The 144,179-nt window shown below is 42.1% G+C and overlaps 1 protein-coding gene across 1 annotated transcript; it reads left to right on the top strand.

The window, feature by feature from the left end:
* The first annotated feature begins 78,356 nt into the window (after window positions 1-78,356).
* On the top strand, window positions 78,357-138,877 carry LOC144752128 (nicotinamide N-methyltransferase-like). Its single transcript, XM_078640073.1, has 3 exons — window positions 78,357-78,504; window positions 120,078-120,285; window positions 137,262-138,877. The coding sequence occupies exons 1-3, from the start codon at window positions 78,357-78,359 to the stop codon at window positions 137,695-137,697; spliced, it is 792 nt and encodes a 263-aa protein (XP_078496199.1). The 3' UTR covers window positions 137,698-138,877.
* The last annotated feature ends 5,302 nt before the right edge of the window (window positions 138,878-144,179 follow it).

The raw sequence follows: 144,179 nt of genomic DNA, 5'->3' as shown, positions 1-144,179 counted from the left end.
TACAGGATGGTTTTCAGATAATAGCAACGCTTCTGCTGTGACGGATCTCATCAAGTGTGGGCCTTGATCTACTATAACTCCTTTGAAGAGGGGTGATTCTTTACAGCTGTGGCCATAAACTACATCTGCAGGGCTAGCTGATAGCCTAGGACCGGCCTGGACAATCGGACACAGAGGAAAAGGGGTGTCAGAGGGTGCGGTAGTGAATAGGGCGAAAGGGAGGTGTCGGGCGGGCACAGGGTGTGATTCTCAGGGAAGAGCAGCGCAGATGGGGGGAGGTTTATTACCCATGCATAAGACAGAGAGCGGGGGTGACCACTGCCTGGGTGAGATGCTTGCGAGGGTGGGGAGCCATGCTAAGGATCGACAGCGTGCACAGAGTGGGTCTGGTCAAGGCATCTAAAATGGCTGCCGTGCACGACAAAAGTGTGGCATTTGAAAAAAGACAAGATGGCGCAGACAATGTTTTTCAACACTTCCTGATTTCCTTCGAATCGAACGTTAACAGACGTTGGGGCATATTACCAAAGTTAAGCGATATTTATCCCTAACGATGCATTGCAAAGATTTTTTTACCGTCAGAAATTATCGCAGATAAACCTTGCTATTATCAAGGTTTATCGCAAATACGATAAAAAACGACCGCAATGCATTAATATCGCTGAAAACTCAGCGATATTCATGCATTACCGAGCTAATGCTCTTAGCCATGTTACCCACCTCCCATTGGATAACATGGCTAAGAACTGCTCAGGGCAGCTGTTACTTTTTGGAGATATTCGCGCTCATCTCGAATATTTCCAAAAGTTGATAATAGGAGATAGCGATGTTAGCGACTGTTTCCAGTCACTAACATCTTGGCATGCCCACTTTGCATGTCATTAGTGATAAATATCACTCACATGTAAAGTGGGGCCCAAGATGGTCGCTATCTCCTACTAGCCATCGCTAACTGGTGTTAGCAACAGCTAGGTAATACAGATATAATTTTATCTCCGCGAAGCGGAGCGCTGTTACAGATATATATCTTGTTTTTGAACGTTAATTTCTCAAAATGCACTGAAGCACATATATTGAGACCTAGCAAAGGCACATCGGGCTACCAGTCCCTAATATTTTACCAAGTTTCGTGCAAATCCATTCAGCCGTTCGATTATTATTACTATTTTTTTTTCTTGCCCCGCGGGGCCCTTTTAAAACCTCCACATCAAACCTAGGGGGTCAGCGAGGATCTACTATGCCCCCTTATGGTCATTTGCCCCTTCGCTTTCGCCTCCTCTTGTCTCTCGATCCTACCGAGAGACAAGATGGTGGCCGCTACGTACTGTTTGGAATGTTTACAGACACCGGAGAGCCAATCAGCTTCGCTTCGCAAAGCTCCGTAACGCGAAAAGTACGCGAAGCGGTGCGCTGTTACAGATATATATCTTTTTTTGAACGTTAATTTCTCAAAATCCACTGAAGCACATATATTGAGACCTAGCAAAGGCACATCGGGCTACCAGTCCCTACAATTTTGCCAAGTTTCGTGCAAATCCATTCAGCCGTTCGATTATTATTATTATTTATTTTTTTTGCCACGCGGGGCCCTTTTAAAACCTCCACATCAAACCTAGGGGGTCAGCGAGGATCTACTATTCCCCCTTATGGTCATTTGCCCCTTCGCTTTGGCCTCCTCTTGTCTCTCGATCCTACCGAGAGACAAGATGGCGGCCGCTACGGACTGTTTGGAATGTTGACAGACGCCGGAGAACCAATCAGCTTCGCTTCACAAAGCTCCGTTGCGCGAAAAGTACGCGTCCTGGAGCGCTGCCCGGTCCGCTGTTACAGATATATATCTTTTTTTAAACGTTAATTTCTCAAAATCCACTGTAGCACATATATTGAGACCTACAAAAGGCACATCGGGCTACCAGTCCCTACAATTTTGCCAAGTTTCGTGCAAATCCATTCAGCCGTTCGGGCTAAAAGTGAGGCCAACCGCCCTATGGAAAACTCAATGTTAAAAACACGTTTTGGGACCCCCCTTTTTTCTCGACCCCCCCTGGACGAACCCCCCCCAATTTTCAGGGGCTGCTCAGAAACAAAATGTGCCATTTTCCTGAAAATTTCAGCCAATTCCGTCCACAAACGCCAAAGTTATTAGACATAGAATTTTCAAAAAACCCATAGAGAAAAAATCCTAACTATATATACCTACTGGCGACCGCCAGTAGGTAATATATATATATATATATATATATATATATATATATATATATATATATATATATATTCACTGAAAAAACCATAGGTTATAGACCATATATAGTTAGGAATTAGCATTTACAAAACCTTGAAAATTCACTGAAAAAACCATAGGTTATAGACCATATATAGTTAGGAATTAGCATTTACAAAACCTTATTTTACTCACACAAAACCATTGAAATTCCATATATAGTTAGTTGCACTAACTATATATCGCGCACCCGCAATCCACTGCTGATGATGTCACATATTACATCATTCATGACATGGTCAGTGACATCACTGATGACATCACTGATGACATCTCAAATGACATCACTGATGACATCACTGATAACAACATCCAGTGATTTTTTGTTTCTATAAAGTTTAAATATGTCTTACATATTGAAGAATGAGTGGATGTGTAAGTGTCTGGACGAAGGATTTAGTAGGTGCATGACTGACTGTATGAGTGAGTGATTAAATGTGTCTCACTGACTGCATGGGTTAGTGACTAAACTGTCTTAATTTGTGCATCATTATGTCTGTTGTTCTGTAAACTGCTGCATGTGTTGATCAGTAGCTATATGAGTAACTATATGGGTTATTGATTGATTGCCCAAGTATTTGTATGGGAGACTGAGTGTGTGTGTGGCTAGCTGGGAGGTGTGTGACTCTGTGCAGATCAATCTGTACTTGTATCAATGATTGTATAAGAAGGTAAGTATGTGTTAGTATATGTTTGAAAATGTAAGGTGCTCTATGTTTAACTGTATAGACAAGAAAATGGAAGTGTCATTGATTCTTTACAGGACTGACTAGGTGTGTGAGTAACTCCATGGATGAGTGGCAGACTGTGAGTGTCTGTATAGGTGTATGAGTGCATATGATAGTGTTGTAAAGATGAGTGATTGTATGTATGAATGATTGTATGGGTGAATGAGTGAAGGTGTGTGTAGACGTAGCAATCAGTGAGTGCGTATGTAGTAACTAGTATTGGTGTGTCAATGGTTTCAAAAATTATACTCTCTTTTTAACACTGGGTGAAACAGAGGTTATATTAAAATGTGAGGAGATGCATTGTATTGTCACATGAATGATATCATCAGTGATGTGGTCATTGATGTCAAATGAGATGTCATCAGTGATGTCATCAGTGATGTCATTTGAGATGTCATCAGTGATGTCATCAGTGATGTCACTGACCATGTCATGAATGATGTAATATGTGACATCATCAGCAGTGGATTGCGGGTGCGCGATATATAGTTAGTGCAACTAACTATATATGGAATTTCAATGGTTTTGTGTGAGTAAAATAAGGTTTTGTAAATGCTAATTCCTAACTATATATGGTCTATAACCTATGGTTTTTTCAGTGAATTTTCAAGGTTTTGTAAATGCTAATTCCTAACTATATATGGTCTATAACCTATGGTTTTTTCAGTGAATTTCATTGGTTTTTTAACAGCTAATATCTGTAGCTGTAAAATTTATTCTTCTTTAAATCCAAAAATATATTTTATATGTTTATGAATAATTATTTTTTTAAATATTTTTTTTTCTTCGTTCCTGCTTCGCGAATCGGGAACCTTACAGTAAAAAAATGTTCAGAAAAATAAAAAAAAAAGTTCTTTTCAGAACTACCTCCCCGTTATTAAAAAATTGGTACAATATTTGGAACTGTGCCAACCTCTATTTCTCTTAGTTCGCTTCCTAGTTCGCTCGCTGGTACGCGAACTGGAAGCGAACCAAAAACAGTAAGTATAAGGGAAGGAAACACACACTTATGTTAAAAGAAAGACAGCTATAGGGGAGTAAACTAGAGATACTATTACCCATAATCCACTACTGATGATGTCACATATTACATCATTCATGACATGCTCAGTGACATCATCAGCAGAGGATTGCGGGTTTTTTGGCAACATGCCTTATCCACGGTTTAATAACGCTGCCTTTTGCTTTATATAAGTTTTCAAATTGTATGAAATATATACCAATAGGTCTTTATGAACCTTTAGGTAGTGCTTTTGTTCATGAGGTCTGGTCGCTTCCATACACATACAGATGTTTCAAAGATGATCAAGAAGTTTATCTGAATGGAGAGGAATGCACTGAGACGCCAGATCATTCACTAATGTGTAGGCACATACAGTTACACGATTCATGCAACAAACACCGACCAAATATGGCTTGCGTGTTGCAAGGCACGCCAGTTCCTGCTATCATCCCCACGTTCAAGTTGTTGGAAAATGGTAGTTATTTGATGCTCAATAATGAAGATTGTTCTGAGTTAATTAAAAGTATTCCTTTTATCGTAACAGTAAGTGAACGGGTTATTTGCTGCAGAAATGTTCTATTTCCTCCCACACATGAACATAGGGAGTTTTCAATCTGGCCACAAATACCAACCTTGGGACACGTTTCAACGGCATGACAAGAATAAGAGCTCTTTTGTCTCACAGAGAGGTGGCCTTGAGTTCGGCCCGTGAAACTTTCGTACTTCACATAGCGAACACCCGTACACAGGTTTGCCTTTCAATTTCAGCAACATGTTTCCGACTATCTTTAACGCATCCTCCACAAAATCCCTGGCACACTTTTTTAAAGTTGTTACCAGTGGTCTCGTGACTTCATTTGAGAAAATCTTTGGAGTCATCCCTGCTCCCTTTCATTCCATTTTCTCCACTCTGGTTCGTGGATTGCATTTTTACTTGCATTACCAGCGGACGCTCTTGTGCTTTTTTACATTTTTAAATATGGATGTCCCTCCTATGCAACCTCCGACCCTGCAGCTGCTGACACTGTTCCGCAATCGCATGCTAGAATATTATGGCACAATGCCGTTGGCGATATTAAGCACGGCATATGGATTATCTTTTCGGTTCTCCTACTTCACCTGTGTCCAGCCTGTATTTCACTGCCTGACCTGTGATTTCGATTGGGCCATTGATTTGTGTCTCTGCGGACCGGTTTCTCCTGACGTCGACTTTAATCAGCTGATGACTCCTATCATTACTCACGAGTTGATTTGTCCTGGCGAAAGGATTATGGCTGTGGCATTGATGCATGGACTACTTGGTCCCTGGAATTTACTGGCGGCAGCACAGTCTTTCTTGGAACACAGCTTTCTTGAAAACCCACCGAGCTGTCCTCTGATGGTGATAGAGGATCCGGTGCTGGGAGAGCACGTATGTTCTTTTCCGCTTTTAAATTGGATGGCTGAACTGTTTTCGGATGAAGACGGTGACTTCCTGTTGGAGGCTGTTGCAGCTTATTTTGCATACACAGTTATGTCATAGACCTTTTTCATGTTTCATATGCTGAGTACTAGCATTTCATTGACAATTCATTGACTTAATTGTCAAGTTTTTATTATTTACCTTGCCTATTGGCTTAAGACTCGATAAAGTACTTGGCTGTTTTATTTTTCTTTAGCATTGAATTTTCCTAGTTTTTAATGCTTTACCTTGCGGACCGTCCACATATAAACTTGCAATCTGCTCTCATGAGATGGCACTTCTATTATCTTATTCAGTTCGTTTCCGGATCATGAGGAGGTGTCATCTAGGTCCTGGATATCTTTACACCGTGTTAAGTTAGCATGGGCTCATTACCGGTTTAAACGCCATTTTTCCTTTTTTGCAACTTCTGCACACGACATTTAGTTGTTGCTTTAGCTTTCCACCTAGTAGTTCATCGTGGTTTACATGAGAATAATATGTTATTGGTCTACTATCTGCTTTACTTGTTAAACTATATCTGTACAGCGAGTGCTAAAGTTTCAAGAACAACACGATACAGAATTGTTATGAGGTCTGATCTCCACGACTTCATACTCATAACATAAGTGCAACTTCTGCCAATTCTGGGCATGAGGCGGGTTTTATATTGCTTTGCCGAACACACATACACAACAGTTGATGCGGTTCACATGAAGAGAGAGCTGGTGTATGCTGATGTGATTCCTTCAAATCTAAGACACTAAAGTATGGGCACGCCCTAAACCAACACAAAGAGACCTTCTTAGCAAATAATATAATATGTGTATTAGGGAGGGTGAGATATAAGCAGCCGCGGGCCGTGGAGGGAGTTACGGTGAGGCAGGGAGGCGGGGAGGGGGAGAAGCAGGGTGGAGCCCTCTCTACCTTGCCCCTCCCCCTCCCCGCCTCCCTGCCCCACCGTAACTCCCTCCACGGCCCGCGGCTGCTTATAAGTGTTGCTAACTCTTATTCATTTACAGCATGTTAACATACTGTCACCATTCGCTTTTTATGTACTAGTAACTATGCTGGTAATTTTGCTACTGATAATATGTGTACTTGTATTCTCCACCCTGCTTCTCCCCCTCCCCGCCTCCCTGCCTCACCGTAACTCCCTCCACGGCCCGCGGCTGCTTATAAGTGTTGCTAACTCTTATTCATTTACAGCATGTTAACATACTATCACCATTCACTTTTTATGTACTAGTAACTATGCTGGTAATTTTGCTACTGATAATATGTGTACTTTTATTATCTAAGGTACTACGCCTGAGAAGACGGCATTAGTAAATAAACATTTCAAATACACATGTGTTCTTCTTAACTCCATGTTCTGGTTTCTAAGAAATATATAACGACCGACTGTTCATGAGTTCCACGTATCCTGAGGTACTATAAGTTCATATTCTGGATTGTCTAAACATTGAGAGTTTGTTATATCCAATGTGACACTGTACCTAGCTTGCTAAGGAGTTTTTGATTACTAACGTGAGTTTTGGGACACCCTAATTCGCCGAGGTTCCAATCCTCTGTCCACAGTTCTGTGTGAGAACAGAAACCCTGCGACAGGGGCACCCCCGACCCTTGCTGGAGCTTCATCACACTTGCGATACAACTCCAGCAATGCGCCACCTTTACGGCACAGATACATCACGCATCTGTGCTGTTTTTGCCCCATGATGCGCCGCATTGTAAATGCAGCACACCATAGGTGACGGAACAGCGGCACAGAATGACTAACACATCCCTGGTGATGCGCCAGTCATCATAAATGTATCCCTATGCTTCTTATCTTGTTAGAGATGAACCGCCATATGTATCATCAAAGTTTTTTGCATTTCCTAAATAGCGAACTTTAAGGAATAAATAGCGATTCTTTACCATTCCTAGTTTGCGATGAGCTATTTGCTAATTAGCCGAATGTAGCCCAATGAAGCCCAATGTAGCCCAAAGATGGCCGCCAGACACACAAAAAAACAAATGTAGCCCAAATATCAGCCAGATGTAGCCCAACTATAGCCCAGTGACAGAATGACCAATCAGCTTCGCAAACCTCCGTTACGCGAAGCGGAGCGCTGTTACAGATATATATCATTTTTTGGACGTTAATTTCTCAAAATCCACTGGAGCACATATATTGAGACCTAGCAAAGGCACATCGGGCTACCAGTCCCTAATATTTTGCCAAGTTTCGTGCAAATCCATTCAGCCGTTCAATTATTATTATTATTATTTTTTTTTGCCCCGCGGGGCCCTTTTAAAACCTCCACATCAAACCTAGGGGGTCAGCGAGGATCTACTATGCCCCCTTATAGTTATTTCCCCCTTTGTTTTGACCTCCTCTTGTCTCTCGATCCTACCGAGAGACAAGATGGCGGCCGCTACGGACTGTTTGGAATGTTGACAGACGCCGGAGAACCAATCAGCTTCGCTTCACAAAGCTCCGTTGCGCGAAAAGTCCGCGAACCAGAGCGCTAACCGGTCCGCTGTTACAGATATATATCTTTTTTTAAACGTTAATTTCTCAAAATCCACTGGAGCACATATATTGAGACCTACAAAAGGCACATCGGGCTACCAGTACCTACAATTTTGCCAAGTTTCGTGCAAATCCATTCAGCCGTTCGAGCTAAAAGTGAGGCCAACCGCCCTATGGAAAACTCAATGTTAAAAACACGTTTTGGGACCCCCCTTTTTTCTCGGCCCCCACTGGACGAACCCCCCCCAAATTTTCAAGGGCTGCTCAGAAACAAAATGTGCCATTTTCCTGAAAATTTCAGCCGATTCCGTCCACAAACGCCAAAGTTATTAGACATAGAATTTTCAAAAAACCCATAGAGAAAAAATCCTAACTATATATACCTACTGGCGACCGCCAGTAGGTAATATATATATATATATATATATATATATAACATTTAAAAAAAGAGAGGGATCACAAACAGAACTGACCGATCTGAGTTCAGATACTGATTCTGTCGCCAGTGGTGTATCAACACCAACCTTCCAATAGGTTTTTTCAAAGGAACTATTAATCCTCCAAAAGCCCAGAGAGCATACAAACAGGGGACGTCCGAAAACCAAAAATCAAGGAAACAAAGACTCAACAAAAAGAGGAATATCAGGAGGAAAACCAGCAGAAAAGGCCGGAATGGGAACAAGAGGCCAACAGAACAAGAACCAACAATGATGGACAACACCACAAAACTTACTGTAATTAATCTTACAAATAAAGTACTAACTGAAAATGAAATTACTGTATTACAACTAGGCCTATCATTTTGCCCTGACTCAAATTTCGATTATGCTGACATAAGAGCAGACTTGTATAAATTTGAAAGGAAATTAAGACTATGTAAAATACATGCAGGGAAGGAAACAACTAAGCACATCAGAGAGGGAATCGGTTTGAACCCGGGAGGTCCAGTCATAGGGGATATTCCAACGCTCGCAACGCTGACACTACTAGGCAGCGAGCAGAACTATTCCCCCATTGAACAAGACCCCTTTAATGCAGCATACATGACAGGAATAACACAGTTCACGGATGCGAACACAAGGGCCCCTGCTGGGACTTCTTAGCGTGAAAAATCTACATTTGTGCCCATTACACCTAGGGATAATATAGATGTCTTTAGTGACTTAGTCAAAAAGGATCTGGACAAATTGCTAGAAAACCATCAAACTTGTAAAAATGTCACCAGAGATCAATGGAGTGCCATTAGAAACCTTCAGAAAAACACTGATATCATAATTAAACCCTCGGATAAGGGTGGAAATGTTGAACTCATGCCTAGGGATCTATACATGGAGGAGGGAAATAGACAACTTATGGATGGAACATGCTATTGCAAAGTAGACAAACGCTACCTAACAAATCTACAGATGACTTACTATAAACAACTTGAGCAATGGCGAGACAAAGGGCTTCTGACATGGGATGAGGAAAAATATCTCCATAAAGAGAACCCCAGAACAACGACATTTTACTTATTGCCTAAAGTGCATAAAAATATGTCAAGACCACCAGGGTGGCCAATTGTCTCCTCCATAGATAGTCTGTTCGAACATACCAGCACTTACATAGACTATTTCCTCTTCCCATATCTGAAAGAATTATCATCCTATGTAAGAGACACCAACGACTTTATCAACAAAATTTCTGAGGTTAGACTTGATGATCAATGTTGGATGGTATGCCTTGATGTCGAGTCACTGTATACTAGCATTACACACAGTGACGGCATCAAGGCATGACAGTTTTTTCCCAAACAAAGGAAGTTGGAATTGTTGGAACATACCCTTATGCTGTTAGAAATGATCCGATTGTGCCTAAATGAAAATTTGTTTGTTTTTAACAATATACATTACAAACAACAACAGGGAACCTCTATGGGCACCTGCTTCACCCCCAGTTATGCCAACCTGATGGTTGGCTGGTGGGAGAAGCAGGTGCGCTGGAGTGATCTCACTGAGAAATGGGCACTAAATGTGGTAAAGTGGCCAAGATATATAGATGATGTATTTTTCTTTGGCGAGGGTCTGAGTATGATCTAAACTGTTTTGTTGACTGTTTAAATGTGAACAATGTGAACTTAAAATTTACCAGACACTATAGCCAACAATCTGTGGACTTTCTAGATGTCAGGTTCACCAATGTAAATAATCAACTTGCCACAACAGCAGGGAATTCTATATTCCACTCTTCCAGTGCACACCATCCTAGTTTCAGATAGGGAATTCCTTTTAGTGAGTTCCTGAGGGCCAAACGCAATTGTTCATTGGAATTAGATTTCCAGAAAACAAAGTCAGAGATGATGGGGAGATTTAAAACCAGAGGTTATTCAGAGAAATCACTCATAGAGGCTGAGTCGAGAGTAAATCAGTTGACAAGAGAAGACACACTGACTAAAAAAACAAGCACGGCAACTAGCAACAAAGAGACACCATAAAAGGGAGGCAATGTGAGATTCATAACCAGATATTGTAGTCAGTCTAAACACATACAAAAAATTCTTAAGAACCGATGGGACATACTAAGGCAAGATCCCATACTATGAAATGTCATCGGTACTACCCCAGGTGTCTCATAAAGACAAGGCCAGTCTCTAAAAGATATTTTAGTTCTGAGCCACTTACCCACAAAAGAAACCAACTGGTTACAAATTACCAAAGGCGTCAGAAGATGTGGTAATGGTAAGGTGTGCAAGCACAGCCAAAATATGAATGAAATCACCCTACCCAAAACAAAAATGAGACGGAAAATCGATAATCTGATCACATGCAGTACGGAATATGTAGTTTATCTCACCATCTGCCCTTGCAACCTATGGAATATAGGCTCAACTACATTTATAACTACATTTCTGGTAAAGAAACGCATATTAGAACATTGGCGTGCGATCACTAATCAGGATTACTCCTATAGCACTGGGAGGCATTTCAGCCAATTCCACCAAAGCAATGTATCCAAAGCGATCTATGTAGGAATTGGCACGATTAAAAATAACATCAGGGATGGAGACAGAGTAGGAGCACTACGCAAATTAGAATCACGTTTGATTCTATTGGCAGGAACCCGCTTCCCTGATGGCCTCAATATGGATGAGGAATTACATTCTCATCTTTAGAGATGCATAATGATAATGACCAGTAGAATTGATATTAGTATAGCTGACTCCCTGCTACATACAAAACACAATTTTTATCTTCCCCTTCCCGCACACCCTCACACCATTACCATCCACACCAGTTGCATTCCATATCAAGAGGTCTGCCCAAGCATGATATACCGAACAATGCAATATAGACACTAGAGAAAGATTCGATCTTAGTCACAAACAAATAGAAATATTTCTCTTTTTTCCTCTTTTCTTTTACAGGATTGAGAATTAGAAAATCTATTAACAACTCCATGATCATCCTGGTGAGCACAATCAACTGCCAACAAGAATTATTTAGAACATAATTTGTCATGACTGTAGAAATATAAGGGGTACTAAACCATCATTAGTCAATGTAAATATGTATATAATCTTCTGGTACACTATTAGATTGTTTCCTTAGTAATATGGGTACTTGTGAGGGGGTGGGCGGTGGAGCCTGGTCTGACGCAGGTACAACTAGTGGGCCCAAGAGGGTATCAAGGGAAGCAGAGTCGGCATAGGCAGGAATCCTTTTCAAAGAGGGTTTTATTTTAATTGGCACAGTATATGTTTTCCGTTGGCGGCTGGTTAGCCTTTCCCTCGCGAAGGCGGCAGGATCGTAGGTGGTCCGGGCAGGATCCAGGGTGTCAGGGCCGGTGGTCCGGTCGTCCCCAGAAGGCAGCTCCGGCCGTAGCGAGGAAGGAAAGGAAACCGGAGGTTAGTGGCTGCTTTCTCAATGCTATGCAAGGACCAGGGGTGAGGGACACCAGTGCACTCGTGTGTTAAAGTCAAAGGCAGACAAGTGCTCAGTCGGTGCTCGTGAGGTCGGGGTTAGGGGATGCGGTAACAGGGACACGCGTGCAGGATTCTTTACTTGCTAGGGGGTAGCGGACTTTGTCCCAGCCAACCCGCCATACGCCCCCGTACCTGTTTGAGCCACACTCCTCCCGTGGGCGTGTGGCAGGGCGGAACGTGTCTCCTCGGCTCTCCTGGCCGCTGGCTTGCTTCTCCTGGGCTCCTCGAGGACTCGTCTTGTGGGCTCGTCAGGGAAGGTACAGCTGGGCTCGTCCGTGGTTCTCCTCCGCCGGGGTTACTCCTGGGAAACGCCTCGCGTCCTCTCGACTCGGGGCTCGCGTTCCCCGCCTCTTCCTCCGTCCAGGGCTCTTTTGAAGTTGCCTCTTCCTGTGCAGGGGGCGGGGCTACCGCGCCGGTCTCCCAGGCCTTAAAGGAGACGTGCTCAGCCTCCGGGTTCATAGGCCACCAGTATTCCGGGTCACCCGTCCTCCATTCCTCGGGGTCCAGATCGTCCTGGGGCTGCATGGGGGCAAGGGAAGAACGTAAACCAGGTGCGGTGGTCCACCAAGAGGTCATCGGCTCACCGTCCATGGGGTCAGTTGCCCCCGCCCCGTGACAGTACTATACCCTAATTTTCTTTGCAATTGTTATTACAATCTATTACATAAATCTGGAGGATGTTATGCTAGGTATAACAATTTTCCCGACCAAACGGTACTATACCTGGATTTGGTTATTATAATTGAATGGAATTATGAACATTGAAGACCTACTTGATATGCCACGCTTCATTTTTTTTCTCTTTTCTAATATGAAAATGGTTATATAAAAATGGTTTATTTGCACATAAAATCACATTGAGCACAATGTAACGAATTATTTTATCTCAGTGACAGTAACTGTTTATAAATGTAAATATCACAAGAATTGAGTGAATATATAACTTGATGCCAGGAAGAAAATGTGCTTCTAAATATTTTTTCTATCGTTATGAATTTAAAGTGATTGTACCTTTAAAAGGTGGTATGAGGTAAACGCGAGTCATGTGACCAAGAGCAACTTGTTGTTCGAAACGTGTTATCAGTGACTGCTACTGCTACTTGCCATTAAAATCGCTGCTGCAGAACTACGGGCTCGTCATGAATTTCTTACCCGAACTTCAGGATTGCATATATATATATATATATATACATATATAAAAGCAATATTTTATACAACTATATTTTTGACATCGATATTGTGCTATGGGGATATTTTAGGTGTTGATATTCTGTCAGTGAACTGTGATTAGATTTACCTTTTAGAATGCAACCAATCAATATTGTGGCATTTAGTGCCTGGAAACTAGGGGGGGTCTGGGCTGTGGGAAAGTGAAAGATGAGTAGGCTTAGCGTCCGATTTTGATCTCAGTCGGAAAGCAAACTGAGTGACTCATGTCCGGAATGCTTTCCGGAAGACTCGGGTCAGTGGAGCTCGATCGAACAAGTAGGATGCATGTGAATGCATCAGGATAAGATTTGGTCGGACTTCTATTAACTTCAATGGGAGCCTCAGTACCGAATGTGTACACAGGCTTCCATTGACAAAAGAGGTGGTTGGGGATAATCGTGCACCCTGTAGTGGGCAACCCATGGTGCCTGCCATACTGTGCATGTTTGCAAAGAGGGGACCCATGGGTACCCCCGCCTGCCCGATTCAGAGGGCCCCATGTGGAGGAGGACTGCCTGGTGCCTCAATGACTGATTCAGTCAGCCTTTTCGATCCAGGCAAACCGAATTGGAAAGGCTGTCCGAATCATTCATCGTACTTGCTCACTTGGAAAAACTACTCCATAGAGCTGTATGATTCGGCTCCAGAGGGCTCTATCTCCCCGAATGCCTTCCAGAACTGACTCGTTCAGCTCTAAGGCTTTCCAGGCATCATACTTTTCATTCAGAAATGGGAACGAATCGGTCAGGAACAAGGGCTCCAAATCGGTTTAGGAAATTCCAAATCCGATTCGGAGCCTTCTGAATGAGATCAGAATCGACCCCTAAGTAAGATATAGCTGAGTGCAAGTAGTACTGAGGCTGAATCTCAGTGCAAAAGGAACTGCCCTTGACTGGCCAGGTGGTCTGTACACTGAACAGCTGTGGTAGTTCAGTTTGTGAATTTTATGGGGCTACCTCCCAGGAAATGTTAATGTGCACATGATTCTGGGACAAAGCAGAATGGTATGATGCATGAGGTGGAGAAGAAAGAGGGTTGATGTAGTGTTTGCCTTGTTTCCCTGGTAAGGCTATTTTTGTATAGTGGATTGACATAGAGAAACTGTTGACTGGTACAGTACGCATTGGGGGAAGATTTACTAGTGGTTTCTATTGCCCTGTGTCACACAAGGTGACACAAGGACAACGCAAGCTCTAAGTAAGATTTACTGTATCACACAGAGCCACCTTGTGCTACTATATCCTGGGGATGTATTCTATAGGTAGAGCGTGGGTGTACTCATGCATCCACCAATGGTTTGTGATGTCTTTCCTGGTTTATCATTGCTAGTAAAATGCTACGCCATCGCAGGGGAGCTGTAAAGAGGAGAAATGTATATGTATGTTTTGCTTTTTGTACGTGTTCTGCAGCACACGTAGGAAGAAGAAAGATCCTCAGGGGCTTATTTTTGTGCAGTACGGTGTTCCTTCCTGTAGAAAAACAATCCTGCCAGTGTGGGAGTCAAACCTTGAAAATCATCTGAACCCCAATATTTTCAACACCCTGATTTTTATACAATTAATTTGGGTCCAAAAACGACATTAGATGTGGCTGTTAGAGACTACACTCCTCACCAACAACAATATATTGCTAAAAAATACATTAGAAAAATGAGGTAGTTCCCACAAATGATCAAAGATAGAAAATAGAAATATTACAGAATTTTAGGAGACTAGATACAGAAAGCAATGCATGCAATGCTATAAAATGTAAATGTCCAGTATTTGTAAAGTGCAAACAATTATCCGAAGGTGTCAAGGCGCTGGGGGCATAACCCTGCCACCGGAGCTGGGGATCGAACCGTGATCCCCAGCGTCCAGCGTCATTCGCCCTGGCCGCTGCGCCACACCTCTTCCCTTAAAGGCTCAATTACAGAAATACAGAATTTTAAGACTCAGAGGTCGATTACGATGCCGTCCAGAAAGGCTATGAATGGGATTCGGTATCTCAGAATCTGATTTGGAATCCTTGTTTCCAACCGAATCGTACACATTTCCTTATGACTGATTACGATGCAGGAAAACCATTTGGGCTGTCTGAACCGGTTTTCAAAGGCATTCGGCCAGGCTGAGACTTTTAGAGCCGAATCGTACCGCTCTATGGATAAGGTTTCCGGGTGAGCGATTACGTTGACCAATTCGGACAGCCCTTCCGATTCGGTCTGCCTAGCACTAAACGGCTGTCGTACTCTGTCTTTGATGGCCTGTTGCAGGCCTCTCTTCACCCGTAGGCATCTGGTTGGGGCCTGTTGGGGTACCAAAGGGACACCTCTTTACAACCATGCACAATGCGGCAGGTACTATGGGGTGCCCGCCACAGGGTGCAAGGTTTTCCCCAACTACCCCTTTTTTCTATGGGAGCCTATGTTCTCGTTCGGAACACAGGCTCCATTGAAGTCAATGTGAGTCTGATCGAATTGTATCTAGAAGCATCCGAAAGCATGGCAATCGGTCAGCCATAGTCACAGAACCCGATTCCAAAATGATTCAGTTGGAAGAGTTTCTTAACGAGATCGTTAGTACTAAGTAAACAAGTTTATGGAAAATCCAAGTCAAACTCTTAAAGTGTACCGACAAAATCCCCATAAGAAAAACTAAGTGGACTAGACACAGAAAAATTACAAAATCTCTCAGAAACAGTTATCCTTGTGATGGCTAAAAAGTAGATACTAAAAGAAGCTGCTGGTTCTAAAGCCTAAGCGTTTTAATACATAAATCACACTTTCTTTTAATGGATTCTGTAAATTCAGCATAGTATGATCACGGTTAGCATTAGATTGGCAAGTCAGAAACAGCACTATAGATGTAAGGCTTTTAGCACTAACCCATTTCTCAAGGTAAGAGAAACCGTCCACCTACTCTCTCAGCAACTGCATTCTGGAAAAGTTTAGCACAAAATGAAACATTTCTTAAGCAATAGTTCATAGAATTAACACACCTTCAGAGGAATTTCCAGCTGAAGTCTTTGAATATGCTACTTTAGGTACACAATGGAAGATTCATTCACAAAACACACCTCTAATATAATCGTTAATCTTTGAATATTTGATGTGATTTACTAGATGCTGCTTGGACAGAAGAGGAGAGATGGTTTCCAGCAGACCACTGATTGGGAGGGGGAATGAGCAGGAGCGAGATGAACAGAATACCGGAAAAACATCAATATTAAAATAAATGACGTCTTGTACAAAAATGTAGAATAAACTAATCCAAGAGTCACAAATACAAATGTGTGTAAAAGGTCTATGTGGTACCTGGAAGGCAGCTGAAGGAAAGGGCCGTATACATAAATAATGGCACTATCTCCTACCGAGCCTCAGCCCCCCCTTGACAAATCACCCCCAAACTTTCAGGATAGGAGCTGACCTGGATAGACTTTTTTTGGGATCATTTCACAAAGATTCGTCAAACGACGCTAAAGTTATTAGCAAATCAAAAAACGCTTTTCATTTTTGGAAACTAGGTTCTAACCATAACTGCCTACTGGCGACTGCCAGTAGGTAATATATATATTCCCTGGAAAAACACAGTGACTGAGTGTTTCTAAAAAGTTTAAGACGTATATATATATATATTTATTTATATATATATATCCCCTTCGCTGCTGGGGTAATTCCCCCAAGGGCTGAGCACATGACAAGCTGGGCTTGTCACGACTCCGCCCACAGATTAATTGACCACCACAGGCGGGGAATCAATCGCGCGTGGGCGGACCACGGCAGTTATGACGAGCCCAGCTAGTCATGAGCACAGCTCTACTGGGACTCATGACGAGCTGGGTTCGTCATTAGCATGGAAGAGGTTAAATATATAATACCTACTGGCGGTCGCCAGTAGGTAGTTATAGTTAGGACCTAGCTACCATAGGAAATCCGCAACATTCTTTTGGGAATAACTTTGGCGCCGGTTGAGGAATTTGCGTGTAATTTTCCAAAATTTAGGCCAGCTCCGCTGCGCTCCTTCCCTAAAAGCTTCCGGGGGATTCGTGAAGTGGGGGCTGAGATAGTATGAGCAGAGACACACATATTGCATGCAGAGACAGAAATGGTAGATTACATGTGACCTCCTGGTCATGTGCCTTAGATCACACTGTGAGTCAAGCTTGATATGCTCTAAGCTATGCAATAAAGATCCAGGGTGTGCTGTTGAAATGAAAAAGGAATGTTATGTCTTGCTTATATATATGTGGTCTGTTTTTTGCCAGTAGAGACAGTGAAATAGTATGAGCAGAGACACACATAATGCATGCAGAGAGAGACATTGTAGATTACATGTAACATCCTGGTCATGTGCCTAAGATCACACTGTGAGTCAAGCTTGATTTTAAATGAATCTGGATAAATAATTTGCTTAGTTGATGTATTTAAAAATATGGGAATACATGTATTCTTGAAGTCAGTTAGGCTTTAGGATATGTACTAGTAGAGAATCTTAGGCAGCATGTCTGTTAGGCCTCTTACTTCACAAATAGGCTCTAAGCTGTGCAATAAAGATCCAGGGTGTGCCGTTGAAATGAAAAAAGAATGTTATGTCTTGCTTATATATATGTGGTCTGTTTTTTGCCAGTAGAGACAGTGAAATAGTATGAGCAGAGACACACATATTGCATGCAGAGACAGAGATGGTAGATCACATGTAACATCCTGGTCATGTGCCTATGATCACACTGTGAGTCAAGCTTGATTTTAAATGAATCTGTGTGAATAATTTGCTTAGTTGATGTGTTTAAAAATATGGGAATACATGTATTCTTGAAGTCAGTTAGGCTTTAGGATATGTAGTAGTAAAGAATCTTAGGCAGCATGTCTGTTAGGCCTTTTACTTCACAAATAGGCTCTAAGCTGTGCAATAAAGATCCAGGGTGTGCCGTTGAAATGAAAAAAGAATGTTATGTATATTGAAATACAAGGACACCAGTGGAAGTAAGTCCGTTTATTAACCATAAACTCTCCTCACTGGAGAGTGCCCCAACATTCCATAGCAAGCTTCAGGGCAGGGAATACCAACTGGGTAATAGGGGAAGGGGTGGACGGAACGTACCATTTGGGAGATAAAGTTACAACACATCTCCCTTCCATAGGGGTGACACAGAACAAGGAATAGGACCCACGGAGGTGGGCCATTAACTGTACTATGACACCATTTGAAGGAAAAACAGAACACAGAACATTACTCATGCGCATTTACAATTTTGTCAAAGCTCCACCATTGACCATTCTCAAGTTGTACCACATTCTTAAGCACTTTAGCAATTTTACAGGGCATGTAGTATTTGCTTTGGGTGGCTCTCACTTTGATGTTCTTCCTGGCTTGTACCCTGTCACCTACCTCCCACTGGGAATTCTTCACCCCATGTTTAATATCATACCACCGCTTGTAACTGTCTTGGTGTAGTTGGACCTTTTCTCACATATTCTCCTGATCCATTACTCTGGTCTCACCCCCACTCAGCCAACTAGGGTTCAGCTTGGTGCAGGGTTCTCTCCCACGCAATGCTACAAAGGGTGAAATGCCTGTGACCTTATTAGAGGAAGTGTGGTATGCCCACAGACACCTTCTAAGGGACCCTTCTATATTGTGTCCGTTGGTTGCAGCTAACTGGATATGTTCCTTTATGATTCTGTTAGCCCGCTCGACTAAACCATTGGCTTTAGGGCAATATAAAGCTGTGGTCTCATGTTTGATGTCTAAATCCTTGAGGAATGCACACATCTCTTCCGAGCAAAACTGCACTCCGTTATCTGTCACCAAAGTCACTGGAATGCCTTCTTCAACAAATACACCGTTCACGAACTCGATAACCGCCCTTGTGGTGACAGTGTGGACAAACTTCTGCTTGATTGATTGGGTTGTGTAATTGATTAAAACCAGCATGAATCTCCTCCTTTCACCTAGTTCCTGCATGGGTCCAATAATGTCCATGGCCGGCTTGCTCCATGGTTTGGTTGGCACTTTTACAGGAGATAATGGTGCCTTCTGCACCGCCTTAGATTTGTCGCTTTTGGCGCACGCCCCACAATCCTTAACAGCTTGTTCAGTCATGGCATCCATCCTTGGGAACCAGAAACTGGATCTGACTCTGGCTTTGGTATGGCTACGCCCTAGGTTGCCTTCATGTGCTAAGTCTATTACCTTCTTCCTCAGGCTTTTGGGTGGAACTACTCTATGATTGCGATAGATTCTGCCTTTTATGAAACTTAATTCATTTCTCACTTCCCAATACTCTTCTATGCCAGCTTCAAGTTCACTTTTCTTACTCGGCCATCCTTTTTCCATGTATTCTTTCAGCGCGTTTAACTCCTTGTCCTCTTTCATCTCTTCCTCCCATTCCTTTTCTGGGATACCAGGCATCTCAGTCATTAGGGTACACAGACAAAATATCGATTTTTAAATATCGATATGCAAAAATATCGAAGTTTAAATATCGATATACAAAAATATCGAAGGTAAGTAATATCGACAGTCTAAATATCGATATTGGCATGATATCAGTAATATCGAAGTTGTAAATATCGATGTTAATAATATCGAAATTAATAACTTTGATGTTACTAATATCAATTTTTAAATAAATTTAGTGTATATTATATTGTATTTATTATGTTTTATTATTTATTTTTAATGTTATTTTATTAAATATTGTCTTTTACTACTGTAGCGGGTTGTGGGTTTATAGGGGAATAGGGTGGGAAGTAATTTAATAATAATTAATTAATTGATATATGTTTGTACATATTTTAATTAATAATTAATTGGTAATTAATTTCTATTCATTAGTTAATTAATTATTATAATTTTTTACATATTTATAATTATTAATTAGTTGGTAATTAATTATTATTAATTATTTAATTACATTAATTATAGTAATTTTTTTATATATAATTTATTGTTATTCTTAATTAATTAATTGTGCAAAATAATATTAATTATTAAATTAAATTAATTACAGCAAATGTGCTAATATATTTACTTTATTGTTATTGTTAATTAATAATTAATTGGTAATTAAATAATATTAATTAATTTTGGGTACAGGGGTATTTTTAGGGTTCAGGGTCAGTTTTCAGTTCATGGGTACAGGGGTGTTTTTAGGGTTCAGGGTCAGTTTTCAGTTCATGGGTAAAGGGGTATTTTTAGGGTTCAGGGTCAGTTTTCAGTTTTTGGGTAAAGGGGTATTTTTAGGGTTCAGGGTCAATTTTCAGTTTTTGGGTAAAGGGGTATTTTTAGGGTTCTGGGTCAGTTTTCAGTTCATGGGTAAAGGGGTATTTTTAGGGGTCAGGATCAGTTTTCTGTTTTTGGGTAAAGGTGTATTTTTAGGGTTTAGGGTCAGTTTTCAGTTTTTGGGTAAAGGGGTATTTTTAGGGTTCAGGGTCAGTTTTCAGTTTTTGGGTAAAGGGGTATTTTTAGGGTTATGGGTCAGTTTTCAGTTCATGGGTAAAGGGGTATTTTTAGGGTTCAGGGTCAGTTTTCAGTTTTTGGGTAAAGGGGTATTTTTAGGGTTCAGGGTCAGTTTTCAGTTCATGGGTGAAGGGGTATTTTTAGGGTTCAGGGTCAGTTTTGGGTTTTTGGGTAAAGGGGTATTTTTAGGGTTCAGGGTCAGTTTTGGGGTTTTGGGGTACAGTCGTACAGGGTAAAAATAAAATAAATTTAAATTAAATCAATTAAATGAAATTAAAAAATATAAAATTACATTAAATTATTAAGTTTTTAATTTATTTTAAATGTATATGTATTAGTTTTAATTTTTTAATTATGTTTTAATATTTTTATTTAATATTTGTAACATTATATGTATTTTATAATTATTTTTACATTATTATTAATACATTTAAAAAAACGATATTTTTAATTTCGATATTTTTGTACTACGATATTATTTTTTCAATATTTTTGTACTTACCTTGTTAGGGATAGGATTCCTATATTTTTGACTTCGATATTTTTGTTCCGATATTTTTGTATTTCGATATTTTTGATTTCGATATTTTGTCAGACATTCAGTCATTAGTATAGGGCTGTCCAGGGCTTCTTCTTTTTCCCCCACTTCTGGTAACGGGGATCTTGACAGGAAATCCGCAATTTTATTCTCCTTTCCTGGCACATACTCCACATTGCAGTTATAGTGCTCCAGCCCCAGGATACATCTGCTGATGCGAGGTGTACAATTCTCTAATCCCTTCACGGAAAAGATGAAGGTGAGGGGTTTATGATCGGTCCGGATGGAGAACCTTAAACCCCACAAGAAAAACTTGAAATGTCTAACAGCCCAGAAACAGGCCAAAGCCTCCCTTTCAATTACGGAATAGTTCCGTTCAGGGTTAGTGAGACTCCGGGATGCAAATGCAATGATCTTCTCCTCTTTTCCATCCTTCTGTATATGGGTCGCTCCCAGGCCCTTGTTGGAAGCATCTGTGGCCAGGATGGTTTTCCTTGAAGCATCAAATGTACCTAATGCCGGGGAGGTTATTAGTTCCTCTTTTAGTGACTTAACCACATCATCATGCTCCTTGTTCCATTGGAACTCCTTGTTTTTCTTCATTATCTCCCTCATGGGCTCACACTTGGCAGCAAAATTGTCCACGTACTTGGACATATACTCTAAAAGTCCCAGAAAGGACTTTAGTTCTTCTTTGTTCTTGGGGCTGGGTGCTTCTTTCACAGCTTGGATTAAGCTGCCCTTCGGTCTGAACCCTTCTTCTGTAATCTTGTGGCCTAAATACTCAACTTCCTTCACTTTTATTTAGCATTTTTCTTTCTTCACAGTCAGACCAGCCTCCATGAGTCTGCTGAACACCTGTCTCACGAACCCATCACGTTCTTCCTCCGTTTGTCCGTAGACCAAGATGTCGTCCTGGAAACACATGGTGTGTCCCACTCCTTCCAATATCTTCTGCATTGCTTTCTGGAATATGGCAGCGACGGACGCCAGGGCAAAAGGCATCCGTTTGAACATGTAAGCTCCGAATGGGGTGATGAACGCCATGAGTGGTCTCGATTCTGGATGGAGTTCAATTTGGTGATATGCCATGGACAGGTCAATCACACTGAAGTATTTAGCCGGGCCCATGGTGCTCAGTATTTTGTTGATTATGGGCAAGGGATGTCTTTCCACCCATATATTGTCGTTGAGACTGCGCAAGGCCGCACAAAGACAAATTCCTTCCCCGCTGGCTTTGGCTGCGATAACAATCGGAGCTAACCACTCTGAGCAGGTTATAGGTTGAATTATTTCTAACTCACAAAGCTTACGCAATTCCTCTTCTAGGGGTATTTTCAACTTGTGTGGCACTGGGCGTAGTTTATGTACGACCGGTCTGGCATTATATTTCAACTTGATCCTGTGTTGGAACTTGTGTAGGCAGCCAAGCTCATCTTTGAATAGTTGCCCAAACTCTTCGGAAATGTTATCACTTCTTCGGGACCTGTCTGTGAGCAAAACTTGTTCAGTACTATTAGGATCTAAGATGATACCCAGCTCTTTTTGGTGAACCCATCCTAGTAAATTAGATCCTGATTCCACTACATACACTGTTCCATACGTTTCCCTGTCCTTAAAGCATAGTTGTACATTTTTCATGCCTACCAATGGTATTTTACCCTTGTTATACCCTGTGGGAGAAATGTCAGACATGTTCAACTGTTTCACATTACAATTTTCCATCGACACAAAATCATCTTTGTTCAGTAAGGTGTATGGAGGGTACACAGACAAAATATCGATTTTTAAATATCGATATGCAAAAATATCGAAGTTTAAATATCGATATACAAAAATATCGAAGGTAAGTAATATCGACAGTCTAAATATCGATATTGGCATGATATCAGTAATATCGAAGTTGTAAATATCGATGTTAATAATATCGAAATTAATAACTTTGATGTTACTAATATCAATTTTTAAATAAATTTAGTGTATATTATATTGTATTTATTATGTTTTATTATTTATTTTTAATGTTATTTTTATTAAATATTGTCTTTTACTACTGTAGCGGGTTGTGGGTTTATAGGGGAATAGGGTGGGAAGTAATTTAATAATAATTAGTTAATTGATATATGTTTGTACATATTTTAATTAATAATTAATTGGTAATTAATTTCTATTCATTAGTTAATTAATTATTATAATTTTTTACATATTTATAATTATTAATTAGTTGGTAATTAATTATTATTAATTATTTAATTACATTAATTATAGTAATTTTTTTATATATAATTTATTGTTATTCTTAATTAATTAATTGTGCAAAATAATATTAATTATTAAATTAAATTAATTACAGCAAATGTGCTAATATATTTACTTTATTGTTATTGTTAATTAATAATTAATTGGTAATTAAATAATATTAATTAATTTTGGGTACAGGGGTATTTTTAGGGTTCAGGGTCAGTTTTCAGTTCATGGGTACAGGGGTATTTTTAGGGTTCAGGGTCAGTTTTCAGTTCATGGGTAAAGGGGTATTTTTAGGGTTCAGGGTCAGTTTTCAGTTTTTGGGTAAAGGGGTATTTTTAGGGTTCAGGGTCAGTTTTCAGTTTTTGGGTAAAGGGGTATTTTTAGGGTTCTGGGTCAGTTTTCAGTTCATGGGTAAAGGGGTATTTTTAGGGGTCAGGGTCAGTTTTCTGTTTTTGGGTAAAGGTGTATTTTTAGGGTTTAGGGTCAGTTTTCAGTTTTTGGGTAAAGGGGTATTTTTAGGGTTCAGGGTCAGTTTTCAGTTTTTGGGTAAAGGGGTATTTTTAGGGTTATGGGTCAGTTTTCAGTTCATGGGTAAAGGGGTATTTTTAGGGTTCAGGGTCAGTTTTCAGTTTTTGGGTAAAGGGGTATTTTTAGGGTTCAGGGTCAGTTTTCAGTTCATGGGTGAAGGGGTATTTTTAGGGTTCAGGGTCAGTTTTGGGTTTTTGGTTAAAGGGGTATTTTTAGGGTTCAGGGTCAGTTTTGGGGTTTTGGGGTACAGTCGTACAGGGTAAAAATAAAATAAATTTAAATTAAATCAATTAAATGAAATTAAAAAATATAAAATTACATTAAATTATTAAGTTTTTAATTTATTTTAAATGTATATGTATTAGTTTTAATTTTTTAATTATGTTTTAATATTTTTATTTAATATTTGTAACATTATATGTATTTTATAATTATTTTTACATTATTATTAATACATTTAAAAAAACGATATTTTTTATTTCGATATTTTTGTACTACGATATTATTTTTTCGATATTTTTGTACTTACCTTGTTAGGGATAGGATTCCTATATTTTTGACTTCGATATTTTTGTTCCGATATTTTTGTATTTCGATATTTTTGATTTCGATATTTTGTCAGACATTCGTATGGAGAGCATGAGTCTGCGTACATTTCTACACATTGGTCATCGAGGAAGACATCACATTTGGGGTAAATCGAGTTTACAGTACTATCTATGTCTTTTACTTGCAAAATTATCTTCCCGCTTCTTTGTTCTATACACTTAACTTCTCTGGCTGCACTCTTCTCCATATTCCTACCTTCATTTCTAGTGTACTGTTCACCATCTCTACAAACTCTCGCGAAATGCCCTCTCCTGTTACATTTTTTACACGTGACAAACCTGGCAGGGCACTGGTAAAAGGTTGCAAAATGGTTATTGCTGCCACATCTGTAGCATTTGGGACCCTTCTCCTCAGGTTCTCCTCTTACAATGTAATTTTCTTTGGACCTAATCTTACACACCTCATTACAGTCCTCTTCATCTTTTACAGAAGCTACTTCCTCCCCATTTGTTTTCATTTCCTTAATGCATCTTGCCGCATGTTCTACTGACTTGGCTATTTCAATATTTTCTCTTAACCCTGGGTTTTTTGCTAGCAACTTCTCCTGGATGCGTGGGTTATTGGTGCATCTTACAAGTTGGTCCCTTATGAGGGAATCAGTTAAGCTACCAAACTCACATAGCTGAGTCAGGCCCCACAATGCAGCAATGAAATTTTGCACAGACTCTTGCTTACCTTGACATCTTTTGAAAAACTTATGGCGTTCTAACACTACATTTATCCTGTCCCCAAAATGTTTCTCTAACTTCCCAATAGTTTGCTCATACACGTCAACACCTGTTTCATCCTCTCCCTCCTGTTCTAACATGGGTAGAGATTCATAGACCTTGCGCCCTTGCCTACCCAAATTGTGTAATATTATGTGTTTTTTCCTTTCTGCCTTGTATTTTTCGCCTCCAACTGCTATTAAATATGATTCAAATAATTTCACCGACTCCTTCCAACTGATTTCCGGTTCCCCTATCTCATTTAAGAAGGGTGGGGGGTTGGCTCATGCTTGCTGCTGCCATGGTTACACAAAACTAACTATGAGAATGGACAATTTCCCAAGGTATACACCACTACCACCGGCTATGGACTTACAAGGAGTGAACACCCGCGTGAGTATCACTTCCCCTACAAGTTGTACATATGGAGTCCAGTGCAATTGCTAATAGGTCTCAGGTCCAGTTAATGGTGGAGGACTACAGATTGTCCCTCCAGTTCCACACTGCCCATAGGACAATCAAACTCACCACCCCGACCTGGAGCTTATGTCCATAAAACCTCTAAAATCCTTGGCCCACCTTAGCTGGAGTGAGGGGATGCACTTTAAAAATCGCCCACTAAACAGCAAAACTGAAGAGCAGGCACGACGAACTCAGTCACAAGAAGGGGTTAATTTTCTAGTCAAGACGTACGGCCCTTAGCTGCTGGTGCGTCCTGGATATCCGGCTTAGTCAGGAGGCTCTAGGACGTCCTGACAGGAAATCCGATCTTCCAACACAGACTCCGTAGTACGCTGATCCACAGGGGAATCGGTTCACACAACTCTTGTCGAGCTGCTCGATCTCTCAGGACCCAGTCACTCACTCTTCAGGTTCGACGGCGACGCCTGAGCTCACCAGCGCCTTACACACTCGCCCTGATGGTCGCTGGCACACGTAGGTAATTGGACACAGGATGGCTCCTCACCACTAATGCCTGGGCTCAGCAGTCGCACTCCACACCGCACACTCTCCCCGTTTGGAGGCTACGATCTTCAAAAACTCAGGTGAGAGTTCTTATTTGAGGGTAACTTGACACGAATACGAGGAGCATACGAGATATGGTAAACGCTGAACTCTCCTTCCCTGCGTGGGCAGAAATTCACACAGTCCCGCTATACCCTCAAGAACGGCTAGCCCGGTATCTCACACACCCACAGTCAATACTATTTTCGATATCCCATGAGGCGGGGATGACTTAATAGGCTCTCACGCTCCTGACCTTATTATTGTTGCAGTTCTTCCAATCCTCTTCTTTGCGTTTCTTAATTAGTCCCTTAAGGTTCTTCTATTCTTTGATTTCTTCCCACACAAGTTGCTTCCTTCTCTTGTGTGCGTGTGGAGAGAGCAGTCAAAGGGAAGATGGTTAACTAATGCCCCCTGCGCAGTTCGGTCGCCAGTGTTGAAATTCTATATATTGAAAGACAAGGGCACCAGTGGAAGTAAGTCCGCTTATTAACCATCCACTCTCCTCACTGGAGAGTGCCCCAACATTCCATAGCAAGCTTCAGGGCAGGGAATACCAACTGGGTATTAGGGGAAGGGGTGGAGAGAATGTAACATTTGGGATATAAAGTTACAACAGTTATGTCTTGCTTATATATATGTGGTCTGTTTTTTGCCAGTAGAGACAGTGAAATAGTATGAGCAGAGACACACATATTACATGCAGAGACAGACATGGTAGATTACATGTAACATCCTGGTCATGTGCCTAAGATCACACTGTGAGTCAAGCTTGATTTTAAATAGATCTGGGTGAATAATTTGCTTAGTTGATGTGTTTAAAAATATGGGAATACATGTATTCTTGAAGTCAGTTAGGCTTTAGGATATGTACTAGTAGGGAATCTTAGGCAGCATGTCTGTTAGGCCTCTTACTTCACAAATAGGGTCTAAGCTGTGCTATAAAGATCCAGGGTGTGCCGTTGAAATGAAAAAGGAATGTTATGTCTTGCTTATATGTATATGTGGTCTGTTTTTTACCAGTAGAGACAGAAAAATAGTATGAGCAGAGACACACATATTGCATGCAGAGACAGACGTGGTAGATTACATGTAACATCCTGGTCATGTTCCTAAGATCACACTGTGAGTCAAGCTTAATTTTAAATGGATCTGGGTGAATAATTTGCTTAGTTGACATGTTTAAAAATATGGGAATACATGTATTCTTGAAGTCAGTTAGGCTTTAGGATATGTACTAGTAGAGAATCTTAGGCAGCATGTCTGTTAGGCCTCTTACTTCACAAAGAGAGCGCGATGGGGCAGGCACAGAGTGAGATGACACACAGGCACAGAGTGAGGTGAAACACAGGCACAGAGTACCCTTTAAGCTTAGAGATGCAAACTGTGAGCAGACACAGGTGACAATATTGACAAATGTGAAAATATAATTCCTTATTTCATACAGACACTCAGTGTGATCCTTGTCAAAAATGTTAAAGCCATACTTTTTACCATAAAACATTTACGAGAGTGAGATGAGACACACGCAAACAGACAAATGACACACACAAAGAGAGAGAGATGGGGCAGGCACAGAGTGAGATGACACACAGGCACAGAGAGAGGTGAGACACAGGCACAGAGTACCCTTTAAGCTTAGAGATGCAAACTTTGAGTAGATACAGGTGACATTATTGACAAATGTGAAAATATAATTCCTTATTTCATACAGACACTCAGTGTGATCCTTGTCAAAAATGTTAAAGCCATACTTTTTACCATAATACATTTACCAGAGTGAGATGAGACACACACAAACAGACAAATGACACACACAAAGAGAGAGATATGGGGCAGGCACAGAGTGAGATGACACACAGGCACAGAGTGAGGTGAGACACAGGCACAGAGTGAGATGAGACACAGGCACAGAGTACCCTTTAAGTTTTGAGATGCAAACTGTGAGCAGACACAGGTGACATTATTGCCAAATGTGAAAATATAATTCCTTATTTCATACAGACACTCAGTGTGATCCTTGTCAAAAATGTTAAAGCCATACTTTTTACCATAAAACATTTACCAGAGTGAGATGAGACACATGCAAACAGACAAATGACACACATAAAGAGAGAGAGATGGAGCAGGCACAGAGTGATATGATACACAGGCTCAGAGTGAGATGAGACACAGGCTAAGAGTGAGATGAGACACAGGCACAGAGAGAGGTGAGACACAGGCACAGAGTGAGATGAGGCACAGGCATAGAATGAGATGAGACACGCAAAGAGAGAAATGACACACACAAAGAGAGAGATGGAGCAGGCACACACTGAGATGAGACACAGGCATAGAGTGAGATGAGACACAGGCACAGAGTGAGATGAGACACAGACACAGAGTGAGATGGTGCCGGCAGAGAGTGAGATTAATAATGAAACTGTACTGCACTGTTGCTGTGACAGAGTTGCTGTGGTATAAACTTACTTATGTTGTAAACTAGTGTTTATATCGTTTACTTCTTGTAATTGCCATGTAGTATGTTTGTAGTGGTCTATAATATTTATTTTTTCTTTACCACAGATTGTAATCATCTATAGAAAGATAAAGGAATATGCCGACGAAGGAAAGACGACAAAAAATATACATAAATGGTTTGTGGTCCAAGAAAACACAAATACAAAATTCATCCAAAACACAATCTTCAGTGAAAAAAAAGAATGCTCCTGGTAAGCAAACTAAGGACTTTTTAAGGAAATTAATGAAATGTAAAAAAACAAAGATGTTCTTTCAAAGAAAAAAAACCCATCTCTATAAACAAATAAAAAACTGTGCCCCTCAAAAAATTTTAGACCTGTAAAAGGAGATGATATTCTCTATAGCAATAGACAGAGAAATCAATTTATTAACATTCATAGACAAACGTTTTATAACAGAATAGTATTTATTAAAAAATGTAAAGATGTATCAAAAGAAGAGTGCTTTTTACAAGAAAAAAAAAGCATAGTGAAGATTGTGGATCAGGCATTTAAAGTGAAAAATAAATTATATGGTTTAGTAATCAATAGAATTCATACACTAGATAAGGTAATCAGTGTTTTCAAATCAAAATGTAAGTGGAAAAGAGTAATTAATCAGACTCATTTTTGTGATGTTTTTTCTGGAGAATGGAAGCATAGTTCAAGTTGTGAGCCATTTTTTAATGAAGAAAGTTACTTTCAGGATAATGATTTGGTGCATGCAGTTGACACCAGTGGTCGAGCATATGAGGTGAAGGGCGGTTGTCCGGTTGAAAAAGAAAAAATTGTGCCTAGAAATACAGAATAAGTGTTAGCTGATGAAGTTTTAGGGAGATGTCCTAAGGCTCCAGTGTATACTTGGAATTGTAGTAGTATTTAGTAGTGTGCGACAGGATTCAATTGATTTGTTTCTCAGTTTCTTACGGACATATACTAAGAAAAGTCTAAAACAAAAGATGAAGGTTTTGCAAGAGTTAGATCCTTGTAGAGTGAGAGAAAAAACAGGTTTGCATGGGCATTCACTGGCTTGTCTTTCAAGAAAAGTATGTCAGAGTTATTTTCACCATTTTAGGATGTTAGCAGTACATCATAATAAAGTGAGGAAATTAGTGAGAAGGTTGTATTATGCAAAAAGTCCAGCAATTAAGCTAGAACAGTTAAACAGTGCTCTTTTGCATGGAACTGAACTAGATGTGAAGAACATTTGTGAAGAAATTGAGTTTTGTTACTTTGGTAAAAAAGAGGACAGTGCAGAAACTGATACAGTAATAGAAGGTAATGTAGAAGAGAATGTACAGATTTCAAGTACAGAGCAATTTGAACATGAGATTACAAAGTTTAAGGTGAATTCAAGTGAAAGGCCTAATTTTACTTGTGTGTGTTGTCGACGAACTCATTATAAGAATCGGACTAGATTAGTTGATTTATATGTAAAAAGCAAAATGGAAAATAATGATGAGTGGAATGTTTTTGCAACTTATTTGTTGGTAGAAAAGTGTTTTGATTTGGGTTCTGATCAACGTATTTGTAAATATTGTTATAATAAATAAATGAAAACAGAATGTCTACTAGAGCTGTTCATAATAATCTGGAGTTGGTAGACATTCCTTGTGAATTGATGGATTTAAATACCTATGAGTCTATTCTGATTCAATGTGTACATCCTTTTCAGGCTATTGTTCGCATGGAGCCTAAGACAGGGAAATTGCCTTCTTCAGATTTACAGAGAGGATTAAAGGGAAGAGTTGTTTATTTACCTCTAGATTTTAAGAAAAATATTGATACAATTGGTGTAGAAAAAGTAGAAGAGGAACCTCTGGTTATTCAAGTTAATGGTGTTCCGACAAAGAGTAAGAAAATCTGGCAAGAATTAGTGGATGTTAGGAAAGTCAAAAAGGCAACGTTGTATTTGGTAAAAAACAATCACTACTACCAAAATGTATATGTTGGAGAAGAGGAAACAACTGTAGAAGAGGACAGTGATTTCTCAGCTGGGCAAATTAATAAAGTTGATGTCTCTAGAAGTGAAGACATTTATGAACATTATAGTGTTCATCCATTGCATTCCAAAGAAGTAATGGGGAATGCTATTGACTTGTTGCAAATGAAAGAAGCCATTAGTGTATGGGAATAAAGTTTGGAAGCTCGTTGTTTTCCACATTTATTTCCAACAGGCCAAGGAGGACGATATGACGACCGACCTGTTCAAATTCCTGCATCTGAATACCGGACTTTAAGATTATATGCAGAAGATCCAAGGTTTCGTCAATGCATTCCATATTTGTTCCATCTACTGTTTGAGAGTGACTTGTCTGGACTTTCTTATGCATTGAACCACATACTGAAAAGTGGAGTACGTCTCCAAAATGTTTCGGCAAGGGACTTTATGGATAAAGAAAAACCAAAGGAAATGATGGACGGAGCGTTGACAATACAAGCACTCACCCCCAGTCAACTGATCTGGGTTTAATCTATCACCGTTCTTTAGCCCACTCTGCCACCCCAGTTCAGACATGGCCATATGCAAATCAGTCTGACCCTGTGCCTCCAGGCTGATGAGGGCTGAAAGCCCGAAACCGGTCCTTGGATGCTTGTTTCCAGTCCAGGGAGGACCTGGCTTGGCAGTTCGGGCTGGACTGTTCCCATGGGTCACAGGGTCAATACTGATTTGCATATGGCTGGGTTCAAACTGGAAAGGCATGGTGAGCAAAAAAACTATGGATTTAGGCCCAGATCTCTGTACTGAGGTGAATGTATGACATTGTTCTGCATTCTGTCCATCACCTGTTGTTTTTACTTTATGGATAAAGTCAAACTGCAAGACAGTGTTTTGGAATCTCAGCTAATTAATCTCATGGCATGTCAGCATGGTACTAACGAGTTTTGGTACTGTCGTCATGGGGAATTGAAATGTATGCTAAGAAACTTAGGAACTCCTACATGGTTCCTCACTCTTAGCTGTTCTGAGTATGCTTGGGAAGACTTACTTCAATTTCTACGAGAGGCAAATAAAAACATTGAAAATATTGAATACAAGACACCTGGAGAACTGTGCTCTTTGGATCCAGTTAATGTATGCAGGTATTTCAATCATAGGTTTGAAGCTATGATGTCTTTTCTTACAAACAAAAAAAATCCTCCGTTTGGAGAGGTTTTGGATTTCTTTTGGAGAAAGGAGTATCAAGCAAGAGGTGCTCCTCACATACATATGCTGCTATGGATCAAAGATGCACACAAATTTGGAACAGATTCAGATGAGAAAGTGATGAGTTTCATTGAACAGTATTCTACATGTGCTGTTCCGAAAAGTACAGAAGAAAACAATTTAAGACCTCAAGTTTTACGCTTTCAAACCCATTGTTGTGGAAAATACTGTTGTAGAAAATACAAATCCAAGATCAAGTTCTACACAAAATGTCGCTTTGCATTTCCACGTCCAGTAACATCGAAAGGAAGAGTGAACAATTTTATGTCTTCTCTGCGACATACTGTGACAAGAAAATCACCGAAAAATACATACAACCTACGAAGAAATGAAGAATTGATATACATAAATGACTACAACCCAGTCATTTTGTCCATGTGGAATGCTAACATGGATATTCAATATGTTGCTGACAACTCTATTGCTGTGGCTCGATATGTAACGTCTTACATCACAAAATCAGAAAAGACGGAACTGAAGGAAATGTGGGAGGAAATTTCACATGAAAAGAGTCTAAGTAAGAAATTATACAGTTGCAGTCTGAAGATGTTGTCGCACCGAGAAATTGGAGCATATGAATTTTCTGATCGGTTATCATCAGCAAGTCTATATGCCAAATCTCGAACAATCATTTGGGTGAGTCTAGGTCTTGCTGCAACACGAAACTGAGTTTTGAAATCTGTACAATAAATAGAGTCTTTGGCGGAGAAAGAACCAAATAGTACAGATATTTTGAAGACAAACATGTTGGATACATACTATTCAATTAGAAGTAGTCATCTTGAGAACGTTTGTCTCTATGAAGTTCTGCAAACCTATACTTTTAAGAGGAACATCACAGAAGATATCAATACAGGTGTATATGCTGTAATTGGGTGTGAAGGCTGTCTGGTGAAACAAAGAAAAGGCCATTTGATTAATCATTGAAAATTGAGTTGTGAATCTCCAGACAAAAGGGAATTTTACTATTTAGCTCTTTTGTAACTCTTTAAGCCATGGCGTACAGAAGAGGAACTACTTGGAGATTTTCTCAGTTATGAAGATTTGTTCAATGCAACCAAAGATACCATAGATAGTCCTGTTTTTTCAAATTATCTGCAAATGTTGAACGAGGAAATACAGCAAGAAGCTGCAATTGCAGCAGAGATTGCTAGAGACAGTTCTCAAGACAGTCAGAGTTCTGCTTCATTGAGTCAGGATCCACTAGGAGGACCAATTATCCAAAGTGAAGCTGCCACTGCCATGAATGAAGTGGAAAGAGCCAAGGAACAAGCTCAGGAGGATGTAGGTAACTTAGAAGATTTGGAAAAAGAACTAAACGTTGAGCAGAGACAAAAATATGACGAAGTTACAGAACAGATTGAGCATGGTCTATCTCATGAGAAAAAAGAGTGCTCATGTACATCATTTATACCTGTCCGACTGTACGTGAGTGGAGAAGCAGGAACTGGAAAACGTTTTCTGATTAAAGCAATTGCAACTTATCTGCAGAAAACAACGGAGTCATCGATGCCTTGTGTTGTTACCGCTCCAACTGGGTTGGCAGCACATAACATTAAAGGGATTACTTTACATCGCTTATTGATGCTGCCAGTAGAGCATGATAATAAATTACAATACCACAAGCTATCTGGAGAAGCTTGTTGTGAAGTTTCCAGAGTCCTGAAGAAAATGAAACTTCTTATCATTGATGAGGTAAGCATGGTATTGATAGAGCGCGCGAGGTCACCCAGCCAATTATTCCGCCGTTTCCGGCTTCCGGGCCCATATACTTTCAATTCACACTATTCATTGACAGGGCGACTTCACGGGCTGCTACCAATTGTATGTGTTCCCTACTATTATCACTCAGTGTACCCGACTTACCATCCACCGATACGGGTACCTATGACCTCAATGGATCAGGGGCCTAGCTGTAAAAGGAAAGGCAGCAATGCAATTTCAAATGACATTCAATACTGTTTAAAATGACCACGGACAACTGGAAGTTTTGAAATGTTTATCTAAAGTTCGTTATCTTCTACCATGAGATACACAAGAGTAAGGCAATCAATAACCAAGATAATGTAAATTATATAGCTATAGAGAAATAAGGACAGGGTAATCATTCAAATGCAATAATGAAATGCAAAAAATATGCTATGCATTCAAGGCAGGAAGTCTTTAGAAAACTTAAGTAAGGCCGTTCTAGACCATATCAGAAAATGACAAAATGCAATGCAAAATATGATTTCTAAAAGGTAGGGTAACATGGGAACATATCATGAAATATGCAAATGACTTTACGTTCAATAGTTTGCGGCAAAAAGCATGGAAAAATCAACATATGCAAAGGTATGTCTTTATTAAAGCAAAAGGTAGAAATATAGAAAGGTGCAAGTTTTAAAGAACTTAGAGCAGTATTTACCTAGACTGGTGTGGAAACCAAACCCTGGCCACGGGTCAGTTTAAGGACAGGAAACCCTCAAGGAAGGATACCCTTCAAAGGACAGCAGGTGCAGAATGGACACCCCGGACAGGACAGGATACCCTCAGATTAGGAATCAGGACAGGACCTCAGGACAGGACAGCAAACCCTCAGGACAGGACCGCTCAGGACAGGACCGCACCCGCAGTTTGGAAGCAACGCCTGCGCTCCACCCTCTCTGCAGCTATCGATCAAGACCCCGATTGGGTCAGCGAACTCCCAGCAAAGTGCTTCGCCAGCACTTTAAGGTTCAGTAGAACCTTAGTCTATGGTCAATTTCGGACAGAGTGCTCCGCAGCGCTCTGTATCTTCAGTCACCTATTGAGTACGATGGGTCAGTGACAGGTCAGCTAAACCAGACAAGTCGGACAAATTCCCTAGGTGAACCCAGGGTAGTTATACTCTTTTGGGACGGTGTACCACCCCCCAATGTTGCAAAGTGTCAGAATCCCTCGATTTGGATTGGTCCTAAGGTAGGATTTGGGTAACACACCAATCATAACATGCTATTTAGATGCTTCATTATCATATTTGGGTACCGCCTAGCAAGATTGGGGTTCCCATGAGAAACTGTGCAGAAATACAATGGCAATTTTACATTGTATCATATGAGGAGCAACATTCTCCGTTCTCATAGCGCAGAGGTGGCTTTCCCAGGAGCATCATGACTGTGGCTGCCAGCTGGCTGAGTTCCGCTGTCCAAAGTTGCCACCTTTCAGTGCTCCAGGATCATGCGCAGAAGAGACCTTCAATATGGCCTCCAATCAGTTCGGACCCCCATTCCCCGCGGTACATGAAAAGTAAGCAAGAACAAATTAATACATAGAAATATTATGAAATCACATCACAGGGTTGTACTTTCAACTTATCATCATAAAAATATACTTATGCAGTCTAAGTGTTAGCTACATGGAAACAATGACAAGGGCAGTGGCACGAGCAGTACCACATTGTACCAAGCTATGTATTACGCATGCGCATAATTTTCCCTCCAACTCTGCAGACGCGTCAGGACACGTGAGTGTGGCTGACGCATGCGCAGTAACTAAATACACGCGGCAGACATATTAAGTGACTCGAGTAAATTATTTTAGTAAAACACATAGGCAAGCGTCTGAAAACCTCGTTTAAACATAAAATAAACATTAGTAAGACGTACACTTATTACTTTGTTACACACAGCCGAGGTTCATGAGTACAGCAAGTCCGCAAAATGTGCGAAGCTTTGCTTCATCAATCCCCTCTTTGATGATATTTACTATCATCACAAATATAAATGGAACCAGATGCCAACTTTCTTTCACACTTTATATAACTCTATCTCTTCCAGCAAGCGTTCCAACTTTTCTCTTTCAGTTTTGGTAGGGTGAGAAGTCTTCACCTTTTTGTATATCTGATCATTCACTTCCTCCAATTCGATCTCATCCACACTTCGTTTCACTCCTCTAGCATTCACTTGATGTTTTCTGGTGTGTTTGCGACATTTGCAACAGACAAAGATGAAGAATAGGATAAGACCTATAATTCCAATTGGCATCAGTACCTTAAACAATAAGCTTTTACCTAAACTTGCAAGCCAATGACCTACATTTGAGAGACCATCTACCAGTCTCTTCCAGGCACTATCAACCTCGAGTGGTTTGAGTTCCTTTGCCAAATTAGTGATATTTTTCACATATCTTTTGATCTGTACACTTTTATCCGGAATATAAGTGCAACAATGTTGCGCCCTCAACATCCGGCAGACTCCGCCCTCTTTCGCTAATAAGGTATCAAGAGCAAGTCTGTTCTGCAAAACCATTGATCTAATCGCAACCATTTCGGTATTGACCAGCAGAAATCCATGAGCTGTCTCAGTAGATAATACATCCACTATAGTAGACAATTTGCAAATTCTGTGAGTGTTCAGAACCACTCCCACTCCAGGTATCAGTGCACTGAAAATACTACCCATAATTTCACCTATACTTTCTCTTTTACTACGCATTAAGCCATTAGTATTTTCACTGCTTCCAGCATTTCCATTCACATGGTATATTTTCGGGAAGACAATGCCAAAATATCAGCTTCCATACCAGTGATCCGGCAATTTGAAATAAGCTTTGTCCCCACAAATATAATAAATTCCAGGAAACACAGGCTCAGACCCATTTTTGAAACCCCAACCTCCAATTACCTTGTAATTATGTTTGCATTCACTGGAACCAATGAAAATGTTATTATAATAGCTAGTCTTCTCGCGGTGAAGACATAGCTTGCCTTTCTTTTCAAAATCCAGCAACAGAGCAGGACCCGCCCCACCAGATGAGGTGCCTTCCATGTTCTCTGCCCATCTTGGCCTTTTCTGACTTTCGTCATTAGCCTTCTTTTGGATTTTAATTCTCCTTTTCTCTGCCATGTTCAGGAATATCTTTTCCTGCTCACGCAAAGAACAAGTCAAGTTATCTCTGTATGCATCAGCTATGTCAATGTTACCTATAGTCAGAAAGTAGTCTCCCATATATCGTATTACCTCACTTTTGGTATGTACAGGATTCAAGTTCCCACGTATAGGAAGTTCAGAAAAGATCACGTCATTGTTAGAGTAATAGTACTGTAACGGTCCTCTTTTGTAAAATAAACTAGCTAAAATGCTACAGGAGATTCCATATGTCAACGGCAAGTGATGGTATGTCACGCCTTCAGCCACAGAAGTAGGTAGCTTCATGCAGACATAGCAATCTTCAATTTCCATAGTCTCTACATAGTGTATTAACAAGTTTGCGAAAACATTTAAGTGTGTCTTGTTTTTAACTCCATGATAATGTAGTCCTCCCTCATCTGATGCTTCTAAGTCTTGTTTAGTTTGTCTCAGTGCTCTCTCATGTCTTGCTACACTCTGTGTTGTCAGCTCCTCACTGTCAGTATTTACAATTTCAGTTGGGACAATGTTAGTATCTTTACTTACAGCAAAGGGTATAAAGATTGTTAGTCCTATCCAGAGTAATATCAGGACAACTACACTACAAACACATACCTTGCAGCATGTTTTGCAACAGCTGCGACTAGGTCTACCACTCACGTTTGAATCAGACATTTTGGCTCAGAAGAAGTTTCTCGACCCCTCTTTGTGACTTTACACGAGTATCTTACTTTGTGCAAATTCACGGTGGCTCGTCTTCTTCTTCGTCCGAGTACTCAGGGACGGGCTCTCCGTCGCTTACGTCAGTTATATCAAGATCTTCAAGTTCTTCCAACACAAGTGTCCATTCAGGTGACTTGTACTTTTTGTTTTGTCTTTTAATTCGATCACTCCTTCTGTTGGAAGTATCCTCTTGTTGTTTAGCTATGCGTGCACTTCTCCTTTCTTCTGCACGTTTTTCTTCTACCGTCTTTATCCTTAGTCTTAACTTCTTTACGAACCTGGGCTCAAGATGCTTTCTTTTCTTAAGTCTTTTAGTTGGTACTTGGACTTCGTTTCCTTCTCTTGCCCTTTTGTTCTCATTTACTGTTGGTAATTCTGTTTCAGTTTCTTCTTCTTCTATCTGACTAATACCAGGGCTCGCATCTATTTCTTCTGCCTGGTTACTAATCTGGCCTTGTTCAGGTACATTTTGTGTTTGCTCTTCAAAAGTTTCTGTTTCTGGTTCCTGAACACTTTCTTCTGGTACTATCTGATCCTGTTCAAGCACTTCGATCTCTTGATTTTCTTCTGCTCGAACTATTACACTATGTCTAGTCTGTCCCTTCCCGATATCAGGAGTCAGTGGAGGAGTATCAAACACTTGCTCTGTATCCTGCACTTGTTCAGTATCGGGCACTTGTTCAGTCTTATTCACTTGTTCTGTATCAATCACGTGCTCTGTCCCTGTCTGACCTTCTCCTTCCTCAGTTTTGATGTGAATCTCAAGATTCTGAGGTTCTTCGCCTGTGCCTTGCTTTTCCTGACTAGTCCACTCTCTACCTTCCCAAAGTCTCTCACTTGTTCGAATAGGGTCTTCAGTGAGGTCAATCAATGGAATCCACTCTTCTGGCCATATGCTGGGCAGCTCGTCTTCAGCTACTTCTGGCTCAGCTTCTGGGACCCTTTCAGCAGGCTGGACTCTTGGCAGTTCGTCATCAACTATTCTTGGGCCAACGTCTGCTGATTCTGCAGCTCGACTGGTACTGGGCTGTACGTCATCAACTACTTCCGGTCTGGCTCCTGCAGAGTCCTCTGCTGGACGCCCTTCTGCTTCAGGCTCCTCGTCTGGTAATACCTTCTGGGTGTGGCTGGCGTGTACCCAGCGTGGAACTCCTGCACACTTTACTGCTGTGGTAGTTACCAAGATCACCTGACGTTTTTCTCCCCACCTTGGCTCCAGGCAGCTCTTCCGAGTATGCTTCTTTATCTTCACCCAGTCCCCTGGGACCAGTTTGTGGAGAGGAGTCGTTGGATTGAGGATGGCGTCTTCTCCGATCTGGCGAGAGATAGAACGCACTTGGTCACCCAATCTCTTGCAGTATTCAAGCACCAAATCATCAGTAATACTCAACAGTTTGCTTCCTGGCACCCATGCTTGTCTCATCACTCTTCCCATAATGATTTCATGAGGACTTAGGCCTGTTTTGCGATCAGGAACACTTCTCAGTCCCATCAGGACCAGGGGCAGGGCCTTTACCCAGGTCAATTTAGATGCATCACGCAGTTTCGCTAGTCTGTTTTTGATAGTTCCATTTAATTGTTCCACTACTCCAGAAGCCTCTGGACGGTAGGCACAGTGAAGCTTTTGGGCAATTCCAAAGGCCTTACAGAGTTCGTCGATCACTGCATTCTGAAAATGTGAGCCTTGATCTGATTCAATAGTGACTGGCACCCCGAACCTAGGTATCAGTTCTTTTAGTAAACACTTAGCTACTGTCTTTGCGTCATTTTGGGGAGTAGGGAAAGCTTCCACCCACTTGGAAAATAAACAGACCATGACAAGGACATATCGTTTCCCTTCACAACGGGGCATGGTGATGAAATCAACCTGTATTCTTACAAAGGGACCCCCGGACCTCCCAATTTTTCCCAGTTCCACCACTGTTTTCTTCCCTGGGTTCATCTTTTGACATGACAGGCACCTCTGGCAGAGGGATTCTGCTACTTTCCTGAACTTTTTACTGTACCAAGTCTGTTGGAACACTAGAATCATGGCATCCCTACCAATGTGTGACCCTTCATGTATCAACCTCGCCATTGTGCTAAGTAAGTGTCTAGGTAACACAGGCATACCAGTTGGACCTAAGATGACACCATCCACACGCCTTGGTCGACACCCATCGTCCTTCCACTTCTCTCTTTCTTGCCAAGGTGCCGCCTGCTGCCACTCTTTCACTTCATCCCATGTTGGCACTTCTTCAAACACCTGAAGTTGGCAGCTGGTTCCTGGCCCCCCTCTTTTCGGATTTACGATATATCGATCTCTGGCGCACCATTGGGCCACTCGATCAGCATAATCGTTTCCCAGTGATACTTTGTCCATGCTCTTCTTATGAGCAGCACATTTTACCACTGCCAGTTCCTTTGGTAACTGGATTGCCTCTAAAAGGTCCTGAACCACCTTTCCATTTCGAATAGGGGTACCTGATGAAGTCAGGAACTCCCTCTGTAGCCACAATTGGCCAAAGTCATGCACGACCCCATAAATGACTGTCAGTATACACTGTTATACGTAGGTTTTTCCCAATTTGGCAAGCTTTTATCATAGCAATCAATTCGGCTACTTTATGTGATATAGATAACTTGCTTCTTCAATTTTCTCTAAGGAGACTACCGCATAGGCAGCACTCAGGCCTCCTTGTTCATGTCTTAGGCATGAACCATCCACAAATAGTTCTTTATCATGCACAGGCAATGGCACTTCTTTTATGTCTGGGCGTGGCTTGGTATTGAATTCTGTTAGATCAATACAATCATGTTCATCATCCACCCCCCCTTCCATATCCTTTGGGTCAGGGAGTAAGGTGGCTGGGTTCAGAATACTGCACCTAACAATGTTTACATTTGCAGCACCCACAAGAATCCTCTCATATTTAGTCAGCCGACTAGGGGTGAGGTACTGAGTTTTCGTTCTGGTCAGCAAAATTACCACTCCATGTGGAACATACACAGTTACCGGATGTCCCATGACAATTGACTCACTCTGTTCTAAACTGGCACAGGTAGCAGCTACTGCTTTCAGACAACCTGGTAATCCAGCAGCCACTGGATCCAAGGTGGCAGAGAAATATGCCACAGGCCTTCTGGTTGTGCCATGTTCTTGAGTTAGGACAGACAACGCGCAATTATCGCGAGTGTCACAGAATAGGGCAAACTCTTTGGAATAGTCTGGCATTCCCAATGCAGGGGCTGTACACAGACAATCTCGCAGTTTGGTGAAGGCTGTTAAGCTTTCATCATCCCATTCTACAATCTCTGGTGTTCCTCTTTTGGTCATTTTTATCAAAAGTCTAGCTAGGACCGCAAATCCCAGAATCCACTGCCTGCAGTATCCTATCACACCCAGGAACATTCTGATCTCTTTCTGAGTACGGGGCAACTGCATCTTTTGAATTATTCTCACTCTTTCAGATGTCACTTTCCTGACACCTTTCTCTATCTGGTGTCCCAGATATTTTACCGATTTTGCACAGAACTGTAGTTTGTCAGGGGCCACTTTGTGTCCCTTCTCACACAAATGATTCAGTAGGGCAATGGTGTCAATTACACAGTCCTTATGACTTTTAGACGCCACCAAGAGGTCGTCTATGTATTGCACTAGGACAGAGTTCCCAGGTAAGACCAAAGTTTCCAAACATTTTTTCAAGATCTGATTAAAGATAGAGGGGCTCTCTGTATACCCTTGAGGGACCCGGTTCCAGCAATACACGTGACCTTCGAAGGCAAATGAGAAAAGAAATTTGCTAACCGGATGCAAGGGAATGGAAAAGAATGCATGACACAAGTCTATCACAGTGAACCACTCAGCATCCCAGGGAATCTGATACAGAATCACTGCTGGGTTCGGGACAATAGGGCAACAGGGAACTACTATTTTGTTGACTTTTCGTAGATCCTGTACTACTCTGTACTTGCCACTAGGCTTCTTAATGCCCATAATCGGAGAGTTACATGGACTACTCATTACCTCCTGTATGATGTTTCCTTCTAGTAATTGCTGTATTTCCACAGTAACACCCGCTTTCACTTCTGCATTCATTCTGTAGGGTTTAGTATTGGGGTACACAGCATTATCCTTGATCGCTATCTGTATAGGGTCCACATTTTTCATTAACCCTACATCTTTCCCAGTAAAGTCCCACACCTCTGGCTTCACTGCTTCTTGGAGTTCTTGAGGTAAATCCTGCATGGTCATTCGTTTAATTTCCGAGTCAGGGCGGACCAGCATTAATTTATAAATGCCGTCTTCATCTGGGGTCTGAATTTCAACACCCTTTGGTGTGCAAAAGATGGTACAGTTCATTTTGCACAGCAAATCACGTCCCAGTAAGTTGACTGGACTGGTGTCACAAACGACAAATCTATGCATTTCCTTAAAGTTTCCAATTGAGATCTCCATGGGCTTGGTAACAGGAGTACTAATCAATTGATTATATACACCCACTACTTGGATTGCTTCTCCCGAGAGGGGTAGGTTTGGAACGTCCACTGTTCTCACAGTAGAACGGGTAGCGCCAGTGTCCAACAGAAAGGTGACATCATTTCCTTCAACCTTTCCTTCAATGTATGGTCCGGACTGGTCTACCGGCAAGGAGGCACCAAGTACGCACTCCTCGTCCTCCCCTCTCAGGCCCCGTCAGTACTGGTCATCACAAAGGAAGGTATCATTCAAAAGATACTGCGAAGTTGCTGCATTTCTGTTCTCATTGCTTTCCCATACTTCTATCTCATCTCCCTCTGCCTGTTTTCCCCTGTACGCTTGCTTTGGTGCTCGGGGCACCTGAACTGTTTTTACCTGTGGTTGAGTCTTTCTCGGTCTCTCTTTCTGCGTCTGTGGAGTTAAATCAGGAGTTTTAGGGTTATCTTCGGGCAAGTAAGGACACTCGTTACGCCAGTGTCCAATTTCGCCGCACTGATGGCAAGGAAATTTCTTCATAGCCTCCTCCCTGCTCATCTTGGGCCGGGGCTTGCCTCCTCCCCCTCCCCCAGGACCTTCGTTCTTAGCATTTTTGACCATGTTACTCAACTGCTTTTCCTGCTGTTCTGCGAGCTTCACCTGAGCCCACATCACTTTCTCCTTCAGAGCTTTTTTCTTTTCTGCCATTTCGTCCTCACAGTACTTTGCGTACCGTAGGACCTCGTCTACCTTTTTGGAGTGCCAACAGATTTTGTTATCCTTTATCCACTGACAAATTCCAGGTCTTAAACCGTTTACAAACCTGTAAATAAAGTGCGTCATATCCTTCATCTCGATGTTATCTATACCACTGTATGTTTTAAACACCTGTAACAGCCTTTCATAATAGGAGTGCACTGTCTCCTCTCTTTCCTGCGTTGTTCTATCTATCCTGGTCCAATCAGTTTCTTTTGCTGGCACTTTTAGTTTCAGATGCTGAATTACTTGCTCATATTTTCTCATCACTTCTTTCGATGGTTCCCCGGTTTTCTCATCTCTCGGGTATTCCTCACTAGGCCAAGCTATGGCTATTTTACACTCGGTCCATAGATCGACCGGGACCACAATGTCGAAAAACCCATCCAGGTCTTTCCACAGGCATTTCTGCACCTTTACAAACCTTTCCACTTGCCGGTACCATTCAACTGGCTTCTCACGCAGTTTCGGGAAATCGTTGGTAAAGGACACAATATCCTGTCTGGACCATGGAACGTGCACATACCTCCCACCTGGTACTTCACGCATGGGGCATAATGTTTCGGGCTTGTCTACTTCTCTCAGAGGGAATTCAGGGGTAGCTTGTCTCGATCGGGCCTCCTCTTTCTTATGTGCCCACCTCGTTTTCCACCTTTCCACGTCGCCCCATTTTTGCAAAACTGCAAGCAACTCTTTAATCTGCAACTTCCTGCCTGTTACATTCAAGTTCTCTAAATCCTTGTCGGAGAACTCAGCTCGGTATGGTTTCTGCAAGGGCTTCGATCTAGATATATCTATCCCCATACTAGCTGCAGTGTCGGTCAGTTTTTCGTGGAGCACCCTAGTACTCCTGGTAAGACTTTTACACATGAACAATAATTCTTCTTCAGAATAAGTATTCAGTCTGTCTAACCCCACATTTCCTGCCATTAATTCTTCTATTTCTACTCTCAGTTTGTAGAGGTCTAAAGGTTTCGTTTACGGAACCTGCTTTTCTAATTCACGACTCCAATTTTCAATTTCTTCTGGCGTTACCAAAGAGACACTCCTGGTACCTGTTGCTGACTCTAATTTAATTTCTTTCGTATCAAAAGGATTATGCCTCTTCTGCACTCCTTTCCCTGTTTGTTTGTTTGGCAGGTCCAGGAACACAACTTCGGACTCGCACTCACTGGACTGTTCGTCTATCAGTAGGGGCTCTTGCCTTGGCGGGGCCATCACTGGGTTCATAACCGGAGGGTTTAGACTTCCTTGACTATTCCCGTACAATGGAACCACAGGTCCGATTGTTACCGGAATAGTCAAAGCTTCAGGACTGGTATTTAACTGGGAGATTTTCTGAATTATTTCTGACCTTTGTCTAGCTATGGCCTCTTGCTCCCTTTCGTCTAATACTCTTCCTAAGGTTCGGTCAGGTATCATCTGTGGGGTCAGTTGAGGCGTAAAACTCGGGGCAGTAGGATGCGTCTCACTTGGTCCCCCACCATAATTTGGTTTCGGGAACAAAGTTCCTGTGCTGAATGACCTGCACTCCTCCCCATATGGAGGCTGCAAAAAGGGCACTCCTGAACTTACTGCCTTTTCTTCGTTTTCATAAAGAGGTCTGGGGTAAAAGAGCTTTTCACGGGAATATTTTTCCTCCGGGTTCACGGGCATACTAGGATATATATTTCGTATCTCCGGGGGCTCGGGCTTCTCAAAATAGGGCAATACCTGGCCCCCTCCCCCCCTACATAGGGATCTGTCCTCCTCCTTAATAGATGGACGTTGGGGATTGTCTCCTGTATTGGAAGGTCGGGCTCCCTCATTATAAGGGGGCGGACTTCTCGTAAAGATGTCATCTAACAATTCATCGTCTGACTCCCCCATGGCCCCCCAATGCTTACTCTTTTCTGTCCTTTTCTCTCCCCCAGAAGGGTTACCTGCTGGCATCATGGGGAACAGACCCTCAACAATCATGCTCTGCCTCCACTGTTTCATCCTCTTATCCCTGGTCTCTTGTTTCAGCCTGGGGTACCACTTAGTCAGACCTTTGTCCATCCGGGGTTTCTCTCTTTCAAAAGCCTCAATCTCCCATTCCTCTAATGCCTCATACTGCGTTAGTCTCGGTCTGGGATGCAATTCATTCATGCGAGTTCTCAAATTAAATAAAATTCTGCCATTGAAAGTACCGTCTAACGGAAAAGCCAATACTCCGTCATCTTTTGTGTACTTTACCCAATTCTCCAACCACACACAGGTGTTGTACCCTCGGTCAAACATCATGAATGAGGCGGGAGTATTCGGTGACGGGATAGTAACGCCCTCTCTAGACTTAATCGGTTTGTCCGTTTTGAAATAATTCTTTACCCTACTTACAAGGGACATCTTTCTCTTAGCTCCGTACATGATATCGTATCTATTAGCTTTCCACTGATCCCTTTCAACCCCTTGGTTTCTTGGATTGGGTCTAGTCTCTGGACAATACGAGTGCCACATACGATTTCTACGCTTAATTCTGTTTACAAAGTTTCCTCCAATCAGAATGCGCCTTGCAACGCTGTGCGACCAATGAGGTGCGCGCGTTCAAATAATTTCGGCCAATGGGTGCGCGGCCCCTTCGTGAGACTGTCCTCACTCCTCGGCGCTTCACCCCTCCTTTACAATTCTAGCCCCGCTACCCGCCCGCTGTTTCTACCAATCCCAGCGCGGCACGGAGTGACGTCAGAGACGCTTCGCGGCTGACTCCCTCCCTTCACAAGGTAACGGAAACTTTCTTTCTTTCTAAAGTGCTCAGTGCTTGGTTATTTTACAACAAATACACATTCGCCACAGTGCTCAAGTGTCTAGACAGGATAGCTTTGTTTTACTGCAAGTAAACTACTTCCATTTACTTTTCACGCGCTGCGGGTAGATCTCTTCCGCCTACCCTTCACTCTAGCATCGGTGAACCTGTTATTCCCCTAAACTCATCCACTTCTTTCCGGGATATATCCGAGTCTAAGGTTTCCCAGCGGACCCCTCTGCTTTCACCCTAGCTCCGAGGAACCTGCTACTCTTCCGATGTGACCCTTACTAGGTTACGCCACTATGGGAATTTTGCCAATGAACCTCGTTACTGACATCTATTCACACATGTATTCAGAAAACCCTAGTTAGTGCTTCCCGGTTATCCTAACCTGCACCTAACTTTCCTTAAGCCTGTGACCTCAAGACAATGGATTCTATTCACCACTTGCCCTTTCAATTCCCCGGGGAGTTCGGACAACACAATACGAGACGGTTTACAAATGCATGGATTAATACATATAGCAATATAAGAACAAGAATAATAACAATACAACAATTCATGAATTTCAGCAGCGTATTCGCAAGAGAATGATCAGTTCCCTCAGAACAGCCGCTCTTCTAGCAGCATTAATATACTAGCAGCTTCCGACTCAACTAGTCTAACTAATCCTGCCTAACCTTTAGCTAGTCCCTAACCATCCTCTGATATACCAGAAAACTGATAGAGCGCGCGAGGTCACCCAGCCAATGATTCCGCCGTTTCCGGCTTCCGGGCCCATATACTTTCAATTCACACTATTCATTGACAGGGCGACTTCACAGGCTGCTACCAATTGTATGTGTTCCCTACTATTATCACTCAGTGTACCCGACTTACCATCCACCGATACGGGTACCTATGACCTCAATGGATCAGGGGCCTAGCTGTAAAAGGAAAGGCAGCAATGCAATTTCAAATGACATTCAATACTGTTTAAAATGACCACGGACAACTGGAAGTTTTGAAATGTTTATCGAAAGTTCGTTATCTTCTAACATGAGATACACAAGAGTAAGGCAATCAATAACCAAGATAATGTAAATTATATAGCTATAGAGAAATAAGGACAGGGTAATCATTCAAATGCAATAATGAAATGCAAAAAATATGCTATGCATTCAAGGCAGGAAGTCTTTAGAAAACTTAAGTAAGGCCGTTCTAGACCATATCAGAAAATGACAAAATGCAATGCAAAATATGATTTCTAAAAGGTAGGGTAACATGGGAACATATCATGAAATATGCAAATGACTTTACGTTCAATAGTTTGCGGCAAAAAGCATGGAAAAATCAACATATGCAAAGGTATGTCTTTATTAAAGCAAAAGGTAGAAATATAGAAAGGTGCAAGTTTTAAAGAACTTAGAGCAGTATTTACCTAGACTGGTGTGGAAACCAAACCCTGGCCACGGGTCAGTTTAAGGACAGGAAACCCTCAAGGAAGGATACCCTTCAAAGGACAGCAGGTGCAGAATGGACACCCCGGACAGGACAGGATACCCTCAGATTAGGAATCAGGACAGGACCTCAGGACAGGACAGCAAACCCTCAGGACAGGACCGCTCAGGACAGGACCGCACCCGCAGTTTGGAAGCAACGCCTGCGCTCCACCCTCTCTGCAGCTATCGATCAAGACCCCGATTGGGTCAGCGAACTCCCAGCAAAGTGCTTCGCCAGCACTTTAAGGTTCAGTAGAACCTTAGTCTATGGTCAATTTCGGACAGAGTGCTCCGCAGCGCTCTGTATCTTCAGTCACCTATTGAGTACGATGGGTCAGTGACAGGTCAGCTAAACCAGACAAGTCGGACAAATTCCCTAGGTGAACCCAGGGTAGTTATACTCTTTTGGGACGGTGTACCACCCCCCAATGTTGCAAAGTGTCAGAATCCCTCGATTTGGATTGGTCCTAAGGTAGGATTTGGGTAACACACCAATCATAACATGCTATTTAGATGCTTCATTATCATATTTGGGTACCGCCTAGCAAGATTGGGGTTCCCATGAGAAACTGTGCAGAAATACAATGGCAATTTTACATTGTATCATATGAGGAGCAACATTCTCCGTTCTCATAGCGCAGAGGTGGCTTTCCCAGGAGCATCATGACTGTGGCTGCCAGCTGGCTGAGTTCCGCTGTCCAAAGTTGCCACCTTTCAGTGCTCCAGGATCATGCGCTGAAGAGACCTTCAATATGGCTCCCAATCAGTTCGGACCCCCATTCCCCGCGGTACATGAAAAGTAAGCAAGAACAAATTAATACATAGAAATATCATTATGAAATCACATCACAGGGTTGTACTTTCAACTTATCATCATAAAAATATACTTATGCAGTCTAAGTGTTAGCTACATGGAAACAATGACAAGGGCAGTGGCACGAGCAGTACCACATTGGACCAAGCTATGTATTACGCATGCGCATAATTTTCCCTCCAACTCTGCAGACGCGTCAGGACACGTGAGTGTGGCTGACGCATGCGCAGTAACTAAATACACGCGGCAGACATATTAAGTGACTCGAGTAAATTATTTTAGTAAAACACATAGGCAAGCATCTGAAAACCTCGTTTAAACATAAAATAAACATTAGTAAGACGTACACTTATTACTTTGTTACACACAGCCGAGGTTCATGAGTACAGCAAGTCCGCAAAATGTGCGAAGCTTTGCTTCATCAGTATCAAATGTAATGCTTGCTTTTGTGCATTTAAGAATGCAAGAAATTCTTAAAACAGAGTATGATGTGTTATTTGGAGGCAAATACATCATTGTTTTGGGAGATCTACTGCAGCTACCTCCAGTGAAAGGACAACCAGTGTTTAAAATGCTTACACATGAAGATACCAGGAAGTGCCTGGGAAGCATTGGAAATGTTAACATATGGTTAAATTTCAAATATGCAGAACTGCTTCAAAATATGCGACAGGCAAAGGATGAAGATTATCAAAATATTCTACAAGATATAAGAATTGGAAAAGTAAGTGAGCATGGCAAAGAAGCTTTACATGCACGATTAATTCCAAATTTGTTTCCAAACGAAAACATTCTCCCAGAGAATATTTTGAAGAAAATTCCTGAAAACAAATCTGTCATATGCTTAATGCCTACTCTGCAAGAATGTTCAATCTTCAACAACAAAATGTTAAAGTTAGAAAATCAAGAGATTGTGAAACTGGAAGCTATTGATGAAATAGAGCATGAAGGAGCTTCTATTATTTTGTCAGAAAAGTTGAAATCAAAATTGGATTCTTTAGAGAAGACAATATCTAAAACTGCTGGTTTGGAAAAGACTCTGTATGCATCTTTAAATTGTCGTATAATGTTACGACGTAATTTACATGTGGAAAGAGGTTTAGTAAATGGAGCAATGGGTCTTGTTGTTGATTTTGTGAATTACCGAAATAGAGATGGAATTGGATTTCTAAAAATTAAATTTGATGGTATTGAAGAAGTACAACAAATCAGTCGTTGTTCTGCTCGATTTTTGCTTGTGAAAGATTTATATGTTTCCTATTTCTTTGGCATATGCAGTGACTATTCATAAATCTCAAGGTTTAAGTGTAGATAGTGCTTTGGTAAATATTGGAAGTTCTGTGTTCAAGGAGGGTATGGCATATGTTGCTTTATCTCGAGTCAGAACTTTATCTGGATTGTACTTGATTGATTTTGATGAGACAAAGATTAGTGCAGATCTTAATTGTGTAAAAGAATATAATAGGTTAAGAAGAGAGTATGCTCCAAATTTACCTCACTATCCTCTATTTGAAAAGCGTGTAGTAGGCCGAAAAAGAAGAAATGAGAAAAATTGTAGTGAAGTTGTAGCAAAAAGAAAAAAAGTAGATGAACCAGTAATTGTAAGCAGAAAGGAAAAAAATTCAGTTAAAGATGTTGTTGGATTTCAGTTTGAAAACAGTTCCGGTGTCAACTGCTATGCTAATGTAGTGGTTAATTTGTTTTTTCTCCAAACTGTACAAGAACAGATTGTTGAAAATCGTGATCAAAGATTTTGTTGTTTGTTGAATTCTGTGTTTGAGAAATATAGTAGTGATAGAACAAAAATACAAAGTGTTTCTGAAATTCGAAATGTTTTAGACATATGTTCAGGTCTAAATCAATTTTCACAGAATAGTCAGCAAGATTGTCAGGAATTTCTAATGTATATGCTTGTTGTTTTGCAAGATGAAGGTGTAGATGTAGAAACTCTTTTTGGCCTTTCTTATAAATGGCAGCATAACTGAGACAATTGCTCCTTTTCAAGTACTACTACAATAGACACTGAAAGATTTATATATTTGACTTTACCAGACTGCAAATAAGTGTGTTTTAATAATCTTGTTAGAGAAGCAAATCAAAACATGGTCTGTACTCAATGTAAATCTGCAATGCTATCAACATTTTTTATACAAAGATATCTACAGTATGTTATTTTAATGTTCCAACGATGTAGACCTGATGGAACTAAATTGACAACTTTAATTAAACATGTTGTGGCTTTTCAATTATCAATTTCAGGAAGAACCTTTGCAACTGCAGCAATTATTTTCCATGATGGTCCTTCGACAACATCAGGACATTACACAGCTTATTTAAAATGTCAAAAAGGCTGGATTAATTGTAATGATACTCAATTGACTTTCAAACAACGTTTGCTTTTTGACTTACCAAATTCTTACCTGGTATTCTTACAACCGAAATTTTAGGAAAGGTAATTGGCCTATGAAGATTGGAGCAGTTAATAAAACTTAGTCTGCTGTTCAAAATTACTTTGTGAGTGAGAGTGATCAAGATAATAAAAAACTTGTAGTTGTCATAGAGGTAGTGTAAGTGTATCACATAGTGAGTGATATGAGTTTTATAGGAAATGTTAATCATAAGTAAGCCAGAGGTGGAAATATAAGTAAAGTAAAGTAAAGTCCACATTTGTAAAGCGCACAATCACCCGTAAGGGTCTCTAGGCGCTGGGAGGCCGTCGGGAAGATTAAGCGAGCTATTGCCCAGAGTCACATGGTGCTGGGCTAACCTGCCGCCGGAGCCGGGGATCGAACCGTGGTCCCCAGATTCCAGCGTCAGTCGCCCTGGCCGCGGCGCCACACCTCTTCCACTAGTATTGTTTCATAATGTAAAAGATGTTGGAGCTTTTCTTTCAGAAACTCAGGTAAATGGAAGATTAAGAATACTATTGAGTAATTTTCAAAGAAAAGGACTTTCCATATACCATTTGGCCTCGTGGAAAAGTAAGTGGATCAAAAGTGAGTTAAGATATGTTTTTTCTAGATTTTACATTATTTATTGAAACGTTGTATGGGTTTTTTAAACACAATCTTTTTGATTGTGTTTTTTTTGCCCGCTGTCATATGATGAGTAGTATTAAAGTCACTGTTTTAAGTGAAATTCAATATATTCTGAGAACAGCAAAAATAAACCATATAACATGTTGTACAAATTATTTTGTATTTTGTATTATAAAATATATATTATTCACCCCTTGTCTCACATTCACTCACCTTTTACCACCCTCTATCACTCCTCTTAACTCACCCTCACTGCCCTTCTCTCACTCTCCCTCACCTCCCTTCCTTTATTCCACTTCTCTCACTTATCCTCATTCCCCATTCCTTCACTGCCCTTTCCTTCTCTCCCATTCACCACTTTCCAGCTGTCAGTCACTCTACTTCACTCCCCTTCCCCTTCTTTCCTTTCTTTCCTCCCTCAGTAATTCCCCTTGCATCACTCACCTTACTCCACTTCACTCACTCCTTCTGTCCTCTCACATGCTCACTCCTCTTCCCTCACTCTCTCACTCTTAGCCTCACTCTCTCCGTCCTCTCACTCCTCTTCCGCAACTCTCACTCCCCATAACTCACCCACACTCCCTCACTTCCCTTTCTTTGCTCCCTTACTCAGTCCTTTTCTCTCACTCTTTCCTTCACTACCTGTATGTCCTCACTCCCTCAGTCCCCTTGTCTTACAATCACTCACCTTTATCCACCCTATATCACTCCTCTTTCCTCAACCTCACTGCCCTTCTCTTACCCTCCCTCACCCCCGTTCCCTTACTCCACTTCCCTCACTTATCCTCATTCCCCATCCTTAACTGCCCTTCCTCTCACTCTGCTCCTGCAGTCACCTTTTCACAGTCCCTCTGCTTCACTCCCCTTGCTTTCTTTCCTTCCTGTGCTCCCTCAATCATTCTCTTTCCCTTACTCAACTTACTCCACTTTACTCACTCCTTCTCTCACTCCCTCTGTCCTCTCACTTCCTCACTCCTCTTCCCTCACTCCCTCTCTGTTACCCTCACTCCCTCTGTCTCCTCACTCTCTCACACCCCTTCACTCACCCTCACTCACCTTCCATCCCTCATTGTCGTGAATGCACCCTCACTCACTTCCCCTTCCTTCTCACTCACTCCCCTTCCCTTACTCCCCTTTCCTCATTTAGTTTTGCTAACCCACATTCCTTTAGTATCTTACTCACCTTCAGTTCATTTCTCTCTCCCTCTCTTTCTCTCTGTCACTGAATCTATCTGCCTCATTATCCTCTTAGTAATTTGCTCACCTTCTATTTCTTTTTCCCTCTCATTGTCCTTCACCATTCCTTTGTTTCCCTTTCTGTGTCCTTCACTCCTACTTTATCTCTTATTACCCTTTTATGACTTTTAATCTCCTGTTTTGTCTCTTGTATTGTGAAATATATATTGTAAATATTATACCTTACTTTTTCTTTCTCTTCCAGAGATATTAAATTTAGTACAAATATGTCATTAAGTTTACATTACTTATAAAGTAAGTTTGATATGCAAAATTTACATTCTCATCACTCTTTTCCTTAACCTCACTACTCTTCTCTCACCCACCCACACCCCCGTTCCCTTACTACACCTCCCTCACTTATTCTCAATCCCCATGTTTACTCCTCTTTCCCTCACTCCCCTCCCACACTCACCTTCTTTCAGACCTCCTGCTTTACTTTCCTTCCTCTCTCTTCCCTTCCTTCGCTCTTTCACTCTTTTCCCTTCCCTTACTCTCCTTCCTCTACTTCACTAACTTCTTCTCTCACTCCCTCTGTCTTCTTACTTCCTCACTCCCCTTCCCTTATTCTCTCTCTCTTAGCCTCATTCTCTCCGTCCTCTTAGTCTCTCACTCCTCTTCTGTCACGCTCACTCCCTATAACTCAGCCACACTCCCTCACTTATCTTTCTTTGCTCCTACACTCAGTCCCTTTTTGTCACTCTTTCCTTCACTACCTCTATCCCCTCACTTCCCCCCTCCCCTTGTCTTACCCTTGCTCACTTTTATCCACCCTCTTTCATCCCTCTTTACTCATGCTCTCTGCCGTTCTTTCACCCTCCTTCACCCCGTTTCCTTAGTCTGGTTCCCTCACTATCCCTCATTCCCTATCTTTCTCTCCCTTTCCCTTTTTTTTCATCCCCCACTCACCTTCTCTCAGTACCTATGCTTCAGTCCTCTTCCCCTCTATTCTCTTCTTTCGCTCACTCCCTTAAATCACTCACCTTACTCCACTTTACTCACTCTTTCTCTCACTCCCTCTGTCCTGTCACATCCTCATTCTCCTTCCCTCACTCCCTCTCTCTTAGCTTTACTACCTCCGTCTCCTCACTCTCTCACTCCTCTTCAGTCATGCTCACTCCCTATAACTCCCCTACACTCCCTCACTTAGCTTTCTATGCTCCCTCACTCAGTCCCCTTCTCTTACTCTTTCCTTCAGTCCCTCTGTCTCCTCACTTCCTCACTCCCCTTGTCTCATGCTCACTTGCCTTTATCCACCCTCTATCACCCCTCTTTACTCACCCTCACTGCCCTTCTCTCACTCTACTTCACCCCCGTTCCCTCACTACCTCTCATTCCCCATTCCTTCACTCCCCTTCCCCTCTCTCCCCCCACCACTTACCAGCTCTCAGTCACTCGACTTCAGTCCCCTTCCCCTTCTTTCTATCTTTTGCTCCCTCAGTAATTCCCCTTCGCTTACTCACCTTACTCCACTTCACTCACTCCTTCTCTCACTCTCTCTGTCCTTTCACTTCCTCACTCCCCTTCCCTCACTCCCTCTGTCTTACCCTCACTCTCTCCATCCCCTCACTCTGTCACTCCCCCTTCATTCACCCTCACTCACCTTGCATTGCTCACTGTCATCAACTCACCTTTACTCACTCCCCTTCTATCATTTGTTCCATGAGTCACTTTCTCCCCTTCATTGAGTCATTTCATCCAAACAATCATGCAGTACACATCCATTGAAAAAAAGAACAACACAATATGTAAGGAATATAACTCTTTTTGGAGAATTGGAGGTAGTTCTGAAAAGAACTCTTTTTTTTCTTCTTTTTTAGTTTTTAATTTTTTTGGGGAAATTTTCTGAACGTTTTTATATATTTTTTGTTTTTTTTACAGAACAAAAACAAAACTAGGGAATGCAAAATTGCTCAACAGGAGCAAAAAAAAGGGAAAAATTAGGGATGAGGGGTGCAGCGGTGATCCTTTTTCTTCCTAATAATTAATGCTATGCTTTGCTCGCCATAACAAAGCAACTCATCACAGTACTTGCACACAAACTTTAGGTCTGAAAAGTCCGGCTGCACAACAGGTATTAATCTGGCACCTTGACTTCCAGAAGGTGTTGGACCACCAGTTGAGGTACTGCCGCCATCTCTTGGGGATTGTTCTGGGTGTCTTCTTTGTACATGCCGAATCCTAGTGGAGTTGCCAAAACTGTATTTGTTCTTGGGTCACCACGTGATAGAATTGTGTGACCTGTTTTGCATTTTACCTTTGGTGCATTGACTTTCTTTTCACCTTCTGGAATGGTGAAAAACTTCCAGATGAAGTGCTCCTTAATTTTTGGCTGAGGAGGGTCCTCATGTAGAAACTCATCAGAGTCACTGCTGCTTGGTGCTCTTCCAGCCATTCTTTTCAAAGAATTCAAGAGGAAACAGGGAACAGGTCTTGCTCTCTCCAAAGTGAAAGAGGTAGTGAAGGAAATGGGTGGGGTTTTCATTAGTTGTAAAAAAAACTGTTAACAACTAATGAAAAGTGTTATTTTAAGGTCACATGACTTGACGCGCTTACGCTACGCTCTCTGGAGCACTTCTGGGGGCGCTTACGCGGCACGTACGTAGGCGCTTCCGGGGGCGCTTATGCGGCGCGTCTGAATGACGTTTTGCTAGATTTTCGGAAATGCGTTTAAAGTTAAAATACGGTTATTTAAAATCAAAAATACTACTTATAGAAGTATGCCACTGAATGTCTTGCATTATTATTTACTTTAAATACATACTTATATTTTTTTTCGCACGCGGGAATAGCGCTCTCGCTACGTGTACTGGTGCGTTTACAGGTGCGCGTACCCTGAGCGCTCCGAGGTAAAATGATAAAAAAAACACAGGAAAAATACATTGAAAATTAATTTTAGAAAAATATACATTATTTAAATAATTTTATAAAAAATATAATAATTAATAGTTATAAAAAACAGCTATTATAAAAACTTAATAATTCACTTTAAAAATCGTAGGTTACAAACTCGTTATAGTAAGGAATTAGCTTTTAAAAACCTTTGAAATTCACTGCAAAAAACCATAGGTTTCACACTCGTTATAGTTTGGAATTAGCATTTAAAAAACCTTTGAAAGTCACTGAAAAAACCATAGGTTTAACACCAGTTATAGTTAGCTGAACATTTTACTCATACAAAACCATTGAAATTCCCACGTTATAGTTAGTTGGACTCACTATAACTCGTGCGCCCGCAATCTACTGCTGATGATGTCACATATTACATCATTCATGACATGGTCAGTGACATCACTGATGACATCACTGATGACATCTCAAATGACATCACTGATGACAACACTGATGACATCTCAAATGGTATCACTGATGACATCACTGATGACATCATTCATGTGATAATATAATGCACCTCCTCACACTCTAATCTAACCTTTGATACATCCAGTGTTGAATACAGACTACCATTCCTGAAACGATTGACACACCAATACCAGTTAGGTTAGGTTTCGTCAAGGGGGGGCCGAGAAAAAAGGGGGGGCCCAAAACGCATTTTTCCCATGTAATTTTCCATAGGGCGGTTGGACTCACTTTTAGCTTGAACGGCTGAATGGATTTCCACGAAACTTGGCAAAATTGTAGATATTGTTTGCCCGATGTGCCTTTGCTAGGTCTCAATATATGTGCTCCAGTGGATTTTGATAAATTAACGTTCCCAAAAATATATATATCTGTAAGCGCGCCCCGGTTAGCGCCCCGGTTCGCGTACTTGACGCGTAACGGACCTTCGCGAAGCGAAGCTGATTGGCTCTCCGGTGTCTGTCAACATTCTAAACAGTCCGGAGCGGCCACCATCTTGTCTCTCGGTAGGATCGAGAGACAAGAGGAGGTCAAAACAAAGGGGGAAATGACCATAAGGGGGCATAGTAGATCCTCCCTGACCCCCTAGGTTTGATGTGGAGGCTTTAAAAGGGCCCCGCGGGGCAAGAAAAATAAATAATTTTTTTTTTCATTTTTTTTGCGTGGGGAGCACCCGGTACGCGCACCTGGAAGCCGTCCGGGGAGCGTACTATGAGGAAAAAAGAATGATAGACTTTTTAAATATTGTATGTTTATTGATTGTTCGTTTTGTTGTTTTTTATTTATTTCTTTTTTTTTGTGATTGTTTTTCAAAAATTTAATAGAACGTCTAACATTTGACTGTCCAAAATGTCGTCATTTTCAGTGAACATAACTTGCAACATTTGAGTGTCTGAAATGTCCTCATTTTGAAGGAGGAAATCTACAGATTGTACACATTGTATTAGTTCATGGTCCTGTGATTCATCCATGAATTCAATGTCATTTGGTTCAATGTTTTCTTGATTTGTCTCTTCAAGGATAATTTCAAATGACACTTTTTGTTCTCCTTCCATTTTGCCTGAAATTTGCATTAAAAAAAATATATATCAGTAGAGATAGGGCACTGTTGGGATTAATTTAACAGTGAATTTATCTTTGGGCAGTGTATGGTATCAGACTGGTAGTAGAAATATAAAAATGTGTATGTGATGAAACCTTAGTAAATTCATAATTATACAAGACAAGCCTAAATCCATCCATAACTATAACAGAGAAGTCTCTCTAAATCTATAACTATTACAGAGGGATAGTATATATCTATCAGAAAAAGTTTTCCATATTAACTTAAAGTGCATAATATACTTCAGTTTTCAAAATAACATCTTACCATTTAAAAACAAGTTTAAGTTGTCAGTGAAAATGCTCTTGCAATGTACTTCAGGAAGTAGTAGTCAAAATGGCTGTGTTTCTCTCTCTTTCTTTATATATATTCAGGTACATAACCAATCAAATGTCAGGTAAAAAAAGTAGAAAATGAAAGTAACATTTTAATTGGTTGTCAATTCCAAAACTTCAGATGTGTTTTGTGAAGTAATTTACCTCAGGGTATTTAGAGAGGTCTACAGGCGAAATGGCTAAATGGAATTCCAATCAAATTTGTGAAAATGGTAGGGATTGGTATGTAGTATGAGCTAATCTATATTTGGTGAAAGTGTCTCCAGTGGTTTTTATGTGAATTACTTTCCCACCTTTTTTAAGCGAACGCTTCCCGGTGCGCGCCCCGGTACGCAAACCGGCAGCGTTACGGGAGTCCTCCATTTTGTGTTTCGGTAGAATTGAGATACAAGATGGAGGGCAAATAATGTTCAGAAAGGCTAGAAGGGGGCACAGTAGACGTATCCTGACCCCCTAGGTTTTCTGAGGGTGGCTGAGGAGGCCCATATGTGCGGAAAAAAAACATTTATTTTTCAAATTTTTGCGCGGTTAGGTCTCTCATGTAAGCTGAAACAGACTTATTTACATGCTTCCTCGATTTCTCAATTTGTGGACAAAATTGGTTGGACCACCTCCATTTCTGTCTTTGGCATATATTTGAATATACCAAGGCAGTTTGAGGAAAAAGTGCCATCAATTGCTCAAAGGTGTCCTTTAAAAGCATTTCCAGACCTACCCCAGTCAAAGTACCCAAGTCATTTCCTCCACAGTGCACAATTAACAGGTCAGGGTTTGGCAAATGCAAAAAGATTTTCACCAATGGTATCAATTGGTGACATCTTAATCCTCTGTGACCAATCCAGTTGATTTCCACATTTTGTAAATTGAGGTTGTGTAAATTTCTGTTATCAGCATACCTTTGAGCCCAGTGGATGTAACTATGTCCAACAATCCAGACAGAAAACATGGTGAGAGGAGGTTCTGCTGCAGTCAGATGAAGTGTGGGAATGAAATGGCAGTTGAAATAGTAGGAGTATGTAATGAAAAAACTGTGGAGTTTCTGTGCTAATGATTCAGTAGCAGTGATTGGTGGATTTTGATTGCTGAAAACAGAAAGTTAGGGTGCATGGATGAGTTCTTTGAAAGATGTAATTTGAATGGTCAAGAAAAAATCATTTTATGAAAGATTGCACCCGATACGCAGCTGTACTGAGAGTTCAGAGTTCAATTGAAACATTGTTGTGTGAACTTGTAAACATGACAGGTCTTTCAGGAGGTGGTTGCTATGGAAAAAAGGCAGAAAGGGCAGAGGGGGGAAGGGTGTTGATTTGAAAAAAGTGAGGGAAGAGTTTTGATTGGGTGACATGAGAGATATGTGTTATGAATTACAGCATTTCTGTGCCATTGTTGGTTGCAGCCTCTGGAGTGCATACCTTTTGCTCTGCTAAAGAAAAATTGGTGTGTGTCTGAGACTGTTTTGAAACTCAAAAAGTATTTGCTAAGGTGAGAAAAGATTCATTTAATTTAGATAGAGAATAGTATGCTTTAGGGATAAATTTATGAAGAAAGTTGTGTATTTAAAATTTTGCTTTGTGTCAAGTGTTTTACAAATAGATTTAGTTTCTTTGAGTTTCATAGCCATGTTAAAAGTGACGCAAAAGTGGTGGAAGGGCCTTACAAATACGCTTTCAGGTGTGTTAGGGCATTTTAAGTCACTTCCTCATGAATGTGGGATTTTTTTTTTTTTTGATGTGTTTAAAAACGTTTTTTGAAATCAATTAGGTTTCTTGATATGTACTGCTAGAGTTTCATAGGCTGCTTGAGGCATATTTACAAGGCCTTTGAGTCACTTTGATGTTATTTTCCACATTTTAATTTAAGACATTTCCCCGTGGTGCAAAGTCCTTGTAAATACGCCCCCATGTGTGCTTTGAAAATTTAGACTTTGTTTCTTTGAGTTACATAGCCATGTTAAAAGTGATGCAAAAATGGTGCAAGGGCCTTAAAATATGCTTTCATGTGTGTTAGGGTATTTTAAGTCACTTCCCCATGAATGTGGGTGAATAAATAGTTTACTTCATGTGTTTAAAAACGTTTCTTGAAGTCAATTAGGTTTCTTGAAATGTACTGCTAGAGTTTTATAGGCTGCTCGGGGCATACTTACAAGGCCTTTGAGTCACTTTGACATTATCTTCCCCATTTTAATTTAAGTCATTTTCCCGTGGTGCAAGGTCCTTGTAAATACGCCCCCATGTGTGCTTGGCAAATTTAGACTTTGTTTCTTTGAGTTACATAGCCATGTTAAAAGTGACGCAAAAATGGTGCAAGGCCCTTAAAAATACGCTTTCATGTGTGTTAGGGCATTTTATGTCACTTCCCCATGAATGTGGGTGAATAATTAGTTTACTTGATGTGTTTAAAAACGTTTCTTGAAGTCAATTAGGTTTCTTGAAATGTACTGCTAGAGTTTCATAGGCTGCTTGGGGCATATTTACAAGGCCTTTGAGTCACTTTGACGTTTTTTTCCCCATTTTAATTTAAGTCATTTCCCCGTGGTGCAAGGTCCTTGTAAATACGCCCCCATGTGTGCTTGGCAAATTTAAGTACTGACAGGGTGTGCTTCTACATAGGAGCTGGGTTGTGTTTTCAAATTATGACCAGAAAATCGTTTTTTAAAAAAAAGAAATGCTTTATTGTGAGTAATGTACATTGCTCTGTTGCATACAGTCCTCATCTTCTGCGTACTCTTGGGTATGCTAGACTACATCTGCACAATGAGATACCTAAGCTGAGGAAACACAGGTGATGTGATTGTGAATTGAGCATAAATATTTGCACGTTTTTCAATTACATTACCTGTGTTTTCTAACATTACGAATTACATGGAGACAGAGGAGGTCTGGCCTTTGTTCAAGAGTGCAGTGGACATGACTCATTTCATTGGTAGGCCTGCACATGTATTATCTCCTCTGTACTCTTCAATAAGCCTAAATTTCATCTGCAACCCTGAGTAGGCCTCACCTCAAACAAACCTCTGGATAGGCCACACCTTATCGTCATCCTGAATCAATCATTTAAAATGTTAGGGGAAAATGTATGATGGCCGTGCGCCTCTTTTGCGCCGCTGTTGCGTCACTTTTGTGACGCAGCAGTGGTGCAAAAAATGCACCATGTTACAAGATAGGCCTCACTTCATCTGCAACAAGATACCGTCACTTTAAACTGTATACATTTAGGACTGTGTAGGGGCATGGAGAAGCTGAATCTTCTGTAAGTGTCAAAATTGTTGCATACAGTGCTCACCTTCTGCGTACTCTTTGATATGCTAGACTACATCTGCACAATGAGATACCTAAGCAAAGGAAACACAAGTGATGTGATTGTGAAATGAGCAAAAAAATTGCACGTTTTTCAATTACATCATCCTTTGTTTCCTAACATTATGAATCACATTGTGGAGATCAGCTTTAGGCCTGTCCAGGGAGACAGAGGAGGTCTGGCCTTTGTTAAAGAATGCAGTAGACATGACTCACTTCATTGGTAGGCATGCACATGTATTATCTCCTCTGTACTCTTCAACAAACATAAATTTCATCTGTAATCCTGAGTAGGCCTCACGTCAAACAAACCCCTGGATACGCCACACCTTGTCGGCATCCTGAACCAATCATTTAAAATGTTAGGGGCAGATTTATGATGGCCGTGTGCCTCTTTTGCGCCGCTGTTGCCTCATTTTTGTGACGCAGCGGCGGCGCAAAAGATGCGCTATGTTGAGTCATATATACAACTTGATGCATCTAGGCAGATGTGTCACGGTGTAAAGTCCTGTGCCACATGAAACCTGCGTCAGGTTTCATGTGGGCGTTTTGTTGCAGGGTGGGCATTCATTTGCATGAAAGCCCTGTAAAACTAACACGATGAAATTTAGAACATTTCACTGAGTCAGCTTTATGGCATTGCTAAATCAAATCCTTACGCCTGTTTGAAACATGCATAAGGAGTGACGCACCATGCAATGTGTGGCTTGCCCCTGTGCATTGTAGTAGACATGTCACGCTTATGACGTGATTCCTGCAATGTGCCGCTTTTGTTCAATGGTGCTCCACATTGTAAATGCGGCACATCATGGGTGGCAGAGCAGCAGCGCATGTTAACTGTTGCATCCCTGGGGATGCGCCAGTTAACATAAATCTGCACCTTTACATTTAAGTATGAGCAGGGGACACAGAGTTGGTGAGGCTTATCCAAGGTTAAGAAGAGATGAGTCCTGTTCACTGAAAACTTGGACATAGGCCTCACCTCCTCAGCATCGCTGGACATGGTTAAATAATATCTGCAAAATGTTACTCTTGTTAAACAATTTTACTATTATAGTCTCTGAGATTTGTCTCTTACTCTGCAACATCTCATTGTTGTTCTCTTTTTTTAAAGATAACGACAACATCAAGCATGAGTGATAATGAGCAAACTGTTGATCTCGATATTATCATTGAACTTGTCATTGAAACATCAGTGGAAGTAGATCCCTTGGATGATTTAAATCCTGAGGATGATGAAGAACATGATGAGGATGCCGATTTGTCAGAATTGTATGACATAGGGTGGGAAGCTGACCTGCTCGAGCCTATGGAACTATAAAGAGTTATTTTTAAAAGTTACTGGAAATGAAAAGTAACCATGTTAACCGTTTCATTTAAAATTAAACACAACTTCAAAAACAGCTTGTGTGAAGTGTCTTTAATAAAATAGTGAAATATGCTAATAAAATTAGTTCAGATTCACATATAAAAGAGCACAGGTCAAATGTAGAAGCATTCTATTTCTTTGCTACTATTTGTGAGTTTTAAATTTGCCAATGCACTAAAAATTATTGTATGTAGAATTGACAAGTAGTGTGTTAATTTTTTGACGACTGTTATTGATTTAATGTTTGGTAATAGTGGTTAATAACATTTTTTATTATATTTTACCACAGATTCAACTGCAGATCATTTCAAAACTACACTATGCCGTCGAAGCAATGAAGTCGAAAGGCTACAAAACGTCAAAGACAGCAGCTTACTACATGCTTGCAGCAGTCCTCTACAATAAAAACTCGTCAAGTCACCAAGAAACCTCCGGGTAAGACAACGAAATCATTCCTAAGAAACATTTGCAGAAAAAAAATATCACTAGTCCAGAAAAAGAGAGCCAATTTAAACGGAAAGGAAAGGCCAATCAAAAATGTTACTGCTAGATCAGGAGATAACTCTGTGCCTGGTAGTAGAAGGAAAAATCAGTTTAGGGACATTCGTAGACGAATGTTTCGCAACAGGATAATTGGCAATTTGTTAAAAAATGTTAAGAAACGTCAACAGAAAGTGGCTTTTTATTAGAGAAAGAGAAACATTGAGAAAATTATTGATCAGGCATTCGAAATTAAGCGAAAGTTATTTATTTCGATAATCAATAGAATTAGGAAACTAAACAAGGTAATTTATGATTTCAAAACAAATAGTAGATGGAAGAGAACAGTTAATCGTAGTAATTTTTGTGAAGTTTTTTCAGGAGAATGGATGCATAGTTCAAGTTGTGAGGCATTTTTTAATGAGGAGAGTTATTTCCAGGATAATGATTTGGTGCATGCAGTTGACACCAGTGGTCGAGCATATGAAGTGAAAGATGGTTGTCCGGTTGAAAAAGAAAAACTTGTGTCAACAGAGGCAGAAGAGGTGTTAGGTAATGAGGTTTTAGGAAGACGTCCTAAGGGACCAGTGTACACCTGGAAGTGTAGTAGTATTTGCAGTGTGCTACAGGATTCCATCAATTTGCTTTGTGATTTTGTACGGACATTTAATAAGAAAAATTTAAAACAGAAAATGAAGTTGTTGCAGGAATTAGATCCATGCAGAGTGAGAGAAGTGACAGGTTTACATGGTCATTCACTGGCTTGACTTTCCAGGAGAGTATGCCAGAGTGTTTTTCATCATTTCAGGATGCTAGCAGTCCATCATAATAAAGTGAGGAAATTAGTGAGAATGTTGTATTTTGCTAAGAGTCCAGCAATTAAGCTTAAACAATTAAGCAGTGCTCTTTTGCATGGTTCTGAAGTAGATGTGAAGAATATTTGTGAAGAAATTGAGTTTTGTTACTTTGCAAGTAAAGAGGAGAATGTTGAAATTGACCCAGAAGAAGAAGGTAATGTGGAAGAGAGTGTACAGGTTTCCAGTACAGATAATTTTCAGAAGGAAATTGCCACGTTTCAGGTGAAATCAAGTGAGAGGCCTATTTTCACTTGTGTGTGTTGTCGCCGCACTTATTATACGAATCAGACTAAGTTAGTGGATTTATATGCAAAAAGTGAAAGGGAAAATAATAGTGGATGGAAGGATTTCGCAACATACTTGATGGTAGAAAATTGTTTTGATTTGGGATCGGATCAACGTGTGTGTACTTATTGTTGTAACAAATTAAATCAAAACCAGATGCCTGCTAGAGCGGTTCATAATAATCTGGAATTGGTTGAGATTCCTTCTGAATTGAAGGATTTAAATACTTATGAATCTATTTTGATTCAAAGTGTCCATCCCTTCCAGGCTATTGTACGAATGGAGCCAAAGACAGGGAAATTGCATCCATCAGATTTACAGAGAGGATTAAAGGGAAGAGTTGTTTATTTGCCTCTAGATTTCAAGAAAAACATTAATACAATTGGAGTAGAGAAAGTGGAAGAGGAACCTCTGGTTATCCTAGTTAATGGGTTAAAGAGTAAGAAAATCTGGCAAGAATAAGTGGATGTTAGGAAAGTCAAAAAGGCAACATTGTATTTGAAGAAAAACAATAAGTACTACAAGAATGTATATGTTGCAGAAGAGGAAGTAAGTGAAGAAGAGGACAGCGATTTGTGTGCTGGACAAATTGAGAAAGTAGAAGCCCCTAAAAATGAAGAAATATATGAACATTATAGTGTTCATCCTTTGCATTCCAAGGAAGTCATGGGGAATGATATTGAGTTGTTTCAAATGAAACAAGCCAAAGGGAGTCCCATTAGTGTTTGGGAAGAAAGTTTGGAAGCTCGGTGTTTCCCACAGCTATTTCCAACAGGTCAAGGAGGAAGATATGATGAGCGACCTCATCAAATTCCTGCTTCTGAATACCGGACTTTACGATTGTATGCAGAATATCCTAGGTTTCGTCAATGCATTCCCTATTTGTTTCATCTACTGTTTGAAAGTGATCTGTCTGGACTGTCATATGCAGTGAACCACATTTTGAAAAGTGGTGTACAGATGCAAAATATCTCGGCAAGGGACTTTATGGATAAAGTCGATGTGCAAGACAGTATTTTGGATTCTCACCTGATTAATCTCATGGCGTGTCAGCGTGGTACTAATGAGTACTGGTACCATCGTCATGGTGATTTAAAATGTATGCTGAGGAACTTAGGAACTCCCACATGGTTCCTCACTCTCAGCTGTGCTGAGTATGGCTGGGAAGACTTACTTGAATTTCTACGAGACGCAAATGGAAACATTGAAAATATCGAATTCAAGAACTGTGCTCTTTGGATCCAGTGAATGTATGCAGATACTTCAATCATAGATTTGAAGCTATGATGTCTTTTATCATGAACAAGAAGAATCCACCTCTTGGAGAGGGGTTGGATTTCTTCTGGAGAAAGGAGTACCAAGCAAGAGGTGCTCCTCATCTACATATGCTGCTATGGATCAAAGATGCACCCAAATTTGGAACAGATCCGGATGACTAAGTGATGAGTTTCATAGAACAGTATTCTACATGTGCTGTTCCAAACACAAAGGAAGACAAAAGCCTAAGAGAACAAGTTTTACGCTTCCAAAGCCATCGTTGTGGAAAGTACTGTCATCGTAAATTCAGAAACAAGGACAAGTTCTACACAAAATGTCGTTTCGCCTTTCCACGACCGGTGATTTCTAAAGGAAGAGTGAACAGTTTGATGTCTTCGCTGCAACATAATGTGACGAGGAAATCACCCAAAAATACATACAATTTGAAAAGAAACGAAGAGTCCAAGTACATCGACGACTACAACCCAGTGATTTTGTCCATGTGGAATGCTAACATGGATATACAGTTTGTGGCTGATAACTGTATGGCTGTTTCTCGGTATGTGACATCTTACATCACCGAAAAAAGAAAAGACAGAATTGAAGGATATGTGGGAGGACATTTCCCATGAAAAGAGCCTCAGTAACAAGTTGTACAGTTTCAGTCTGAAGATGTTGTCGCATCGAGAAATCGGAGCTTACGAATGTTCTGACCGATTGTCTTCAGCAAGTCTCTATGCCAAATCTAGGAGTATCATTTGGGCGAGTCTTGGTCTTGCTGCAACGCGTAATCGAGTTCTGAAACCTGTGCAGGAAATTGAGTATTTGGCAAAAAAGGAGCCAAACGGTACAGATATTTTGAAGACCAACATGTTGGATACATATTATCCAAATAGAAGAAGTCACCTCGAGAATGTTTGTCTATATGAGGTTCTACAAAATTACATATTCAAGAGGAACATCAAAGAAGATATTGATAAAGGAGTGTATGCTGTAATTGGAAGTGAGGGATGTCTGGTCAAGCAAAGAAAATGCCACTTGGTAAACCATCGAAAATTGAGTGGCGAATCTCCTGAAAGAAAAGAGTTTTTCTATTTAGCACTTTTGCAACTTTTCAAGCCTTGGCGTGCAGAAGAGGAACTGCTTGGAGATTTCCTCTGTTACGAAGACTCTTTCAATGCCGCCAAGGAGACCATAAAATGTCCTGTTTTTCCCAAATATCTAGAAATGTTGAATGCGGAAATCGAGCAGGAAGCAACGATTGCAGCCGAGATTGCTAGAGACAGTTCTCAGGACAGTCAGAGTTCTGTTTCATTGAGTCAGGATCCACTAGGAGGACCAGTTATCAAAAATGAAGCTGCCACTGCCATGATTGAAGTGGAAAGAGCCATGGCACATGCTCAGGAGGATGCGGTTAACTTAGAAGACTTGGAAAGACAACTCAACGTTGAGCAGAGGAAAATATATGAAGAAGTTACCAACCAAATTGATCATGGATTAAGTCATGAGAAGAAAGAGTGCTCATGTACGTCGTTGAAGCCTGTCCGACTGTACGTGAGTGGAGAAGCGGGAACTGGAAAAAGTTTCCTCATTAAAGCAATTTCATATTATTTGCAGAAAAGGACTGAGTCATCGCTGTCTTGTGTTGTCACCGCTCCAACTGGACTGGCAGCACATAACATTAAAGGTATTACTTTGCATCGTCTACTGATGCTGCCAGTGGAGCATGATAACAAATTACAATACCACAAGTTATCTGGAGATGCTTGTTGTGAAGTTTCAAGAGGCTTGAGGAAAATGAAACTTCTTATCATTGACGAAGTAAGCATGGTTTCCAATGTCATGCTTGCCTTTGTGCATTTGAGAATGCAAGAAGTTCTCAAAACAGAGTATGATGTGTTATTTGGTGGCAAACACATCATTGTTTTCGGTGATCTTCTGCAGCTGACACCAGTGAAAGGACAGCCTGTGTTCAAAATGCTCACGAATGAAGATACCAGGAAGTGCCTAGGGAGCATTGGCAACGTCAATATATGGTTAAACTTCAATTATGCTGAACTGCGTGAAAATATGCGTCAAGCGAAGGATGAAGATTATAAGAATATTCTACAAGATATTAGAATCGGAAAAGTGACCGTGCATGGGAAAGAAGCTTTACATGCACGATTACTGTCAAATTTGTATCCAGAAGAAGACTTTGTGCCTGAGAATATTTTTCAGAAAATTACTGAGAAGAAATCTGGAATATGTTTGATGCCAACTCTTGCAGAATGTGCCATCTTCAACAATAAAATGTTGAATTTAGAAAAACAAGAGATTGTGAAACTGGAAGCTATTGACAGAATGGAGCATATGGGAGCAACAATTATTTTGTCTGAGAATTTGAAATCAAAATTGGATTCATTAGAGAAGACTATATCTAAAACTGCTGGTTTTGAAAAGACTCTGAATGTGCTTAAATTGCCGTATAATTTTAAGAAGGAATTTACATGTTGAAAGAGGTATGGTAAATGGATCAATGGGTAATGTTGTTGATTTTGAGAAATACAGAAATAGAGATGGAATTGAATTTTTAAAAATTTAATTTGATGGCATTGAGGTAGTACAGCTAATTGGTCGTTGCTCTGCTAGATTTTTGCTTTTAAAAGACTTATATGTTCGCCGTAAGCAGTTTCCTGTTTGCTTGGCATATGCGGTGACAATCCATAAATCGCAAGGTTTAAGTGTAGACAGTGCATTGGTGAATATTGGCAGTTCTGTGTTCAAGGAGGGTATGGCATATGTGGCATTGTCACGAGTCAGAACTTTATCGGGATTGTTCTTGATTGAGTGTGATGTCACAAACATTTGTGCGGATCTAGATTGTGTTAAGGAATACAATAGGTTAAGAAGAGAGTATGCGCCACATTTGCCTCAATATCCTTTGTTTGAGAAACGTGTGGTAGGCCGGAAACGAAGAAATGTGACCAATAGTAGGGAGGTTGTAGCAAAAAGACGAAAAATCCATGAACCCAAAATTATAAGCAGAAAAAAAATGGATTCTGTTGAAGATGTTGTTGGTTTTCAATTTGAAAATAGTTCTGGTGTCAACTGCTATGCTAATGTAGTGGTTAATGTAGTCTTTTCTCTAGAAACTTTAAAAGGAGAGATTGTGGTCAATTCGGATCAAAGATTTTGCAGTTTGTTGAATTCTGTGTTAGAGAAATGTAGCACTGATAGAATAAAAATAGAAAGTGTGTCTGAAATTCGAAATCTGTTAGACAAATGTTCAGGTCAAACGCAATTCTCTCAAAATATTCAGCAAGATTGTCAGGAGTTTTTAATGTATATGCTTGATGTATTGCAAGATGAAGGTGTAGATGTAGATCATCTGTTTGGCCTTTCTTATCAATGGCAGCACGACTGCGAGAAGTGTAGGGTATCAAGTACTACTAGAGTAGACTCAGAAAGATTTATATATTTAACTTTGCCAGACAGTAAATCAGTGTCCTTTAATAAGCTAGTAAAAGCAGCTGATCACAACATGGAGTGTAGCCAATGTAAGTCTGCAATGTTGTCCACATTATTTATACGAACATATGGCCAGTATGTCATTTTAATGTTCCAACGATGTAGGCCAGATGGAACAAAATTGACAACTTTAATTAAAAATTTTGTGGCTTTGCAGTTGTCAATATCAGGAAGGACTTTTGTAACTGCAGCAATTATATATCATGACGGTCCTTCAACAACATCAGGACATTACACAGCTTATTTGAAGTCTAGAAAAGGCTGGTCATTCTGCAATGATTCTGTTTTAACTTTAAAAAAAAAATTGCCTTTTGACCTTAAAAATTCTTACCTGGTGTTTTTACAACCAAAATTTTAGGGAAAGAATCTCGGGATTTGCTCTGAGGAATTTCAAGAGGTTCTAATGGCTCCTACACTATTTGGCCTTGAGGATAAGTGTAGTAGAGAGTAAAAAGTTATTTTTGAGTTTTAAGTAGTTCCTGAAAAAAAAGAAGGTTTTCTTACAGAAAGTGGTGGGCACGGATTAGTTAAAGGACAACAGAGTATTTCCCAAAGCAAACGGTGTTCTTACCATAACACTTGATGTCATGGAAAAATAACTGCACTTTGAATGAGTTCAGAAAAACTGTTTCTTTTAATAAGCTAATTCAAGCAGTCAATCAAAACATGGAGTAGAGGTAATGTAAGTCTGCAATGCTGTCCACATTTTTTGAACAAACTTTTGGTTATAATGTCATTTTAAAATTCCAACTATATAAACCTGATGAAAGTAAGTTTTCAACTTTAATTACAAATGTTGTGGCTACACAGTTGTTGATTTTAGGAAGAACATTTCTAACTGCAGCTATTATATGACATGATGGTCCTTTGACACCATCCGCTTATTACACAGCTTATTGAAAATGTAAAAAAAGCTGATGTTTCGGAAATGATTCACATTTGACTATGAAACAATGTTGCATTTTGACTTAAAAATATTCTTACTTTCTGTTTTCAGAAGAAAGAATTTAGGGTAGGTAACTGGCCTATAATGATTCTAGGAGTTGATATAATTTTATGTACTGTTTTAAATTGCTTTGTGATTAAAAGTGATGTAGAGAATTAAATAATTGTAGTAGTCATAGAGGTAGTGTAAGTGTGCCTCATAGTAAGCAGTATCAGTGTCATAGGAATTGTGGAACATGAGTGAGCAAGAAGGGTGAGATATTACTAGTACAGGATTGTGAAAGTGATCTTGAACGTTTTCTTTCTGAAAGTTGCGGAAAAAGAAAATGACGGGATTTGCTTAGAAGAATTCCAAGAGTTATAAATGGCTCTTACACGATTTGGCCTTGAGGAGAAGTGCGGTAGAGAGAAGTCATTTATTGTATGTAACATATTTGTCAAAACGATGGAGCTTTTCTTTCAGAGTATAAGCTGTCCATAGGACATCCTTCAACGTCATGGAAAGTAAGTTACTTTTGAGGAGTTCTGATTTCTGATTGGTTATGTTATATGGGTTTTTTAAACACAATCATTTTGATTGTGTTTTTTTTCCCCCGCTGTTTTATGATGAATACCTTCAAGTCACTGTTTTTAGTGAAATTTGATATATTCTGAGAACATCAAAAATAAACCATTTAACATGTATAATTAATTCTGTACTTTTTGTATTTATGATATACATTTAGAACTGTGTAGGAGGCATGGAGAAACTGAGGCTTCTGTAAGTGTCAAGGGAGGTGAGTAATGTACATTGCTCTGTTGCATACAGTCCTCACCTTCTGCGTACTCTTGGATATGCTAGACTACATCTGTACAATGAGATACCAAAGCTGAGAAAATACAGGTGATGTGATTGTTAAATGAGCAAAAATATTTGCACGTTTTTCAATTATATCACCTGTGTTTCCTAACATTACGAATCACATTGTGCAGATGAGGTTTAGGCCTGTCCAGGGAGACAGAGGAGGTCTGGCCTTTGTTCAAGAGTGCAGTGGACATGACTCACTTCGTTGGTAGGCCTGCACATGTATTATCTCCTCTGTACTCTTCAACAAGCCTAAATTTAATCTGTAACTCTGAGTAGGCCTCACCTCAAACAAATCTCTGGATAGGCCACACCTTATCGGCATCCTGAAACAATCATTTAAAATGTTAGGGGCAGTTTTATGATGGCCGTGGAGCCTCTTTTGCGCCGCCGTTGCGTCACTTTTGTGACGCAGCAGTAGTGCAAAAGATGCACTATGTTGCAAGATAGTCCTCACTTCATCTGCAACAAGATACTGTCAGTTTAAAATGTATATATTTAGGACTGTGTAGGGGGCATGGAGAAGCAGAGGCTTCTGTAAGTGTCAAAGTTGTTGCATACAGTGCTCACCTTCTGCGTAGTCTTTCATATACTAGACTACATCTGCACAATGAGATACCTAAGCAAAGGAAACACAAGTGAGGTGATTGTGGAATGAGCAAAAAAAATTGAACGTTTTTCAATTACATTAACATTATGAATCACATTGTGTAGATGCCTCACTCAGTCGGTATCTGACACTCTTTCCTTCACTTCCTCTGTCTCCTCTCTCCCTCACTCTCTTTTCCTTATTCACCCTTTCCTTATATAGTTTACCTTACTCACTTTCTTTTAGTAGCTTACACAACTTCAATTTAGTTTTCTCTTCTATCCTTCTTTTCTGTCACTGAAAGTATCTTCTTTTTTTTCTCTTAGTAATTTACTCTATTTCAATTTCTTTTTGTCTCTGACTGTCTATCACCGTTTCTTTCTCTTTTTTTCTGCATGTTTATCTCTAACTTTATTTCTTTGTAAAATTGGATGATTGTCAATCTTTTCCCTTGTCTTTTCTAATTATTAAATACATGTTTTAATATTTTTCAAATTTTTGTTCTTTCTTTCACAGATTGAAAGTATAAAAATAACAAGTGACTAAGTTAACGACAATTATAAGGTAAATGTTTTGTACTCTTCGTTACATTTCTATCACATTTAACTTCTATTAGTTCCACTGCTTCATTTCTTTAACCCTCAGTTTCCTGACTTTGCTACTTCCCTCCTTCCTTTCTCTATTACTTACTTACTCTACTCCTTCCACTCCTTTTCTCAGTCCCTCTGTTCTCATAGTTCCTCACTCCTGTTCACTCACTCCGTCTCTATTACTCTCACTGTCTCTGACTGATCACTCTTTCACTACTTGTTCATAATGCTTTCTCCCTGTAGTTCAAGCACACTAAGGGGCATATTATCAACACAGGCGATAAAATTATCGCTGCTTTTATTGGCAGAAAACTGCCGCAAAAGCGGCTTTAGCGGCAGTTTTCTGCCGCAAAAGCGGCTTTAGCGGCAGTTTTCTGCCGATAAAAGCAGCGATAATTTTATCGCCTGTGTTGATAATATGCCCTTATGTTATTTACATTTCTTTGCTGTTTCAATCATTCCTTTTCTGTCACTTCTTCTTTTCTGCTTTCTGTTTTTTCTCTCTGTTATTCCACATGTTTTAACCTTAGTCACTATCATACATCTTGTTTTATTCCTATTTACTTTTGCTCACTGTTTTCTTAACACTTTCCCTCTGGATTGTTCTTTTAGTCCGGTTCTATCCCTACCTCTCATTCCACATCCTTTACTATTTTTCTTCTTATTTTGAACATTCACTCACATTCTCTAAGAAACTCTTGTTTATTATTCTTCTACTCTCCTTTTTTTCTTTCACTTCCTTATCTATTTTGTTTTTCACAATTATACCCTCTTCCATCTTTTCTTCGGTAAATAGATCTATTAAACAGTATCTCTGTGTTACTCCCTCTAGCTGTCTTTCTTTTAACATTACTCTCTGTTTCCTTCCCTTATACTTACTCTTCTTTTTTTAAAAAAAAATGTTTTTTGGTTCGCTTCCGGTTCGCGTACCGGCGCGCAAACCGGGAAGCGAATCAAAAGAAATAGAGGTTGCCAGAGTGCTAAACATTCTAGCAATTTTTTATAAAGGGGAGGTAGTTCTGAAAATAACTTTTTTTTAAATTATTTTTGTTGTTTTATATTTTTTTTATTATTTTTCTGAACATTTTTTTACTTTTTTTGTATTTTTTGAACGATTTTATATTTTTTGTGTTTTTTTGGGGGGGGAGAAACGAAAATGATTCATTATAAAGGGCTCAACAGGAGCAACAAAAAAAAAGATAATTTATTTTCTGGGGAGTTTTGGACAATTATGATTGTCGATAGCTCTGTTTATTAAAGTGATGCTACTTTCCCTGTAGCAAATCAATTGTCCGCAATAAACGCACACTTGTTTTACACTCCCAAACTTCATCTGTATATTTGGGACCGTCTCCCTCACCTCTGGTCCCGTCACTGCCTCTACATTTGATGTTCTGGACACAGGAAGGGGGTTATCCTGCAGGTCACATCCCTGCTCAGCACTATAATTAATAGGGTGCCACCTCTGCATATGGCGATGCATGGTATAATTGCCATAGCTATATTTCTTATCTGTCCCTCTGGACAGATCTTTTTTGCAGATAAGGCAAGTAACATACCGGGCATTTACTTTCTTTTGGCCCTGGGGAAATGAATAAAATTGCCATATGAAATCTTCCTTTACATGGGAAATTCTTGGCTGCTCAGGCAAAAACTGCCTCTACCCTTGCGTCTCTTCCTCTTCTTCCTCCTGTTGCTGAATGATAATCTGAGGAGGTGGTCCTCTCTTCCTAGGAGGTGGTGGTGGTGGTGGTGGGGGTGCACCAGCTGCAGCTACAAGACTTGCCATTTCTAAGTAATCAAAAAAGGTCTTCCTCTCACAAAGTTCAAAGTCAGAGTGAGGAAACAAGGAGGGGTTTTCATCATTTGGGAAAAAAAATAGTTCTAAACCAATGAAATGTGTTATTTTTAGGTCACATGACCTAGCCTTACATCATTAGGAAACCAAAAGTGAAATGAACCAATGAAAAGTTTTGATAACAAGTTACATGACCTGTTACGCTTACGTTACGCGTTGCGCGCCGCGCCCCGGATCGCTTCCGGGGCGCTGCGCTTCGCTCCTCGGTTCGCGCTCCGGAGCACTTCCGGGTGCGCTAACGCGGCGCGTCATAAGACGCATTACGTGAGAACGCCATACGTCGCGATTACGCGACACGTGACGATGTTGTTTTCTAACGCGGCAGTTGCGCAAACGGAACGTTTACCGGTTCGCGAACCGGGTCGCGGCACAAAATTGAGCTAACGGGAAGCTACCCGGTTCGCGGACCGGGAGCGAAACAAAAAAAATAATAAAAAAAAAATACATACATTTTTTTTATTAAAAACATATAAAATATATTTTTCGTATTAAAGAAGAATACATTTTAAAGCTTTTGATATTTGCTATTAAAAAAACCATTGAAATTCACTGAAAAAAACATAGGTTATAGACCATATATAGTTAGGAATTAGCATTTACAAAACCTTGAAAATTCACAGAAAAAACCATAGGTTATACACCATATATAGTTAGGAATTAGCATTTACAAAACCTTATTTTACTCATTTTACTCACACAAAACCATTGAAATTCGCATATATAGTTAGTTGCACTAACTATATATCGCGCACCCGCAATCCACTGCTGATCATGTCACATATTACATCATTCAGGACATGGTCAGTGACATCTGATGACATCTCAAATGACATCACTGATGATATCACTGATGACATCTCAAATGCCATCACTGATGACATTACTGAGCACATCACTGATGACATTATTCATGTGATAATATGATGAACCTCTTCAGACTCTAATATAACCTTAGATACACTCAGTGTAAACAGACACTCACAGACTGTCACTCATCCATGGAGTTACTCACACACCTATTCAGTCATGCAAAGAATCAATCACACCTCCATTTTCTCAACTATACAGTTATACACATTACTTATTCAAACATATACTAACACATATTTACTCTCTTATACAATCCCTGATACAAGTTCACAATGATCCATACAGCCACTCACACATTCACTAGCTCTTATGCACAGTTATTTATATATGTCAACTCTCACATGTACTGTGTTTTACATATGTATTTACTTTGACATGTAGCACTGAGATATCCATTCACTCACCAATACACTCATGCACACAGTCAACCGCCCATACAGCTGTTTCCACATGCACTTTTGAACCAATACATCTAGTGAATCAACTGCTCACACATCTATGCACAGAGTCATACACCTCCCAGCCACCCACTCACACACTCAGTCTCCCATACAAATACAACCAATCAATAACCCATATAGTTACTCATATAGCTACTGATCAACACATGCAGCATTTTATAGAACAACAGACATAATGATGCACAAATTAAGACACTTTAGTCACTAACCCATGCACTCAGTGAGACACATTTAATCACTCACTCATACAGTCAGTCATGCACCTACTAAATCCTTCATCCAGACACTTATACATCCACTCATTCTTCAATATGTAAGACATATTTTAATTTTACAGAAATACACAGTCACTGGATGTTGACATCAGTGATGTCATTTGAGATGTCATCAGTGATGTCATCAGTGATGTCATTTGAGATGTCATCAGTGATGTCATCAGTGATGTCATTTGAGATGTCATCAGTGATGTCATCAGTGATGTCACTGACCTTGTCATGAATGATGTAATATGTGACATGATCAGCAGTGGATTGCGGGTGCGCGATATATAGTTAGTGCAACTAACTATATATGCGAATTTCAATGGTTTTGTGTGAGTAAAATAAGGTTTTGTAAATGCTAATTCCTAACTATATATGGTGTATAACCTATGGTTTTTTAAGTGAATATATATATATATATGAAAACAATCTCAGCTTTCTTTCGCCTGGAGCCCAGTCCTGGATACCGTCGGCGCAGAAGGAGAGAGGAGACCCAGAGTGCAGGTGAGCAGTGTTTTTATTTAGTAAAGAAAACGGCACACCTCAGCATAACGTTTCGGGCTTCACATATATATATATACACCAAGCTCTATTCAATGATTGAGTGGGTGTATGAGTGTCTGTATGGATGAATTAGTTGGTGAGTGAATGACTGTATAAGTGAGTGATTAAATGTGTCTTAGTGAATGTATGGGTGAGTGACTAATCTGTGTGAATGTGTGTATCAGTCTTTCAGTTGGTATGTCAGTGGCTGCATGGGTTGGAGAGTAGGTAAATGAGTGTCTATATGGGTTATTGATTGGTTGTCTGAGTACCTGTATGGGTGCCTGAGTGTCTGTGTGTGTTAGTGAGGGTGTTTCTGACTCCCCACATGGATGAATGAGTGGGTGAATCTCTGGGTGTATGGATTCATGAGTGCATCTGTGAGGGAATGTATGGGCGAATGTGTGTGCGTATGGCTGTGTCAGAGAATGAATTGATATTTCAGTGGTATATGAGTGGATAACTGATTATGTGAAAGGCAATATATGTGAGTGTGAAAGTATATAAGTCTCTGCGTGTGTGAGTGAGTGATTGTGAGAGTGGCTATATGGGTGAGTGTGTGCTTGTGGCAGTGACTTTATGGAGAGTAAGTATTTGTTAGTATCTGTGTGAGTAGTGAGTATGTGTATGTTTCTGTATGGGTGAGTAAGTGACTGTGTGATTCATTGCTTGGGTGATTGAGTAGTTGTATGAGTAGCTCTAATGGTGAATGACGGTGTATGAGTGGCTATATGGGTATATGATTGGCTATATCAGCGGCTGTATTGGTGAGTGACTAGCTGTATGAGTGCCTGTATGGGTGAGTAGATATGTATGTAGACCTATGAATCAGTGAGTATGTATGTATGTACTGGTATTAGTGTGTCAATGGTTACAAGAATTGTAGTCTGAAATTTGGAGTGGGTATATGAAAGGTTATATTGGGATTTAAGTAGGTGCATCAGAGATTATGTGGATGATGTCACCAGTGATGCCATTTGAGATGTCATGAGTGATGTCATGAATGATGTCACTCACCATGTCTTGAGTGATGTAATATGTGATGTCATCAGCAGTCCATTGCTCAGGCACGAGTTACAATTAGCTCAGCTAACTATGATGGCTGAATTTCTCTGGTTTGTCAACCTAGCTATAACAATCTTGTAACCTTTGTTTTTTTGGTGAATATCCAAGATTTTTTTAATCCTATTTTCTAACTTTAACGTCCCTGAAACCTGTAGTTTTTTCAGGGAATATCTAAGGAATTTTAAATGCTAATTCTCAAGTATAACATCCCTAAAAGCTTTGTCTTTTCAGTGAACTTCTAAGGTTTTAAAAATATTAATTGTTAACTATTCCCGAGACCAGTTTCTTTAGTGAACATATATATACATATACAAAGAAAAATGTTTTAAATATATATTTTATGTTTTTATATAATTGTTTTATGTAATTAACATAAATATGCAGTAAAAAGTTAAAAAAAGGAAAATGGTCTTGAAGATGCTACCTTTCCATGATACAGGGGAATGATTGGATTAGTGCATGGGTAGTGCCTGACTTATTGGATGAGTGCATGGGATGTGCCTGGGTGAGGAGATAAATATGTGGGTAGTACCTGAGAGAATGCCGGAGTATATGCATAGTGCCTGAGGGAATGGTTGAGTGCAAGATTTGTACGTGAGTGAATGGATAAGTGAATGGGAATACCTAATTAAATCATTGAGTGTAAGAATAGTGCCTGCTTATATGAGTGCAAGGATACTGTCTGATGGATGAGTGCATCACTAATGCCTGGGTGATTAGATGAATGCAAGTTTAGTGCCTGGGTCTTTGGATGAGTGGATTGGGTACAGTCTGGTTGATTGGATGAATGAATGGATAGAGCCTGGGTAGATGGATGAGTGCAAGGCTAGTGCCTGAGTGATTGGATGAGTGCATGGGTGGTGCCTGAGTGAATGGTTGACTGTAATAGTAGTGACTGGTCGAATGTTTAATGATGATGATGATGACTTCACAACTAGTGGGTGTATGATTAAATGAGTGGATGCAGAGTGCCTGGTTGATTAGATGACTGCATGGGTAGTGCCTCAATGAATACATGAGTGCAAAGAAAGTACCCGGGTGAATGAATGAGTACAAGGGTGGTACCTGAGTGAATGGATTAGTGCATGTGTAATGAGTGAATGGGTGATTTCATGGGCATGAGAAGTTCAGAAAGAAGAAGAAAGGTATAGATAGAAGGAAGAGAAGTGCAGCATGAGGCAAGAGAAGTGCAGAAAGAGTAAAAAAGGTACAAAAAGGAGCAAGAGAAATGCAAAAAGAGTCAAGAGAAGTGCAAACAGGGGAGGCGCAGAAAGAAGCTAGATAAGCCATGAAAGTTGTAAGAGAGTTTCAGAAAGAAGCAAGAGAGGTACATAAAGAAGCAAAAGAGATGCAGAAAGCAGCAATAGAGGTGCAGAAAGTAACAACAGGCAAGAGAACTGTAGACAAAAGGAAAAAGAGGTGCAGAAAGAGGTAAAAGAGGTGCACAAAGAGAGACGAAGGGTATAGAAAGAGGCAAGAGGGATGCAGAAATAAGCACAAGAGGTGCAGAAAGAAGCAAGAGAACTGAAAAGAGGAATAAAGTTGCAGAAGGAGGGATCAAGGGTTGATAAAGATGCAAGAAATGTGCATAAAGAAGCTAGAGAGATACAGAAAGAGGCAAGAGTGGTACAGAAAGAAGCAAGAGAGATACAGAAACATGGTGAGACTTACAACAGTGACATGGGAAGTGTTGATGTTTCATATTTGGCTAGGCCCAACATTCTAAACAGTTGGTCTCCCATACCTGGAATTGGATGAAATGTTTGGATAAGGACTTAAATAAAAAAGAAGGTTAACAAACTTAAAATTCTTAATAATATAACAATGTATATTATTTTCATTGAATATGTTTATGTGCTATTAGTTTTTGGGCATTCTATACTATTGACTTTATAGAATGCACTAACATTCTTCTTTAATTTCAGACAATACCTTGTAGATGGACTCTACATGGATTTCCACTTCCTGGAAGATTCTGCGAGAGGAGTGTTTTTCTCTCCATGGTTCTGCAATGCCGTTTCTTTGTTAATGTAAGGATTTTTTTCATGTTCCTGTTGTGCCCATAGCGTTCTGGATTCTTTGTGACGTATGATAAAGGAATTTGGACTGATTGATAAAGAAGCAGATTTTACTGTGTGAAGCCCTATTACGGACCAGCAGTATTCAGTCCTAGAACAGTTTTGTGTTTGATGTAATACTTCAAAGTGGCCTCCGTGTCTTTAATGCAATTCAGATTCTCTTGGCATAATAATTAGGAGAATCACTATTCTTTACAATGTAGATTTCTTGTGGGTTTCATTTACAATGTAGATTTCTAGTAGATATTATTAACATGTGGATTTCTTTTAAATACTCTTTACAATGCCGATTTCTTGTAGACATTGTGTGAGCGCAGACAACGAGCACTGAAAGCAGGAGAGCAGCACAGTGGAGAACATGGCTTCTGGAATGAGTCTGAAGGAAATGTATGAGAAGTTATATGATCCGAGAAAGATGCTCCAGAGGTACTTTGTAGAAGACTGTGAAATTGTGGAAGATTCTATTAAGCAACTATTCCCTGCTTACCTTAGGATCTTATCTTCAAGTAAGTACTATCTGTTTTACTCCTCATCACATAATGTATGGATCATTTTTTACATTTAGTCAGCTATGCTTCAACTCACCTATAGTTAATAGAAAATATATTGATCCATGTACAAGAACAGTATTGATAAAAATAGTGAGTTCAATCTTATTGTTTGAATTGAGTAATTCTGTTTTATATTTCAGATGACTTCATTCGGCTATGGAACTTAAGAAATCTTGTTTCAGATCTTGGCTTTTTTTACGCTTAGGGCATTGAAGCCTTCTTTGAGACACATATGATTAGAATTCTACACTTTTTAATTAATTCATTATGCTCTGTAATATGCAAGTATGTAATTATCATACAAATGCCCATGCGTCAGTCAATGGGACACGTTTTTTGATCAGAAAAGCTTTCAAGAAAGATTTACCAAAACGTTTCTCTGCTCAATTTGTGTTGTGCCCACAACAAAGGGACAGTTAAGGCTTCCCTGCCAGTATGATGATGTAACTAACTCAGCAAACTAACAAGGGAAATGTTGTGTTCTAGTCTGGACAGTGAAGATTCTCCTGACCCTTAGGTCAAAAGTGGGATCTGAGATTAGAGTCCATGGAGTTACCTGCGCTCCAACACTGTAGGAGGGTGCATATCCAGCATATGTAGTTTACATACCTACTATCATGAAATAATGTAAATGTTTTTGTACTTGTATAGCGCACAGCTACCCGTAGTGGGTTTCCCAGCGCTTGTACGAATACCGCAAGGGAACCCCTCCTGGCTTTCCCTGTGAGGTGTCCACTCCTGGGCACGCCCATGGTGCAGACCAGGCATCCCTCGCGATGTGGGGGCTGTTGTGGAGACTAAGCAATCTATTGCCCAGAGTTGCAGCGCGGGACCCATGATCAGAATAGGCGCTGAGGCGAGAATATCCGGTCAGGGGAATTAATGAGCCCGAGACCCGCCGAGGCAGGAATCGAACCCTGGTCCCTGGCCAGAGCTCTGCATCGAGGTCTGCCTGCTCTAACCATTGAGCCACACTTCTCCACCCATGCTCCTCTATGCAGTTTATTAGAATGATTCTCTAGATGGCCAAGTATAAAAAATACATTTGTAATCAATAATTTATTGAATGTTTTATTTCTGTCAAAACAACATGTCCTGTATATCAAAGCTGAAGCAAATTACGGCACATGAAAGCTTTTGCATCAGTATAATATACACCTGCCTCACTAATTCATAACTCTTCACGCCTTATGTATGGGTGTACACATTAGTGGTCACTCATGATGTCCACTACTGAACATGTTTTTCTATCCTGACCTCAGCATGTGTACTATAAACATCCATAACTGCATGCATGAGTAAGGTCAGGATTTTGGCTTTTTTTAAATTAGATTTTTCATTTTGCAAACAGATTATTTTCTTTTTTGTCTCCTCTCCTAAACACTCTGTGGTTTGCACATAGTTTAATGCAGTTTGTCCCACTGGCTGCAGCACTTAGCTCTGATTAGTGCGAGAATATCTTTCACATTGGATTTACCCATTAGCCCTTGTGCACACTCCTTGGATCATTCATGTCTAAATTAAGTTCAAAACTACATCCACATAGACAACACAGGAGAGAGTAGTTTGCAATTACATATATCACATGTGTTTGCACCAGTTTGACTCTTTTTGAGTTTGAAGTATTTCATGCTACTCTAGAGGAATAAGACAGAAAAGAGTCCTTCGTAACCCAGACCCTTTGTGCATAGACAATATTCCCTTGACGTAAAGAGAGACATGCTTACAAGAGGCTATCAATTACAGACCTGCAGAAAGAACAGCTGCTTCTGAGAAGGCTCTAGATTTGGTAATATTGGGACAGGAGAATGGCACTGAACCCAATGTATTTTGTTTGCATTATTTCAAGCATGTAAGATTTACAAAGAGGGACATGGCATGCAAATGTTGTAGCCTTTTTTGTGAGCCTGGAGCAGTCAGTGGTTACAGGTCAGTTTTCTATGTCTGGATCCCAGAGCAGTCAGTTTCCTGGGAGGGTCATGGGGCAGTCAGTTGTTATAGGGCAGTATCCTGTGTGGCCCTGGGACAGTCAGTGGTTATTGTACAGTTTCCTGTGGGCTTGTAGGACAGACCGTGGTTAAAGGGCTGTATCCTGTGTGGGTCCTAGGGCAATCAGGCATTACAGGGAAGTATGAATCATGGGTCCTGGGGCAGTCAATGGTTACTGAGTAGTCTCCTGTGTTGGTCCTGGGACAGTCAGTGGTTACAAGGCAGTGTCCAGTGTGAATACTGTTATTTATCACTGGTGTCACAAAACCATTACACTGGTGCACTGTACTTGAATAGCTTGGCCACTCACTTTAGGTCTTTTTCCCTCCAGGTGTCTGGGGGAGGGGCATAACTTCATACTCCTGGGGGTGGCGAGCTATAGAAGTTTATAATACAGTAGGACAAGATACCACTCAACAAACCTACAAAATATTTTATGTGACATGACAAGAATAAGAGGGCATTCTCCAAGCTTCTCAGCACTAAATAATCATTCACGAGAGGAGCTCAGACAGACAGACAAGCACATGGACAGACATACAAACTAAAAAGCAATATTTTCAGTTGTTTGTAAAATTCACCTGATGTGATTCCTTACATAACGTAAGTCACAGGGAGTTTTTCTTGTGTTGCTGAAGTGGAAGGGAGGTTTGGCGGTGGCAGCAGAGATAACTCTGATTCATAACCTGAGCATCTGATTAGGAGGGGTGACCAGAAGGGATTGACTCTCTGAGCCAAAGCACTTGAGTCTTTCAGCCAGAAAAGATGGGTGTTTGATGGGATGATCCTATGAACTAGGAGGAGTGGACGAGGAAAACACTTTATTGACATTGGTAAGAATCTTGTAGGATATGAAGACCACTTTCTACACTCTTTGGAGTGAGAGCTGGGCTCTAACCTTAGGATGTTTTGGAAAGTACCAATGCAAATAGAGCATGTTATTTTAAAATAGTTTGTTAACATGGGAAATTGATAGGTTTCAAGACCAATTGATACTGGTATTTTAGGACACTTTGCCACTTTCCAAAAAACCCAGTTACCACATTTCTAACGTTTCCCTCAATCATCATTTTTCACACTCTGCACTGCAAGCTTTCACAATGACCTTGCTATACGGAATCTGTTAAGTCCATAATGCGCCTTACGGGAAATCCAGTGGCAGAATTCACCATTTCTGAGTTCTAAACTAAGAAGTAAACTACCTTTATCCTCACAGGTCATGGGCAGAGCTGTTAGGTTCAGTCTAACTCTGTGAACTGCATGAAGTTGACTTTGATTTATGAGAAACAGACCCTTCTCCAGAATTCAGGATGAAATGCGCTTCTACTATATCCTTAAATTCATCTAGATATTAATATGGAATTGTTTCCGCCGGAGTCGTACAGTAGCAAGAGTACATGTGAGTTCTACCTAGCAGGCCTCAGCATACAACAGAGGGCGCAAAATATAAAATAGGCAGGGGAAACAATCAATACATCTGGTGTTTAGCATTGTTTCACTTAACAGTTGTCTTGTGTCTCCCTCACTTGCATGACAGTATTTGACAATGCCCCCTAGTAGACTTTTCTATTATATAAAAAGTTATCAAATATATACACAAATCAGTCTTGACCCTGTGCCTCATAGAAACAGTCCAGCCTGAACTGCCAAGCCATGTCTTCCCTGGACAGGAAACAAGCATCCTGGGACCGGTTTCAGGCTAACAGGCTTCATCAGCCAGGCTATCTTGAATACAGTGGCAAAGTGAGCAAGGGACCCCGGCCTGGGCTTACCATGGCAACTTAGGGTGAACAAAACAAACACAAGGAGATGATGAATGGAGAGGTGAAACTTTTCAGACCCTCACCCACAGTCACATATCTGGGTTGAATCCATCATCGTTCTTTAGCTCTCTTTGCCACCCCAATTCAGACACAGCAATATGCAAATCAGTCTTGACCCTGTACCTCATGGGAACAGTCCAGTACGAACTGCCAAGCCAGTCTTCTGTGAAACGAAAACAAACAGTCTGGGATCGTTTCGGGCTAACAGCCCTCATCAGCCAGGGTAGCTTGAATCCAGTGGCAAAGTGAGCACTCTCTAATAGCCATGACTGGATTCCTGGGTGAATCTGAATGAAGTAGCCATGCCAGTAGTCACCCTCAGCATGTTTTCTAGCCAAGTGTGCCCTTTAATCTAGGGCTCCCAGCTTTTCTAGATTTGTTTTATATGCTAGTCTGGCCTGAGCTAGTGGAGCCCTCGTTTTCCTCAAAATAAGAGGTAAAATTATCTGAAAGAGTAGACCAGAGTGGGGTGTCACAGAGTGCCTCCAAAGGTAGATACCATGTTGGTATTTTGGGCTTGCTTCTCCATAGGTCAACTGCAGTTGTAAAAGGCAATTATCTGAGCAAATGCATCCAAGGTATTCACCCACGCCACCCTGCAAAGGTCATTCTGTGAGCAAAAAATGATATCAATCCTAGTGTGTAAATCATGTAGCCGCAAGTAATATGAGAATTCCCCAGTCTCCAGTTGCAGACTGTGCCAAGCATTCTTCACCTGAGTATTAGTAGTCCATCTCTATAACTGTTGTGAGATAGATATCAAATGTGCTCCTGACATTTTGGGGCAGGAGAGGTTGTCATTTAGGTCTGGGGCACAGTGAAAGTCCTCTCCCCAATAAGTCAATGCTAATGTGTTATGCCGTAGCGTTCGGGCCAAGGATTGCAGAAAGGGAGCTTGATTAGCATTAGGTGCATAAAGCGATATTAGTGAATGTGGGAAGCGATACAGTAAGCCTTTTAGCATGACTGAACAGCCCTCTGGGTCAATTCGAGTGTGCAAAATTCTAGAGCCACCCTAGGAACCACCCAAATTAATGCTTCCCTGGCAATAGCGGAGTATGTGGTTCATATCAAAATCCCCGTCCAACCTACACATAGATACTAGTGTTGATGACGTTTGGTGTGTCTCCTGACGGAGTACCCGCCTGCACATGCACCATGTTAAATCTTCCACTAATATATAAGAAACATCCACACTGTGAATGAAATAGAAATAACAGCAAAAAATGCCCTACTCCCATTCCAAGGCCAGTACAGCAAAAGGCGGCCAGCCATTGGCACTATAATGCAATACTAAAAACCTAAAACACAGTCTTTACCAGAGGTACTTTATTAATGTTTCTCCATGTCCTCCACCACACAAGCCCTTTCCATGGCTGCTTCCTCTTTAATGGAGCTCCATGGTAGATGTATGTTATGTGGCTTGCATGGTCGCTGTGTTTGCCATGAAGTAGGGATGTCTGTTTTCCCCCAGATGAGGGTGCAAGACGCCGGCATTCTAACCAGTAACAGGCATCTTCTGGTGTTGCATAAAAAGAAGTGGTACCTTCATATAAAATCTGTAGGGTAAGAGGGAACTGCAAGGCACATTTGATGCTGTGATCACAGAGGCATTTCTTCAGTTCCATGAAAGAAGATCTGCATCGCTGAGCTTCCAAGGTTCATTCAGGGTAAATGTACACTTGAATGTACTTGATATGCCAGGGACCCTTGGATCTCATCATCTGCAGAATATGGTCCATGTCCCTTCAAAAGGCAAGCAACCAGTTGGTTCGAAGGGGCACCAAGACAGGGAGGTCTCTCAGCGACTCTGTAGGTTCTTTTGACTGAAAAAAGCTGATTGCTTGCCATATAGGATCGTGTTCATTAACCACTCCTCAAGATAAAGCTCCATATTTGGGACTGCTGCCTGTTCCAGGAGACCCATGATCCACACATCATTCCTTCTTGATCTACCCTCTTGGTCCTCAAATCTATCACATAGATACTCTATCTCATACTGCAAGGCTCTGAGACGTTTTTCAGAGTCTGCCACCATGGGTCACAGGTCAACCAATGAAAATTCTGTGTTCTCAACTCATTCTTTCAATTTTTTGCAGTCCTCACGCAGGAGGCCCATGTCGATACATAAAAAGTCCAACTTAGGTTCAAGGGTAGATTTAATGTCTAATACAGCTGTTAGAAGTTCATCGAATCAGCAAAAGGGGTTGGGTAACATGGCTGCCAGTGTTGTGTCCATGGGTATGTTAGCATTAGTGGATTCCCCAGTCCCATTGGCGCCGTCAGCTGCCATAAGGGCCTTATCTGGCTTCCTTTTCACTATGGCGACTGGTTTCACCTCACCTCAGTGTGATAGATGGCATTGGTAGTGGTAGGATGCAAGATTTTCCTTAGAATCAAGTTACAGTAGACAGGGAGCAGTAAAACCCAACAAGTGTAATGCTTACAATCCATATCTCATAAGGAGGGGCCCCAGCTGTTGCAATCTATGCCCAAACTCGAGCTGTATCACCACAGTAGGATCGATGGTGAGGGTGTACTTATCCACAGATTTATGACGGTGACAACTGGGATCTGAAGCAATGTCTATGTGGGCATTTTCATTAAGGACATTTACTGGAGGTATTTTGGACTAGGTGTAATGACTCCTGGATTACAAGGGTTTGCTATATGGCAAGAAAATCCCAGTCAGTAAAAGTAATTAGAGCAAGTACCCCCAGAGGTCCTTCCTTCATCCGGTGTCTGGTTGTATGCCACACAAAGGTCAATCGTGGAGAAGTGTGGCTCACTGGTTAGAGGTGGCAGACCCTGAAGCAGAGGTCAGACCCGGGACCAGGGTTCAATTCCCGACGCGGCAGGGTCTTGAGCCCAAATATCCACGGACTCGATAATTCTCGTTTCGGTGCCTACTCAAGTCACAGGTTCACACTCTGCAGCTCTGGGCATTAGCTTGCTTAATCTCCACTACCGCCCCCCCGCGGCGGGATGCCTGGCTTTCACCTTGGGGATGCCCAGTACGGGTATCTCACAGGGAAAAACCAGGACGGGTTCCCAAGGCAAGCGCCGAGATGCCTACGGGTAATCGAGCGCTATATAAGAACTCTTAATAATAATAATAATAATAATACTGCACACCACTCCCAAACTGCAGACTCACTATCGGCCAGGAAGTCCCACAGAGCATATGTGGAAGAACAGTCTGAATAATTGATGACCCATTTATCCAGGGTTTGCCGTGGCACCAGTATCAACAGCAGGGCACTGGGCATGCCCACGCCCCCCCAGCTCCACTGCTCCACTGCCCGGGGTCCGCCATCAGCATGTAGATGTCAGCAGGAAAACTACAGTGGGTCTCAGCATAATCTCGGCCCAGCCAAAGCCAATGCACTCTCTTGTGTGAGGTATGACTCACTGTGATGTAGGAAGGGCTCAGTCTGATAGGGGCAGATGCCTACACAATTACTTGAGTGTTGAGGCAGAAGGTGCATCTCTCGTAATGTATTTACAGGATATTTGACAATGATATACAGGATACTTGACAAGCCCTTCTCTAAGTGTCCATCCTGGCCGCCATCTTGGCCATGCCCCGAAACTCTCAAAGTTAGCATGAGAGTCCTAGATTTCTCTTTGTTTTAATAGCAATGTATGACATTTTGTAACTGTCAGCAGTATATTTGAATGAATAAACCATACTTGCTAATACTAATTGAGGCACATGGCATAGTATTGTTACTTTTATACATTGGCTCTGTTGTGCTGCCCTCTTTTTACAGCTGTGAATCTGTGATCAGTAGAGTTCATGAACAGTTCAATGAGTTGAACATTTGTGTGTTGAAGAAAGTTGTTCGACCTGTCATCCTTAGGGTAGTCTTCCCCCACATATTTCCCCCTCTTACCTCCTCTTTTTGCTGATTCTTTTTGTTGGCCTTAGGACTCTGAGTGCTTTACCACTGCTGACCAGTGAGTAAATGCATGTGCCTCTCCCCCAAACATGGTAACATTGATGCATACACAATTGGCATATTTAATTTACTTTTAAGTTCCTTGTAAATTGTAATACCCTGGGCCTGTAAATTGTGTATTATGATGGCCCTTCCTGGGAAGGGATGGAGGAGCTGCCACTTGTACATGGCCGTGTCCTGTCCCCACACGAAGGGCTGACTACACCATACGTACTGATAGACTGGAGCCAGGGCTGGAAATAAAGGACCTTTGTGCACTTCGAAGATCCTTCTTTGAAGTCACCCCCAATTTAAAGGCACAACTGGATATAATTACTGAGTCTCTGACCCCTTCAAACTGGACACCTCTGGACCTTCAACTGGACTCTGTCAGGAGTACTGACACTCTGCTGGACTGCTAACCTTGATGGCCTGCTTTTCTGCTGTGCTGACCTGGTGCCTGCTGCTCTCTGATCCTGCTGAACTCTGATTTACAAACAAAGTAATCTCCATGGGTTTGTTGGCTTGCTTCCTGTTACTTGAGACCCAGGGCTATCAAAAACTCTGCACCTGCTTCTCTGCCTGCTTCAATGAAAGTGAACCCAGATATTTGCCGCAGAAAAATTGACCCATCTCCAGCCTGCTTAGAGCAGAACCAGCGCATCAACTCTGTTGCAGGAGTAGAGTTGACGCAGTATGGAGAGATTGATAAATTCCCTCAATGGCATGGAGAAACTAAGTGCATCGCATCCGTGCTTTGTTTTCGGAATCAATGCATTGCCACCACTGTGGAACCCACATCGGTGCATTGCTCGACTGCATCCTGCATCGGGCTATTGCGACCAGAATCCAGGTACTCTAATCCCCAGGCCTGTGTGGCACCTGTATCCGGCCAGCACTTGTTGTGGTCAGCCTGCATAGTTGACTTAGCCCCAGTCCTGCTTGACCAGATAACTCTCAGAGGCGCTTATTGCTTCTGGTAGATATGGGATTTCGGGTTGGCTAGGACTTGCACCTAAGCCAGGCAGAAACCACCACTCTAGTCAGGGCAAGGGAGTTACACGCTGAAGACAACCCCTGCTCACCCCCTTGGTAGCTATCACGAGCAGTCAGGAGTATCCCACAGGCAATGTGTAAAGCATTTGTGGAACACACACACTGCAGCAACACACTAGGCACACCACAAAAGGAGGTCCACACAAGGTTATTTATAAAAATAGCCTTTGTATTATCATAAACACATTAGAACAGTAATCACACAGTATACAATGTGCCAACTGGCACTAAGCAATATTTACAGGGGGTTATAAACACATGACAGGGCAAATTGAAAATAGTAGATGTAGAAGACAACCAGTAATGACTGGTAAAATACCGTACTTAGTATTATATCCTGCAACATAAATCATAGTATACAATCAGCATTACATTAGGAGTAAAATACATTATGCGCCAACCTTATAAGCCTAAGCATATTAGACCATAACCTCCTAATCATAAATCATATTAGAGGAATAAATACCAGTAGAGAATAACCTCACAATCATAATTACAGTATGCAAATAACCTCATAATCATAAATTACATTAGAGGCATAAACCAGGGTGCATAAATCACATTTCCTGCACACCACATAAATCACATTAGGGCCTGCCACCCTATCAACCTAACCCGATCCCCCTGGCCTTCTCAGAGGGCTCAAATGCCCTATGTCCATAATGTCAGGGCGTGCTGCCCATGCAGCAGAATCCACAAGTGAGCAATTGCACAGGCCTAAACAATGCAGCTGCCACTAATTGCATTGCAGCTGTGATGAAAACTAGGCATGGGCACTCACTGTGCCCTCTGGCTGGGTACCCACTGGAAATCTGTAAAACAAATATGTGCCATTGTTGCAGCTGAACTCTATCAGGCAGGGCAGCTATGAAATAAACCAATAGACCCTGCTCTGGGGCTCTTTAAATAAAATTGCCCCCATCGTTGCAGATCCCCTCATTCATGCAGGGCAAGTGTGGAAACTGAATCAACAGAGAAGGCACGGGCACCACTGTGCCCTCTGGGCACCCCTGGAGCCTAGGCCAAATATGCCAAATGTTGCAGCTGCCCGCACTGGTGAAGCTAAGCTGTGGAGAAAGTATGGGGGGCTCTCTAAATAAACTTTGCCCCCAAAGGAAATCCGGCCTGCTCCAGGCAAGCAAATCACAAAGGGGTGCAACCAGAGGCACCAACATTACTTTAAGTGTAGCCCCACTCAACGGGGCAATCGGGGGAGGACTCTGCTCCACTTCATTTTGGACAGGCGCCGGGGATCCTCTGCGGCATGCGCACGACTTCCCTCAGTTAACGGGAGCCCTGCTTATTTCCGGCAGTGCATGGCAGGCCCCCCCATGACCAGGCAGCTTGCCTGGCTTCCATACCATGCTTGGCAGCGACCCGGTGCTTCCTCCCAGAGGATTCCTTCTACGGCCGCAATGCAGGGTGGGCTTCCGCTTCCATCCAGGCACAAATCGGGGAGGGTACCCGCATATTAAAAATGATACAGATGCAGGTTGGCACCCGCAAAAATAGAGGCCAACGCGGGGTGGGCACCCGCTGCTCAAGTAAGCATAGATTGGGGATGGAACCCACTAGAATGCATCAATGAGGGGTAGGCTCCTGCCTCAGCTGTACTACGCCGAGGATTTCCTCCTCCGTGATGAGCAGCTTAGTGCTGCGAAGCCCCAGCACTCCCTTCTCCTGGGGAAAGTAAAGCACAGTGCTCACAAGGCACTGGATGTCCAGACATCCATGGCAAAGTTCAGGGGCACAGCTGGGCCCAGGTAGGTCAGCACACAGGGCCCTCCAGCAGGAAGGCAAGCCCTCATGGTGGCTCCTCCTGGGCCCCCAGCAGCAGCAAGTCCCCAGCAAGTTCAGGAATAGCACACATTCATGGGGTCACCGGTCCCATACTTATACCCAGATTCACTTTGTCTGCATCACAGGGCTTGGGGGAACCAGATGCAACTGGTTCAGGAGAGAATTGGAACACTTTGTTTACCAAGCTCCTCGTCTCCTTTGGTAGGTGGGGGCTCGGTGATCAGACACACCACAGGGGGTATAGCCAGCATTGTACAGTCTAGGCACAGACCTATTCAAGGTCAGGGGATTACTCCTCCCACTACTCCCAATGCAGATGTCCCATTCAGCCTAGTGCTGACTCACCCTGCCCCACCTGGAGCCACAGACACCTCCCAGCCCCTGTCACTCAAAAGGAAGACATATAAATTCACATCAGCAGGCAGACACATAGCACACAGAAATGCCAACTTCTAAAAGTGGCATTTCTAAACAAGTTATAATAAATCTGGCATACCATTGCACAGCATTTATTATGACAATTCCAAATGTACTAAACTTGACCACGCTGCTCCTCTCAAATATGAAATTACCACTGAAACACTTATCAGGGAATCCCCCATACATACCTATGGGTGGGCAACCCCACAGTTAAGTGTGGGCTGAAAATCCGTTCCGCTCACGGAATTTGCGGATTTTTGGCAATTTCGTGGTCCGCGAATCGCGCAAATTTGCCCAAAAAGCCGCAATTTGCAAGCTGGTGGATTTTTTTCTTGGTCGCGCTTCAAAAATACAATCTCGCGCGCGCGCCGTTGACTTACTGTGATTCTGAGTTCGCCGAGTTGTTTTTCCTCCCGGTTTGCGTGCGCTGCGCCATTTTGGATCTGGCTGTGTGATCGCGCGAGACTTTTCGACCGCAAGTACGTCATAGCGGCCCGCCATCTTGGACTGCGAGAGTTTGAGAACGCGACTACGTCATAGGGGCCCGCGATCAGGCATCGCGGGAGTAAAGAATTGCGAACACGTAGATGCGACGCGCAGCTGACTTCCGATTTGAACAGCTCGCTTTCCCGAACTTGCAAAAATTGCAATTCAGCCAAGAAATCTACCGCAGGCAGCATAAATCTTCTGAAAATGATGATTTGGATCAGAATAACTCCTCAGATTGACATTTGGCTGCACTTTTTTGTTCAAGGAGTCCATTTTTGGGGGGATGGGAGGGAGAAAGTGCCCCAGAGTCTCCAACTTCCTGTTCCTGTCCAGCAGGCTCCTCCCAGTGCTTTGTCCATGTTCTGGTCACTTTTCATTTGGACCTGGAGCTAGAAGGATTACTTTTTGTGGCTGCTGCTGGATATTTGTATTTGAGGACTTTTTGTATGGATCACTTTTGGATTTGAGATTTTACAAGTAAGTTGGTGCTTGTTTGGGGCATTGCAGTTGCTGTAACTACAATTTTAATTTTTTTTCACAACTTAAAAAAATATATATTGTGGGTAGGCACAGTATCTAGTAGGTCCAGGGTTAGTCATGGGTGCATGATACAACTGTTTCTGTGAGTTTTGTTGAACTTAAATATCATTTATGTCATGGAAGTGAATAGCTCACTGTTATATGTGTATTTTTGTTTTTTAATTTTGGGGTGAGTGTAAAGCCACACTAGTCAGTAGACCCAGGGGCACTCAGTGGTGCATGGACCAAGGCTTTCTGTGGGAGGTCTCTTGAATTTTTTAAACATCATTTAGGGCATGAATGGCATTAGATTGTGGTGTTTTTTGTGTGTTTTACAATTTTTTGGGGTGGTGTTGGGGTCTGGCCATGTGGGTGTGGGCCATTTTGAGGCATGGTCCAGGCAGGGCCTGGCCATGTGGGTGGGCATCAAGGGGCCATTTTGAAACCAGGCAGTGTGCTTTGTGCCATAGGCCTGCACCCAGTCTGCCCTGCTTTCTTCCATTATGCCCAAGGGTACTCAGTGGTGCATGGACCATGGCTTTCTGTGGGAGGTCTCTTGAATATTTTAAACATCATTTAGGGCATGTATGGTATTGGATTGTGGTCTTTTTTGTGTGTTTTTCGATTTTTGGGTGTGGTGTTGGAGCCTGGCCATGTGGGTGGGAGCCATTTTGAGGCCTAGTCCAGGCAGGGCCTGGCCTTGTGGGTGGGGGTCAAGGGGACATTTTTAAGCTAGGCAGTGTGCTATGTGCCATAGGCCTGCACCCAGTCTGCCCTGCTTTCATCCATTAAGCCTAAGTATGGGCGAAATTTGCGGTCCGCAAAATCCACAAATTTGTGTGAATTTGCGGATTTTTTATTTTTGTATGTTTGCGGGGCGCTTTGCATGTTCGTGTTTTTTTTTTCAGCGCGCTGACCGCGAAGTTACCCATGCGGTCGTACATGGGCGCGGCCATCTTGTTTTCAGTGTTCGCGTTGGTATTTCCGTTTCCTGGCGCTAGTTGCATGCTCGCGCTGGGCATTTCCTATGTGCGGGGCGCAATTACGTTTTTGCGTGCTCGCGGGGAAAATATTGCGCGAACTTACCCATGTGGTCGCAATGGGCGTGGCCATCTTGTTTTTCATTCATTGCTATGGTTCTGGGCATGCTTTTTCAATCCTCCCTTAATCTTTGCAATCCTTTGTTTCTTTGAACTTTGTTTTAATTTTTACTCATTATCAATCTCTTTATTTTTCTTCATCTTTGTTTTGTGTTTTTTTCTACTTTTGGTTACTTAAAACTACTCTTTTTAACTCTTTTCTTTTATTTAAATTTCCCCTATTCTTTCTTTCCTATTGTATTTTCCTTACCTGTCCAGGACCATGGCAAAGGGAGACGGGAAGTACCTGAAGGGGAAGGGTCATGCACCCCGTACCAGGCTCCCTTGCGGGTGCTTAAGGGGGAGGCAGTAGCAGCCCGGGAGATCTTCAGCACGGTGGGGGTGGCCGCACTGATTTTCTACGTTCCAGCGCCACCTCCCCAAGACTGTCGTGGAAGGCGGCAGGCACGGTGCCGGGTACGGGCTCCGGGAGTGTCGCCAGCTATGGGGGAAGGTGTGCCGGGCCATGTATCGGGAGTATGGGGTCCGGCGCACCTACAACCAGGCGACGCACCGGTGGTCCGACAACCTGGACTGGGAGCAAGACCTGCTCGACCTGCTTGGAGTCGAGATCCCGGGCCTTGGTGAGTAGTAATAGCTAGTATTTAATCACTACTTTCTTTTCTCCAGCTCTGTGTTATGATATTGCAATTCGTTTTTTCCGAAGAGCAAGAATGCTGCCGATTACATTGCAGGTAAATTATGTTTCAAAAGCTTCTGTGATTGCAGGTGCTGGCCTGCTCACTGGCAGTGCTACTATGATTACTTGTTTTCAATTGTGTGCTCATTTGGCCTGAGTGATTATGTATGAGTGAGTACTTTACAGAACTGTGTAATGCTAGAGAGACTAGAGACTCAAGTCTATTCTTTCCTTTGTACTCCTACTGCCACTAAGAAGAGATAGTGTTGGATTGATAGGTTGAGTATATTATGACTTGTTATTTAGTAGTAGGAACAATTTTAGTGGTCTGCAATCATGATGACGGACTGTGTCTGTCACGTCGTGTGCTACTGAGTGCTGGCAGTCCTAGTAGAACCTTTTTGTTGTTGGTTTAGTTAGTGATTTACATAACTTTCCAAGTAGACGGTCTGTGAATCCAGCAATACTGTACTATCTTCCTAGTTGACCAGATCAGATAGGTCAATACATGTAGTGTAATTGTTGGTAATTTGTTCCCCCGAGATAATTTTAGATTGTGGTCAAAGAAATCAAATATTTCAAAAAAATAATAGTCCATGTTTGTGTTTATTTCATGATCATCAGCAGCACCTCCCGGGGGCAAGGCGACGACAGAGGCGCCGGCGGAACAAGGTGGGCAGGATCGGTCCTCAGAGTCTCTTCTGCTGGCCCCAGTAAGTTGTACTGTTGTTAATATTAATAATTATACTTCCCTAACTTTTACAGCACCTATTCATTCCAAACTGTTTCCTAATTCTATTTTTTTCAAAATAGTCTTTGATCTTCTTGTAGACTGTTTCTACATTATCCTGCCTCTACTATCACTCTCTGTGCTACTACTAATTATTATTATTATGAGTCGGTCTGTGTAGGTAGCTAAGCTTGCCCAGTCGGCAAACGGTGTTAAACAAAACTCTGATCCAGCAATAGCTCTAGGCACTGAGTGCAGTCCTCTGTGTTGCCCTTGCTGTCTATTCCAGTCTTCTTAATGTTAGTGCTTTGACAATTCCCAACAACAAAATGTCAATGTCCACTAAGAATAAGCTAGTAGTTGGCAATTTCATTTCATAGGAGCACATACCATACCGCTAGTGTTTCAGAGACTATTCTGCACATACAGAAGTTTGGACAAGACAAATAGGACATTGTTGATGATAGGTGCAGTTCGACTTTCCACATACCTCAGTGAAAAAAGAAATTAAAGCCCCCAATCCCCTGACCGACTATCTAGTGTGTCTGACCAATGATTATACGACCCAGAAGAACAGAAGAAGACTACCGAGTCCTGACCTATCAGAGTCACGGAAGCATGCTTGCAAAGTGCAGAAGTGCAACTGCAAACCCTTCCGCTCACTCACTCGTGAACAAAAACCACACAGTGTTTTTTATTTTTAAAGTTTTATTTTCAAATAAGAAATAAAAAAAACAATTTCTTTATTTTTAATAGCGCAGTATTCCCAGCGAGCAGTGGTGATAGATGACGTTAAAGTTTAAACACCCTTCCCTAAAATATACTTCAACTTAACACATCTAATTATTAGAATAACTTTGCGGGAGCCCTCACCTTGTTTGAACTTCAAGTACTGGTGGTGATGAGGAGTAGGTGGTGAAAATTGAAAAGCTCTTGTTGGCAGAAGGGCAATGGAATCTTCTGTCTGTAATTAGAAAAAGGGTGCACGTTAAAAAGCAAGCATTCATCAGTTGTGCCAAAAAGTGTTGCATCTTATGGCTAAGCATAAACCTAACACCCTCCCCAAAACCGTCACTTTTTTTCAGTCCAAATAATTAAAAATTGTTTATGGTAAACATCACTTACAACGAAACTTTTTCCAACGCACTACCATTACAACGCGGTCATTACAACGCAAACCATTACAACGCATTGCGCTGGGGGGCGCTCTAGGATAGGGAATATATTTAATTTACTATCCAACACCTTCCCTACTATCCTCGGGGACTGGAGTTGGAATAGTAAATTAAAAAAATCACTATCCAGCGCCTAAAAGCACTATGCGTTGTAAAGGTTTGCGATGTAAAAACCGCGTTGTAAAGGCAGGCGTTGTAATAGCCTGCGTTGTAACATCATACATCCATTGTTTATGTATTAACATTTTCTTCAATTACGAGACTAAATAGTGGGTGGTGTATGGCATCTAAAAATATGCCATGTTTTTTTTAGGTGTCACAACAACATCGGATGCGGCACCTACCACCACCAGCAGCGCGGAGGCGTCCACTTCAGGGGTCGATTCGGCGGCACCACAAGTGCCACCAGGAGGAACTGCTTTGGGGGATGGCTCAGCAGCAGCGGACGGTGGTAAGTTATTATACTCCTTACTTATTGACATTTTAGAGTAGGCTCGCAAAGGGGTGTATGATGTACTGTACAGTAGACAGTACACTAGTACAAGTACACTGTACTGTTAAGAACAGTTACTAATTTAGAACTACATTTTTGCCAATCATGGAGAAGACAGTCACCCTTGACTTAGCAATAGCATTAGCGGCGGTAGTTCTCGAGTAAGCAAAGGCCCCCTCTATTTGACTTCAACTCAGCTGTGAAACTTTTATCGTGAAGCTAAGTCAGATCAGATGAACTTGAGAGATGTGATGAACTAAAAGGGAAAGAAGGGTATAAGGAAGGACGAGTGAGTCGTAACATTTATGACTGTAAAGAATGATACGTGTTTTTGAATGCATGCAGAGGAGGCTGATAGGAAGGAATCAGATTCATGACTGCTTGAAGCAAGGATGGTTGGAGGAGAAAGAAAAGATGACTGCCTGTGTGGGTGAATCAGAAAATGCATGAGTGGTGTGCATTGCAATATATCATTTGGGTGATACTCAAATGCAAGTCAAGACGGTGGTTTACCTAATAAAATAAAAAGGGTGTTAGTTGATTGTTGAGAAAAAGTAAAGTTGGTCCAGTTGAGACATTAAGAACAATGATAGACGTTTACTTTGGAAGCCTGGATGGTATCTTCTTCCTCATAGATAGCAGAGGTGTATGTAGAGCAGACGCTCAGTGGATGAAGAGTGTAACTTTGAACAGCATGTCTGTGCCAGAGTAGCAAAGCAGAGGAAATCTGAATACTAGAAGTTGTGATTGTTCAGAAATACTCCTTTGACTAACAGTACAGTAGTTTACTTTGCAAGCACAGTATATATTGTGTATGTATTGTATAGTTTACATTATATCAAGTCAAGTCCCTTCCTCCTGCAATTATGGGTACCACACTCACTCCCTATGTTAATCATTTTCTTTCAGCTGTGTCAATCATGGGTGGCCTATCGCTGTTGTTCACTCAATCTATCAAAACAAAGCACCTAAAGTAATCCATCATATAAGCAAAGATAATGTGATAGGCTGGATATATGATCAGAAATGAGTAATCTTCATTTTCCTTTTGTAGTATTCAAGGCCCGGGGTGGCAGTGCGAAATATAAATTACATTGAGCAGTAGCCCTTGATGTAACCGAGTATGGCCAGTGCCACCCCTATAGAAAAGTAAGAGATTCCCTATCCCCACATGCATGTACTGCTTAAAGTTATGCGAGTCTGCGTCATCATGGCTTGTGTCTGTTTTTCTTGGGTGCAAGCTGACTGAGCTGGCATTATGCCGGCTACCACTAGTTCACGTACAAGTAATTTCTTTCGCAAAACTGGAGAAAAAAAGAAGAAGACTGGTGTACTCTCTGACTCTCTGACTATGTAGTGAGTCCATAGTGCTGCTAGTAGAATTCCTGAAACTCCCACTAATGTTACAGGCCTACAAAGATGGCGGAAAGATACATGTCAAAATGTTATACTGTGCTTGCAAGTTGCTAGTGTTACTGTGAGACAACTTTCTGTTGAATTATTTTGTGTTAATGTTAAAGAGTATTGGTTACAGGATTTTTCTTTCTTTCTTCATATAGATGCTCCACAAAAACTCACCCGCAAGGAGATGGCTGTCCTGGCTAGGGCCCGGAAGCTGGAGGCCATTTGTGCTGAATATCGGCGGCTGGTGGCTCGGGAGCAGGAGAAGGATGTGGCAACAGCTGAATCCTCCTCCAGTGCCCCTGGGTCCACCAGCCAGCATTCTCCAGTGGTATGGCGCTGTGGTCCGACAGCCTCCCGCCCCCGCTGCGGAGCAGTAAAAAACACAGCAGCTGCCCACCCCAGAGCCTGGATGGCATGTCAGTGCCGTCTCCGCCGGAGAGTGGACTACCTGGAGCGCGCAGTTGAGAAGCTGAAGCGCCAGCTCCAGGACCTCCGTAAAGAGATGCGGGACCACCTGTCCACAGGACACCGACGGAAGTGACTGTCCCTTGCCCCTTTTTTAAAGACTTTTGGGGAGGGGGAATTGAGCGTTGGGGATTCAGAGGGACTTTTTGAGGGACATTCTTATGGCCATTAGTTGGTGTTAGGGAGGGGGGGGTGGGTTGGGTCTTTTGAATAGTTTATTTTTGTTAGGGGAAATATAATTATTTATTTTACATACTTCAACATAGTGTACGCGTTCATATTATTTTGTGGGGAGGTGGGCGGGGGTTACTGTACATTTCGTTTCCTCAAACTTACCTGCATGAATTTTCTAAAACGTCCAAAAATGTGCAAAATTGCCACTAACAGAGTTAGTGAATTCAATTGCCCTACTAGTACTTTACTAGTACTACTGTCAGTCTCTCCTCTCCTCTGAGTACTAGCCCATTATACTACCTCCCCAAAATGCTTATCTTACCTGTGATTCGTGTTTGATAATAGAGCTAGGCACAGCGCTGGCTGCATGGCATATGGCGATTACGGTTGCCCATGAAATCCATCCAGGACAGAAATTCCATTGTTGTGGTGGTAGTAGGAGTAGTACCACACTAGCAGTAGCAGCATATGAAAAAAAAGGAAATGAGACATTGAGTGGCCTGAGAGGAGTATTAGAAAGAACAGTAGATTTGTAGCCTAAGCAATGTTGAAGATATGTATGGGACAAAATTATTTGCAGGGATGATTATGGCTATAACAAGAACGGTGACACAGCAGCGTATCCTTTCTTCACATGTAGGAGGATGCTGTTGACGATGGATCCAATCGATGGTGGGCATGACATTCAGAATTGATTTGAAAATACTCATTGGTGTTTTTTAAGCAGAATTACAATATCCTAGGATTCATCTAGCTGCCTTAAAATTGATTTGAGGAGGTTGCTTGCACCTTATCCTCCCCAGCAAGTGTGTGGAATTATTGTTGTCATTTAGTCACACCTCAATGAAAACCACACAGCCCGGGGGAATAGGGTTAGGGTTTGAAAATTGGATGGGAATGGGGGTTGAGAGAGGAAAAAAAACACAGCATGGACAAATAACAAATGAAGAAAAACAAATCTTTTAAGGGACATAATGAAGGGCATGCACTACTGCATGCATGACGTTGTTTGCTAAATGGATGGTTAGGTTACTGAAAATTAGTACTTTCTACAACTTACTAACTTTGAAGAAACACTGTGACAGTACAGGGCTGCAGTAATTACGCACTTTCACATGCCTATCTGCCCTCAGAGAGAATAAACACTTATTAGTACATTAAATTAGTTTTAAAAATAGCAAAGAAACTTATCAAATAGCTGGAAGGATACATTTGAAGCAGAGAGCACACAAACGCACAGAGTCACACTTATAGAAGTTCACAACAATAACATTATTTAAAAGATAAGGAGAAGTGAAGAGGATACTGTAACTGTATGTTGTAGTTGTCCTGTTCAATTTGGGAAGTTGCATGCATCCAGCCATTCCTCTTATTCGCGGTATTCCTCCATTCCATCTGACGCTCCGTCGATCAATCTTGGTGACCATACACACTGTCCACTGCCTGCCTGGCGGATGCTGAATTTCGGATCGCTAATGATAAGCCTGAGTTAATCGTTTTTCCCATCGCACAGGGTAAAAGCCGGCCTGTAATTGTTGATGGAAAAACAGGAAGTGATATTAAAACACCAAGGAGAAAGAAATGTAAGGTAGGGTGTGTAGTGCAAAAATAACACTTTCAGTTTCAGAGGCGACAGTATTACATACAACTATAATTTCTAAAGTGCGTACTCTGAGTCTCCTTTTCAAGGATAGTAATTTGACCACAGCAGGCCAGTGCCATGCAGACGGTCAAGGCAGGCACCACTGAGTGAATGAAGCAACCTGAAGTAGCATACCTCTTTGACACAGACAGGCAAAGCATATCTAATTGTATGCAGCAATCCACATAGCCGCAATTTTACATGAACAGCTGTCTGGACTCTGGCATAACACTATTACACTGGCTCGACCACTCCATACCACGACTAGACAGACATGTAGTTCTGCTGTAGTTGTTGTTGACTGGTTTACCTGTTTGCCACTCACGATATGGCCATAGTTCTTCTGTAAACCAACGATGATGATCCATCCATCCCAGTGAGTGACTGTAAAGAAAAAAGATATTATGTAACTTTGATCATCAAGACTCATCATCATCATGGTATATTGGCAAACTCAATCTTGTTCATGCAGTTGCATTCTACACACACAGTTAGTCCAAGGACATTTTGCATATTAAAAGTGCAATGTAGTGGCTCCTGAAGTAGAAGTAGAATTTAAATTAAACTAGGTAAAAAAAACAGAGTAGACTTGACTTACATTAAGGGCCCTTTTAGGATGGCGGACGGACCTGCGTCCGTCCGCCACCCCCAAAGAAGAGGGACCGTCCGCATGGGCAGCGCCGTTCCCTCCATGGAAATTAGGATGTGACCGCCACCCTGGCGGTCACATCCCCTACATTTAACATTGCGGCGGATGCTGCTCCAGAAGCACCCACCGTAAGGTTAAAAAGTGCATGTTGACCTTTGCATGAACGAAGCGGCAGGCACCGCGTGGTGCCTGCCGCTTCATGCACGCAAAGGCAGGGGGGTACCATAGGTACCCCCCATGTGCAACCCCCATCCCCCTTCATCCCTGGGGGCCCGCAACAGCCCCCCAAAGAAAAGACCGTATGCCTTTCCACGGCGGAAATGCCACCGTGGAAAGGCATAGGACTGCCGCCATCCTAATATGCCTGGCGATGTCTGATAGACACCACCAGCCATGTTAGAGTTTTTCCGCTGCGGTCGGAAGACGACCGCGGCGGAAAAGCTGCGGACGGATAAAGTATCCCCCAGCCATCCTAATCTGACGTGGGGTATTTATTCAGTCCGTAGCGGTTAATCTGCATCCTCCGGGCCGGCGGTGGCTTCCTCCGGCCCAGAGGATGCGGATTATCCGCGATCATAATCGGCCCCTTAGTCTGTAAAAGATTAAATAATAACAGAAAACATATGATGATTCATTTCATGCACAACAAACAAACAGCAATTGCTTTTATCAGAGCCAGACATCCAGTGCTGTCCACTGCATGCCATCTCATTATTCATTAGCTGTTCCTCTTTTTGTCCGCATCTTGTTCTTAAAGTGAAGGCCCACAAGGCATCCTCTCGTGTAAATTTCCGAAGTAACTGTCAGCAATCAGCATATAGTCAGTAATTCCAGTCCCACTTCTTTTGAGGGGACTCGTCTACGAAGCAACAGTTTATTTATTCTGCGTAATCCAGCCATCTGCCTTGAGGGAAATGGATAGGGAGAGTCTGGAGGAGGAGGATAGAGGAGCATGACTGAGTTGTGAACTTGTGAACTTCCGGATTGCAGACAGCGCACCTTCAATAAGGAAATAAGACGAAGACAGTGCTGCTGATGGATTTGTTGCGATTAGAGTTTTGTTTTGGTAAAAGTTGCAAAACAAAGAAAGACACACAGGAGTAAAAGTGAATAAGGAGTCAGGACGGAAAAAAAAAGGAAGTCAGTTTCAGGACTAGGTGTCAGGGAAGTCGAGCTCGTCCTCAAACTCTGTGAATTTATACGGGAGTAGGTGAGCTAACAGAGAAGAACATGTGTCACCTAAGTCGGTGTCCTCTTCTTCCTGCGTGGATTCACGTATTTTGTAATCTGGTGGTATGAAGTGCTGATTCATCTTGATCATTGTTAACCTCTCCACATTTTTGGGCGAGAGGCGGGTCCTTTTTGAAGTTACAATGGCACCAGCAGCACTGAAGACACATTCAGAAGACACGCTTGCAAGTGGGCAAGACAAATAATTTAGAGCCAACTTGGTGATTAGTGGCCATTGACCCCTTTTCCCATACCAATACCGCAATGGGTTGTGATCAATATAGACCTCTGCTGTGTCATCCAGATAGGTCTGCACCATCCACCCAAGGTCCTCCAGGGTTTGTCCACTTTGCGTACCATCTGTTGCCTTAGGCTTTGCATCAACACTGGAACAAGAAGAAAACTCTTGATGAGTTTTCCAATCTGCTTCCGACAATATTATGGCTGGGCCTGGTGCAGGTGATGATGATGATATGGTTGCTGGTGTCAGTAACGGCTATGAGGAAAAGTGACTGCCTTCGACCACAGAAGTGGAACTTGACGCCGGATGGCCTGCTGATTCAGTAGTACTTGTGCCGGTACCTTCAATTTCCTGATGTTCTTTTTCTAACCGAGTGGCTGACAGAGCTAGCCAATGTCTGTACTTTGAAACATCTGCTTTAGTAAAAGGAATGAACGCTTTGCTGGCCAGTGCCTTTTTGTACAGTGAATCCAGAATAGTGGCACAAATGTAATGTTGTTCTGTATGTATTTTTTTAAAGCCTTTCATTGTCAACAAGGCGGGTTAATAAGCTCTCCGCTAACGGATATGCGTCTTGCTTGTCAGTATCCTCTTTGAACATTGAAAACACCGCCTTCAGTTGGTGATCTAGCATGCACAACAATGGGATAGCTTTGCCCAAAGTACAGTCCTCCCTGCTGACTTCACGCGTGAACACCTCAAAAGGACGAAGCATGTCTGTCAGGCTTTTAACTAGGTCCCATTCCTCCAAATCTAGCCTCATGTCTTTCATAGTAGAACCCTGTTGAAAGACATACTCATTGATTACCAAGCACTGCTCAAACAGACGCTCAAGCATGTAGAAGGTTGTGTTCCAACGTGTTACCACCTCCTGGATGAGTCCTCTGACTGTTACTCTACATTCACGTTGAATGTTCCTCAGCTGCTTCCGGGCCTTAAAAGAATGGCTGAAATGTGTGCAGATTCTTCGGCAGGTGGTCAGTAACTTGCTGACTGTGATATCTTTTTTCAAGAAATCTTGAACAACAATGTTAATACTGTGCACCAAACACGGCACTCTGAAAAAGCAACCATCATTCATGGCCCTAACTATATTATATGCCATTATATGATATTATATGATTATTATATATGATATGATATATTTCATTATATATATATATATATATATATATATATATCATTATATGATATGCCATTATCCGTGGAAACATAACCAATCATTTGCTTTCGTGGATGCAGCCATTCAAAGACCTTACTATTAAACTCATCCAAAAGGTTTACTGCAGTGTGAGATTTCTCCATGGCAAACATGGCTACTGTTGCATATTTACGAGTAGCTTAAAAAACTGTGTCCGTGTCAACACCTGCATATAACTTGTCTCTAACCCCTGCAAAAGAGACCCAGTGTGCAGTGATACACATGTAATCAAGGGCTTGGCAACTGGTCCACATGTCTGTTGTCAGGTGTATAGTGTGTTCCTGATTGTGTGTCACCATAAGGTAATGGTGTCATCCCTGAGTTGTGGGCACCCCTTGGGTCCTTGTAAGACAAGACTCCGTGTTCTGTTATGGTAATTTACAGTTTTAATTTCACATCATCATTGTACGTCATGATAATATTCCATAAATTCAATCGGTATTTCAATCCTTTTCAATTTTTTATGATCAAAAGTACATCCGATTAGCTCCAATGCATTTCGGGCGGACTGCCCTTCATCTGGGAGCTCTACAAATATAAAGACATAGCACTAAGGACGCGTTTTCAGTCAAAAATAGATTTAGAAATTAAATTCAGGTAACATGCGGGGGCGGTTGTGAGTGGTGGGTGCGCAACAAGTTAATCCGGACGTGGCTGAGCGTGTAAAAAGGGGCCATGGTTGTGGATATTAGGAAACGTGAATTAGAAGTGAAATCTATTGTGGTACACATGGTAGCCGGTCTGATTTGTGCTGTTTACAAATGCGTTCGTGGTGGGGAGTGATCTGGTGTGCTCGCGTTTAAATAAAATAGATGCATTTGCGTGTGCTTCAATAGTCAAGTGTTCTCAGCGAGCTGAGTTAGTGAAGGTATTGCTAAACGAGTAGCTGCGTTATAGGGTCATGGCGTTTTAACTTACTTGGTGATCTACGGTCTCCTGCTTCGGTCGTCGGTGTGATGGTTCAGCGTGGAGGTGGTACCGAGGGAAGTGACGTTGTACGTGTGATTAGGGAGTGAACATAGAAAACGGACTGTGTGTGCGTGAACACGGTGTCGGCCATATTGGGATGTGACAGAATCTAAAGGAAATGTAGCATATAGGTGTGAACTAAACAAGACTTTACAAAACGTGATTATAGATTAACAGGCAAAATCGCATTGTGACTAAATGACAACATTAATTCCACACACTTGCTCAGGAGGATAAGGTCAAAGCAACAGAAAATCAATTTCAAGGTTGGTGAAGAAATCCGAGGATATATTCTTACTGTGTACTGTACTATATATCGTACTGTTCTAATGCTACGCTCAGGCCACTCAATGTTTCATTTCCTTTTTTTTCATATGCTGCTACTACCAGTGTGTACCACTACTACTACCACCACAACGATGACATTTCATTTGTCCAGGATTCCATAGCCAATCTTAATCGCCATTTGCCATGCATCCAGCCCTGTGCCTAGCCCTATTCTCAAACACGAATCACAGGTAAGATATGCATTTTGGGGAGGAAGAATAATGGAGTAGGAGGAGAGGAGAGACTGACAGTTGTACTAGTAAAGTAGTAGTACAATTGAATTCATTAACTCTAGCACTTTTGTACAAATATGGGCGATTAGACAATTTGAATCAACCAGCCAGTTAAGTTTCAGGAAAACAAACGTAAAGTTAAACCCCCCCCCGCCTCCCCCACAAAACAGTAAAAAAAAATGTTTATGCTATGTTTAAGTAGAGAAATAAATTATTATTGGAGCCCTAACAAAAATAAACTATCCCACAAGAAGACCCGACTCACCTCCTCCCTAGACCCAAAAAATGTCCATGAATCAAATCAGTCCCCAAAAGTCCCAAAAACCCAACGCCCAATTCCCACCCCCCCAAAAGTCTTTAAAAAAGGGGCCAGGGCCAGTCTCTCCTCTACTTCCGCCGGCGGTGTCCTTTGGCCAGGTGGTCACGCAGCTCTCTCCGGAGGTCCTTGAGCAGGGCTTTCTGCCTCACCACCTCCTGCTCAAGGTGGGACACTCTCAGGGTCAAGCGGTGCACACGACTCTTGCACTTGCAGGTACTGTGGGGGCTGCTGTTGTTTTTGCTGCTCGGTGGGTGGCTGCCAGATCGCTGCTCCGTACCGCTGAAGGTTTGCGCTGACCGTATGACCCAGGGGCAGCAGAGGAGGATGCAGCTGTCGTGTTGTTGTTGACTGAGACTGTGTGTCCTCCTCCTGCTGGGCCACCAGCTGCTGATATTCAGTGACAATTGCCTCCAGCTTCCGTTGCCGGGCCCGTCTAGCAAACTCCTTCCTACTTAGTTTAGAAGGAGTATCTATATGAAGAAAGAAAAACATACTGTAACCAATGCTCTTTAAGATTAACACAAAATAATTCAGCAGAAAGCTGTCTCACAGTAGCACTAGCAACTTGCAAGCACAGTACATAACATTTGTGGCATGTATCTATCTAACCTCCCACTTCGTCGGCCTCTGCTATAACATTAGTGGGAGTTTCAGGAATTCTACTAGCACTATATGGACTCACTACATTAGACTCAGACAGTACACCAGTCTTCTTCTTCTTTCTTGTTTAGCGAAATTGATACGTAAACTTGTGGAAGCCGGCATAATGCCAGCGCAGTCAACTTGCATCCGAGAAAAACAGACGCAAGCCATGATGGCACAGACTTGTATTACTGTTACCAGTCCAGTACATCCAGGTGGTGAAGCTCTTACTTTTCTATTATGGGTGGCACTGGCTATGCTCTGTTACAAGGGCTACTGCTCAATTAATTTAACTTTCACCCTGGCCTGCCCCTGACTACTACAAAAGGAAAATGAAGAAGATAATATGATCATCTATCCCTTCACAGGATATTTGTTTACATATGGGATGACTTTAGATGCTCTCTCAATGACAGAGTTGTAAAACATTTTTTAACAGAGGTAGTGAGTGGTCCCCGTAATCGCCGGATATATGCTGTGCTTGCAAACTACTGTTACTAGTCTTGGTAGTATTCTGAAAAATTACAACTTCTTTCCTCGGCTTTGCTACTCTGGCACGAACAAGTAACACTCTTCATCAAGTGACCGTCTACTCTGTCTACATACACCTATGCTATCTATTCAATTCAAAGTAAAGGTCAATCATTCTTCTTAATGTCTCAACTGGGCAAACCTTACTGTTTTCTCACCGAAAAAACACCCTTTCTATTTTATTTTGTGAACCGCCGGCCATACATCCGTGCTTGACTTGCATTTGAATTTGAACCAAAGGATATATTGTGCACACATACAGTTTCTGTTTCACCCACCTAGTCAGTCTTCTTTTCTTTCTCTTCCCCCCATCCTTGCTTCAGCCTTCAACCGGCCATGCATCAGATTCCAATTTCCCAGCCACCTCGGACAGCATTCAAAAACACGTATCACTCTTTGCCAGTCATTAATTTTAACTTGCTCGTCCTTCCTTACACCCTTCTTTCCCTTTTCGTTCATCCCATCCATCAAGTTCATCTCTGATCTGACTTGGATTCTCGATAAAACTTTCACAGCTGAGTTGAAGTCAAATTTAGAGGAGGCCATTGGTTACTGGTCAACTCCCGTCACTAATGCTATTGCTAATGAGAAGTCAAGGATGACTGTCTTCTACCTGGTTGACAAAAACTTAGTTCTAAATTTGTAAGTCTTCTTAACAGTAAAGTGTACTTGTACTGTACAACATATACACCCCTGCAGAGAGCCCACTCTGCAATCTCAATAAGTAAGGAATATAATAGCTCACCACTGCCCGCCACTACCGTGGAATCCCCCACAGCAGTTCCTGCTGGCTGTGGGACCACATCCGCCCCTGGAGTGCCCTCCTCCGCGCTGGCCCCGGCACTGGTGGATGGCTATGCCGATGGTGTTACGCATAGAAAGTACATTTCATATTTTTAGCTGCTCCCACTCCCTATTTTGTCTAGGAATAAAAAAAATGTTACTAGTACTACATAAACAAATTTAATAACTTGTGACTCTCTAGTCAAAATTTAAAATTTCCCTTCCTTCAGGGAAGGGTGTTTTTTATTTATGCTTAGCCATAACATGTGATGCTACACTTTTTAGCACAACTGATGAATGCTTGCTTTTTAACACGCACCATTTTTCTCCTAACAGACAGAAGCTTCCCTTCTTCGAACAAAAGCAAGATCATGAAGATTAGTCGGAGTCGTCAACGATTCATCCCCACCAAGACTTTAAGTTCCAACCATGTGAGGGCTCTCCCTCAATTAATGTGTGAAATCAGCAACTTTTCAGTCGTTCACAGTTTATCTCATATGACATTGATTTTAATAAATGTTTTTATATAATGCACCATTTAAATTTTTACAGAGTACACACAGAGCTAGATGTTTTACTTTTAATAAAGCTTTAAATCTTACATAGACTCTGTGGTTTTTGGTCATGAGTGAGTGAGCGAAAGGGTTAGCAATTTGCAAGCATGAGTCCGTGACTCTGAGAGGTCGGGACTTTGACTCCGTAGTCTTATGTTCTGGGTTGTATAATCATTGGGGATCATCGCTGCATTCGGGAGCTAAATAAGGACTCTGACACACTAGCTAGTCAGTAATGAGATTGGGCGTTCAACTTCTGTTATGACTGAGGTATGTGGAAAGTCTAACTGCGCCTATTATCGCCAATGCCCTATTTCTTGTCCATAGTTCAGTATGTGCAGAATAGTCCCAGCAAAAGTAGTAGTATGTCCTCCTATCCAATCAAAAAGTAAACCAGTATCTTATTCTTGGTGGCATTGACATTTTATTGTTGGGAATTGTCAAAGCATAAACATTTAGAAGACTTCAATAGACATTATGGACATCCCAGAGGACTGCACTCAGTGCCTAGAGCTATTGATGCTGAATAGGAGTTTTGTTTAACACCTTTTGCTAACTGTGCAAGCGTAGCTAGCTACACAGACAGACTAATAATAATCTAGTAGTAGCACAGAGAGTCATAGTAGAGGCAGGATAAGAATTTAGAAACAGTCTACAAGAAGATCAAAGACGATTTAGGAAAAAATAGAATTATGAGGAACGTTTGGAATAAATAGGTGCTGTAAAAGATAGGGAAGTATAATTAATAATATTAACAGGAAAATTTACTGGGGCCAGCAGTGGAGCCCTCGGCGGACCTATCCTGGCCTTCCTGTTGTTGTTCCTGCTCAGCCGACGCCGCTACCTCCTTCTCTATCCTCTTACCCCTGGGGGAAGCTGATGTACAACATGAAATAAAGACACAAACATGTATGATTGTTGTCAACCAAATCAAACATTTAAAAAAAACAATAACAAATTATTTTGGGGAAATAGACAACAATTGCACTAAATGTATTGACCTATCTGATGTGGTCTTCTAGGATATTAATATTGCTGGATTCGCGGACCGTCTAGTTGTAAAGTTTTGTAACTCACTAAACCAACTACAAAAAGGTTCTACTAAGACTGGCAGGCAGCACTCCGCAGCACGCGAAGTAACATACACAGTCCGTCATGATTGCGGACCACTAAAAAGTTTCCTACTAAGTAGTAAATAACCAGTCATAATATACTTAACCTATCAATCCCCCACCACTATCTCTTCTTAGTGTGCAGGATTGCAAAGGAAGGACTGGACTTGAGTCTCTAGTGTCTAGCATTACGCAGTTCTGTAAAGTACACTCATACATAATCAAACAGGCCAAATGAGCACAAAATAGAAAACAAGTAAGCATAGTAGCACCACCAGTGAGAAGGCGAGCACCTGCAATCACAGAAGCTTTTGAAACATAATTTACCTGCAATGTAATCTCTAGTGTCTAGCATTACGTACTTCTGTAGAGTACACTCATACATAATCACCCAGGTCAAATGAGCACAAAATTAAAAACAAGTAAGCATAGTAGCACCGCCAGTGAGCAGGCAAGCACCTGCAATCACAGAAGCTTTTGAAACATAATTTACCTGCAATGTAATCGGCAGCATTTTTGCTCTTCGGAAAAAACAAATGTTTGCAATATCATAACACAGAGGAGGAGAAAACAAAGTAGTGATTAAATACTAGCTACTTCTACTCACCAAGGCCCGGGATCTCAACTCCAAGTAGGTCAAGCAGGTCGTGTTCCCAGTCCAGGATGTCAGACCACCGGTGCGTCGCCTGGTTGTAGGTGCGCCGGACCCCAGTCTCCCGATACATGGCCCGGCACACCTTCCCCCATAGCTGGTGATGCTCCCGGAGCCCGTACCCGGTACCGGGCCTGCCGCGACGGTTTTGGGGAGGTGGATGAAGAAAACCAATGCGGCCACCTCCACCGTGCTAAAGATCTCCCGGGCAGTTACTTCTTTCCCCCTTAAGCGCCCGCAAGGGAGCCGGCTACGGGGTGCGGGACCCTTCCCCTTAGACTTGCCGGCTCCCTTTGCCATGGTCCTGGGTGAAAGAAGAAAAGAATAGGGAAAAAAAGTAAGTAAAAGAAAAGAGAGAGCTAAACAAAAAAATATAGATGTAGAAAAAGAGAGAAATAGATAATGAGGAAAAAAGATTAAAAAAAAGTTCAAGCAAACAAAGGATTGCAAAGATTAAAGCAGGATAGAAAAAGCATGCCCAGAACCATAGCAGTGAATGAAAAACAAGATGGCCGTGCCCATTGCAACCACGTGGGTAAGTTCGCGTGTTATTTTCCCCGCGAGCACGCAAAAACGGACGCGATCACGGAATTGCGCCCTGCACGTAGGAAATGCTCAACGTGAGCATGCAACTAGCGCCCGGAAACGGAAATACGCAACGCGAACACTGAAAACAAGATGGGTGCGCCCATGTACGACCGCATGGTTAACTTCGCAGTCGCTGCGCTGAAAAAAAAACCCGCGAACATGCAAAAATAAAAAATCTGCAAATTCGCACAGATTTGCGAATTATGCAGACCTTGAGTACGTATTCGCATGAATTTGCGCATCGCGAATTCGCAAATTTCGCCCATACTTACCCACAGTAGTGAGAAACCAAAGTGGCCGTTTGTCACTACCAGGACATGTCACACACTTAAGGTACCTGTCCTATCTTTTACCAGCAATGCACTCTGCCTATAGGGCTAGCTAGGGCCTACCTTAGGGGTGACTGACATGCAGAAAAAGGGGGGTCACAGACATGGAACACACTTTATGTGCCACGTCACAGCAGCAGTGACACTGCACGCATAGGCCCTGCAATGGCAGAGGGCTGAGATAGGTTTGAAAGGCTACTTTGGTGGGTGGCGCAATCAGCGCTGCGATTCCCCCAGTAGCATTTAATTTACCAGCACTGGGTGTATGCGATACCACTTTACAAGGGACTGACAGGTAAATTAAATAGGCCAAACAGGTGTAGACCAATCTAACCATCTTTAACACAGAGAGCGCACACACTATACACTGGACAGCAGTGCTAAAGTGCCCAGCGGCCTAAAACCACCAACACCATCTCAGAGAAAAGACTAGGAGAAAGGCAAAAAGTGTAGGGAAGACTCTGGAAAAATGACCACATTTAACTGCTTCCAAGTGCTAGAAACACTTTTATTCTTTAAAAATGTATATCTCAAATTTTACTTATTGGATTTTTGTCGTTTTGGTCTTGATGTTTTTATAAAATTATTGTATATTTTTATAAAGCAGTGTGGAGTCTTTTTTTGGTGTTTTTGATGTGTTACTGTGTGTGTGTGTGCGAGTTGCACAAATACTTCACACTTCTTTAGATAGGCCTGACAGCCATGTGTCAAGCTACAAAAGGGTGAGCACAGGTTATCATTTAATGTGTAGCAAGCTTACCCTGATTAGTATTGTGGGTTCTCCTTGAACAGGGTGCATACAACTGACAACCAGAAACCCAATTTCTTATAAAAGTGTTATTGACAGGTCACACAGTTTCTTGGGATAATTCATTGCCATTCTTGTCATGACCATTCATAGGTCTTATCCCTAGGGGTGTCATGATTTGGTGGCTTCCTTGTGCCTTCCTCTACTGCTACAGTTCAAACAAGTCTTCCTTCCAGATGGAGAATTTAACTGAGTGGATATGCATCAGGCCACAGTATCCACAGTTCCTCTTGTGATTTTTGCTTCCTATCTATGAGTTGTCACCATAGTCAGTTTTCGGTATTGAAGACCCACCAAAAGTCCCAGTCAGCACCAGGAGCTCTCTGACACAGGACACCATGTCTGGATGTTATGATAATTGGTGGATCTGACCAGCTGGTAGAGAGTTGGCATACAATAAAAATAATATATCAGCTGAACAGTAGGAAGAAAAAACAACTTAAACAAGACTTACTGGTTTCAGAGGCAAATTGTGCTACGACAAGTCAGGGGGGGGTGACCTGGAATTCGGTCCCAATCCTGGATGCTGCTGAACAGTCACAGCTTAGGCTCTATAAGAAATGGGACAAGAGAAAGCATGACCAACAATTCAAGGGAATGAAGGGACTAAAGGTAATCAAGAGAACCATAAAGGGGAAAACAACAAACAGCAAAGGATGCAAAACAGGAACTAAAATAGGAATCAGTAAACCAGTGAAACCACACAATATGTTGCCAGACGCAGGATTTAATTACAATGTTGGCTAAAAAGGGCTCTTGCCCTCATTACCCAGAAATGACCGCGAAACCAGAAATTGAGCACAAGAGAAACCTTAATAGTTAGCAGTCTAGTATTCCCATCTCAGCTTCCATCAGCATATTCTCCAGTACCTCGAGCCCCCATGAGTCTGTTGTTTTGCCTGGATACTGACAGACTTTCAGAGGGAATGCCACTTTCAGACTGCATCCATTGTCGACATCTTCATTGTACTTGTTTCCTTGAGTGCCTCTTTAATTGTCACTTTGGGAAATATGTAGCCTACCTGCTTCTCTGTTGTTTCTTTTTAGAATCATTTAATATATGACTTTCAAACGACAGCTATGGAAGAGTTGTGCCTGCATCCACTTATTTGTTTTCTTGTCTGTGTAGGTGCCTACTAAATTTACAAAGACTTGCATAGAAGTTATCAATTGCCTCCCCCTCTGTTGACATGCAATCTGGATTTATCTTTGTTCTTTCAGGACTGTGATGGCCTTTTCATACTTGTGTTCACCTTTGGTGTTCAAGAGATTGTGAAATAAAATGAAGATTGTGTCTCTTGTGTCGTGTAGCAGCTGGAATTTTTTTTACTTCACCATCTGTTTCCTTGGTGACTTTGGAATTGTAGTTGAGCAGTGCTACCTGTATATTCCTCCTGAGTGACCACATTGCTGGATCATTTTTCTTGCTTGGGTGGTGAGAGTGGGGTAGCACCACTGCCAAATTGGTGTAATGGATGAAATTGAGCACTTTTTCTGCGGTCATTGAGTTGTGGGCTTGATTGGATGTTAGGCTTGACAGGGTCATGCACTGGGGCACCCTCTGATGGAAAATTCATATCTTCTTGTTCTCCTAAATTTCTATGATGTGTCTAGTTGTGCATGGCAAGTTTTCTTTTGCACAGCTCTACGGGGTGGCCCACTACACACCTGATGGATGCTTTTTACACTGCTTAGAACAGGTTAGTGGGAATAGCCTGAGGCAGGCTACGAGTTGCATGAGGTATGCTTGTTTGTCTGCTTCGAACATGATTGTGGGAATGCTCGGCAGTTGTGTTGTGGTCAGGTACCTCTCATTGCTTCCATAGTATTTTGAGGCTCACCATGCCGGCGAAGTTGCTCTGTGGACTCATCCTTTTGAGGCTGGTGAATGTTCAGGGCACGATGTACTTATTGCATCTCCACTGTGCTGGTTTTGCTGAGCTTTGCACAACAGAATAGATAAAGATTCTCTAGTGGTCACACAATGATTAGGCCCATGTAGACATCTAGGCGCTGGGGGGCCGTCGGGAAGATTAAGCGAGCTATTGCCCAGAGTCACATGGTGCTGGGCTAACCTGCCGCCGGAGCCGGGGATCGAACCGTGGTCCCCAGATTCCAGCGTCAGTCGCCCTGGCCGCCGCGCCACACCTCACCCACACATAAAGGTGATTGCATGCATGCAGGTATGACTTATTTAGCCTCTTTACCAAATTCTTGGAAAAATGCAACTGTTCTCCCATTGCTGAAGAAACCCTCTGTGGACCCTTCAACACTCACCAACTACCAACCGATCCCCTTACTATCATTCCCAAATAAAGTCTTACAGAAAACCATTAACAGACACCTCACTAAATTTGTTCAATGATCACCAAACACTTCAACACCACTCAGTGTGGATCCACACCCAACCAAAACATAGAAACATCCCTCATTGTTCCATGAACGACATCCGCATGACTCAAGACAGAGGAGACATGGTGGTCTACATTCTCTTGGACCTCGTTGACACAGCTCCCACCTCATACTCATCCAATGCCTACACGTCATTGGAATTGAAGGACAAGCACTCCAATGGACTTGCTCCTTCCTGTCTGGGAGAATCTAGTCAGCCTGGCAGTGTAGAACTTGGGCGCCCGCAACTTCATCTGCAGTGTTCTGCAAGGATCCTCCCTGAGCCAGACCCTCTTCAAGTCATACATGATCCCTCTAGCCAGCACCATTCGCTCTCAAGACATCAAAATCCTTTCATATGCCGATGACACTCAGCTCATTCTCTCCCTCGTGAACAAGTAGTCCAGTACCCGGATCAAATTCAATTCCTGCATGATTGAAATCTTCTGGTTGAAAATCAACTTTCTAAAGCTGAACACCATTAAGACTAAAATTGCGATATTCGGGAATAGCATCTCACCTTTGGACTCTACCTGGTACCCAACTGAGCTAGGACCAACACCCCCTATCCCCTGCCTGGCCTAGAACCTCAGTGTAATCAGGAGCAGCACGCTGCACATGGCCATCTAAGTCAAGGCAGTCACAGCTGCATGCTTCCATATACTGAAGATTGTGAGGAAGATTTTTAAATGGCTCCCAATCAGCAACCAGAAAACAGTCAAATTGGTCACAAGCAAGCCAGATAAAAGGAACACCCTCTATGGCTGGGCTCAACAAAAAAGGTATCAAAAGGATGCAGACCATTCAGAGCGACTACTAGAAAAACTTTCAACCTCGTCTCAACTCTCAACCTCCAACACTGCCCTCACACCACACCTGATTTAGCTCCACTGGCTCCCCTTTCACAAAAGAGCACAATTCAAACTCCTCGTCCACACTTTCAAAGCTCTCCATGACACTGGCCCAGCATACCTCAACAATTATGTCTCTGCTCATTTGGACTCTTACCCACACGCATCCCATGTATATTGAAAACCAAATCCTGTAGGCGAGCCTTCACCTACATCTCTCCTAAAGAGTTAAATGACCTGCCACTACACGTTAGAGCCTCCTCCTCACTTTTCAACAGGTTGCTCTTGACTGAAAGTTTCCCTTTCTCTTATGACTGCAGTTCATATCCTGATTCTTCTGACTGTAGGCCTCCCTCCATCCTATTCTGATTACAGGCCCACTGCTCATTTCGCCAGAATACATACAGGTCTCCTTACTTCTTCTGCTCACTGTGTTGTGTTCTAACATAAAGACCTTCTGAAGGCAAAAGCTGCCAGCAGCCAAACCTAAAATGAATGCTGGGTCAGGAATTCTGTGGAACATCCAACAGCAGTTGGCAAATGTCTTCCTTAAAATAGAGCTACAATGACTTAATCCACATGCACCATATCCGTGTGTCTTCCAAATGAGCAATGAACCTACCAGGTGCTCTACCACAAGTCACAGGCAGAGAAACCACAAGGGAAATGCAATCCTAGTGGGTAATGTGGTGCACCATGAAGGGGAGTGTAGTTTCAGGGAGCGGTGGAAGCAACAGGAGAGACTGTGTAAATAGGGAGGACGGTGAGACACTCATGAGGGGGAGCAAAGAGTAGTGGCACACTCTCTGGGAGAGAGGGAGAAGGTGGCCCAAGCAAGGTGCTAATGCACCATAACAGCTGCAGTCCTCAGGTGCCTGTATTAGGCATGTTATGTATGTATGGGTATTTCTTGAGCGCACATTGCACACGAAGCTCTCAAAGCCCTAGCCTGTCACAGGAAATGAAAAAGGAGAAAAGAGGAGGACTGACTGGGAATGAGATAGCAACTATGACAAAAAGTGCTCACGGGTCCAGGACATCAGTTTGAGATGCATGTGAAATGTGACAGCCACACTAAAGGAAGGCATTCCCTTTTAAGGACGGTTTCACTTACACACCAATGATGTCATGCTTCATCATAGGGGTGCCTCTTCGGGTTGAGAGCCTAGTCTCAAAGCGGGCTACAACCCAACTCGCTGTGAGGGAGGAGCACAGTGATGTTTTATGGAAGAGCGGGTTACTCTAAAACCTTATGTGAGCGCAGTGTGTAGTAGAAGGAATGCAGTGATGAAAGGAGTTGTGGGTTAAAACTGGATATGAGGCTAGCTATTTCAAGCTTTAATCAGCTACCTTGGACCAGTATTAAAATCAGAAAGCTAGTAATGCAGCTGCCAACATTAGAGACAGTTACATTAAACAATGATCAACATGTTTCGGTCTGGGGACCTAGAGAAGTGTCTTGGCCTTCATCAGGATGAAATAAAAAGCTACTGCAAAAGGTGAATAAAAATAAAGTCATGTGAAATAAAAACATAGTGGTGTGTAATACTGAAACAGTGGTCCTTTATTTCAGTGGGTACACTTCTGGAACCAAGTGCTAAGACAAAGGAACATCATGTTGTGACATTACAATTGTGATTATAGAAAACACACAACGCATGGTTGCAACAAGTAACAACTGTCAGAACATTACATCAAGGGATGTAAATGAATCACTCTAAAATAATGAGACAGTCTTAGAACAGTCAGGTTTTGAGAGACTTACTAAACTTTCTGTGGTCAGTGTCAGTACAGAGATGTACAGGGAGAGCATTCCACAGGGTGGGAGCAAGACTAGAGAAGGAACTTCCGCTGTTCCTGGCAGTACGGATCTTGGGAAGGACGAGAAGATGTTTATTAGCAGATTGGTGAGTTCTGGAGGGTGATACCTTTTCAGTTTATTAACAAGGTAGCAAGGGCAGAGACCATTGAGAGTTTTGTGAACTAGACAGTTGATCTTGAATGTTATATGTTTTTTAATGGGAAGCCAGTGGAGAGCTCTCAAACTGGCTGCAGAGAAAGTTCAGGCGGTAGATTTAATACAAGTCTGGCAGCCGTGTTTTGAAGAACCTGGAGTTTTGTTAGGTGTTCTTCGTTGATGAAGGCCAAAAGGGCAAAGCCATAATCCAGCCGGCTGATGATTAATCCTTGCACCAGAAGCATGCAGGATGATAGTGGGACCTGTTCAAAGATCTTACTAATTCTGCACATTAATCCATAACAGATAATGACCAAAAGATTGACATGATTGGACATGGAGAGTTGATTGTCGATCAGCACTCCTAGGTTATGAACTGCCAACCTAGGTGAGGGACAGGTGCCTAGATTGGGAGGCCACCAATCACTCGACCACAGGAATTGTGCTTTACCAAAAAGGATGATTTTGGTTTTACTGGCATTAAGTTGCAAATGATTATTTGGCATCCAGCAGTGTATGTCAGACATAAACTGCCTGAACCAGAGTTTGGTGTCAGTGGGGTCTGGTCCAAGCGTGATTAGAGCTGAGTATCTTAAGAGTGCGGTAGTCAAAATCTTGAGTTTTAATCACGTTGGATAAGGGTGCCACGTACAGGTTGAAGAATGTGGGGCTCAAAATAGAGCCATGGGGGACACCCCTGTCTATAGGTTGACTGCTGTAGTCAAATGTGCCCATTAGAACTTTGGAGGTTTGATCTATCAGGTAGCTCCTGAGCCAGTTCAATGCCGTGCCCTCAACACCCATCTCCTGAAGATGATTCAAAATAGTGCTGTGGGAGATGGTGTCGAAGGCAGCGAGAGGTCGAGAAGGACCAGGTTGGCGGATTGTCTGGCATCGAGAGAGAGTCTAATATTATCTATTATATCAAGGAGGGTGGTTACGGTGCTATGAGAAGCCCACAATCCAGTTTGAAGGGGATCCAGCAGAATATTGTTCTCCAGGTGAGAGGTGAGTTGTTTGTTGACTAATGTCTCTAGGACCTTACTGAGGATAGATAGAATGGAGATGGGCAGATAGTTGTTAGGCTGCTTAGGGTCCAGAGTATGCTTCTTTAGTATGGGTCTCACCATGGCCTCTTTCCATCTAGTTGGAATGGTTGAGTGTAGTAAAGATAGGTTGAGGAGCTTGGTTAGGCCAGGAAGTAGGGCTGGCCCAATTTTGGACAGAATATGAGAGGAAACTGGGTCAGTAGGGGATCTGAATTTGTCCTTACCAAGAGCAGTTCTAACATCCTCATGGGTGAGTTCAGTGAATTTATTGAGGGAGGTGGAGATCGGAGAGTAATTGCTGGCAGGCCCCGATGTTAATTATCACCTGTGTGGGGGAAGAGACTATGCATGTTGTTAATAGCGGACAAAGTATCCACCCACTCTTGCGATGTAGGCTTTGCTGGCTGGCATTAAATTCTTTTAATGGACAGGGTGGACCAATACCCGGGGCCACGTGCCTGCTCTCTACCATGAGGGTCCATGCCAGTGTGCCACTTTTGCATAGACTCCAGTATTGTGAGGCCAAGAGAAGGGGAACAGCTGCTGTGCCAGAATGAAATTAATTACTTTAAGCCCCCTTATCAAAACTGTACTGGAAAGTCATTGGCATAATATTTACATCTGAGAAATGCTGTGGGCATGACTGACAGGCCTTCCAAGCACTATTTCATTTGTAAAACAGCTATTGGCCATTACATCAGAATTGGATATATTATCCAGTGAAGGGGCACTGTGAATGGATGAGGAGGTTAATGTCACAATGAGTCAATGGTTGAACAGATAACAGTGCATGGATGAATTAAAGAGTGACTGAGTGAATAGATAATTATTGGATGAATGATAGGTGTATGATTGCGTACACATGTGGTTGAACAAGTGAGTAAATGAGGTGTGCTATTTGAGGTGAGAAAAAAACGCATGTGACTGGGCGTAGTGTGCTTGTGATAGGAATGTTATCCCTGAGTGGGGATAGTGTAAGTAAGGGCAGTGTGTGTGTATTGGTGATAGGATTTAGCTACCCTAAGTGGAAATATTATGAGTTTAGATAGTGTGCATGTGATAGGAATGTGCTGCCCTGAGTACAAATGGAATATGAAAGGAATTAACTGCTCTTTGTAGGGATAATGTGGGTGGAGATAGTGTGCATATGATGAGATTAACTGGCTTCGAGCGGGAATAGTGTGTGTGGGGATAGTGGGCATATGATAGGATTTGAGCAGCTGTGAGTAGGAATAGTGTGAATGGGCATAGTGTATATGTGACTGAAATGAGCAGCTCCGAGTAGGGATAGTGTGAGTAGGAATAATGAGCTTGTGTCCAGGCTGAGTGTCTATGAGAAAGGATAGTATGAGTGCGGATAGTCTGCATGGGATAGGAGTGATTGCTTCTCAGTATGGATAGTGTGAGAGGGCATAGTGTGCATGTGAAATGAGTAGGGATAGTGTGAGTGCTTGTGTCTAGGCTGAGTATCTCTGAGAAGGGATAGTATGAGTGGGGATAGTCTGCATGGAATAGGAGTAATTGGTTCTCAGTGAGGATAGTGGGATATTGTGCATGTGATAGGAGTGAGCTGCTCTGAGTGGGCACAGTGTGCCTGTGACTGGAATGAGCAGCTCTTAGTAGGGATAGTGTGAGTGGGAATAATGTGCTTGTGATCAGGTTGAGTATTTCTGAGACTAAATGGTGTTGAGTGGTGATAGTGTGTGTGAGAATAATGTAAGTGAGGATAGGTACATGTGAAAAGACTGAGTAGCTCTGCATGGGGATAGTGTGAGTGTGGATACTGTGCATGTAATGAGGCTGAGTCGATCTGCATGAGGATAGTGTGAGAGGTGATAGTGTGCATGTGATAGGCGTGAGCTGTTCTCAGTGGTAATAGTGTGAGCTGGAATAGTATGCTTATGTTAAAAAGCCCCAAACTCACCGTAGCGTCATTTTTTGTTATGCTCCGGTGGCTTTGCGCCATTCCCCATATTTACAAGGCTGCGCTAAGCCACTTAATATAGCTTAACGCCACCTTGTAAATAAGTATCTTTCCATATCAGTCTGCTGGGGCAAAGATGCAGGAAATGGGTGTTGCTGTGGGAGTTCCACAGCAACACCCATTGCTTTTAGATGCAGCCTCAGATTTCAAGGCTGGGGCAGCGCTAAAAACTAAGACCAGGTAATACCTAGTCTTAGAATTGGAGATATGCAGTGACATGTTTAATTTCTCTTCATATTGTGCTCTTTCTATGTGTGCTGCAATCTACAGCACACATGGAAAGAGCAAATCACCATCATTGCTTGTTTAAGTGCAGGAAGGTGACCTTTCCTGCACATAAACAATTGCCACTGTAGTGGAGGTACTCTTGCAAAATAGTACAAGGGTGCCAGCACTAAGTGAAATGCAGGGTTGATCGTATTTTTGAAAATACGGCATATCTATTTTAAAAATGCCCCGGAATATTTTGTTAATATATCCTGAATGGTCTAGGAGTAGGGATAGTGTGATTAGGGATAGTGTGTTTGTGTGTGATCGGAATGGTTGTCTATCAATGGGCACAGTGTGAGTTGGGATAGTATATATGTGTATGATAATACGAAGTGGCTCTATGAGGGGATAGTGTGAGTGAGGATAACGTAAGTTGGTATAGTGGGGCAGTGATAAGATTGAGTAGTTCTGCATGAGGATATTATGAGTGTGAATAGTCCGCATTTAATGAGGCTGAGTAGCTCTGCATGAGCATAATGTAAGTGGGGAAAGTGTGTTTGTGATAAGACTGAGCACCTCTGACTGGGTAGTGTGTCAGTATAGATAGTTTGTGTGTGATAAGACAGAGTGGCTCTGAGTGGGGATAGTATGCCGGTGATAGGAATGGGCGACTGTGAGTAGGGATAGTATGAGTGTGTGTACCTATTAGGAATAACCAGCTCTGAGTAGGGATTGTGTGAGTAGGAATATTATGTGTGCGATCAGAATGAGCAGCTCTGCATTGGGATAGTGCCAGGCCTAAACCTTCATTTCTAATACATAAAAGTCACCCCTAGGGTAGGCCCTAAACAGTCCAAAGTCCAGTGTGTATTATATTTAAAAAGTTGGGTATGTACTTTTAAGTTTACCATGTCCTGGTAGAGAATAAAATTTAATTTGTTTAACACTATTGTAAGTCCTATCCTTCCCATAGGATAATATTGGGATAATTTATTGCATGTATTAATTGATAACTTTCAATTGGGAGCAGGTAGGAATATTGAGTTTTTGTGTCTAAAGAATTAACATTTAAAACCTTCTTTAAATTACGTGTGATAAGGCACTGATATGTTACTGCTATGTTACTATGGAACTTAGAGTGCAACTGCCTTTTGCTAATAACCCTATGCTGCACTTGTAAAGTTTTAAGTTTATGAATTCATTTAAAAACAAGCATTGACACTGTTGATTGTTTTGGCCTTTCAGATAGCTACATTACTTCAAGCAATTGCTAGATTTCCTTCTTTGAGTCAATAGTTTGAAGTCTTTAACAAGGCTGCATCCATTCAGAACTTTACTGGATGCCCCTCTCAAGTCCGAAGCAACTGCTTAACAATTCTATTGTAAAGCTGGAATAACTCAAGTTGTTACTGGATTTCAATCTCGAGTCAGAAGCAATTGCTTCAAGGGTCCTTCCCAAAGTTGAGAGGGTGTGGCTTCATTAAAAAAAATTCATATCCACTTTTGATACTTTAAAGAACTGTGTTTGTTTTCTATAGGATTTGTAAATATGCTAATGCTGATATGGCTTATGAATCAAACTTTCAACTTTCAATAAATGTATTGTATACTATGGCACCCTTGAAAAGAGAACTCATTATGTATAGGTACTAATAATCACTGGTGAAGTCAAGTGCATTGCACAGTATTTTTAACAAATAGTTTTTTGAGTGGCACCATCTTTGTGTGCTAGTAAAATGCCAAGTGCCTTATGTTATGGACTGTTAGTAAGAAGTAGAATGAAAATAAATAGATAAAGATATATGGTGAAAGGTCCTTTTATTCATAAATATCTATAAATCTATCACAGTGCATGGCGATGGGTTGGTCACCTGTGGAGGGTTGGCTGCAGGTTAAGGATTGTGTGCAGAGGGCTTTGGCCACCCAAGAGGGGATTTGTGCAGTTCCGGGATGCGGGCCAGGCCCTACATCCATTGATTGTTATGTAGTACATTAAAGTGTGAATCTTTTTCTGAGCAGGTGCTGTGAAAGGGGGCTCTCTGATTCAAGTTTCGATTGGTCCCGTCATCCATTACACCATCCCAGCCTGTGAGTATTTCACTGAGATCACCTTTGCCTGCTTGAATGACAAGTCCATGGAGGAGCTGCAAAAATGGCTAAAGAATGACCCTGATGCACTGGATTGTAGTCACGTGATAAAGTTGTTTTTGGAACTCCAGGGCAGCAGGTAAGGATCCTACTGTGTAAGACCCAGGTTGATGTTGATGGTTGTAAATATTCAGTGCAATAGGCTTGAAAGTACTACAGTGTATGTAAGGCACCTTTTACCAGTCAGAGGTATTGGGTAATCCTTGTGTCATGTACTGCTTTCTGTATGGCGGAATGTTTATCATACACTAGGACTGGGCAACAGCGCTTCATTTTTGAACATATCTGATGGACCTGGGATGATTCTTGCACCGGAACCTCACGGCTGACACTCTGGATGTTTTTGTAAAATATATTACTCAATAAGTGTGCACTCAAGTTAACTTGTGAGGAGGGTCATCCAAAGTAGTTCTCCTTTCGACATGGGTAACTACTATCCGTTGTGGCACAGCTAATGTATGTTGTCATCTGATGTATGATATTCATGGGATACAGACCAAGTTATCTGCACCCCAAGCTGGAAAAGTCTGCTTACTGGCCCCCTATACAGCTATGTAGGCTGTCATCACTGGAACCCAATATTTCCTCTTGAGTGTGCAGGAGTGTGCAAAACATTGTGTGGTGTGCATGATACAGCTAGCTGTGAGCCACCAGTTTGCTTGTAGTCCTAAGATGTTTGGTTATGTTTGGTTCCCTTTAGACAATGTTAATCTCTTTAGTTAGCTGTCAGTCCTGTAAATACCTGTTTATCCATTTCACCTCACCGATCCCTACACAGCCAATTGAATCCGATCTGTGATGTGTCTAAATTGCCTAAAAACAGACAGATAATTATAACAATAGGGATATCTTTCTGCTCCACTTATTGTCTCAAACGAGTTTGGACAGATCAGTCAGTACATTAGATGAGACATCCCTTCAACAAAGACTGTGGTCAGGGCGTAATTTATTTATTTTTAATTTTTATTTATTAAAGTTTTCTATAGCACTAGCTGGACCCGAGGGTATCAGAGCACTTCACAACACGTACACATAGGCATCAAAAAGACAGTGAGGAAGGAGAACAGGGTAGGGAGCACATGGGTGAAGAGAAAGTCTTTACAATAGTAACAGGAGCGCAAAACAGGGCAAGAGTCAAAAGCAAGTCATCCGGCTCTGGGAACGCATAGAGAATGGGCTTTCAAAGTCAAACGTGGAGATCAGAATACTATCCCGAGCGCTCAAGGAAGAGGGCTTTGAGTAACATCTTGAATTTCGGGAAGGAGGCGGTCGTTCTGATATGTGGGGGATGGCGTTCCATATCTTGGGAGCATTGCCCGCAAAGGATTTGCTGGATGTTTTGTGTTTCTGGGATTTCAGAGGAATGAGTAGGAGCGTGTTGGAGCTTCTGAGGTTCCTTGACTGACCGGCCTTTTTGAGCTTGTTGGCCAGATATTCTGGTTTGCCTGTATGCAGGGCTTTGTGAGTGAGGCAGGCTGTGCGGAAGCTGGCTTGTTGGTCAATAGGGAGCCACTTCAGATCCTTGAGAGACGGGGAGATGTGATCGTATTTCCTAGTTCCCGTGACCATTCTTGCTGCGGCGTTGAGGATAGAGGTCAGAGGACCCAGGTGTGATTTGGCTGATCCAGTCAGAGTAGCGATGCCATAGTCAATTCTGGAGAGTACCAGAGCCTGGATGGCCTGTTTCAGGTCTTTCGTGGGGAGGAAGGGTTTCAGTTTGTAGAGGAGTTTCAGGTTCAGGAAAGCACTTTTGGCAGTTTTTGAGATGTGTTCTTTCATGTCCAGTTTAGGGTCAAGGGTGATCTCTAGGGATTTTATGGAGTTTGTGGGAACAAGAGGAACATTCTGGGCGTTTAAGGCTTTGAGCCATTCTAGTATTTGCGGGTTTTCATCTTTGTTCGAGATGAGGAGCACTTCAGTTTTTCCTTCATTGAGTTTGAGGTTGTTGGATGAGAGCCAATGTTGAACTTCAATGAGTGTGCAGTTCAGTCTGTGGATTTCTGCGATCGAAGTGGTTTCCAGGTAGAGTTGTGTGTCGTCCACGTAGAGGTGGAAGGGGATGTTGGACTTCCTTAGAATTGAGGTGAGGGACTCTATGTAGATGTTGAAAAGTTGAGGTGAGAGTACTGACCCTTGAGGCACTCCTCTGGTGATGGGGAGGGGGTCCGATTCGCAGCTTTTAATTTTGATTCTTTGAGTGCGGTTGTTGAGAAAGGAGGAGAACCATTTTAGGACTGTCTTTTCCAGACCTGCTCTCTCCTGGAGAACATTGAGTAGCAGGGCATGATTCACTGTGTCAAATGCAGCCGAAAGCTATAAGAGGATGAGAAGGCTACATTGGTTGGAGTCGAGCGACATGTGAAGATCGTCCAGTACATTTAGGATTGCGGTTTCTGTACTGCAGCATTTTCTAAGCCCTGATTGGTGTGGGTCGAGAAGATTCGTGATTTCAAGGTGCTGGGAAAGCTGAGACAGCACACATTTTTCCAGAATTTTCGATAAGAGTGGAAGGTTCGAAACTGGTCTGAAGTTGTTCATGTCCTTGTGGTCCAGGCCAGGTTTTTTTAGGAGTGGCGTGACTTGACCTATTTTAAGGCAGTCAGGTATGGAGCCCTCGCTCAAAGAGCTGTTGATGATCTTGGCCCAAGTTGGGGCTAGAGTGAGCTTCAGGTCTTTTGTTACTCTCGGGGGAAGCTGATCAAGGGAGTGGGATGAGGGTTTTGCGGTGGCTATGAGATTGCTTATCACTTCAACCTGGATAGGCCGGAAGGAGGACCAGCGAATGGCTGAGGTTGCTGGCCTGATGTGGGAAGTTGCAGAGGGGATGGCGGAGGGCATAGCGCAGAGTGAGCGATCAATTTTGGCAATTTTTTCGTTGAAAAAAATGGCAAAGTCGTCACATTGAGATTTGGATGCCACCCTGTTGTCTATCACAGGAATGGAGGTTTGGTTCCTGATGATGTTGAAGAGTTTTTTTGGGCGGTTTTTAGCATTGTCTAGAGCGGAGCAGAAGACTTTTTGTTCTTGATATGGTTACAGTAGATTTTACGAGCTGCCTTGAGTTGGTCCCGGTTGAGGGAGGTGGGGTTGGTCCTCCAGGATCTTTCCATGGATCGTAGATGTCTTCTTTCTTCATTGATGTCAGTGGAGAACCAAGACCTGGAGGGGATGCTTCTTGGTTTTTTTAGTTTCCGCGGTGCCAGCTGATCTAGGACAAGCTCCAGGTTGGCGTGGTACAGCGAGGTGAGTTCCGTGGTTGAGAGGAGTTCCGTCGAGATCGGGAGGAGTGAGCTAAGTCCCTCTTCTAGCTTGTCAGGAGGGATTCTCGAAAAGTTTCTGACCCACTTGGGGGAGGATTGAGTAGGTGGGAGGGACAGAACCGAATGATTGATATGAAAGAGAATGGCGTGATGGTCCGACCAGTCCACCGGGATGATGTGGTCGATCGAGATTGTCTTTTTATGTGAGAGATTGGATGAGCGGGTTTTTTAGTTACATTCCATCTTAGGTTGAGGTCGTCAAGAATTATTCTGTAGTCGCTATCCAGAGTGGTTTGCGTGATCAGATCCGTCAGCTGAGCACCAAATTCGGAGGAGTTGCCCGGAGGATGGTAGAGGAGAAGGCATTGAAGTGGACAGTGGTTAGGCGAATTGAGGTTGACCGAAAGGCATTCAAAGGAGTTATATATGACGGAGGGAGATTCAGTGATGGAGAGGTAATTTTTGTGGATAATGGCTATTCCGCCCCCTTTGTGTACGGGCCTGTCTTTATGGATAATTGCGAAACCGTGCGGCACAAGCGTGTCCATGATGGGAAGGGATAGAGTGTTAAGCCGTGTTTCAGTGATGAAGGCTACATCCATGTCATGGGAGAGAATGGTTTCGGCAATTTCCGTTGCATGTTTGACGGCAGAGCGGCAGTTGATGAGCATACAGTTCATCGGGCGGTCAGCATTCGATTTTGGATTGCCAGAAGTAGCTCTGGGTAAGGAGGAGAGATAGGATTTTGTTCTGGTAGCTTTTCGGTTGGGCGGATCTCTCCCCACTCCAGTGATTACTTGAATCGGGGCGAAGGGTGAATGGTATTGGGGTTGAGCTTGGGCTGGCTGAGTAGGAGGGGATTCGTAGGAGGCGACGAGGGAGCTCACTTCATGGGGCGAAAGGGAGGGAACAATTCTTCTAGGACTGTCAACTCGTGGCTCAGTCCTGGGTTTGGTGGGAGGAGGTCGGGAGCCTACGGGGGGCCTGGACCCAACGGGAGGCCGAGAGTCATTCCTAATGGGAGGCGGCTGGAGAAGGGGTGGTGCGACGTAATGGGCGGGTGGCAGGAGTTTTTCTGGGGAGGATAGGGTTTCCTTCAGGCCAAAAATCAGAGTAGCGATCTGGGCTTCTAAAAGGTCCAGGCGTTGCGTTAGTTTGGGTGCTGGGGGGGGGAGGGTGGGTGAGGCTGGGCACAGAGAGGGAGGGGCAGTGGGGCAAGACTTTGATGAGGAGGATAGTAGGGGTTGGGAGGGCCGGTTCCGAGTTAGAGTTCGATTGTGAGAGGACTAGAGAGGGAGAGAGGCTATGGGGCAAGTTAATATTCGGAAGGATAGTCGGGGTGGGAGGATCTGAGTCGAGTTTTGAGATCAGGAGGGCAAGGGATAAGGAGGGAAGAAGGTTGTGTTCCCCTTGGAGGAGGAGGTTGTCTTCACTAAGGGGGGCGGTGAGAGCTAGAGAAGTGTGGGTTCTCGCCGGGGGCTGTGGCTCAGTGTTGATGGGTGGTCTGGGATCACTAAGGGTAGGAGACTGAGAGCCTGGAGTGTTTTGGGAGACGTGGGCTAGAGGGAAAGGAGTCGGATGGGTAGGTGGGGTGGTCGAGTTCTGGGAATTTGGGTGAAGGGGGGGCAACGGGTGGGGGGTGGAGGGGGGTGGGGCTGGGGGGGGCGAATGACTGGAGACATGATTAAGCACGGGGGAAGGGGAAGTTGAGATGATGGAGGCAAGCTCTTCGGGTTAGGAGTTTGACGGGAGTCGTTAGGGGTGGGGGAGCGCAGCTGTTGAGGGTGGAGAGCCATAGTCATTTTAAGAGCGGGGAAGAGGGAGTCGAAGAACTCTAGGTTTTCGTCTTTCGCCTGAATTAGAATGGTGCCATTCCCAAAGATGGTGATGGAGATGTCTCCGGTCAGGGACTGTTGGTTCAGGGGGGCGATGGTTAGTTTCCGGTTGTGTTCTGTGAAGGTGGTTTTGGAGACAGGGAGGAGTGAGTTAAAGGTGGAGACCCATACGTCTGGCCTGGTGGTGTGGAAAATGAAGTCCGTTTTTCTCAGCCCCCTCGTTGAGCAGTGGTAGGTGTCCACAATTAGTGTTTCGGGGTGTTGCCTAATTAAATTTTGTTTAAAGCGTTTTTTAGCTTTGAAGGAGAGACTGCATGGGAAAGTAATGGCGTAGGTGTTCCGGCCAAGCGGAGACAAGTGGTTAAGTGACGGGCAGGGATGCGTGTCTAGAAGCATGGATGGCGGCATTGTAATAGAACTAGGGGAGGAGTGAGGCCGTTTGGTGACTGAGGTGACCGGCCTTGACGGGTGTGGGAGAGCTTAGTTGTAAGAACGGAAGAGCGGAGTTCAGCCTGTGGCCGTCATTGCACCTTCCTTGGGAAGACTTAAGAAATTGGTCGGAGAGGATATGTTTAGCGAGATTAAGATGACTGAGGTGGCGGCCAAAAGTGGCCAGGGAGCCCTAGGCAGCGTCTGCGAGAACTGGAGCTGCGTGATGGGTTGAGTATTGAGTCCCTGAAGATCGGCCGTGGCATTGGGTTAGCGCCGCGGGGACCCAAATGAAGTATTTAAAGTTGGTAGTCTCCTTAATCGCCTAGTACACGGTTATGAGATGTCCGAGGTGGTGGCCATAATTGGGGCCAGGCAGCCCTAGGCAGGGGCAGAAAAGACTGGAGACCAAAAACCTACCTTGCCACGCCGACACTGACAGGGGCATCCAGGACGCCAAGCCGCCACCGCCGAGAGTCACTCTGCCTCCAAGCTTCGCGCCGCTGCTCCGGGAACCACAACACCTGGCAGGCCTCGCGGCGGCGCGTAATTGACGCGGTGTGAGAGCGCCGCCGGCCCCATAAAGCAGCAGATACCCCGGCAGAGCGGGGGAGACCAAAAACCTAACTTGCCACGCCGACACTGACAGGGGCATCCAGGACGCCAAGCCGCCACCGCCGAGAGTCACTCTGCCTCCAAGCTTCGCGCCGCCGCTCCGGGAACCACAACACCAGGCAGGCCTCGCGGCGGTGCGTAATTGATGCGGTGTGAGAGCGCCGCCGGCACCATAAAGCAGCAGATACCCCCGCGTCGCGGGACGCGAGCGGGACACCCGGGGCTAAGCCCGGGCAAAGGGCGGGCCCTCTACGGCCCTCATCGGCAGGAGGCGACAGGGACAGGGCCAGAAACTCTGTTGGACGCCTGTGGTACATACCACTGTTCAAGTAAGATACTGTTGTACTCATTTTGTCATCTACCATTGATTGTGGACATAGTCTTCTGTCTCTAGTGGTAGGATGCCGAAAAAAGGTGCTGTTTCTACTGCAAATACGATGGAAAACTATATGGTCCAAACTGTGAAAAAAATAAATATACAGAGGAGAGAATCTTTGGGGTTGAGTCAATCACCAGACTTAAGACTTTTGAGCCCTACCATACCTCCCCCCACAGATGATATTACATCCATGGAAATTGATCTTGAAGCTCATTCTATCTCTCCCGCTAATCAGGATAACGGCAACTTTACTGAAAATATTGTGCCAAGCCCTGAGTTACTTATCGTGGACCCTGTAAACCATATAGACAGTGACTTTGAAGTGGAGACACAGGCTTGTCTTTCAGATGAAGACCAGTCCATATCTGACCAGGATCCCCGGTCAGAACACTCTAGGGCAAAAACCCAACCAAAACGGCGAGGGTTAAGATCAGGGGCAAGGAAGAAGAGGGCAAATACTCCAAAGGTCATCTTAAAGGATCATGGAGAGGGAAGGGCAATGTTTAACGTTGATGATGATTTGTAGGTCAAAATTGCTGAATTAATTGAAAGTAAAATTAAAGCCATTGTTAAACCTCTAATTGCTAAAATAGACAAATTACAAACTGAGGTTAAAAAGCTAGGTGGCCAGCAGAACAAGCTAGTGGAGGGTGTTGAAAATGTTACCACTCTGGTCGTTAACATTGTCAATAATCATGGAGAGCACGTTGTTTCCGAGGGTGATGCTACAGAGGAATTATCCTCTAATAACCCCCCAACGTAGTTACTGGTTTTAAAAGCTAATGAAACAGTTGGTAAAGGGGATGCTCCCCTAACAGTGGAAATTCCCCCAGTACAGCCTCAGTTAACGGACCCTTTACAATTTATAGTGGAAGCTTCACCTGTTGTCCTAGTACTAGCTAATGTTCCCCCTCTAGAAGCTGGTATAGTAGAAACACCCACCACTTTATCTAATAAGGCTTTGCAATGGCTTACAAATAACACGAGGCTAGCCCCGGGGGGGGCTCAGCAACTGGCTCAGGAGATTAAGAATGCAAAAAGGGTTTCCTGGTTAGGAAACCGCCCCAAAAAATTTAAAGGGGATTGTGTGGCAGTAAGTTTTTCACATATAGGCGTGTTGCCAAACATCCTCACTAACCTACTCCCGCCCCAACGCAGGCAGGGTACTGTTGTCCCTTTAACTTTAAATTTTTTTTATGGAGAACAACAGAATGTCACCTACCCTAGGAATCCAGCTTTTGGGTGGGATAATAACTGGGATACAAACAATAGATGGGGTCGAGAACAACACCGAAATACTTTAAACCACCCAGCTCTTCCCGTTTACCAAAATCCTTTTGTACAACCCCTTTTGTTGTCCAATCGATATGCACCTCTATCCTCTTTGGATCAAAATGATTGACTTCTGCCTGAACACATAAGTTGCGATGAGAACTATGCATCAGTATTTAGTATACTTACTTGGTATATTGCGGGAATTAAGGCCAAAGTAGGCAATGTGGCATGGACAGATTTTATGGATAAGTTCGACATTATCGCATTGCAGGAAACATGGGACACAAACAATAGCTTTTCTTTAGATGGCTATAGCCATTTCTGTATACCTGCAGTGTCTAGCACTGCAGGAAGAGCCAAGGGAGGATTGTTAAGCCTCTTTAAATTGGATATTAAAGGAAGCTTAAAGAAATGTGATTCGGGATCCGAGCAATGTTTAATTGTTGAACTTTCCTCAGTAGAATTCCCCAACATTTTATTTATAAACTTTTATAATTCCAATGCATCTGACGGTACCCTATATAGTCTAGATAGATTGGATCTTTTCTTGTCAGTCTATAGTGAAAATGTTAATTCTTTTGAAATTGTGTTCTTGGGTGATTTCAATATACTCCTGTGTTCACTAATGTGTGTTTGCGATGATGCAGAATCCCCCCAAACTGTTTGCCTATTCATCTTGAACATAATAAACAGGGGGAATGTTTAGAGAACTTTTTAGCAAGATGGAACTTATACGAGTCTGGTTGCGGGAGGGGGGGATAGGGCCCCTACATTTAAGGGAACAGACAATGGCTCTATTATTGATTACATATTTATTTCAGCATGCTTTTTAGCTATGGTTTTAATATATAAAACTGTGGTTTCCGTTTTCAGTGATCATAACCCTGTCTCCTTGGATATATTGGCTTCAGATCTTATAGGGCGAAAATATGGCCCTTGTAACTTTAAACATGTATTCAAGGTTAAAGACCAAGGACGCAGACTGAAATGGGATAATATAACTCCGGAATCCTTCGTACAAGAGGTACTCTTTGAGGCTGAGGGTGAGGTTGGAGTGTGCCTATCTAGTGAATCTGAAGACAGGGAAGTGATATCTGCATTCGCTAGTATATGTAGTAAGATTAATTGTAGGCTATCTGTTGGCTCTAGACCTAAGAAAATGCCCATCAAAAGATGGTTTGATCGCAGATGTTCAAAAGCACATTCTGCATTGTTAAATGCTTTAAAAGTTGTCCCGAAAGATCGTGAACTTATCACCACTTGTGGAGCCCAGTATAAAAAGGCCATAGCAGACAGGAAAAAACAGATTAAAGATGAAGCCTGGACACAGCTCTCAGATCCAGTAATTCTGAAAAACAGTGGAGAATTTTGGAAGATTGTCAATCAACCTCTATTTACAGGAGAGGAAAACTCGCCCCTTGAAACTAATATTCCTGATGAAGGTTGGATTAAACACTTTAGTGATATTTATTCTGATCATACCAGTGGAGATCTTGGGGCTCAGGTGGTTGACACTAATGCCATTGGGAATCATTTGCACTTTGAAGTAACGGAAGTTTTACATGCCATTGATTGTAACCTGAAGAAAAAGGCGCCAGGACCCGATGGTGTTCCTGCAGACGCCTTTAAATGCTTTCCTAATTTTTGGTCAAGACTACTTTGCAGGGTCTTTAATGTATTAAATCATGATAACATTCCCGAGTCATGGAAAACATCTATAATTATCCCTGTGTTTAAAAAGGGAAACAGGCAGGACCCCGCATGTTACAGACCAATCTCACTGATTGATTCATCAGTTAAGATCTTAGGAAGAGTTATATTAGTAAAACTAAATGAGTGGGTCAACGAGAATGGCATTTTGACAAATGTGCAATATGGTTTTAGACCTAAAAGAAGTACCCAGGACCAATGCCTTAATCTCCACTTGTTGATTGAGAAATATACCAGGGCTAAGGAGGGGTCCATGTACCTTGGTTTCATGGACCTCTCCTCAGCCTTTGATCTGATTAATAGATCAAAGCTTTGGTCAAAATTACTGGAAATGGGCTTGGATAGGTCAATAGTCAACTTATTGGCTGACCTGCACTCTGGCCTTACTGAAAAAATCAGAGTTTCCTCAAATGGAAGGTGTACTGACGTTTTCGCCTCTGAAAAAGGAGTTAGACAGGGGTGCATTTTGGCACCTCTGTTGTTCACATTATATGTGACGCCTTGGAGCCCGCCCTTAGGGACATGACCCTCGATATTCCGCGTGCAGGGGAACAGGGGATTCCTGTTCTCCTTTACGCAGATGACGCGGTTCTTCTCGCGCGTACCGGGGTGGGACTCCAACGCCTCCTGGATGCCTTTGAATCCTTCATGGGCTCACTTGACTTGAAAATAAACGCGAAAAAATCTCAAATTATGCTTATGGGCAGGGTAGCTAGAAAAAATTATCATAAAACTTTTCTCTGTGGACAAGAAAAACTTGCTCGTGTAACCTCCTTTCCCTATTTAGGGATTACCTTCGACGAGAAGGGCAACTGGGGACCCCATGTAAAGAATAGAGTAACCTCGTTAGCTAGAACATCTGCAGCCCTTCAGGGGTTTTCTAAGAAACTTGGGGCTAGGCCAATCGCAGCCATATTGAAAATCTATAAGGCCAAATGTATTTCAGTGGCATCTTATGGTGGTTCAATATGGGGATATAGGGGACTGGATCCCTTACAGACGATGGAAAATAAATTTTTCAGATCTGTCCCAGGTGTTCCACAGTCAACCCCGTCTTACACTGTTCATATGGAATTAGGGGAAGGCTACATCACAGACCTGATAAAAACAGCACCGTTAGTTGCTTGGCTGAGGTTGTGGCTTAACAAGGAAATCCCCTTAAACCATATTATTATGAGAGATTGTTTGTGTTTGGACAAAGTTAACAACATTAGGTGGTTGACATACATCAAGGAAAATTTCATAAGGCTGGGGAGGCCTGAGCTCTATTCTGAAATAGATTCTATAACATCTAAAGATATAGAGTCCACAAAACTTGCAATGAAAGAGCTCTTATCTTTGGAGAAGGAAGAATGTGAGTTGAAAAAACCCAGTGTCAGGGTTAGTTTAATATTGTCCATACCCGATGGCCCAGAGAATTATTTGAATACGGTGACCTATCCATACCACAGGTTTATTTGAACTCGTTTTCGTTTTAACTTGATACATTTTAATCTTGGTTTTTATCCCGTATGGAGTACCCCTAAATAAGGCGTCACCATGTTCTTGTGACCATTTCTCCGAACAAAATACTATGCACTTTGTGATGTTTTGTAGCCATTACATTGATGCTAGGAGAAAGTTGTTGGTGCCTATTCTTAGGGAAGCTGGATTTATCCAAGTTAAACCTGCTCTTATTTATTTACAGCTTCTACAGACTCCCAAGATCATGTTTTATGTAGCTAGTTTCTTGGTTAGAGCTATTAGGAGTAGGAATATTAGATTAAAAAATGCGGCTATTTCCCCTAAATAGGCACCTTATATGTATTTATATTAGGATTTGTAATCATATAAGGTTTTCTTACAGGGACTTTTGGTGTTAGTAATGCTTATTTTGCTGGGGATTTTCCCTCCTTAGTAATTTTCTGTAGCACTTTTAGCACTTTAGCACTTTGCACTTTGTATCATTACATCATCATGAATTGTAAATTGATGTATGATTTTTATTGTACTGTATCTTAACTGTTTTTAGAAGAATGTATTTGTTGTATATGTATGTTTGTATTTTGCCATTGTCTTTATATGATATTAAGTTATCGCAATAAAGTATTTTGACTGACTGACTGGAGCTTGCATGGGGTGCAGGGGATGGTGCCCCTAAGGATCGGCGTTTAACTCTTCTGGTTGTGGCGTCGGGCTAGCGCAGCAGGGGCCCAAATGGAGTAGTTAGAATTAAAGATCGGAGACTCCCTGTTCTCCTTTACAAGTTAAAGAGATGTCCGAGTTGGCGGCCATGTTGGGGCCAGGCAGCCCTAGGCAAGGGTGGAGAGAACTGGGGCTTGCTTGGGAGGCAGAGTGTGGAGCCCCTGTAGATCGGTGATTTTCTCCTCTGGTTGCAGCGTTAGGCTAGCGCAGCGGGGTCCCAAATGGAGTCATTGAGGAGGGTGATCTCCTTATTCGCCATCTTTGGGTTTAAGGCATGTCCGAGGTGGCGGCCATGTTAGGGCCAGGCAGCCCTAGGCAGGGGTGGAAAGAGCTTGAGCAGGTGGGGGTGGGGGGACAGAGTATGGTGCCCCTGAAGATTGGAGCCTGTGAATTTCGTATCGCGGCGTGGGCCCAATTGGAGCACTACAAGTCAGTGATCCACTTCTTCTCCTTTAGTTTTAGAGGCGGGCCGCCATCTTGGAGGCAGGCAGCCCTGGTTAAACATCGCATCTAGGACCGGAGTGGGGGCAACGGCCTTTCCGCTGTGGGCCTCTCTCTCTCGACTCTGCTGCGAGATTCGGCGTCACTCTGCTACGGATCCTGGTACCTAATTCCTCTCGGAGCTTCACGCCGTACCCTCGGGGCCGTGAGCCTGTCCGCGCCACACCGGGTGCCACTTCGAGCCCCCTGCACCGGTAAGTGCAGACAGAGTAGTCAGCGGGGGAGGAGGGGGGCAGGCGAGAGCACTGGCGTTGGCCCGGGAAGGGCGGGTGTCAAAGGCGAGTACCTCCACTCGTGGCTGTCTCGCTCTGTCCCGCTCCCGTAGACGTTCTCAGGGGCGCAGGACAGCAGGGCAGCCACCGGTTCCGGGATGAGTCGACAGGAGTGTCGCTTTGCAGTCCTTTCTTGCGCAGGGAGTTTGGTGGGGTCGTACCGGTCGGGATTGGCATCAAAAGAGATCCATAGACCGGAGCTCATCCCAGTTACTCTTTGCGGCCATCTTGCTTGTGATTCAAGACGTAATCTGTGCTATCTCCTGGTTAAAAGAGATGCATTCACATAAGACCTGTTGCCAAGCTCTAGTTGAGGAGATCTGAAGCCAAGAATCAGCCCCTGATTGGCTGAAAGATTGACAGAGAGAAGTACAGACTGTGTGTGACTTTTGTGGGATATTTACCATCTCCATGGGATCCAAGATATTGACAATACATTGAGATGGTTAGTGCAGTGTGCTGTGCAGCACTTGAAGAAAGGGCATTTGAACAGCATAACATGCTGTACCTTTTCTCAGTGTGTGAGCCAGCAGCTGTAGTCCACCTACAGTGGGTCCCGTCTTCACTGGCAATGTGAACCAGCTGCCGAAGTCCACCTGCAGTGGGTCCCGTCTTCACTGGCAATGTGAACCAGCTGCTGAAGTCCACCTGCAGTGGGTCCCGTCTTCACTGGCAATGTGAACCAGCTGCCGAAGTCCACCTGCAGTGGGTCCCGTCTTCACTGGCAATGTGAACCAGCTAATGAAGTCCACCTGCAGTGGGTCCCATCTTTACTGGCACTGTGAGCCAGCTGTTGAAGTCCACCTGCAGTGAGTTCTGTCTTCGCTGGCACTGCGAGCCAGCTGTTGAAGTCCACCTGCAGAGGGTTCTATCCTTGGCTTGCTTTGCTTTGAGGTGTGTAGCCTCGATGTAGGAATTACCTGCCTCTGCCTTTCAGTGTTGCTTGACTTGTATTTGGGGCTCTAGACCCATGAGACTCCATAATTTTTTTTTTGTAGTGCATAAGAAGATTGCTTTTCTATATTAAATATTTTAGATTTATCTGAGGTTTGCTTCTCCCATTTCTCCATTTCACTCATTATAATTTTTTCATAGTCAACATTTGTTTTAATTTTCCCAATAGGTGCTTCTTCTGCATAGTTTGCTAGTCTGATCTTACATTCCTTTTAGCAATTCCTCCTTCTATTTCTTTATTAGGTCTAGTGTATGCCAAGACCTTTCGATGGTCTAAAATATGTAAGATTGTATGCGGCTTTCAGCCACCTCTCTTTATCCTTCGGTCTGTTGTTTTATTCACATTTTGCTTCTGCGATCTCAGCATACTGATTGGAGCACTGGGTCAGCAATTGGATAACTTCCCTTTGAGTGACTGCATTTTGGTCTCTCACAGTGAGCACATCCACACATAATGAAGTTCCCTTCAGTGTTTTTGTTTACGTTATGATAACTTTAGTGTTACCTGTTTGTTTAGAGCCTGATGTGATAGCAGGATGATTGCGATACATATTCCATCTTTGTCAGATCCCATATCCTGCCAATGCTGTTGTAAATACCTTTTGCAGTGTTTTAGTTTTTTGACTGCTGCTATTTGACAACATATTAGATTGTGATAAAAGAGAAAGGTCCAGAGATTCTGGGTCTGCTTATGAATCCCTAATGTTTTGGAGGAGTTGTGCTCAAGGCTCTGGACCTTTTCAGCCTCAAAAGGAACAAGTGAAAAGAGGGTTGTGAGCATGTGTTCCTCCTTTCCAAATACATATATACACACCCGTCAATAGGTTAATTCCTTTGAAGGTTGCACAGTGCAAGTAGGTTGGAGTGAAAGTAATTCTTTTTATTTTTCACTTAATTGAGTCCATTTCACTCATTATAATGTTTTCATAGTCAACATTGTATGAGAGAGAGAGAACAGCCGACATGTTTTTCGCCCCGTGTAGCAAGTAAGGCCAGAGCTTTCTCAAGGCTATTTATATTATTCAAGTAAGACAAGGTATCAGCATCATTTTCATACATTTTCAAGAATTGTAGCATGACATTGATAAAAAAAATCCAAATTTGAAAAACGGTCCAATATAGTTTCTCATAACCGGGTAAATCCGCTACACGAAGCGGATGTTCTCTCTCTCTCTCTTACAATGTTGACTATGAAAAATTATAATGCGTGACATGGACTCAATTAAGTAAAAAACACAAAGAACTACTGTCACTCCAACCTACTTGCACTGTGCTACCTTCAAAGGAATTGACGGTTGTGTATATATGTATTTGGAAAGGAGGAACACATGCTCACAACCCTCTCTTCAACATTCCAGATTGTGTCTATTTGAATCTGTTATTAAGTATTCTGTATTAAGTTAACGTCTTTATACTTGTTTGTTTGTTTGTTTCTTTTTTCCTTTCTTTTTTCATCTTTTCTTTCTTGCTTCCTTCTTCCTTCCCTTATCTCTTTCTCTCTTTATTTCTTCCTTCTTTTCTTTGTATGTTTGTTTCTTTGTTTCTTTTCTTTTTTCTTACTTCCATTCCTCTCTACCTCCCTACTTTTCTTGTTTCCTTTTGCCCTATTATCTTTCTTACTTTCTGTCATTGTTTCTTTTTTTTGTTCTCTTTTTTTTCTTTTGTTCCTTCTTTCTTTCGGTTTTCTTTCTTTCTTTCTTTCTTTTTTTCTTTCTTTCTTTCTTTCTTTCTTTCATTCTGTCTTTCTCTTTTCCTCCCTCCTGCCTTTCTGTTTCCTTTTTCCCTCATTTCTTTCTTTCTTTCTTTCTTTCTCTCTTTCTTTCTTTTTTTTCTTTCTTTCTTTCTTTTTTTTTTCTTTCTCTCTACCCTTTCTTCCATTCCATTCCATCCCTCTTTCCTTCCATTCCATCCATCCTTCCTTCCCCCAGATTCATTATTTCTTTCTTTCTGTCTTTCTTCCTTCGTTTCTTTCTTTCTTTCTTTCTTTCTTTCTTTCTTTCTTTCTTTCTTTCTTTCTTTCTTTCTTTCTTCCTTTCTTTCTTTCTTTATTTCTTTCTTCCTTCCTTCCGTCCTTCCATCCTTTCTTTCTTTCTTTCTTATTACCATTTTAGGTTACTAGTTACTTATAGGGGTTTCAGCCAGGCTTCATCTATTAGTCTGTGGTTGGTGTCATTCACATTTTTCTTCCACTAACTCCAGTATGCATTGAGTGGTAATGTATAACCCACTTCAGCCATTGGCTGACTTCACTAAGGGTTACGGTATAACACCCTTTCACCAGGGATATATCCTCACACAAAATAGTTCCATTTAGTGCCAGGGAGAAATATGGTAATGTGTGTTTATTTTTAGACCCAAAAATGACAACAGATCAAAGTAAGAATTGCCAGAAGGCTAGTGGAGAACCCCAGACCAATTAGCTTTGACAACGCTTGTTTTTTTTAGGTGGACTTCAGTCAGAAGAGGCATGCATTTTTCAATTAAGTCACTTGCCTCAGCTCTACATTTAATGCTGCTGTCAGCGCTCAGCTGGCATGGCGGTAGTACACTAAATGCAAACCCTTCTATGACTATTCAGGTGCAGGCTAGGTGTCGGCCAACACATGTGAGCAGTGCCTAGATGATGCAAAGTGCAGTTACAACCCAACAATGAACAGTGACAACCATTGATAATACACAGTGATTCAGTTTACTGTTAACCTCTAATAATGCAATAAAGAAGGGTGACCTTACACTCTGATAATGCACAGTGATGCATTCTATTACAACTGCTGCTACACCTACACATATCCCACATTTGACAGTTTCTGCAGAATCCTTCTTCAAGACATCGATCCTGCTTTTAGAAATCAAGGTTACAACTTGGCGTCTAGTTCATAAATAGGAGATTAGTCCAGAGAAGTGTGTGATATATAAAGTGTACAGCAGACACCTCTTGAAACATTCAGTAAATTCTTGGGGCATATTTACATGAAAATGGCGCAGTGCCACAAGTAATTGTGCTGCACTGAGCTGCGTCACATTTTCAAAAGGCAGGAATGCCCCGTATTAGCAAGCATATGGCGCATGCCAGTGCTCATCTGTGTTGGCACTAAGCAAGCTGCCTAGCGGCATTGCACCATGGTGCAAGGAGACGTTCTGCACAAAAACAATAATTAATGACGTTTTGCTCCTATATGCTGCAGAATGCAGCACAGATATAAAGAGCAAAGAATGAGGACAAATGAAAGTATTTCTCTTTGTTGCATCACATTAACGCCTCCTATTAAAAGGTGTTCGTTTTTGGTGCTGCCCTGGTTTACAGACCCTTGTAATTCGAGAGCAGTATTAAAACCCCATAGGTGTTGCCGGGAGTGCCCACAGCAACACCTATTTCACGCTATTTTTCATAAGGTAACTGCATTGCAGAGGGCCATATCTGCAAAGCTGTGTTAAGCCATGCAAAGTGGCTTAGCACAGCCTTGTAAATATGGCGTAGCATAGAGCACCACCGGAGCTTTGGAACAAATGACTCTACAGTGGCACTAGGGGCTTGCAAATATGCCCCCTTGTTAGTACTGAATAACAACCATGATCTTACAAAATAGATGTTTGCCAATAACTAAATACTTGTCAATCATTTTCTATACATTTGTTTTTAGCGAAACATGGCTTGAGAAGCAGAAGATGGTACAACGAAAAATCATAAACGTTTGCAAATGTGACATCGACAGAAGTGACCCCTTGTCTCCAACTGTCCTGCCCCAGGCTGACTGTCTGCTCCTGGTGCACTCTGTGGATTTCTTCGCCAAAGACAAGAAGACGTTCTGTGACGGTTTGAAAAATCTGTCATCACTGTTGAAGTCCAGAGGACACCTAATAATGATTGCAACCCTTGGGACAACGTTTTATATGGTGGGCGATGTGAAGTTTCCTCATCTCTGCTTCGATGAGGAGTTCCTGAGGAATGCCCTTGCAGATGCTGGTTACGTCATAGAGGAGCATCACAATTTTAATCGGAAAGTGCACTGTTTGTATGATGTCATGGATTACACTGGTTCTATCATTTTCAAAGCACGCAAGGAAAGAAAATTTTAGTCTACAGGTGGAAGAAGTGTGAATCGGAGAGAATGCTGATGTGGAGATCAACTGTCACCAGCATCAAATTTCTTCTGTTGCTTTTTTCAATTTTCTTTAAAGCAGTTATAAAATACAGGCAAAGGCTAAAAATGTTCTATAAGCAGGACACACAATGTTAAGTTACAATAAAGTATACAAACAGCACTCAGGTGTCTGGAGATAAATCCACTCATTAACCCCTGATGTGCTTCTATCCCTTATTCCACATTCTTTCCTAAAACACTCTTCAAAAATTGTGTGCTCTTTGCAAGTATCAAAGAAAAGATCGGACTTCTCGCTCGATCACCAGAGAGCTGTGAGCACAGGTTACCCGTTTTATGGGCCACACGGAGCAGTTTGCCCTATAGAAGGTGTTCACTCAGTACAGGAAATTATGCTTTCCTTCTTATTAAAACTAATAGAGTGAACATTGCATAGTTAGAAATTCGCATCTGTGGTCAAGCGTTCTTGGCACAGTGGCCCGGTGTGGGACTGATTTGTGGCAGCTATCTACCATGAACTTTACTGAGTGAACAAAGTTCCTCCATTAGTTTTTGTAACATGGCTCTCTCCTGAGTATTTTCTGAAATCATTGCGCCAAATAGTGTAATTTAAAGTCCAGTTGTCATGTAAGTTTGGTAAAATGTCATAGGTTGTTAAGGTGGACCCGTGAAAGAGCCCAGCACTTCCATGCGTGATGCTGCCAGGAATGTATGGGGTTCTCCCACTGCAGAAACGCTTGAGGAACTGGTTTCAAATATGCATTTTGTCCATAAAATTTGCCTCATGAAAGATACAGGATGTTAAAAAAAAATACAGCTTCTCATGACTTATCAATTTTTATTGTATCTTTTGTCAATTCGACATTTTATTCCCTTTAATTTTTTTTTAAGTATGGCGCTAGCCAAGACTTTTTGACTTTATAAAAATTGTGTGCATAGCATACTTACTTAAAGGGGTATTTAGCCACATTTCTTCATCCATTGGTCTGCTGTTGTGTCATTCACAAACAGCATTCAGCCCACTGCAGCGACTGCTTAACTTCACTTTGAGTGAATGCATTTAGGTCTTTCACAGTGAGCACATTCATACACAAGGAGGTTCCCTTCAGTGCCAGTGTGTTTGTTGTTACTTTATTATTATCACATCAGTGCTGCCTTTGTTTGTAGAGCCTGATGTGAGAGCAGGATGTTTTCTATTAGATGAGTAGCACAGGCCACATTCCAACCTTTTCCGTTCCTGTTTCCTGCCAATGCTATTGTAAATTCCTTTTGAAGCACCGTTTGTTTATTTGACAGCTACAAAACAAAAGCTTCTCTATTATATATGTGAATTCATAATTTTCTTTCATTCTTTCTTCTTTTCCTTCTTTCTATCTTCCTATCTTGAATTCTTTCTTTCTTTCTTTCCTTTTCTTGCTTTCTTTCCTAAGTTTTTCTCTTGTCCTGCTGTGTTGATTTAAGCAGTTATTTCCAGCTTTCTTTCTTTCTTTTCTTCTTTCCTTCCCTCTTTTCTTTTTCTTTCCTCTTTTCTTTCTTTATTTCTTCCCATCTTTCTTCCTTTCTTTTTTCTTCCTTTCTTTTTTCTTTCTTTCTTTTTTACTTGTTTCTTTTAGTTCTTCCTTACTTCCCCCCTTCTTTCTTTCTTTCTTTGCACATGTCTATCATTCTTTCATTATTTCTTTCTTCTCTACTGTCTCTCATTTGATATTTCTATGAGTGAAATTTCTAGAATTGTGACTTAAAACCCGACTTTACCATTAACGAGGATTTTAAACTGCAATGCATTTGAGTGGAAATATAATATTCCTACTTGCTCCCAATCAAAACTTAGCACTTACTAAATTTAATAAGGTAGAATTATTCTATGGGAGAGGTAGGATTTACAGCAGTGAACATTTTTTTCTCTACCAGGACATGTAAAACTTAAAAATAAATATCCCACTTTGTAAATGCAATGCACCCTATAATATGTGTTCTTTGGGGCTTACGTTAGGCATTGGGAACACCAATAGGTCTCAGCAATACTTGACCTCTGAGTTTTTTAGAGTTGTCAATGTGAGTGTTTTTTATCCATATGCTTGTGATGTTGCAGCTGTGTCAGGTGTGCCTGTGTTCAAATGTGTGGTATTAGTTATTACTGCACTGTTATGGCGTGGACCAATGGGGAGAAGCGATAGGAAGGTGACGTGGGAGCCAGTAAATGGCAAGCCTATCTGCAGGCTGAAATAGATATAGCATGTCTCACTTTAAGACAGTGTATGCATGCCATCTAGAGCCCAGACCTAAAAATGCAATGTTACTATTCTACTTAAAGTGCTCCTCTACCAAAAAAGCTGAACAAGAGACTTATATTTTATTGTTTTCTCTAAACCCCACCGACCCCCACGGTTCCTTAAAGTTTCGCTTACATGGTAAATCTATAGACCCAGCATGACCATTTAATAGGTGGGCAAGCCAAGCAGCAGAAGAGATGCCACAACAAGTAGTAACTCAAATTACAAGTCCTTCTCAATGGAAAAAGAGTCTTCCACCCTAAAGAACAGTCTCAACAGCCTCTGTAAATTCACTGTCTATTCTCCCAGAAAACGGGATGAGACTGTTTTACTTTACATCATGATGAGACAGTCTTAAAGAAACAATGTAAACCATTGTTAAATGCTGCTTGAAATGTTGCTGAGAGGTGCTGAAAGAAGCAAGGGAGGTACAGAAATAGGCAATGGAACTGCAGAAAAAGGAAAAAGAGGTGCAGAAAGAGGCAACAGAGGTGCACAAAGAGGGAAGAAGGGTTCAGAAAGGCAAGAAGGGTACAGAAAGCAGCAAGAGAGGTGCAAAAAGAGGCAAGAGAGGTGTGGAAAAAAGCAAGAGAGGTGAAGATAGAAAGAAGAGCGGAGCTTAAAGAAGCAAGGGAGGTGCAGAAAGAAGTAAGAGAGGTGCAGAAAGAAGCAACAGAAGTACAGAAAGAATCAAGAGAGGTGCAGAATGAAGCAAGAGGGGTGCAGAACAAGGAAGAAAGCTAGAAAAAAGGAAGATAGGCACAGAAATAAGCAAGAGAGATACAGAAAAAAGCAAGAGAGATACAGAAATTAGCAACAAAAGAGTCGAAAGAAGCAAGAGAGGAACAGAAAGAGGCAAGAGAACTGCATAAAGAGGACATAGAGGTACAGAAAGTATCAAGAGAGGGGCATAAAGAGGGAATAAGGGTGCAGAAAGAGGCTGGAGGGGTGCATGAAAGGGAATGAGAGGTGAAGAAAGAGGCAAGAGGGGTGTGGTAAACAGCAAGAGAGGTGTACAAAGAAGCAAGAGAAGTACAGAAAGAAGCAAGAGAGGTACACAACGAATCAAGAGGGGTGCAGAAAGATGAAGAAAGTTACAGAAAGAGAGGTACAGAAAGAAGCAAGAGAGGTACAGATAGAAGCAAGGAATGTGCAGACAGAAGCAAGAGAGATGCAGAAAGAAGCAACATAAGTGAAGAAAGAAGCAAGAGAGGTGTTGAAAGAAGCAAGAGATGTGCAGAAAGAAGAAAGAGAAGTAAGGAAAGAGGCAAGAGAGGTTGAAAAATAGGAAAGATGGGTTGAAAAAGAAGCAAGAAAGGTACAGAAAGAAGCAAGAGAGGTACAGAAAGAAGCACGAGCGATGCAGAAAAGAGCAAGAGAGGTGCAGAAAAAGGCAAGAAACTGCAGGAATATGAAAAAGAGGTACAGAAAGAGGCAAGAGAGGTGCACAAAGAGGGAAGAAGGGTGCAGAGAGAGGCAATGGAGGTGCAGGAGGAAGTAAAAGAGGTGCAGAAAGATCAAGAGAAGTGATAAAAGAGGCAAGAGAGATTGAGAAAGAAGCAAGAGAGTTGCAGAAAGAAACAAGAGCGATGCAAAAAGAAACAAGGGATGTGCAGACAGAAGGAAGAGAGGTATAAGAAAAAGCAATTGAAGTGCAGAAAGAAGCAAGAGGGGTACAGAAAGTAGCAAAACTGATACGGAAAGAGGCAAGAGAGGTGCAGAAAGAAGAACAAGAGGTGCTGAAAGGAGCAAAAGAGGCACAGAAAGAGGTATGAAAGGTGCATAAAGAAGAAAGAGAACTGCATAAAGAGGAATAAAGGTGCAGAAACAAGAAGGGAGGTGCAGAAAGAAGCAAGAGAGGTACAGAAAGAAATAGGCAAGGGACCTGCAGAAAAAGGAAAAAGAGGTATAGAAAGAGTCAAGAGAGGCGCACAAAGAGGGAAGAAGGGTACAGAAAGAGGCAAGAAGGATGCAGAAAGAAGCAAGAGAGGTGCAGAAAGAGGCAAGAGGGGTGCAGAAAAAATCAAGAGAGGTGAAGATAGAAGCAAGTGAGGAGTAGAAAGAGGCAAGAGAAGTACAGAAAGAGGAAGAAAGGTACAGAAAGAAGCAAGAGAGGTGCAGAAAGAAGTAAAAGAAGTGATGTAACTGCAAGAGAGGTTCGGAAAGAAGCAAGAGAGGTACAGAAATAGGCAAGAGCGGTACCGAAAGAGGCAAGAGAGGTGCAGAAAGAAGCACAAGAGGTACAGAAAGAAGCAAAAGAGGTGCAGAAAGAGGGAAGAGGGGTTCAGAATGAAGCAAGAGAGATGCAGAAAGAAGCAAGAGATGTGATAAAAGAGGCCATAGAGGTTGAGAAAGAGGAAAGAGAGGCTGAGCAAGCACCAAGAGAGGTACAGAAAGAAGTAAGAGAGGTACAGAAAGAGGCAAGAGTGGTACCGAAAGAGGCAAAAGAGGTACAGTAAGAAGCACAAGAGGTACAGAAAGAAGCAAAAGAGGTGCAGAAAGAGGGAAGAGAGGTTCAGAAGGAAGCAAGAGAGGTGCAGAAAGAAGCAAGAGATGTGATAAAGGTGGCCAGAGAGGTTGAGAAAGAGGAAAGAGAGGCTGAGCAAGCAGCAAGAGAGGGGCAGAAAGAAGCAAGAGGGGTGTAGAGCAGAAAGATGTAAAAAGGTACAGAAAGGGGAAGAGAGATACAGAAAGAAGCAAGGAACTGCAGAAAAATAGAAAAGTGCTGCAGAAAGAGGATGAGAGGTGTACAAAGTGGTAAGAAGGGCACAGAAAGAGGCAAGAGGGGTGCAGAAAGAAGCACGAGAGGTGTAGAAAGAGGCCCAAGTGTTACAGAATGAAGCACAAGATGTGCTGAAATAGGCAAGAGAGTGGTGCAGAAACTATCAAGAAAAGTGGTGAAAGAGGCAAGAGAGGTTGAAACAAAAAAGCAGAAGAGGGGCAGATAAAAAGCAAGAGAGGTGCTGAAAGAATCAAGAGAGGTGCAGAAAGTAGCAAGAGGGGTGCAGAACGAAGAAGAAACGTACAAAACAAGGAAGAGAGGTACAGAAAGAAGCAAGAGAGATACAGAAAGAAGTAAGAGAGGTACAGAAATTAGCAACAAAAGAGCAGAAAGAAGCAAGAGAGGAACAGAAAGAGGCAAGAGAACTTCAGAAAGAGGAAATAGAGGTACAGAAAGACGATAGAGAGGCGTATAAAGAGAGAAGAAGAGTGCAGAAAGAGGCATGAGGGGTGCATGAAAGGGAATGAGAGGTGAAGAAAGAGGCAAGAGGGGTGTGGTAAAAAGCAGGAGAGGTGTACAAAGAAGCAAGAGAGGTACACAATGAAACAAGAGGGGTGCAGAAAGATGAAGGAAGCTACAGATAGAGAAGTGCAGAAAGAAGCAAGAGAGGTGCAGAAAGAAGAAAGGGAGTTGTAGAAAGAGGCAAGAGAGGTACAGAAAGAAGCACAAGAGGTACAGAAATAAGCAAGAGAGGAACAGGAAATGGCAAGAGAGGTGCATAAAGAACCAAGAGAACTGCATAAAGGAAAAAAAGGCGCAGAAAGAGGAAGAAAGTTGCAGAAACATGAAGAAAGAGAAGTGCAGAACTAAAGCAAGAGAGGTGCAGAAAGAAGCAAGACATGTACAGAAAGAAGTAGTGAGGTACAGGAAGAAGCAATTAAGGTGCAGCAAGAGGATTGAGGTGTGCAAAAAGAAGCAGGAAAAGTGCATAAAGAAGAAGGGTGTTGTAGGAAGAGGAAAGAGAATGAAGTACTGGGTTTTTCAGAACCGGTACTGAACCGGTAACCCAGCGGTGCCAGGGACAACACCCTAAGACTTCGGGTCCTTCCTGTTTCAGACTACAGAAACACAGAGTCTTCTAGGTGAAGTCAAAGATCGAGTTTATTGGCTGCAACCAAGTAACAGGTGTCCTAGAAGTACAACACGGTGTATATTCTCAGGAGACTGCTCCAACTTACAAAGCCAGCCTTCTCTTTTTATACAAAATATTACGCTTTAGGCAAACATTCTTTGTTTTACAGTTGATCATTTACATATTTTCACTACAAAGAAAAAGCAGAGTCATGATGACAAGCCCATATTTCAATTTGTTCAGCCCACAATCAATTATCCGGCAAGGCCCAGTATTTTCACCAGATATCGACGGACCCCCAATAAAAACGGGCACCTCCTCCTCGTAAAGCA

Source organism: Lissotriton helveticus, chromosome 4_2 (assembly GCF_964261635.1).
Source record: "Lissotriton helveticus chromosome 4_2, aLisHel1.1, whole genome shotgun sequence".
NCBI classification, from domain to species: domain Eukaryota; kingdom Metazoa; phylum Chordata; class Amphibia; order Caudata; family Salamandridae; genus Lissotriton; species Lissotriton helveticus.
Note: the sequence above shows the minus strand (reverse complement) of the source record. Positions and strands in the feature narration are given on the sequence as shown.

Bases quoted from the DNA above. Each gene is read 5' to 3' on its own strand.
- LOC144752128 (XM_078640073.1), top strand. From the start codon at position 78,357: ATGGCTTCTGGAATGAGTCTGAAGGAAATGTATGAGAAGTTATATGAT. The intron at 78,505-120,077 runs GTAAGTACTATC...TTTTCTGAGCAG, and splicing joins CCTTAGGATCTTATCTTCAA to GTGCTGTGAAAGGGGGCTCT. The intron at 120,286-137,261 runs GTAAGGATCCTA...ATTTGTTTTTAG, and splicing joins TTGGAACTCCAGGGCAGCAG to CGAAACATGGCTTGAGAAGC.